The sequence below is a fragment of the Callithrix jacchus genome, chromosome X (assembly GCF_049354715.1).
Source record: "Callithrix jacchus isolate 240 chromosome X, calJac240_pri, whole genome shotgun sequence".
NCBI lineage: Eukaryota > Metazoa > Chordata > Mammalia > Primates > Cebidae > Callithrix > Callithrix jacchus.
Window position 1 is genome coordinate 4,425,643 of NC_133524.1, and position 144,179 is coordinate 4,569,821.

A 144,179-nucleotide genomic window follows, 5' to 3' on the forward strand; every position below is an offset into this window, starting at 1 on the left:
GAGAGGACTAGGGAGGAGCCAGGCCTGCCCACACGTTGATCTCGGGCCTCCAGCCTGCAGAACCATGAGAAAAGAAATTCCTATTATTTACGCCTCCTAGTCTCTGGCATTTTGTATTTGGCAGCCTTGGGACACTAATACAAGACATTTCGTAATATACTGAGGAGAACATAAACTGTATTTTAACTATTCATTCTAATTTTAAAAGAGCTTATCTATTGATGCAACCATTAACTATATTCACCAATGTATAAAATTTCTGTCATAAATGATCTTGTTAAGTATTAAATTAATTCAAAATATATTCCACTACTAGCCTTATTCATTTAATAAAAATGAATTTTAAGAGAAAAACAAGACATTTTTTATAAATCATATTACAAATGAATTTTTTGTGTGTGTTTTTAACAGCTCAGTGTCCAGGAAAGACTCCAGCTCCATTTCTGAGTCCAATTGCAACTGTGGTGAGCCATGAAGTTTCTATTTGACTGCAGCTGAACTTTCTGAACCCGACTAGTCTACTTAAAATGTCCCATTTTCCATAGATTTGCTGTGATCAGGGTTAAAGTCTGCCCTTGAATATATGGAATCCTCATTCTAGCAAGTTACTAATGAAAACAAAGAACTAGTATCACTACTGAAATATTATTCTGTCAGTTCAGGATTTCAACTGTCCTCCTAAAAGGGTAGGATAGCTTAAAAAAAACCCAGATGACATTCTTTCTATACAGCGGCCATTGGATCATCACTATCAAAATCATCTAAGATGATAAGACCTGCTTTTGAGGACATATATATGGCAAAGTAAAACATGTGAAATGTTTTAGATCCAAGATTGGCACCGAATATAAATATATGTTATATACTGGATATTACATATCCAATATTATCTATATGTACATTGGTATATATTATGTATACTAGTACACCTTATATATACATCGTATACACAGTTTATATGTGCATTATGTTTATATGTATAGTAGATATTATCATGTATGGTATAGTCTACATACTATATATAAAATATAATATATATTATATATAATGTGTGTGTGCATACACACCCTTCCCCCACACGCATGCACACACACGTACACATTACAGTAAGTTCCCATTTAACATTGTTGATACATTACTGGAAACTGTGACTTTAAGTGAACCATTTAAACTGTGATGTACTCTAATGTATTGAGAAAACAAATTTGGCAGGGTGCCGTGGCTCACGCCTGTAACCCCAGCACTTTGGGAAGCTGAGGCAGGTGGATCACTTGATGTCAGGAGCTCGAGACCAGCCTGGCCAACAGGGTGAAAGTCCGTATCTACTAAAAATCTAAAAATTAGCTAGTCATGGTGTCAGGCGCCTGTAACCTCTGCTCTTTGGGAGGCTGAGACACAAGAATTGCTTGAACCCAGGAGGTGGAGGTTGCAGTGAGCTGAGATTGCACCACCACACTTCATTCTGAATAACAGAGCAACACTCTCTCTCTCTCTCAAAAAATAAAATAAAATAAAATAAAAACAGAAAAACAAATGTACTATGGGCTAATTGATATAAACAATAGTTAAGTTTCTATGTCATACAGGATGTCATTTTGCTTCAATGCAGTTCCCAAGGACCTATCAATGATGTTAAGTGAGGATTTACTGCATGTATAGTATACACATGAAGATAGATATTATAGCATATATGTGATAAATATTATTTCATATATCCAGAATGTGTTGCCTTGAAGTAACAAAATATATACTATATTTATAATAATATATAATATTTATAGTATATGTAGCAGTAGATATAACATATATGTATAGTAGATAGATATTACAGTATAGTATGTAAATGATATATGTGTGTGTATGTCCATATATGTCTATAGATATATAGATATATACCATCATGCACCACTTAATGATAGGGATAGGTTCTGATAAATGTATTATTATGCAATTTCCCTGTGGAGCAAAAATCGTAGTGTACTCTTACACAAACCTAGATGGCAGAGCTTACTACACACCTAGACTGTGTGGTCGAGCTGCTACTCCTAGGCTACAAGGCTGCACAGCATGTTACTGTACTGAATACTGTAGGCAACTGTAACACAATGGTAAGTTTTTGTATGTCTAAACACATCTAAACAAAGAAAAGATACAGTAAAAATATAGCGTAGAAGATAAAAACTGGCACACTTGCATAGGGCACTTACATAAACGGAGCTTCCAGGACTGGAAGCTGCTCTGGGGATTCGGTGAGTGCAGGGCGAGTGAACATTCACTCAATATCTCAAGTGTGGCATGCACCCCTGGGGATTTTAGACAGGCAGTGCCTCATGGTAGTTGAGGGCTGAACCTTGGGCACTGGGCTGGGAGGGCTGAGAGGTTATCTGAGATGCACCTCTTACCAGTGGTAGGAGATAACTCACTGGGTCTCAATAGCTTCATGTATAAAGTGCGGATAAAGTTTATTTCTTATCTCCACAGGATATTGCTTTGAAGTCATTAAATAATACTTCTCTACAATTAGAGTGTGCCAGCATGTAGTCAAAGTTTATTGCACCTTTTCTTTATTTTTCATCAATAAGAACAAAACCGTACAGTTCTACTCAGCCATCCCTGAAAAATCACTTCAGTGCCATTCAACATTTTAAATGTTCAATTGTTAGCTGTATGCCAGAAAGTGTAACAATGTCAGGTACATAACTGTAAACTGTGGTAGTTTTTTTTCTTTCCCTATCAGGAAATTTTAAGGGAAGGTTTCTAAATTGCAGAACTGCTGATATTTGGGGCTGGATTTTTGGGGGGAGGGCCATGATGCATATGGCAGGCGTGATATGGTTTGGATCTGTGTCCCTACCCAATTCTCATGTCAAATTTTAATACCCAATGTTGGAGTTGGGGCAGGGTGAGAGGTGCTTGGATCATGGAGGTGTTTCTCATAAATGCTTTCACACCATCACCTTGGAGTTGTTTTTGTGGTCATGAATGAGTTGCTGTGAGAGCTGGTTATTTTAAAGTGTGGGGCATCTCCACCTTCTCTCTTTTGCTACTGCTCTGGCCATGTAAGATGTGCCTGCTTCCCCTTTGCTTTCTGCCATGATTGGAAGCTTCCTGAGTCCTCCCCAGAAACACAGGCTACCATGTTTCCTGTACAGTCTGCAGAACCGAGCGCCAATTAAACCTTTTCTTTGTAAAGAAAAGAGTGCTTCTATTTAACAGTGAGAGAATGGCTAATACAGGAGATTCAACTGCATTCCTGAACTTCACAGGGTAGAAGCCAGTAGCATCTTCTCAGTCCTCATTTCACTGCTGTGACAACCAAAAAAATCTCCAAACATTGCCAGATGTTCTGCCCCTAGAGGCAAACTTGCCCCCATTTGAAAACTGCTGCCTTAAAGAATTAGTAGCTTAGCAACAGCACAGCAAGATGTGATAAGCACTTAAAAAGAGTTACAAGTGAAACAGTCTTGGCATACACTGGGAGACCTTACCTGGGCAAGGCTGATCAGAAAAGGTTTCTGTTGGGAGTATGTCTTTACAGTGGAGCTGAAGGCTGAATAAAGTTAAGCAAAAAAGAGTGAACAGAGTGGAAGGGAATCTGTGAGTAAGCCTGATGTGAAAGGATAAGTTGAATGTCAGGGAGTGAAAGAAGTTGGGTGTGGCCAGAATACATAGAATGAGGAAAAAGGGGTGTGTTCAGGGATACTTCCAGAAAGAGAAGCAAGAGACGGACTGTAATGTTTTGTGTATACCTTTTATCCTGAAAGCAATAAAGAGCCATTCAAGAACACACAGTGAAGTAATGTATTAATTAGAAATAGGCTTGAATGCAAGTGAAGAGACAACCTCAATAACAGAAGAAACCAGAGTTCTTTCATCTTATTGCTCCACTATTCTCAATACATAACTTCCACCCATGTAGTCCAAAGTGGCTGCTGAAGCTTCAGCCATTATGTCTGCATTCCCCTGGCAGTAAGAAGAGTCTCTCTAAGGAATTAGAAATTCCTCCTTTTAAGGATTATTTCTTGAAGTTCAAATACTACTTCTTATATCCTATGGGTTGAGAACTTAATGACTAATGCAAGCAAGATAAGGGAGTAAGGATTTTGATCTGAGTGACCACAATCTCAGCTAAAAGTAATTGGATCTGAATATTACTGAAATTGATTGACATATGCAGGCATACAACTAGAAGTTTTATAAATGAAAGAACTCTTTTATTTCATCCACTCTTGGAAATTATAACCATCATTCCTGCCTCTAATATATATTAAATATCTTAACATAACTACCTGATGCACAAAAATATGATTGAGTAGGAATTAGCATTTCAGTGGTAGATTAAGAAATATAGTTTTACTTCCCAATCTGTCCAATACTTTAGAGAGTTGAAAATATTTGGAAAGAAACTAGCAAAATATTAGTAATTTCCATCCTATGTCCATGTTTCTCTGTAATAACTAAACACATTACTGACCAATTTTCTTCCTTCCTCCATCCTTCCTTTTTCTTTCCTTTCTTTGTTTCTTTCTTCCTTCCTCTTTTCTTTCTCTTTTCTTTTTTATTTTCTTTCCCTTTCTTCCCTTCCTTCCTTCCTTCTCTTTCCTTCCCTCCCTTTCTTCTTTTTTTCTTCCTCCCTTCTTCCTTCCTTCTGTCCCTTCCGTTCCTTTCCCTTCTATCAAACATCTTCCTCAAGTGTAACTTCCATGAAATATTTATTAATTAGCAAACTGGATCAAAAGGCAGACTTCATGTACAGGCAGACTTCAATTGAATTGTCAGTTCAAAAGCTTGGAGAATTCATGAATATTTTGTATCAATTATTGCATAAGAAGTTAGGTCAAAGTTAGGTAAGAAGGAAGGTTTATTATTGTCTTGTGATTCTTGTAGTTAAGACCAATAATAGAAAATACTAGATATTCTACTTTATCTTTACAGACCTGACAAAATAATAGTGGGATGGAAGACAAGTATTCAGCAAGTTATCATCACTTTTTTCTTTTTTGCCTGCACACTTCCCATGCATTACTCCTAATCACAATGCAATAAAATTATATATTTTCAACATAGGATAATTAAAAACATAAACCCTCTGTATTGAGAATTAAGTAACATTACTCCAGATAAATGTTTAGGCTAATAACTAAGTCAAAACTTTAATTAGAATTTTAATCAATTAGAAACAGGCATTAAAGACAAATTCACATAGAAACCTCTAAGGAGTGGCTAAAGTAGTATTCTGAGTTAAAGCTACATACTAAGAAACATTTATTAGGCATCAAGAAAGAATACAAATCCAATGAATTATGCATTGAACTTGGGAAACTAGAAATAAGTAAAGCAAAAAGGAAGCCAAGGAAAGTAAAAGGAGGGACTAATAAAAACACAAAAAGAAAATGAGAACATGCTTGTTAAAAGATTTGGCCAAAGGATTTAATTTCTCCCTCAAAGTAACACTACTGAATCCTGCTAGAATTGCATTTTTCATTCTGCCATAATAGCTGGATCTGCATGCGTTACAGTGAGAATGCTCTTGTTGTTGATGTAGGATGGAAATCGAGATCAAATCCAGGGCTGGAAGTGGTGTGTGGCTCATGCCTGTTACTCTAGTATTTTGGGAGGCTGGGAGGGAGGATTGCTTGAGCCCAGTGGGTGAGGCTGCTGTGATTATGCCACTGCACTCCAGCCTGCAACAGAGAGAGACTGTGTCTCAAAAACAAACAAAAACTCAACACCTGGAGGGGCCTGTGCTCAGTTAGGGTTAGGGAAGTTTTTTTGTGCTTAAATTCTGGCTTTACCAATCATGAGATATGGATGTTATTTACCGTTCCTGGGTCTTTGTTCACAAACAGAAAGTTCAGGTATATTGTGTCTATAGGTCACCTGATACATAAAAGAGGCTGATGAAGGTGAAATACTAGTATATTAAGATTAAGAAAATAATAATCTTAAATACCATATATATATTTTTTTACATTTTCAAGAGGTCTTCAGGGTATTAACTACCCAAATAAATGTGATTTCCATCAGGGGTTAGAAATCTGTCTGGCTGCATTGTATATAGTAAATCAAATATCATGAGTAGGAAAAATGGAATTTATACAGCCTAGGGAAGGGAACTTAGCAGTAATTTAAAGGGGAACATAAAGTGTATGGTGAATGCTGCTCTGTGTTTTTACTGTGGGAATTCATAAAAGGAAGCAGGCTTAAAATATTATCTCCCAGAAACTATAACCTCCAGCTCAGACAGAAAGGAAAAGAGCATTTTCTCTCCTCCTGTGTGTCCAGTAGTGGTGCCGATACACATCTCAAGGTGGCCACAGATGTGAATTAAATGTTCTCTTCCTGAAGTTTGCCTTTGGTGTCATGGGAAACAAGTTTCATAAATAAGCCACGTTTAGGTTCGAGTTAGGGTAGGATTTTTGTGCCTAAAGTCTGGCTTCACCATTTGGTTCATATACTTCAAATATTTCACTGTTTTGTTTGCATAATTCTGAGAAGGATTTGAAATAACTAACTACAAATTGCAATTAGAAATCGACTGATATTGTTAAATGTGAGTGGAAGAATGAAATACTATCTAAATAGCTAACTAACTCTAACTAATGTGTACTATAATGGTTAATTGCATATGTGCACTTGACCAGATTAAGGGATGCCCACATAGCTGGGGAAACATTATTTTGGGGTGTGTCTGTGAGGATGTTTCTGGAAGGGATTAAGATTTGAATCAGTAGAATAAGTGAAGATCTGCCCTCTCCAACATGGGACGTGGGTATTGCCCAATCAGCCAAAGGCCCAAATAGAAAAAAATGGTGGAGAAAGGGAAAATTTACTTCTAGCTTGAGCTGAAACATCCATCTTCTCCTGCCCTTGGGCATCAAGCCCCTCTATTTTCAGGTCTTCAAACTTGAGCTGTAACTATGCTACCTGCTTTCCTGGGTCTCTGGCTTACAGACAGCAGACTGTGTGACTTCTCAGCCTCTCAAATCACATGAAAGACTGCTTTCATGACGAATGTCTTTCTTTTAAAAATTATTTATTTATATGAATCTGAGGGGTACAAGTGCAATTTGGTACAGGCATAGACTGCACAGTGACAAGTCAGGGCTTTTAGGACATTCATCACCCAAATAATGTACATTCTACCCATTCAGTAATTTTCCATCCTCTACTGCCCTCCTACCATCCCACCCTTCTAACATCCACAGTGCTATTATTCTACTCTCTATATCCATGCGTACAAACTTTTTAGCACCCACTTGTGAGTGAGAACATGTGATATTTATCTTTTCGTGTCTGGCTCATTTTACTTAAGATAATGGTCTCCAGTTCCATTCACATTGCTGCAAAAGACATGGGTTCATTCTTCTTTATGGCTGAATAGTATTCCATTGTGTATATGCACCACATTTTCTTTATCCAGTCCTCTATTGATGGATACTGAGGTGGGTTCAATTTCTTTACTATTGTGAATGGTACTACAATAAATTGTTAAGTGCAAGTATCTTTTTTACATATTTATCTGTATATATTCTGTTGGTTCCATTGCCCTAGAGAACCCTGACTAATACATGTATCTAAGTCATTTGAGCATAGTTCTCTTTTTAAAAGAAAAAAATTGCATTTTTATGAAAAGCAAATTTTACAAACCTAGCCTATGCTTAAAAAAATAAAATCATGAACAATTATCACAATTGGAACCCTTTCACTAGACTTTTCCTGGGATAATATAGCAGGCATACTGTTTACCTCAAGGCAGTTGACCGCAATGGGCACTGCGACCATTGGAAAACGGTCTTTGTAAAATGATGCGATGTTTGCAGACTGAAGTGCACTCTGGCTTCTGCTCTCTGGTTCTCAGGCACCCTCAACTGCACCTTGGTCTGCAGCTCACTGCTGTCTCTGAGTCCTACAAGGCTGCTGGGCCAGTCTGATGCCCACAGGGGGTCTAGGTGACTGCTGGGTACCAAAAGACCAAATGGGAGGGAGTCTTGGTTTCAGAGCTCATTGGTCCTTTATTGCAGGAACTGCACTGAAGAGTTCAGAATTGTTAGGGGCTGATGCTCCTCGAGGATAATTTTGAAAATCTGGAAGCTTCCGACAATAGTAACTTATTCTGTGCTTTTCTCCTTGAGAACGTCTTTGGTAGCCACGGCTTCATGAAGCCTCTATGAAGAGACTGTGCTCTCAGCTTGTCCTGAAGGTGTGCCCAGCTGAGTGATCCGCACACTTAGATTCACCTCTCTCTCCCTGTTGTACTTCATTTGCCCCTCGCTTTTCTTCCCTGGAATTGCATTTGCTGAAAGCATGTTCATGCACAAGTTTTATTGTCTCAAATTCGGTTTTCTATAAGCCTGGGCAAAAATGATGTTCTTTTGTAGTTTTTTAATAAAAATGTAAAATTTTATTTTAAAATTTTAGAATAAAAACATATAAAACATAAGTAAATTGAAAAATGCATAAGTATATGTACCTATATATGCATACATGCATAATTTTATATTTATACTTATATATATAGTATGTACACAATCCTCAGGTTCAATAACAAACCGAAATAGAAGGATTTAGACTGGGCACAGTGGCTCATGCCTGTAATCCTAGCACTTTGAGAGGCTGAAGCAGGAAAATCACTTGAGCCCAGTTCAAGACTATTCTGGGCAACAGAGGGAGACTCTATTTCTACAGCTAATTTTTAAAAATAGCCAAGCGTGTTGTGCACACCCATGGTCCCAATTACTACTCAGGAGGCTGAGTTAGTAGGATGGCCTGAACTCACGAGATTGAGGCTGCAGTGAGCTGTGATTGCATCACTGTACTCCAGCCTGGGCAAAAGAGAGAGACCTTGTCCCAAAACAAACAAACAAACAAACACAAGAATCTTGATGTCCAGATTGGTCAGAAGAAGATACAGTCAATTAAAATGACCTTTCATATTACAATTTGGTTTCTTCCAAAAGGCACAGATCAAACTTTAATTTTTTTTTCTTTGTATATAGATCAATCTGTGTCCCGAGTGGGAAAAATTGAGAGTTTCAAAACGAAGTGTTTTTATTTTTCCTCTGAAACTTTCTTTTTACTTAGGAAGAAGACAAAACATTATAATCATATGATGAGAAAAAAAAAAGACAACTGCTAAGGATTCTTTATCTACTTTCTGTTAAGTCAGCTATTTTCCTCACCTTGTGAAGGATAATTTTATTTCTGAATAACATTGCCATGACTTTGTATCAAAAACCCCTAGATTGTGCAAGCACTTGCGTTTCTTGGCCTCATTTTTTGTAAACTATAAAAGAGAATATCAGGGAATATCATTTAAGGCTATTTGTTTACTGTGGTTTTAAAAAATAAAACTCAAGAAAAATGTAAAGAATAAATTTGGAATATTAAGACACAACTAGTTTTATATTAAAGTTGTTATCAATAATGAAATTGAAATGGACTTCAATTAAAAAGTAACCACACCTATTAGAATGACTGTAATTGATGACAGAAAATGAGTGTTGACTGGGATGTGTAGAAATTGGAATACTCATATATTGATGAAATGGTTCAACTGCTATTGAAGACAGCATAGAAGTTCCTCAAAAAGGTAAACATGACATGGCCATATGATCAGCTCAGATCATCCTGAACCATTTACAAATAGCAGAAAAAGAAAAGGCAAAGATAGTAAAAGCCAAGAAAGTTTCAATGGATAATAAAGTGGATGCTTTTAAGTTAGCAAGGTCCTCCTGATAGAAGTTAGTAGAGTATTATTTGGGGATAAAATCACTTATAGAAAGAAGTGTTTCCTAGTTCCTAGTTCCTACTTCCAGGAAGGTGTGGGCTTGGCTGTCAACCATGATGAAAGAGAATAGCAGATTTCACTTTCGGAGCTGGAACATAAATGAGTAGCCAGTGATGACAGAATAAGTGATTAAGCAATCGTACTCATAAATATATACCCAGAAGAATTCAAAACAGGGACTCAAACAGCTCCCTGCACACATATGCTCCTGGCATTGTTGTTTTTAATAGTCAAGAGATGGAATTAACCCAATGTCCATCAGTCGATGAGTGGTGAAGCAAAATGTTGCATATGCATAAGATAGAATAGTATTCAGCCCTAAATAGTCATGAAGTATTGACGCATGTCAAATGTGGATGAACCTTAAATACATCATGCGTAGTGAAAGAAGTCAGACACAAGAGACCTCATAATGTATAATTCTGTTTGTAGAAAGTATACAAAATAAGTCAATCCACAGAGACAGAAAGTAAATTATAATTGCCAGGGGCTAGGAGGAGAAAGGACCAGGAATTGAATGCTAACAACTATGAAATTCATTCTGGAGTGCCAAAAATATTGTGGAACTAGAGAGAGGTGATTGTTGCACACCATTGGGATTGTATTAAAAGTAGTTCTAAAATATGCAATACAAAAGTCCTTTCATTATTTTTTACTCTGTCTCCCTTTTCCCAATAGGGCTGTATAACTAAAGAATATGCAACGCAGAGAACTAAACTCAGAAAATATTGAAACATCTATAAGTAGCATGAGAATAAAAGAAAAAGTAAATGCAAGAAAGTCTTGGTGAATAATAAAGTTGCTGCTTTTAAGTGAGCAGGATTTCCCTGACAGAGGCCAGTAAAATATTATTTGGGGATAAAATCACATGCGGCTCAGAAAGCAGCATTTCCTACTTCTCCCAGGAAGGCAGAGCCATGGCTGTCAGCTGTGATGAAAGGGAATCTCAGATTTCACCTTCACAGCTGAAAAGTAGATAAATAGCCAGTGATGGTCGTATAAATAAGAAGCCAATACCTCCAGAGAAACATGCACCCAGACAGGCCATTACGATTCACCCATGGTTCTCATTTTGCTGTTTGCCCAGAGCCTCTACATGGAAGGCTTGTGTAAAAAGCTATTGATGTTGCCACCACGGCAGGGCAGCCCAGCAGCCCATCTCGTCTTATGCATTACCACTGTGAGGAGTCTGATGTGAATTCCAATCAAATTCCTGATGGAAAATCACTACGGGCTGGGAATTTTCCCATGCTTGACATTAACCCAATAACACCATAACCTGTCACTGCAATAAATCACTGACAAATTACCCAACATGTGCTATTGCTTTCTTCCAAACTTCTTTTATAAATAGCAGATGGAAATGCTTAGTGAGTTCACACTGGATATGTGGTCTCTGTGCGGTCGACTATGTCTGAAATCTTTACGCAGAGGGATGTGCCCTGGGAAACTGGTGACCCGGTGCGATCCCAGAGGGGAAAATGAAGGTACAGCAGACCTAAAATTATAGATACAGTTCAAAGAAAGAGATTCCTTTTCCTTTAGAAAACTGTTGATTTCAGAGCCTGCATCCATTTCCTGTCTAACCCAATTCATCAGAAGAATGTCCTCTGAATATATTTCTGACTATTTCAATGTGGATTTCTTCTATAGTTAAGGAAATATCATGGCAATGGTGTTCAATATTCATCTATTAAGTTTTTCAAGAAGGACAAAAATGATGAATAGATTGAAACATGTAAAATATCTATTTTGCTTTTCCAAAAATATTACCTAGGAATAAAAAAACACGCCTTTCCTTTTATTCACTGTATTTTCTATTCTTGCACATTCAGCAAATGTAGAAAGTTGTGGTGGTGGTTGTGGTTTGGTTATAATCTCTAGGGAGAGACTTCACAATGTCCCATTAAACTCCCAGAGGCTAAGGTCACTTGGTTATGAATGAAAATGAAAGATGAGAATGAAATCTCCCCGTAATCCAGTTTTGTAAACAACTTAACGGAGGAAACCATGATAACATGTGAGGTTTGTTTTCTAGTTCTGAGTTTCTGTCCACCTGAAGGTTTGAAGTTAGATGTTGTTAACATAGTAAATTAAGCAGAAGCAGAGAAATTGGTTGCCATAGTATGGCATGGGTGGGCGCTTCCATGAGCTGATAACTTGATTCAAATATATGAGCCTGCTAAAAGTCTCTTGTCCACATAATAACTGAATTTTTCCTATAACCTGGACGAAGTGAGACATACTAAATATTTATTTATACAGCAGCTTATTTACAAGACAGTATCTGGAGTCAATTGCAGTGCTTCACTGCAGCAGCGATTCCTTTCCTTAGGAATTTTCTTCTGCTCTGTTTCCAGTCTCCTTTCTTGGTGACTTATCTCTTCCACAGAGTTGCTGAAAAGATTTTTATTGATGTGAGTATATTGCATAATGCTGAGGTTTCAGGTATGGGCCCATATAGTGAAACAGTACCCAATAGGCAGTTTCTAAGTCCTTGCCCCCATCTCGCATCCCTCCCACCACCCTCTCGTATTCCCAGTCTCTATTGTTCCCATCTTTATGTCCATGAGTACCCAGTTTTTAGCTCTTACTTATAAATGAGAGAATATTCAGGTTATCTTTTTTTTTTAAACAAGAACATTTGGTTTTATGTTCCTGCATTAATTCACTTAAGATAATGGCCTTCAGTTCTGTCCATGTTGCTGCAAAAGATGTACTTTTACTCCTTTTCTTGACTGTAGAGTATCCCATGGTGTATATGTACATTTTCTTTATCCAGTCCACCATTCATGGGCACCTACATTGATTCCATGTCTTTGCCATTGTGAATAATGCTGGGATGACCATGCACTTGCATGTAGCTTTTTGGAAGAATGATTTGTTTTCTTGAAAAGCTTTTTAATGATGAAATGGACCCAGTACACCTCCGGAAATTCAGAGCCTCTGAAACCACGCCATTCATCCCACCTGCCTTATAAAACCTTCAAAGTTACTAATAGTTAGAAATCAAAAGAGAAACCTTTGCTGCTGCTTTTTTAGAATCAGGAATGGAAAAGAAAGTCAGTATCCCAGGGCACTGGATCTCAGAGTGGCAGCATGTTAATAGCCTAAAAGTCTTGTAGAGAATAATAAATATTATTGGTCTATTGCACATGTTCTTGCCATTGGAAAAGCAAAAACCTGCAGCCAGATTCCTACAATGTATTATCTGATCGTTGGAAGCCAACATTCACTGTTACCTGCCTCATACAGCTGGCTGGGTAGAGAACTTTTTAATTTTTCCAGCCACATTCAGCTGTCAAGGGCATTTTGAGAACCGGCAGGGAGTTCCCTGTGAGCCCTGCAAGGTTTTTCCAGGTTAGTGCCATAGAGAGGGAACAAAGCAAAAGAGAGATTGAAATAAATGACTACGGAGCCTACGCCAGGGATGTACAAAGTGAAAAAATGAGGCATGTGGGGGAATTATGAAAAGGAGAAGGCAGTGCAGTGGCCAGCTTGGGAATATATCATTGAAAGGTTGGACTCTTGTTGCTAGAAGTGGGATGAGCAGAAAGAGAAACAGGTGATGGCCAGAGAACTGGTGGTGAAGTGGAAATGATGGACAGGTGAAAATGACCGTAAGGACAATTTTTAAAAATAAGTTGCAGAATCTTCTCTCTGATCCTTTGACAACATGAAGCCATTTTCTGAGGAAAAGCTGCTGTGGACATCGCTGACTTGTTTCCATCTGGTGTCTTTCTATACTAGAAAAAATTCCCAACTATCTGCCACCTTTGGGCAGCTGTCTAGATCCAAGCAGTGATGCATGCTTTTTCCTCTTTCAAGTCTCTTCGGTGGTTTTGGGGTAGACTGAAGAACACGTGTTCTAACGACTCTTTCGCAGAAGTCACGACCATCATTTCTGCAATAACTCAAGATGGACATGATGCTTTAAACACGCCGGGTATGTTTGAGAACTCTCAAATAAATCATAGCTATTTTCTATAAAAGCATACAGAATTGGCTTTTAAGATGATCTTTTTATTCAGCTGGGAAATCGCTGCTTGGTCATTGAAAGAAATGGAGAGACAACAGGATGCTTCTTTCCTCTTTGCTACATGTACTGGATCTCTTGGAGTGGTAATGGGTGATCAAGTCTGAAATCCAAAAGGCAGAAAGCAGAAATATAGATAGATAGATAAAAATTAATAATTAATGAAACTGTAATTCTATTAAACTATTACATTTATATATTTTACATAACTATGTTTTCATATTACAAAAATAATTGCATAATTACTTTTATGAATTTAAAATATCTATTTTTTTCTTATAGGGTACCGTGTATTGTTTAAACATATGTATAGACGGTAGAAGGATTAAATCAAGCTAATTACTTACACACTTACACACTAATCCCCTTACACACTTATCATTTTTGCAGCGAGAATGTTTAAAATGTGCTCTCAGCAATTTTGAAGCATAAAACACATTATTATTAATTATCATCACCATATCGTGCAGTAAATCTTAAAAACTCATGATAGTAAAATACACATAACCTAAAATTGAACATTTTAAACATTGTAGAGTATGCAATGCAATGGCATTAAGTGCATTTCCAATACTGTGCAGCCCTCATCACTGTCTAATCCAGAGAAATATTTTTGTTTTATTTAAAAAAAAATTATTACATTATTTTTTAAAAGATGCAGTCAGCATTTAATCTTTAAAAATCACTTTATGTTCTCCAGAACCCTGTGCATTCGTTAAATAATCCCAGGCTTCCTTGAAAATCCTGTTTAGTAAAATTTTATATAAAGTCTTTCAATATGTTTCTTAGTCATCTTGTTGACATGCAAAGGCTCTTTCCTTTGGTGTGCATTTTCAGAATTGACACAAACTGCATCTCAGGGAATTCATCTGAGGAGTAAAGGACAAGTTACTCCTATACAGGGAGATAGAGTGCAATTAGAAAATCAAAAATTATCTTGTTTCTTTTGCCTTGTGTCAAAAAGTCAGTATTTTTAAATATGTACTTCCTTTCTGGAAAATTTTAAGGTTCACTTTTTAAATAATACTTTTTTTGTTTTTCTTTTTTTTTTTTTAAATTTTTTATTGGATTTTAGGTTTTGGGGTACATGAGCAGAGCATGCAAGACAGTTCTTTTTTTGTTTTTCATACCATGGTCTTGTATTAACAAAAAAATGTGTACAAAATATGATAACATTTCTAATTTCTGGGCATTTGCATTTTAAGTAAAGTTTTCCTTTTTTTTTTTTTCTTCCCAAAGTTACCTTCTTTTTTATTGCATTTTAGGTTTTGGGGTACATGTGAAGAACATGCAAGATAGTTGCATAGGTACACACGTGGCAGTGTGATTTGCTGCCTTCCTCCCCTTCTCCTACATCTGGCTTTTCTCCCCATGCTATTTCTCCCCAACTCCCCACCCCCGGCTGTCCCTCCCCTATTTTCCCCCAACAGGCCCCAATGTGTAGTGCTCCCCTCCCTGTGTCCATGTGTTCTCATTGTTCAACAGAGAAATATTTTTAATTAACAGAAAAACTTATAACAAAATTTTGTAAAACTTTTAATAATAAAATTATTAGAGAAATAAAATAATTAAAAAGAAATAATAAAAAAAGGTTAAATAAAGTGTGTATTCAGTAGTGATCAGATGTCACCTTCACTAGCTTTTTACTGGAGATGTTTTTCAACATTTCAGTGGCAACAGTGACCAGTTTTGAAGCTGGCTTCTCCCAGTCCTTAATTTAGGAGTAGGGACAAAGACTCACTACTATGGATCCTCTGTGACCAAGGGTCATCATGGGTGGTCAATGGCCTCACACTGTGAACAGAGTGTGATACAGAATGAGGTGGTCTGACTCCCAGCTTTATTCCTGAGCTGACTGATCATGAGAGTGTTTCCCACTTTTCTTATCTGGGGCACCAAAAGCTATAGTTGGATTTATCCACCAATAGAACTATTAAGAAATGTTGGATTGCATAACTTTTTAGGACCAAGATGTCCTCATGCTGAAGAACACATCATGCTCCCTTTGCATCCCAAGTTGCAATTTGTCGAAAGTAATCTTTCAAGAATAGAAAATGGTTGCTGTAAAACCCGTGGAGGGATTTCTATGCAGTGTTTGAAATCATACCTGCACAGATGCAGAAGAATCACCCATGACAAATGGCCAGGAACCTTAGTGGCATGTGAGAATTCCCAAATGTCTCCTGACCCACCTGGAAAGTTTTATGCAAGCAAGATGGAGAATGAGCAATGAAAAAGTTTATTTAGAAAATAACGTTCCACTCAGAAAGCTAGGATACTTTCAGAAAAAGAGCTTCCATTCTTCAGTTTTTATTAAAAGAGATCTGTAAATGTGTTTCTCTTTCTTATATTAGACACTGTTCTGTGTGTCTCATTTTGCTTTTCTGTATATTAAGAACGCATACATAACCTGGAATTAGCAAAAAGAAAATTAAAAGGAAGTCATACAAATGTTTAAAATTTGAATAGAGTGAAATATCCTCTAAATTGTAAGGTTATTGATTTTGAGAGTTAAATGCTGATTCCATGAAATTTAACATTCATTATTTGAAATTTATCAAAGCTCTTCAACATAAATAATATATTTTATTGTGAACTGAAGGCTACTTTGAAAATAGCAAAATCTGTCATCAAGAATATTGAGAAAGTAATGTTTTTTCCCATAAAACCCTGAAAACAGATTTGCATATATGTATGTCGTCATTTTTTTTTTTTCAAATTTCAATCTTCCTCTTTTCAGAAGGGCTGTTCGTTAGAAATTTGAATTTGAATAGCTTCCGGATATCCATTTATGTTTTCAAAAAGTAACATATCTTCCAAATATGTAGATTTGGAATGAGGGACATTTTTCATACGGCAAGTTTTAGGAATATTATCCAAAAAATACATGAAAATGTTTAGATTTTGATTGTGATGTTCAAAAGGTCACATGAAAGACACGTTTACAGATAGAGCTATGAAAAGTACTGTGCTAAAAGTGGACAAGAAATCAGAGTTTCAAGATACACGCTCCTTTAGAAAACTAGCAAAGAGACTCAACTCTTAGAAAAATTCTTGTCTTCTCCTCCTCATTAGTCAGAAGCCCTATGGGCACTGCATCCACATGTAAGAGCTGAATAATATTTACTGCATATCTAAACCCTTAGCAAAAATTCTCCCTTGTAGCCCTCATAAGGCATCAACTCTTCTAACATTTATCTTGAACTTTCAGCCTTGAAAACTATGAGGGAATACATTCCTGTTGTTTGACTTACTCTGTCTGTGGTGTTTTGTTATTGCAGCCATAGGGAACTCATGGACAGGTGATACTAATCTGAATAAAATATCTTTTATTTAACCCAATGCATCCAAAATATTATTATTTTAATACGTTATCAATATAAAATATGCATGAGGTATTTAATGCACTTTTATCGTACTAAGAGTTAGAAGTTTGTTGTGTATTTGAGCATCATGGTTGAGACTGCCCACATTTCAAGTGTGTGAGTAGCTAAGGGCTCCTATATTGCGGGGCCCAGCTCTAATTGATATGGACAGGAGGCAGGGAAATACTTGGTAGAAAAGGATGGGGTCCCTGGCAGGGGTTCCACCCTCAAGCCTGGAGCCACTGCGGGACTTTGGAGAAGAGTTTGGCTGGCAATGGCCAAACTTCAGGGGAAGATTACCTTCCTGCTCAAGCCCCTTCCAGCTCCTTTTTTCACTGAGAGCTACTTTCATCACTCAATAAAATCCTCCATGTTCACCACCTTCCAATTTGTTCATATAATCTCATTCCTCCTGGACGCTGGACAAGAACCCAGATATGATTGCAAGAGGCTGTCATGCTGACTCACCACTGAGCTATTTAACGCTTAAACGATTCACAGACTGCAAAGCTAAAGGGAGGCACTGCAATACATGCCTTCTGGGGTTCCAGGGGTTATGGGCAACCCCTAGATGCTGCCACGGGGCCAGTACGGCATGTGTTCGTCCCGGATCCTGCATCCGCTTACCTGTGTACTCCACTCCTGCAAGGGGTTTGAAAACTGTAGGCTAAGAAAGCGAGCTACCCCCTTATGAGTCCCACGAAGGGATCAAGGGAACTATCTCGTCTTATAATGAAAGTTTGTCCTCAATACAGTTTCTCCTATACAATAGGCAATCCATAGAGCGTGCTTGTTAGAACACACAAAGCAAAATAAACCTACCAGGGAGGCACAGGAATCTCACACACAGGGATCATGTGAGAAAACAAAATAAAAAAACATGTGTTTTGGCCGGGCGCGGTGGCTCACGCCTGTAATCCCAGCACTTTGGGAGGCCAAGGCGGGTGGATCACGAGGTCAGGAGATCGAGACCATCCTGGTTAACATGGTGAAACCCCGTCTGTATTAAAAATACAAAAAATTAGCTTGGCACGGTGGCGCGTGCCTGTAATCCCAGCTACTCAGGAGGCTGAGGCAGGAGAATTGCCTGAACCCAGGAGACGGTGGTTGCGGTGAGCCGAGATCGCGCCATTGCACTCCAGCCTGGGTAACAAGAGCGAAAGTCTGTCTCAAAACAACTACAACAACAACAACAACAACAAACAACATGTGTTTTCCCTTTTTTCCCTTTTCTTGTTTTTTTAAAAAAGTTCAGTCGGCTGCCAGCACTCAATTTTACATAAACATCCTCTTAGAGGCTGAAGCAAATCTGACTGATTTTCAGTGTGAAAATAAATTATAAAAAGTGTTCTTGGAGTGATTTATTAAAAGAACTAACACCAGAATAGTCTGAATCATCAGAATCGTCTATTTAGGAAAAATTGGATTTATCAAATGAGTCTTTGTCTAACAACTGTCTGAGAATGATGTCAATATCACACATAGGAATGCCACATTTTCTAGGATTTGACACTTTCAGTGACTGAGGATTACTATATTTTGTAAAATAGAAATACCACTACCACAACAGAATGCTATAAATAGAATGATGTCTTTTGCTTCCAAAGTCAATATACTAGGGTGATGCAAAAATAACAGTAAAATCAAGATACTTCATGGCAAAGTTATCTCAGGGTAAACGCTGCAACCGCAAGCAACGCTGGCAAGTGTTTTCAGGGGAACTGGGAAAAGGATTAAGGACGGAATATTCTCTGAACAGTCACAACTCAATCACACAAAAGCTTCCCACAAGCCAACCTGGCTTCTCTCGGAATTCTTTTATAGCTCTTTTTGCTGCGGGTGACTCTCCTTCAATTGGTGGACTTTTGTCCTCTTTTGTGGGGAATACCATACGAATACCTACCCCGGCTGATGTCATCCGAGGTCAACCTTCATGTCTACAATTTTATGCCACTGTTCAAAACGTGCCAATTGGAATTCAAGAAAGAATATGGTAACTGGCTGACTGCAGAACCCAGATTTCTCTTCTACCAGCTTTATTTGCAAGAGTTATTGTGACACAGAGGAGATTAGAAAGGAAGAAATTAGAGAATGGTGACTCTTTGCTTTTAAAACTTGATATTTGTTTTGTTGCAGTTTCTATAGTTTTAGCATCCCTTTGAATAAAAATTTTTGGTAAGTCACTAACAAATTATATAAATAATTACAAATTAACTGATCTGATATCAGTTTCTGTCCATTGCAAACATCCAGTTGGATGTCTCCAATAAATCTTGCCAGTATTTCATTATTGAAAGCACTGAGCAATTGCTATTACCTCGTGAGAGAAGCTACAGGCAGTCTGCAAAAAAAGGGCATGTCTGTGTTCCAATAACACTTTACTAAAAAAAGTAAAAACAGCAATGGGTTTGATTTGGTGCTATTTTGAATAATTAAAAATTAAATGTAATTGTAAAAAATTAAAAACACTTATGTAAATTAAAACACATAAAAGTGTCACATTAGAAATAAATGTTTCATGTTTCTAAAAGTTGAGTTTTGCTTAAATATATAAAAATGTAATAAAAAGCCAAACATCATTAAATAGTGAATAAATATTAAATTTTATAAACTGAATGATTTAAATAAGATTGGAGCTTCTAATTTATGTTTTAAACATGAACTTTAGTCTAAAATTTAATATTTTAACATTCACTTGGTAGCTAAAATAAGGGATGATGAGCACAATTTCCATGTGATATCCAGGTACAATATAGAAGTCCATATATATATAGAACACAGGTATACATGTATGCATAGATGTATATATATGTGTGTATATATGTGAAATATATAGAACACATATATGTATATCCATACATATACATGAATATCATAGGTTTATGCATGCAATATGATTTTTTTATATTGCAACATGTTTGTCAGTGACCTTGTGCAGCTTTTGGAGACACTATGCTAATTTGTGATTACATCTAGAACCACGATGTAGGAAATGAAGAGCAGCAAGTAAAAATTTACTGGGCAGTGCTGGGAAATTAACCCTTTTTTTTTTTTTTTTTTTTGAGACATAGTCTTTCTGGGTTGCCCAGCCTGGAGTGCAGTGGTGCGATCTTGGCTCATTGCAACCTCCGCCTCCCAAGTTCAAATGATTCTCCTGCCTCAGCTTCTAGAGTAGCTGGGATTACAGGCGTGCACCACCACACCTGGCTAATTTTTGGTAGAGATGAAGTTTCATCATGTTGGCCATGCTAGTCTCGAACTCCTGACTTCAAGTGATCCAACTGCCTTGGCCTTCCAAAGTGCTGAGTTTATAGGCGTGAGCCACCACACCTAGCTGAAAATGATACCTTTTATTCAACCATCCTCTGCATCTGAGGATCCTAGATTTTTCTGGAAAGAGGGTGATGGTTTCACAGTCTAGGTGGTCAAACCTAGGATATTATGTAGCTGCTTATAGAACTATTTGCAATGCAATTACTTGTAAAGAGAAAAGCCATTCTTAGCCAGAGCTTACACTTTAGGATTCTATTCTGCATTTTCAGTCTGAGAACAAGTGTTCAACAAATTAACACTTTTTTTTTTTTTTTTTTTTTTTTGCCATTTACCTAAACATTTCTGCAACTCAGATCCTTTCACAAACCAAAACAGTAAAGCAATGTCCATCTCAGAAATGTCTTAGCTGTAACCCACAGACCTTAGGGGCATTGAAACGAGTCACCCCTGGTTTCAGAAACATTTGTTGGTCAAGACTTGGGAAGGGTTTAGGAGACATAAAAGGTGTTAGTCATGAAAACAGATGCTCAGGGAGGCAATTAAACCATGTTTGGGTTGAGCCCTGGATCCCAAGTGACAGGTTCCTGTTGTCCATCATTGATCCCATATGCATTTAATGGTTTGACTTGTGTTTGGAATGCACAGTGCCTTCTAAGGCATAGGTCCCAGGTTAGGGACTTTTCTGTCCAGGCGTGTGGACTGTATTGCATTACAGGATGTGGTATTTAGAAGCATAACTCACAGTTTAAAATATTCTTTTAAAAATGTATTGATACATAATATGTATACACATCTATGGGGTAAACGTGATATTTTGTTACATGCATAGAATTGTGTAATGATCAAGGCAGGGTATTTAGAATATTACTATTCTTTAAGCTCTGTAATTGGGTCTAATTTTCATAATCACTCATTTTAAAAAATAATATCTAAAATAAGGTAGACGTTCCATCCTAGAATTGCTCTGAGGAATAATATAAGCACATTTCCCAGTCTCTGAGAAATAAAAGATGACTTCACAGGGAAGATGTGACTTAAACTAAATCCCGGAGATTAAGATTATCGAGGGTTTCAAGCAAAGGAAATAGCACACATGAAATAGTGAGAAAAGGAGAACTTGCAGTTCCTCAATGACATTCAAGGAAATATTCTAAGATGGGGAGAGGTATTTCTTGGCTAACCTGAGGGCAAGGTCTCATATGCAGTTCCTGACATCTAGTAAGCATTCAGTGAATGCTTTCTACAATAAATTATTCAATCAATCAGTCAGGTAATCAATGCTTCAATAGATGACAGACTTCAATTTAATCTCCCCTTAAACCTGTGGTCATGAGCAACTCAAGGAGGGAAATATCTGCACATGCATATTTTAGGTGCCTAATTTTGCTGGCATGAATTGGAGCCTGGGAGGAGATTGCGTGTTGATGAAAGCTCTGAATTTTAGTTGTGCTTGGGAGCTGGAGAGAAAAGAGCAAATTGTAAGAAGATTTAGGGACATCTAATATCCTAAGACTTCCATGACAAAGAACCACAAATTGGGCAGTTTAAAACAACAGAAATTTATTGTCTCACAATTCTGGAGACAGGTTCATATCCAGCAGTGCAAAGTAATAAAGACAGTAAAGATAAAAGTATGTTGGGAAGTAACGTTGCTTGCGCAGACAGACGACAGTGGTACAAGCTGCCAGCAGATCTTTATTTAATGGTCAAAATTACCCTGGACGTGCAAGAATAAAAGGAAATTACCATGCCCCACTGGGAAGCAGGGATCCCTTGCCTTCTAGTTTTACCAGAAGGTATTGCCAGGGTTGGTTCCTTTGGGGGCTCTGAAGAAGGAATCTGCCTTAGCTTCTGTCCTAGTTTTGTTGATAGCCAGCAATCCTTGGCATCTCTCCCTTGAGGATGTGTCACTACCATCTCCAACTCTTCATCACCTGGTGCTCTATCTGTGCGTCTATGTCTTTCAATAACAGTCTATTAGTCATGTTAGATTTAGAATCTACCCCACTCCAATATGTCCTCATCTTAAACTAATTGCATCTGCAATGACCCTATTTTCAAATAAGGTCACATATTGAAGCACTAGGTGTTAGTATTTCAACATATTTTGGGAAAAAGAGAGCATACAATTTGATCCTTGAAAAGGATGGTCCAATCTACATATCTTGGTAAATAACATGGCATGAAAAATGTCAATTTAGGGAAATCATAAATAGTGCCGAGGTCTCTAAGTGCACATGTAGATGAATTTGATATTAATGGAAATAGAGATCATCAGAGAAACCATATTTGCGGCATCCACTGGGTTTATAATGCCTAGACTTCTTCAGGAACCATTGACAACAGCGAGTTGAACTCAGAAGAATGCCAAAACTCTTTGTGATCCACTCAACATAATTGTTTTATTTATTCTATCAAGTGATTATTGCATTGTGCACAAAAAGAAGGTGGTGTTGCTTTATGTACCAATATGAAAACATCTCCAAGATTTATTGATGTACGACAAACGCATTGTACATAATATGTTGTACACAATGCATTGTACATAAAAGTGCATTCTACTTACAAATGCATTGTACATGATGTACAAATGCACTGTGCATACATATGATGTGTGTACGGTATATTAACATATGTGGAAAATAATAATGTAAGTGGAATGTGAACATATACTTTTGCTTTTATATTTATACACTTCTGGGGTGAGAAAAATAGGTGTTGGAAATTTTGGAAGAAGTGGGAGGTGTACTGAATACCATCGTGAGCCTCAGAACCTGGTACAGCTTTATGGCTTTCGTTACGTTTAATTAACAGCTGGCTTGAATATGACTATCAACCCTGTATGCACTTTTGTTGATATACTACTGAATCATCACCCTGAGTCTATGTGCATATCCTTCCATGGTGATTTGTAGAAAGAAACTGAGACTGAATAATTCAGTGGCTGCGTGGGTGGAAAGCACCTTCTCTATCCTAATATATACTGTTTAAGCCCATGAAGCTCACTTAGAGTCTAACTTTACAGCGCCATAATGTCTCAAATCAAAGGAGAAGTGAAAGGTGCATTTTTTGGATTTAGCCGCCAGCAGTGCAAAGTAATGAAGACGGTAAAGATGAAAATATCATGGGAAGTAATGTTCCTTGTGCAGGCAACAACATGCGAGCTGCCAGTAGTTCTTTCCTAACTTCTTTATTTAATGATCCAGGTTGCCCTGGACATGCAAGAGGGAAAGGAGATTACCACGCCCCGTTGGGAAGCAGAGATCCCTTGCCTTCCAATTTTACAGTACATTGGTTTACAGCCAAGACTTCCTGTGTAATACTGAACTTTAAACAAATCATTTATCTCTGAAGTTCCTCTCTTGGCACTGTTCCATTGCTAGACAGTAAGTTTTACCATGCAGCCAAAGCTCTGCCATCTCACCTCCTTCTGGAAGGCCACTTTATGTAAAACACAAGGGAAGATGTTTACTAAATTCCCAAGCAAATGCACAGTGGATACACAGAGGTGAAACTAGAAAAATAGGACCTTAAATATGAACTCTGTGCCTTCACTCTCATGAGTGGGGGAGGAGGGGATAAATAATTTGAATTCAGTTTAGTGAATTGGTGCTACATCAAATTATAATTCTGTAAAGTGCCTCCTACATTTTGAAACACTGTTAACTTCAACAATATTCTTCCACCATCAGAGACTTATGTTCCTAAAGTTAGGGTTTCTTATTGTAGTTTTAATATAAATGTGTACTTAAAATATGCAGTTGTACATAGTAGAAAAATAAGGCAAATTAAAGATTTATAGCACGTCAATATGAACATAGCCAATTTCCCCCACTCGTTCATTGATATGAAATACAGCTTCATCTGGATTTTCAGAGGTACACACAGTATAAATTAAAATTCTAAAAACTATTACTCCAACTGGAAGAGAAGGGGGTAAGAGGAGATTGCAAAGATGTGAAAAGAGCAGGGTGCATTTCAAATACAGGTTAAAATTAAGGCTATACGCATTCACAAGGTTCCACTGGCTCTCCAAAACACAGATTAGATAAACTTTCAGTTCTCTTGGCATTCATATCATGATCTAGTTTGTAAGTCATTATTTTAAATCCATTTTGACCACGTTTTATTGCTTTCATTGGGTAAATCTCAAAATTAATCCAAAGTGGAAACTAATAAAACAAACTCACATGAACCCACCATTCAGAATAAACAAGCATGAGTAGCTTTATCCTCTTTTCCTCACATTCGTGTGTGTTTTGTGGTTGTTGTGGCCTTTGTTAATTCATAAGACTTTGTGAACATTATTGAAGTCCCCTTAGTTTTCAGTCCTGGTCTTCCATTCCCTTCATATTCAAAGACAAACACTTTGATGAGATAGGTATTCATCATTCCCACCGTTGTCTATTCATAATTTTAATTTTACAATGTACATCAATTTGTACACTGTTACAATGAGCTCTATACGCATTGATTTATATTTTTCTAGCTCTAATCACATTGATGAGTATTGTAAGGGGTCATGAATGGGTAAGATTATTATGTCTGGCTGGGTAGCATTGCTCACATCTGTAGTCCCAGCACTTTGGGAGGCCAAGGCAGGAGGATCGCTTGAGCCTGGGAGTTTGAGACCAGCCAGGGCAGCATAACAAGACCCTGTCTCTACAAAAAAAATCAAAAAAATTATCCAGGCATGGGCACAAGCCTGTGGTTCCAGTTACTTGAGAGGCTGAGGTTGGAGGACAGCTTGGGTCCTGGAGGTTGTGGCTGCAATGAGCCAAGATTGCACTATTGTACTATGGGCTGGGTGACACAGTGAGATCCTGTTTCAAAAAAAAAGTTAGTGATCCCGCCCAAAAATGATTTTAAAAATAACAATACATTAAAAATTTAAAAAGATTATTATATCTAAGTCTATTCATTCTTAAATAACTGGATATTATTTAAATAGGAAGAACATTAAAAAAGATGCTGATATAGGGTGGTGGCAAGAGTTGAATTGTGTCACTCCCAGGAAGACATGTTGATGTCCTAACCTCCAGCACTGTTGAATGTGAGTTTATTTGGAAATAGAGTCTTTGTAGATGGGCTCAAACTAAGACTAACTAGGTCACTAGGATGCACCCTAATCCACATGACTTGTAAAAGAGGGTTTTCGACACAGAGACCCATATGCACCCGGCGGGGGGGGTTATATAAAGAGACATAAGGAGAACTCTATATAAAGGCTGTGGGATAGGGCCACAAGCCAAGGAACATCTATGGCTACCAGAATCTAGAAAGGCAAAGAAAAATCCTTCCCTAGAGGCTCAGTGGAAAGCATGGTTCTGGCGACACCTTGATTTTATGCTTCTGGTCTCCAGAACCATGAAAAGATTACTGTATCTTTTCTAAACCACACAGTTTGGACCAGGCACAGTGGCTTATGCCTGCAGTTTCAGTACTTCGGGAGGCTAAGGTGGGAGGATTCCTTGAGCCCAGGAGTTCAAGACCAGCCCGGGCAACACAGAAAACCCAATCTCTACAAAACGTTTAAAAATTGACCAGGCATAATGGCATGCATAGTAGTTTCAGCTACTTTGGAGGCTGAAGCAGAATAGCTCAAGCTTGGAAGGTTGAGGCTGCAGTGAGCCATGATTAAACCACTGCACTTCAACCTGAGTAACAAAGCAAGATCCAGCCTCTAAAATAACCAACAAATAAACCAAATAACCCCACCTGGTTTGTGGTAGTTTGCTGTAGCAGCCCTAGAAAACTAATACAGTTGGTCTACATGTCTTCTTGGGCATAGGGTAGGGACACCGCTAAGCAGAGAAGCTAGCAATCTAACTTCTGAGCCAGAGGGTATAAGTCATTGTTTTTCAATTTTATTAAATAATTGTATATATTGCTCCCTACGGGTTGTAGCAATGCCTATTTCCAAAAAAAGAATGCGAATCACTATTCTCTTATAACCTTACACTTCATAGAGTTAGACTTCACATTTTTGAATTCCTTTATATATATAGATATATATTTATTGATAATAACAATAGTATATATTTATAATGGCTGAATCAAACTTTTAACCTATCAATCATCTCATCTACTTAGAATTTTTGTTGTAGTGAGAACTTCGTGGTTTTTTTTTTTTTTTTGAGACAGGGTCTTGCTCTGTTCCCCAGGCTGGAGTGCAGTGGCATGTTGATAGCTTGCTATAGACTTGACCTCCAGGGCTCGAGATCCTCCCACCTCAGCCTCCTGAGTAGCTGGGACTACAGGCACACACCACCACACCTGGTTAATTTTGCTTATTTTTTGTAGAGATGGGGGTCTTGCTGTGTTGCTCAGGCTGGTCTCAAACTTCTGAGCTCAAGCAAGCCTCCCACCTCAGCCTCCCAACAGGCATGAGCTATCATGCCTAGCCTGATAACATTTAAAATCTATTATCTTAGCAATTTTCCAGTAGACAATACATTGTTATCAACATAGTCACTATGAGTACAATAGTCCTGAAAGTATTTCTCCCATTTAACTAAACTTTTGCACCTTTTGATCAACCACTATTCTACTCTGTTTCTGAGTCCAACTGTTTCAGATTTCACATATAACTGAGATCATATAGTATTTATCTCTCTGTGCCTGTCTTATTTCACTTAGCGTAACATCCTCCAAGTTTATCCATATTGTAGTGAATAACAGAATTTCATTTTTTAAGGCTGAATAGTATTTCATTGTGTATAGATACCACCTTTCCTTTTCCATTCCTCTATTGATAGACACTTAGGTTGATTCCCTATCTTATCTATGGTATCCAGGACTATGATGACTATAGAAATGCTGGTTTAATTTCCTTTGGATACATACTGAATAGTGAGATTGCTGGATTGTATGGTAATTCCAATTCTATTTTGTTAATTATATATGTACAAGTAAATATGCCTTTCTGTCATTAGAGAGATCCATACATCTTTCCATATGTTTACTGGATGTTTCAGTGTCGTTGCAAGTAATTTGCTCATTCTCATTTATATCATATTATCAATTTGTGTAATGTTTTAAATTGACTTTTAAAAACTATTTACATATAATTGGTTTAATTTTTTGCCTTTTATATCCATTACAAATTTATTTGCACATTTTTTGTTTTTCAGATGTGTTTAGGTAGCCTTTGACCACAAGATTCTTTTTTTTTTTTTTTGAGATGGAGTCTCACTCTGTCACCCAGGCTGGAGTGCAGTGGTGTAATCTCGACTCTCTGCAACTTCCGCCTCTCCAGTTCAAGTGATTCTCATGCCTCTGCCTCCAGAGTAGCTGGGATTCACACCCAGCTAATTTTTATATTTTTAGTGGAGACAGGCTTTCACCATATTGGCCAGCCTGATCTCAAACTCCTGACCTCAGGTGATCCACCTGCCTCAGCCTCCCGAAGTGCTGGAATTACAGGCATGAGCCACTGTGCCTGGTTTGACCACAAGATTTTATTTCAAAATCCATTTTATCATTCTTTCCTTTAACATTTGCACTTTTTTCATCTTCTACTATAAAAATTATTCAAGTCATAATTTTTTTTCACATTTTAGTTACTTAATATATATTTAATGTATTGTGGTATCACATTTGAGTAGCTATTTTGTTTTCTTTTCCATATGGAAAACAATTGCCCCATACTTATGGAAATTGCATAATTTCATCTTTTATTTATAACACTATGTCTCTAAATTTATAACACATATGTCTCTCAGTGACAATCTGTGCATGCATCTCATTCTATGATCTCAAATTTTTAATTGTCTTTGTATTCTTAAAACAAGTTGCACTGTATTAATTTGCTAGAGCTTCATAATAAATCTATTTATAATTACCTAGTCGAGTCCCATGAAAAATTTGCATGGTGAATTCTGTTTCCAAAGATGCCCCATTCTCTCAAGCCATAAATTCTTTAGCAGTGTTGTCTTGATATTAAATGCTGCAGTCCTTTCTTGAAACTCTGTTTTGATCAGTAAAATGTGGTGAAAGTGAAACTATTTCCTAAGATGGGACTCCAGACATCTGCAGACCTCACCTTTGCTGCTGTAAACACTCTTTCTTGGAACTCAGCTGCCACGCTGTAAGGAAGCTCAAGCCATCATGAGGAGAGATTAACATGAAGAAGAACCATAGCCTCTGGCCAACAGCCTCAGCTTTGCTCTCCATCAACAGTCTCCCACGTGGACACATGAATGAAGCCTTATTAAGCCCTGTACCCCAGACAAGCCATCATTTGATGCAGCTAAATAAATGCCCCAATGTAACCACCCAACAGGTTCACCTTGCCCTCTTGCTAGATGGAACCATTTTATGAAGACAAGTAAATTGGAATGGAGAAAGAGTAATTCACGCAGAGCTGGTTGTGTGGGAGACTGAAGTTTTATTATTACCAAAATCAGTTTCTGTGAGCATTCAGGGATTGGAGTTTTCAGGGATAATTTGGTGGGTAGGGGCTCAGGAAGTGGGGAGTTCTCATTGGTTGGATTGGAGATATAATCAAAAGGGGTTGAAGTGAGGTTTTCTTGCTGTCTTCTGTTCCTGGGTAGGATAGCAGAACTGGTTGAGCCAGATTACTGGTCTGGATGGTGTCAGCTGGTACATCCAGTGCAAGATCTGCAAAATACCTGAAGTGCTAATCTTAAATTTTACAATAGTGATGTTATGCCCAGGAGCAATTTGGAGAGGTTCAGACTCTTGCAGCCAGAGACTATATGGTCCCTAAACCGTAATTTCTAATTTGGTAGCTAATTTGTAAGTCCTGCAAAAGCAGATTGGTTCCCAGGCAAGAAGGGTTTTTTGGGGGAGGGGCAGGGGAATAGCAGTTATCAATTTTGTGTCAGAGTTAACCTATAAACTAAATTCCTTCTTACAGTTAGTTCAGACTATGTCCGGAAATGAACAAAATGAACAAAGACAGGTTAAACTTTAGAAGCAAGATAGAGGCAGTTAGGTCTGATCATTTCACTGTCGTAATTTTCGCAGTTACAATTTTTGCAAAGGTCATTTCAGCAACGATCACCAAGAAGAGTAGAAGAAACTCTTTCCCAATTCTCGCTGATCTCAAAGCTCTGATCTATACAGACTTATGAACAAATAGTGCAGTTGTCTTCAGTCACTAACTTTTGGGCTCAGGTATTATACAGCAATTGATAACTGAAACTATTCTATTTAATTATTATGATCCTTTTTTTTTTTGATAGAGACTCTCTATTTTGCCCAGGCTGGAGTGCAGTGTCATGATCTTGGTTCATTGCAACCTCTGCCTCCCAGGTTCAAGTAATTCTCCTGCTTCATCCTCCAGTGCAGCTGGGATTACAGGTGCCCACCATCAAGCCTGACTAATTTTTTGTATTTTTAGGAAAGACAAAGTTTCACCATGTCTCGAACTCCTGACCCCAGGTGACCCTTGCACCTTGGCCTCCCAAAGTGCTGGGATTACAGATGTGAGCCACTACACTTGGCCTCTATTTGAAATTTAATTGAATTTGCACCTCACAAATAGATGTAAGATCAAGAGAGATTTGCCTTTAAAATATTGACTATCTCTAATTGTGCTTAGGATACCATTTTCCAGAAGGAAAAATCAGTTTTCTGTGCCTTGTCTTGGCTTATAGACTTATTTACTCATAGCAAACTTCATGGATCCTTTTATTATTCTAATGATAAAATTCTTCATTCTAATTCTTTGTACGTTCTTTCTATTATTATGCAGCTATCTCTGTTGTATATAATGACAACATTTTCTTTACCTTTATGAGCAAATAATCCTTCATATTTCTTTTTACATTTAGAATGTCAGGACTCCTAATAGAGCACTGAACAATAAAAAGATGATTATTAGAATCAATTTTTTTCTGTTGAAGCATAGAAATGTATGCACATTTATTTGAGTGTTTGAAAGTTTGAATATCGGATTTTTAATCGTTTGGTAAAATATGCTTATGGTTTTTAGATTTAGGCGAGTTTGATGAGAGATTCTATTTTCCTAATGGAAACTGGTTTTTTGAGAATTTTATGTTTACGTTTATACATTCAAAACATTTGGGATGGCTCTATTATATTCTAAGATGTTGGAATAGATTGGTGAAGAAAACCAAGTAAAGTTTCTGCTTTCGTGGACTTTGTGTTGTACCTGGAGTTAACAAAGGAAAAGTATTCAATGTGTTAAGTAGGTAAACTGTGTGCTCTCTTGGGACTTGATGCTTGCTATGGAAAAATGGAAAACTAGATTGGCTTTAGTGGGTGGAAAGTGCTGCGGAGGGGAGCCAGCCATTTCATCGAAGAGTGGCCAGGGTCCCTTTCTTTGGGGAGGTGGTGTTGGAGCGATGATTTGAAAGTGGTGGTGAGAGAGTTAGCAAAGCAGGTCTCTGGGGGAAGAGGTCTCTAGGCAGTGAAAATTCCAAAGTCAATATGCCCAGGTTGTTCCAGGAAGATCTAAGCATGCAGCACAGATGAAACTTATTAAATAAAAAGATGCATAGGATACCGGGTTCAATAGAGAACCGAGAGTAAGACTTGGAGTGATGCTGAAAATCATGCACGGTCAAACTTCTCTCATTAGCAATTCATGGGTCTATTATTCCCACACATGCTGCTTAAAATAATGCATTGCATTTTAAACGAGCAAAATTAGAATATTTTTCTCTGCCTAGCATAGAATTTTCTCAATTTTCCTATTAAATTTAATCAAACAAGTAATAACTAAGTGCATCCGGAAGGAGAAGGGCTGGAAGTAAACAGTCTAACTGTCCCTTTCCCCACGATAATAATCCCATGCCTCATATCTATATTAGGAACTTGAAGAATCTCTCTGAGTCCTGCTGCATCAGTACTTTTGGGATTAAGCCATTGGTGTTTGAAAGGAATGCATTTACGTTTGAGGAAATGTTTCAGATTCTCTTTGTTAATTGTGTCTTTGAACCCTGCGTATTTCAAATATGTTCAAATTAACTTGAATTCCTGGTTTCTGAGAAAAGATGATTAAAGTCTCCAAGTATAAATAGGACTTTGACGATTTGCTCTTTAAATTCGACAGCGATTGCTACATGGCTGTTGAGGTTTCTTAAAGAATCATACTATATATAGTTATAAAATAACTTTTTCTCAGTTACGTTTTCAACCTGGGTTTTGTATCAACTTAATAGTCACACTTGTTTCTTTATTTGCCGCTATTTACGTGGCATAAGGTTTCTATTGCTTTACTTTCAACTTTTTCTTTGTTATTTATGCTTTAAGTATTTTAAAATTAAACCGCATAGCTGGATTGTGCTTTTCTCATCCAATATAAGAATGTTTTAATTTTAATAGGGTATCTTCTTTAATTTGCACTTGTTAATGTATCCCTTTGATCTCATGCTTTCTCTTATATACTAAGTGGCATATGAGAGTTTCTTTTGTCATTCCTGTTATTATTTTTTCATCCTTTATTTTTGCTGGACTGAGTGTGAGTGAAGTGGTCTCTTTATGCCAGATTGCCATATGCAAAGTCACTTACATTTACATTTTTTGTAAACCTAACATCAATAAAGACATAGATATTTTCTTTTAAAATATGATTAGGGCTTGACCAATATTAGGAGTAAATTGTCATGCATTCTTTAACTAATGGAATTATTGGAATATGCCAAAATCCACTAACCCCCAAAAAAGGATAGCACAGAATGTACTGATAAGTAAGACTCAGAGTCAAATTTCTAAGTAATTTTTCATTTCTGTCAGCATTCATTAGAATTAAATTTTAATATGTGCACAAGCCTTAATATAATTAGAACACCCAGGAAAAAATGCTTCTCCGATCAGTCATGGGAAGAAAAAATTTGGCGTCATTACCCAAAAGACGGCAAACGGTATGAAATCTAGGAGACTGTTTACACTAAGCTTATTTTCACATTCCCTGGCACTGCGTAATTCAAACCCACTTTGCTTAATGGGATATTTTCATCTTTAACGTGAAGAGGAAAAATATAACCTTCTAAAAGCAAATCTTCAGGTGGGAATGTTAGTGTGTTTGCATGAAAAGCCATTCATTTTTGCTTCAGCAAAGCAATTTGCAGTAGAGAATGATTTTCATCTCAGCTAGAAGATTGGAAAATGAAACTGTAAGTGGAAGTGTTTTACTGGGCATCCTAGCTTTGGATCCTGGTCGTGGGGAGGAGTGCAATGACATTTAGCAGCTTTTGTAATCCTGCCCTGATTTTCTGCCATTTAGCCCTCTGGTTGGAATCGGAATCAGGATGAATCTTTAGGCAAATTTAAATTTTGGCTTCCGAATGGAGGGCAGACATTTTTGTAATGGTTCCCAAATGACACAAAACTCTTCAAAATATAAATGGTAATTGACTCATTTCAATCTGAAAGGAGTTCGTGTTCACAGGCAACCACTCCCGACTCTCTTGGGGAGTCAGTAGAATACAAACGTCAGCCAAGCAGCGGCCTCAAAGGCCTGTGTATTCCTACAGTCACAGCGAATTCAATGAAATTGAATTCTTCAAGTTATTTATTAAAAGTATCCATTAGCATAAGTATAAATAGAATGACTACTTTCCCTTGGAGGTGAAAATAATTTGCTGTAGGAAAAAATATTTTCTCCAGCTTCATATTAGAAATCTCTTCCCTCTCTTTTATTAAAACTATCTGCCTCATTAATTAATAATTTGAAAGATGTTGAGAAACGTGGAGTTTTTAGTAAGAATAAAAGAGCATTCTAGTATTGAAAGAAGATAGCTTTCACAGTTTAAAGGAGCAACATTCTTTAACATACATAATCTTAGGAAAATTAAAAACGACCATCTGTGCAAATGGTCATAAACTCAGCTAGCAATGGAGTCCTGGCACAGGGGTGTGAAGAATCTACTCTGAATTTCTGGGCTCTTTTCCCTTTGCTAAATCAATTACATCTCTAAGATTCAATTTTTTTTTTTTGAGACATGATGTCACTCTGTTGCCCAGGCTGGAGTCCAGTGGCAAGATTTTGGCTCACTGCAATCTCCACCTCCCGGGTTCAAGCGATTCTCCTGCCTCGGCCTCCTGAATAACTAGGATTACAGGCACCCATGACCATACCTGGCTAATTTTTGTAGTTTTAGTAGAGACAGGGTTTCACCATGTTGGCCAGGCTGGTCTCAAACTCCTGACCTAAAGTGATCCACCCACCTCAGCCTCCCAAAGTGCTGGGATTATAGGCTTGAGCCACTATGCCTGGCCTCAACTTTCTTTCTTTAAATTCTACTTTATGTTCTGGGGTACATGTGCAGGATGTGTAGGATTATCACACAGGCACATATTTACCTAGGTTCAACTTCCTCAGTTGTAAGAAGCAAATAAATTATAGAAGAGCATTTATACCCTCTAGATAGTTACCAGATTACTCACTATTTTGAATATTTTTCTGAATTTGTGGAGAAATTAGATTTGGATTAGTAATATATATTTTTAAAAAGTTCCTGGTGAGAACTTCTACTCAAGAGTAACATTTTGGAAACTCATTGCCCACCAAGACTGAAGTTAAGCTTCAAGTGCAGCACCTGCAGAGAGGTAATGAAACCATTTTTGCAAAATTGGTAACAGTAAGAAAATTAAGACTGTGAAAGACATCTTACCTAACTCCATCTTGCTTTGAATCTTCAAAATGCCCTGGTCATTCCTGGGCATGGGCCAAGCTGACTTTGGAAGAACTTTATAGTTTAAGTTATAATAGCCCTTCCCAAAATGAAACTGCCTTTGTAAAACTAACGAAAGGCCGCCAGGTTAGGAGAATGAGAGGTGCCTGAAGTCTGCTAATACATAGATAATATAGTTTGGCTGTGTCCCCACCCAAATCTCATCTTGAATCGTAGCTCCTGTAATTTCCACGTGTCATGGAGGGACCTGGTGGGGGTAACTAAATCATGGTGGTGGGTTTTTTCCCATGCTATTCTCGTGATAGTAAATAAGTTTCACAGCTCTGATGGTTTTATAAAGGGGAGTTCCCCTGCACATGCTCTCTCTCTCCTACAGCCATGTAAAAAGCATCTTTGCTTCTCCTTTGCCTTCTGCCATGATTGTGAGGGCTCCCCAGTAGGTGGAACTGTGAGTCCGTTAAACCTCTTTCCTTGATAAATTACCCAGTCATAGGTATGTCTTTATTAGCAACGTGAAAACAGACTAATACAATAGGTGAAGCTAAACCATTAACAGCCATTATTCTGAAGGTCACGAGATTTGCAAATTCCCCAAACACTTCTATAAGTAACATTGCCAGGCCAGGTGTCAGAACCCCAGCATCAGGCATCAGGAATTGGTCAACTTGCAAGTTGGTAAGAAGAATTTACTGACAACGGTATAGGTTTGAAAAGAAAAGTTCCATTAGGTAGAAAGAACACTGTAAGCTGTGGCTCACTATAATCCCAGCACTTTGAGAGGCTGAGGCAGGTGGATCACCTGAGGTCAGGAGTTCGAGACCAGCCTGGCCAAGATGGCAAAACCCCATCTCTACTAAAAATACAAAAATTAGCTGGGCATGGTGGCACACACCTGTAATCCTAGCTACTCAGGAGGCTGAGGCAGGAGAATTGCTTGAACCCAGGAGGTGGAGGTTGCAGTAAGCTGGGATTGAGCCATTACACTCCAGTGTGGGCAACAAGAGCAAAACTCCATCTCAGGAAGAAACAAAAAGACAGAAAGAACACTGTAGCAGAGTGCGGGGTCAGGGTGCCTTCGTAAGAGATGACTGAGAGTGCTGCAGTGGGTTTTCCTTAGAGGTATTTATGAACCTTAAAGGGGGAGGTGAAGGGTAATTTTCATGATAAATGATTACATTTGTGGATATTTTGGTACCTTAATGTGGGCAAAGGTTGCACAATGAGTTTTGATATTCATGCATTTGGAGCTATATAGAAATTCTATTTACTTATGAAAGTTGAAAGAGGCCAGGAACCAGATGCCCACTTTAAATACCAGGGAAGTTTAATTACTTCTAAATTCTCCATATGAGTTTTGCCTCTAGATGGCCTGTTTGATGGTCACCAGGTGGTGTTTGCTCCCTTCTAAATTCCTGAGACAGGGAGTTTGTGTCTCCAGGACCTGTTCATAGTCCCCAGGTGATTTTCGCTCTCCTCAAATATCACTACTCTAGAACCTAAGATTGGCCTTTTGTGATGTCTTTTCTTTTGCATTTCTGATGACCAGATGGCTCCATCTAGACTCAAGATTCATGACTCAGTGGCCCTGTGGCCCCACCCAGAAGGTGACTCAGCACACAAGGACTGTTTTCCACATCCCTCTGACTGCATCCACAACCAATCAGCAGCATCCATTCTCTAGCTCCCTGGCTGCCAAACTATGTCCAAATTTTTGGTGAGGCTGATTTGAATAATAATAAAATTCTGGTCTCCCATTTAGCCGGTTCTATGTGAATTATACTCTCTCTATTGCAATTTTCTTGTCTTGATAAATCAGCTGTGTCTGGGCAGCAGGTAAGATGAACCCATTGGGCAGTTATAGCAAGGTAGCAGGAACCTCCAGATTAGGAACTGACGCTAGGGCTACATTATCATGGTATCAGGCATGAAAGAAATGGAGTTAGTCTCTTTTAACCCTGAATAATTTGCCAGGCCTTTTTTGGTTCTGCCAAATGGACTGGAGTCAACTGGTAATGCATAGGACTATGGATTCTGCAAAATGGATATGACTTAGAGAAAAATGGGATGGCTATGCACTCATCAGCAGTTTCTAGATAAGTTTGTAATCACAATAGATTCATTGCGCAATGCACACAGCTAGTCAATATGGAGAGACACTGGATTGCAGCACAGAAAGACAGCCTCCAAACAAAGAGACAAGAGAAAACTTCAAAGTCGTCTCTCCAAGGAATTTGGTGCAAGGAATTTTAAGGGTTTTTAGAGTGGGCTGAAGTGTGGAGATGGTTGATTGGTGGGAGATTGCAGGGTATAGTCATGGAACAGAGAGAGGAAGAAACTGTGTTCTTATATTTATCCCATTTCTCTGTGGGCATCTTCAAATGGTTGCTGGAATTCAGGGCCTGAAAAATATTTTAAGCAATTCTTAAAACAAAAGCCTTACGATTCTAATGTCAGAGATTTTGTCTATAGGAGCAATGAGGATGTAAATCAATTCTTAAACAGTTTTACTTAGCTAATGTCAGAAATCCTATCTGTAGGAGTACTGTGGATGCAGATGGTTAGTGTCTAGTGCTACAGGGCTCTTAGTAGCAAGGAAGTGGGCCAAAGTGCAGCCTGATTCACGCTTAATCGTAAGTGTATTTATGTCCAGAACCTGGCATGCAATTCTTGTTTTGGCAGTGCATAGGACCGTGTGTTCTGCATCATGGATACAGATTAGAGAAAAATGGGATGAATACCAGTGATCAGAGATCACCTGATACATTAGACACTGTTGCACTATAGGCTGGGAGCAAGCTGGCTGTGGTGATTTAGCAGCCCCCAAACAGCTTCAGTGTCTGCTTCATCGCTCCTGCGAAGTTTCACATTTAGATTGCAGTTATGGCCTTGACATAGGAGGAACAACAGGTAAATAATGCACCTGCATAGCCCCAGAGTGACATCCCCTGCATTGGTGTCAGCTCATTCTAAGGGCGGTTTCTGACCTCGAATCTATCTGTGTCATATTGGATGGCTTGCTCTGTAAGCCTGATTTTGAAACTGCCTTTTGCAAAAATTATGACAGTGAGAGAAATCTAACATAGCTGACTCCATCTTGTTTTTAACCTTACAAGTGAACTGCCTTTGTTAACTTTAAAACAAAGATTACAATAATCTCTTCCCAAAACTAACCCTTCCTTGCCTAGGGATGGAAATCACCTTTGTAAGACTAATGGAAGGCCACAAGGTTAGGATTATGGGGACAGGGGACCTGAAATCTGCTAAGATGTAGGTGTAGTTAGATGATAAACAGTCATTGTTCCCTAGTTTGCCTTTCTGTAATCTCTTACTGCCCCAGAGTCATTTAGCTGAAGGTCAAAAGATTTTTAACTTTCCCAATTGCTTCTGTAGATAGCATCATTATTGTGAAAACCTAAGATTGGTCTTTGAGGTATTTTTCAGACTTTTGCTTTCTGGCTAAACGAATGACCTGACATCAGCCAAACCTACCCAGACCCATGACTCATGACTCATCTAGCCTTGTAGCCCTCACCGAGGTGGAGGTGGCACACAAGAAAGGAAGCACTGAACCCTGGCGAGGTCAACCCACCGAGATGACTTTCACATCTTATTTATTGGCTCCAATAGTGGCCGTCTCACTGCCTTACAGACTCAAAGTGGAAGAGATCTGCTCCTTTGATGCCAAAAGGGTCTGTTCCTGGACTGAGTTCAGATGGTGAGTTTAAGCTCCCTCTATCAAGGACATATAACTTGTGTTAGAATAACTAACTTGTGTCTATCCCATAAACTGATTAAAATTTTTAATATGTTTAATGAGGGAGAGCTACCACTGTACCTGTGAAAACTGCATTTTGTCATGTGCTATCATTCAGACATAGAGTGCGTGTGACTGTGCGATGCTTTCTTTGATCTCATTGGATGCCCTTATTTCCTGTCATAACTCAACTAATTCTATGCCAGGGAGGTCCAATTTGAATACTGAGAACATATTTCAGAAGGGAAAGGACAATATTGCTACCAGATCATTGGCCAGTGTATACTGAGATGCAAAGAGAAGTTTTTTTAAAAAACATTTATTTATTCATTTATTTTTTGAAAGAGAGTCTTGCTCTGTTGCCAAGGCTGGAATACACTGGTGCAATCCCAGTTCACTGCAGCTTTCACCTCCGAGGTTCAAGTGATCCCACTGCCTCAGCCTCCTCATTAGCTGGGACCGCAGGCCACCACACCCAGCTAATTTTTTCTTTTATTTATAGTAGAGATGGGGTTCTCACTATGTTGCCCAGGCTGGTCTTGAACTCCTGGGCTTGAGCAATCCTCCTGTCTCGAACTCTCAAAATGTTGGGATTACAGAGGTGAGCCATTGCATCCAGTCAGAGATGGATTTTTATAAATATAAAGGAAGAAGCATTCCTGAGAGAATGCTTAATGAAAACTTGCTTTTTAACTATCTTTCTGTGGATGGTCAAATCTACATAAGCCATGTGGGTGTACCTCTGAAGGTGTCTTATTATTGACATTATTGAATCTAGAAAAAGTATACATTTTCTTTACTTCAATAGATTTTTGGGGAACAGGTGGTGATTGGTTACATGCATACTTTAGTAGTAATTTCTGAGATTTTGGTACACCCATCACCCAAGCAGTGCACACTATAACCAGTGTGTAATCTTCTATCCCTTACCCCCTCCTACGTTTCCTTCCCAATCCCCAAAGTCCACTGTACCATTCTTACGCCTTTTCATCCTCATAGCTTAGCTCCCACTGTATGAGTGAGAACATAAGATGTTTGGGTTTCCTTTCCTGAGTTATTTCATTCAGAAAAATGGTCTCCAATGCCAACCAGATTGTTGCAAATGCTATTATTTCATTCTTTTTTTATTCCTTTTTATCATTGAGTAGTATTCCATGGGGTGTGTGTGTGTGTGTATGAGTGTCTATATATCTATATCTATATCTATATATCTATATATCTATATCTATATCTATATATCTATATATCTATATCTATATCTATATCTATATCTATATCTATATCTATATCTATATCTGTATCTATATATCCATATCTATATATCTATATCTATATCATCTATATATCTATATCTATATATCTATATCTATATCTATATCTATATATCTATATATCTATATCTATATCTATATCTATATCTATATCTATATCTATATATCTATATCTATATTTCTATATCTATATCTATATATCTATATATCTATATCTATATCTATATATCTATATCTATATTTCTATATCTATATCTATATATCTATATATCTATATCTATATCTATATCTATATATCTATATCTATATTTCTATATCTATATCTATATATCTATATATCTATATCTATATCTATATCTATATATCTATATCTATATCTATATATCTATATATCTATATCTATATATCTATATATCTATATCTATATCTATATCTATATCTATATCTATATATCTATATATCTATATCTATATCTATATATCTATATATCTATATCTATATATCTATATCTGTATCTATATATCCATATCTATATATCTATATATCTATATCTATATATTTATATATCTATATCTATATATCTATATATCTATATATCTATATCTATATATCTATATCTGTATCTATATATCCATATCTATATATCTATATATCTATATCTATATATTTATATATCTATATCTATATATCTATATCTATATATCTATATCTATATCTATATCTATATATCTATATCTATATATCTATATCTATATCTATATATCTATATCTATATTTCTATATCTATATCTGTATCTCTATATCTCTATATCTATATATATAGTTTTTTGTCCACTTGTTGCTTGATGAGCATCTTCCATATTTTTGCAATTGTGAATTATGCTGCTATAAACACGGGTGTATAAGGATCTGAACAATTTTCTATTGTGAGAAAAGATGTAAATATTCGTAGGCAATAATAAATTGATTTAAAATGTCAGGGGAAAAATTTCTTATTCTCTTTTATAAACAAAGGGATAAGAAAAATAACAAATAAAGACTCTATCCATGTTATTAATACGGCCTCACCAATCTCAAATTAGCTTTTAAATTAGATTTTAAACATTTTCCAGGATTCCAAAAATGTTATTTTAATTGATATAAATTGTGCACATACTATTCGATGACCTGCTTTTTAAATTCATTGTGGTAGGAAAAAAACACAGCACAGAATTTACCGTCTTAACCATGTTTTTAAGTATGTAGCTCTGTAGTGTTCAGTAAATTTACACTGCTGTTGGACAGATCTCTAGAACTTTTCCGCTTGTAGAACTGAAACTTTGTATCCATTAAACACAACTCCCCTGGGTCCTCTTCCCACATCCCCTGGTAAACACCATTCTGTTTTCTGTTCTATGACTACTATTTGTTTCTTTCTATGCACACAGGACTTTGAGATACTTTGATATTGCAATGGGGATTTTTCATGCTTTGCAACTTCTCTCAGGTTTTTCACACGAGGTAAAGCCAATATTAGCTACTTAATGTACTGTTGCTACACAATTATGGTCTGGGCCACATTAAATAATATACATGAAGGTACTTTGGATACTGGGGAGTTACTGAGAAATATAACTACACATTAATCCTACAGAGAAAATGAAATATGTTTTGCCTGTCCCAAATGTGTCAAATTGATTAGAAATTGCAACAAATTAATTAGTAGAGTTTTGCCACAAATTAGTTAGTAGTTCTGTTTGCCCCAAATCAGTATGGGGCAAAACAGAAGTATATATACATTAAGTAAGAATTTATAAATTGGGAGTTTATAAACTGATTCTTACCTAAGGTATTTATATTTCTGTTTTGCCCCATACTGATGTCATTAAATGACAACACACAGATTTTCTTTTGCATAAATCTACTCTTAATTCTTCAGAGATTATGACACGGTAAAAAAAGTACATATACTTTGTTTTACAAAAAAATATATATATATATACACACATATACATACATGTGTACATATGTGTATGTATGTATATGTGTGGATGTATTTCCCCAACAACAAACAGAAATGCCTTTTTAATGTGGTTGCAAATGCTGCTATGTTTAAAAATATTTAAATATTTTCAAGTTGAAAAACAGAGTTGAAATCTTGGGGAGAATAATTACCAGATTCTATCATGCTGTAAAATGGGTTATTGATACAGTTCCAAATGCTGCCTATATCATGAATCCATTCCTCTGTGTCTCTCTTTTGCTATTTTAATAATCCTAGCAAGAAACAACTTATAAAAAGATGGCAGTCCCATTCATTCCTGTCACCTCGTTTTGTATGCTTCTGTAATGTTCTCCTAAATTATTTTTCTAACCAGTTTTGTGCTAAGATCTGGTACAGAAATAAGGCCTTGGAGAAAGGATGCTGGCCACCCATGGAGACAAATAAGAACTGTGTTCCAGGCTGTCAGCAGAGTCCTGGAGGATTTGCCCATGGCTGTAGTTCAAACTGTGCTCCACAAACACTTGTAATTGTCTGCGGGGCCTCAGAGACACCGGCCGGAATACCCACGCATGACACAACTTCAGCTTTCATCTATTTACATACTGGACATCCACACCATTTCACCTGCAAAGGGTTCTGCTGTTAAAATAAGTAAACAAAATAAACCCTCTCCTTTATAATATGTGAACTTTAAATTAAAATAAAAAGCAGATTAGCAATGCAAAGTATCTCTTGCACTTTTTGAGGCCATTGATATATTGCGTACACATCAATTAAAGGTACCTCATATTATCACCCTTGGAGAGGGTGAAAATTCCCAACTATGGTAGTCTCAGTTTATTCTGCCAACAAATATGGACAGATTAACTTCTTCTGTTATGGGTATTAGAAATGCAGCAGCACGTACATAACTGCACAGGGGCCCTTGCTCTTATGTTCCCGCATTACTTCATTTCTCTGTTACAGACTAAGATTCAAATCCCTTTCCTTTAAAATGAAAACCTCTTCCTAGTATTTGTGATACATCACAAGCAACTTATTTATGAAGAGGTGCTGTTATTTCTTTTTGTTTTTTAGATGGAGTCTTACTCTGTCACCCAGGCTGGAGTACAGTGGCGCCATTTCAGCTCACTGCAAACTTTGCCTCCTGGGTGCAAGCGATTCTCCTGCCTCAGCCTCTCAAAGTGCTGGGATTAGAGGTGTGAGCCACTTCACCTACCTGAGTTGCTGTTATTTCTTATTCTGTCTTTTACTAAATTTATATAAGGAACTTGTTTTTTTCATACTCTTAATTTAAAAAGAGAGACGCCCAGGCTTGTAAGCCCAATACTTTGGGAACCCAAGGTGGGAGGGTCACTTGAGTTTGAGACCAGCCTGGGCAACATGGTGAAACACTATTTGTACAAAAAATAAAAATAAAAAAATTAGCTGGACATGGTGGTGCACACCTATAGTCCAAGCTGCTCAGTAGGCTAAGGTGGGAACTTTGCTTGAGCCCAGGAGGCACAGGTTGCAATAAGCTGTGATCATGTCACTGCACTCCAGCCTGTGTGACAGAACAAGACCTTTTCTCAAAAAAAAAAAAAATATATATATATATATATAGAGAGAGAGAGAGAGATTAACTAACTAGATAGGACCAGTAAATGCCTGAGGCCAGTCATTTTTTTAAGTATGTTTTTATATCTGCAGTGCCTAGTGCAATGTCTGGCATGTTTAAGATATGTAACACAGATGCTTCTTCAATTACAGTGGAGTTACATCTCCACAAACTCATCATAAATTGAAAATATTGTAAGTCAAAAATGTCATAAGTTAAAAATGCATTGAATACAGCTAAACTACTAAGCATCACAGCTCATCTGGCCTACTTTAAATGTGCTGAGAAGACTCAGATTACCCTATTGTTGGGTAAACCTACCACAAAGCCTATTTTACAATAAAGATTTGCATATCTCATTTAATTTATTGCATATTACACTGTAAGTGAATAAAGATTGTGTTGGTACTCAAATTATAGTTTCTACTGAATGCATATTGCATTTCCATCATCACAAAGTCTAAAAATGTAAGTCAGACTATCATAAGCTGAGGACCGTCTGTGTCTGCATATGAATGATAAATATTTATACAGCTAAATTGTATGTGAATTGGAAGATATTCCAAAATTTTATACCTTTGCAAAAAGTATATCTTATATACTTTTAGATATATTGCATATACATCAATATTGTCAATATTATATTCAATATTATGATATTCAACATATCAGTATTATCAATATTATAGCAGATTTATCCAACTTGTTTCAACAGAACATCTGTTCTTTTTGAGATGAAAAATAAAATGTTAAAATGCTTTAGAAGATACCCTTTTGCCATGGGCTGTCCAATGAGTTTCTCATTTGTTGTATCACTTATCTCCTGAGCATCATGGATACTGTACTTTTGATCAGCATTTTTGTAGAGATGTATCCATTAATGCATAAGCTAGTTTAAGTCCCAAAGAATAACCTAAGGTGGATGACTTAATGCTTCATCATTCGCTCCTGGGATGAGCACTTGGTCATGGATTTTCACAGGCACCTCTGCCTCTTTTAAAACCACATTATCTTTTAGAGCCATCTCTTCCTGGACTCTTCCAGTGACTCAGGATTTCAATCTAAGTTACTACAAAGTCAGCAGGGACTTCTAACTGACCAGTAAATGTTTATACATTTTCATCATCCTTCCAAGTTATGGTTTTAGACTTTCCTCTAAACTCCAAAAATAAAAATAACAATGATGTTTAATTAGACATTTTATTAGTCTGTTATCATGCTGCCAGTAATGACATATCCAAGATTGGGTAATTTTTAAATGAAAGTGATTTAATTAACCCAGTTTCACATGGCTGGGGAGGCCTCACAGTCATGGCAGAAGAGCAAGGGACGTCTTACATGGTGGCAGGAAAGAGAGCTTGTGCAGGGGGACTCCTCTTTATAAAACCATCAGATCTTGTGAGACTCACTCACTATCACGACAGCACAGGAATGACCCAGCTCCATGATTCAGTTACCTCCCACCGGGTCTCACCCATGACACGTAGGAATTGACATTTAAACATTCAATGTTATAGACAATAGCCATTCAATTCTTTTAACCAGTAACCAATTACCAATTGACATCTAAACATTCAATGTTACAGGGAAAAGCCATTCAATTCTTTTAAACAGTAACCAATAACCTTTGTCCAGTTCTTTTAACCAATAACCTTGAATGTTTATTTTCTTATTTTATACTAAAAAATACATGTACTACAATAATCCGAGCACATTTACCAACACGGGACGATACCATAGCTGAATTGACAAACACCAGAGACCTCTTGTAATTATCCTAAAATTGCTATTGGAACTTGGCTCCCAGCTACATTTATTTTGTCTTTAGAGAGAAGCTCGATAAAACGGAGGCTGCAAACTGAACGCTAAAACAGCATTGCCCTCTCAGACCAGGGCTTTCCCCAATCAACAACGTTATGCAAAGGATGTCCCAGATTCCAGCAGCACATCCAAGATTAAATGTCAACTTGTCAGAGAAAATGGCTCGGGCATCTCAACCAAATGCAATGCATATAAAAGTGGCCTCTGTGCACTCAGAGCCCCTCAAGCAAAGGGCTGTGTCCATCAAAGTCACTTTCCAAATTGCATTTGAGAAAGAAGCAACAGCAGAGCATGCAGAGATTGTCATGTGCCATACACTGCCTGTCTGTATCTCTTTTTCAGAAATGGCCAGAGTCCAGTGGAAGTTGGGGCCTGGAACACTGAGCTCTGTGAACATTCTCTGTGAGGGAGAGGCCCCAATCCCAAAAACCAACAAGAAGCAGAAAAAGCACAACTTCCACTGAAGTGGCCAAATGTACAAAGTCCAAGGGTATAGACACTATGAAAATAAAAATGGCCCATGTACCTGGGTTAGTCTTGCAGTATTGAGCATCTCTTCATTGAAACATTGTCCCATCTGTATTTTGTTTTCTTGCACATGAAATTCACTGCTTTTTATTTGTTTACCTGACTCCAAACTTCCACCTTTGTAGTTAGCTCTCCCTTCATTTTTATTCTCTGATAACTCATACTCATTCTGCAAGATTTACTTAAACGTATGACCTTCTCAGGTAAGGCTTCTGTAAAATTCTCTCCCCTAGAGGCAGATTTGACCTTCCCAAATCATGATTTTGTAGCTTGCTATTTTACTTGCATTCTAGACCTTACAACTGTACTGTCATTAAGTTGTATCTTGTATCCTGACAGTTACACAAGAGGTTACTATGTGTGTTCATATTTTCACTCACATTTTATCTCTTAGTACTTTTGTTTCATGGGACGGTTTTGTAAAATGGGACCTGAGAACACTTCTACTTAGAGACTATCCTGGGTTAAATGGTGTTCCCCTGAAAGTTTGTATGATGAAGTCCTAAGCCTAGTCCTTGAAAATGTGACCACATTTGGAAACAGGGTGACTGTAGATGGAATTAGTTAAGATGAGGTCATATAGGAGCAGAGTGGGCCGCTATATTCCAATATGACTGGCATTCTTATAGAAGAGAGAAACTTAGTCACAGACCTGCACACAAGAATATCATGTGAAGATGAAGGCAGAGATCAGAATGATGCATTTATAAGTCAAAAGACATAAGATTTTTAGCCAACTATCAAAATCTAAGGGAGAGGCATGGAATAGATGTGTCTCTAACAGCCTTGAGAAAGAAGAATCAACACTTCAGACACCTTGACCTCAGATTTCTCCAGAACACTGAGGGAAGAAATTTCCACTGACCAGGCCACCTAGTTTGCCGTTTGTAGTACTTTGTTGCAGCAGCCCCAGGGAGCTAATACAGAGACTTACAGCTATATTGGAAAATTGAAGGCAACAGGAATATCCGTGTCATACTCCTTATCTTTGAAAAAAAATTATTACATTCTTTCTTCTTGTGATTTTGCCGGTTTAAATCAGAAAAGCAAACAGTCCGTAGGGTCTGAAATTGGGAAGCCAAACACAGGTCTCCAGTCTATCTCTTGTTCTGAAGTGTGAGGAAGTTCTATCCAGGGAGATGACAGGAGGTTAAATGGCCATGCCAAGTCGTGATTTAGGATGAAATCACTGAAAAGGAACATCTGATGTGGTTCCCCAGGCTGGTGATTCAAGAAACATGTGAGATTCTACCCACACCTCCCTTTGAAAGAGGTCATGCAATTTTCTTCAGAATATTCAATTTTTACTTCTTTAGCTAAGAATAAATCCATTGACAACACACTCTGTACTATATGGTGTTAGACTTGAAGAAACCTTTTTCTCGTCTAATTTTCGAGATTCAAGAAATAACAATAAAAGAATGAAGAAAGTTAAATCAACTAGGATTATCATTGAAGAGCAAAATCCCAGCTTCTGAGATGTAATCTCCAAAGATTCAATGAAGATCCGAGTGGCTGTGGTTGAATCTTTCAATATGGTAGGAAGGAAATACCGAAAAACTGTTTTGTAAAATGTTTAACTTAACTTTTAACATTTTTGGGTTTTTTTAAACAATGTATTGCTCTGTTGCCCAGGCTAGAGTACAGCAATGCTACCACGGATCATCCAGCCTCAAACTCAAACCCTCTCAAGCAGTCCTCCCACCTCACCCTTCTGAGTAGCTGGAAACACAAGTGTGTGCCACTATGCCAACTAATTTTTTATTTTTTTGCCCAGGTTGGTCTTAAACTCCTGGGTTCAAGAAATCCTCCCACTTCGGCCTCCTAATGTGCTGCGATTACAAGAGCATGCCACTGGACCCCGCCTAAAACTTTATTAATCATGGTCTCAACAAATGTGCATACATTGACTTTAGAGATCAGAACAAATATCATTTTAGGAATTTGAATGTTGGAGATCCTCAGATCCATTGGCTGATTGACTGTCTGAGTTAGCTCAGGGACATCCATTCTGGGCATGTCCACTATGGACTTGCTCATCTCACAAGGGCTAAGGCAACCTCCTTGTGTCCTGTAGCATTGCTCTGTGTTCTCCTTAAGGTGCAGAGAAAGGCACTTCCTGGTTTCACTAGGAGTATCTCTTTCTTCCAAAGTCCCTTAACCACAGAAGTATCCCTTTCTCTTGAAGCAACTATGGGTCTTTCCAAACTTCAGATCTGTTCTGGAACTTTCTCAGTAAACCAAGAGCTTCCATAGGTGCAGGTCTTTGGCATCTTCATCCTGAGTCATGAGCATCTAATCTTATCCTTACACAACTGGTTGTCGCAGAACATGTGACATGGCAGCATAGTTTTTTGTTATTGTAGGAAAATCCATGTAACATAAAATTCACTCTTTAAAGTCTGCAACTCAGTGGGATTTAGTACATTCACAATGGTATGCAACCATCACCTGTACCTAATGCAAGAATATTTTTATGGCTCCAAAAGGAGACCTGGCACTCATGAATCAGTCAGTCCTCATTTCCCCTCTCCAGCTTTTGGCAATTGCAAACTTAGTTTCTGTCTCTATGGATTTGCCTATTCTAAATATTTTATACAGATAAAATAGTGTGTGTGTGTGTGTGTGTGTGTGTGTGTGTGTGTGTGTGTGTTTTGATATGATAATTTGGAAGCACCAAGAATATAAAGCCATCATGCCTAGGACTGCATTCCACAGTGAAATAGATGGATGGTACAGTTTCTACTATTGTAGATAGAAATAAAAGAACACCATGAGATAAATGAAAATTGCCTGTGTTTTGAGATTTGTATTCATTAATTGATCATACATCACCACTCAGCTGCCCATTTATATCTTTGTCAGTCTAAAGAATCCAAATACCATCATTGTCTGTACTGTCTGACAGTTATTAACGTCCCAGTGTCAGGGGAGGAAAACTGACGTATCCGACTCTTCCTTTACTTTTCAATTCTCACTTTGCTAGATGCTTGTGTCATTTCTTTTTCCTGTAGACCTGTAATTCTCTCACAGATTGACATCTGCTTCCTTTGGTTTGCTTTAAATCATAAACACTGAAAAAAGGACATCGTCTCTAAAGAAAGTAATTTGTTTGAAGGGAAGTTGTATTATGTCTTGTCACACCAGTAATGTTCTGTTGCTCACTGACCTGATCCTGGGCGACTCAACTTCTGCTTGGACTTGACAGGTTTGAAAAGAGGGAATAAACTGCCTTGGTGATGCTGAAAATACAGACCACACAAAGTAAAGATTATTTAAATTGACAACAACCATGCTGGCACTATTTTGCAAATGTAAACCTTTCTTTAGAAACTGATCGTCTAGAATGTAATACTTTATGTACAGGGGAAAAAAACAAAAACATCAAGTCTTATCTGCCTTCATTTTTATTTCACTAACCACATCAGTAGAGACAAGAGAAAAGGCTGAAAGAAGAAAAAAAAATCAAATTGAACATTGGCTAAGCACTAATCTATGAAAACGAAATAAGCAAGCTCAGTTGAGTTAAAATTCATTAACTGAGATTGTTCTCTCATATGATATGGTTACCTTAAAATTCCTTTAACGTTTGTGTGGTTTTCTTGCTTTCCAAGTTTGCAAAGTATCAACTGCAAGGGGAAAAGGTGTTTAAAATTTTAAAATAAAGCAATGAGTGGATAGAATTTAATGTTGACACAGATTTTCCAAGTGCCAGGTCGGATTTACAGTGGGAACCAAAGTTACATTTACAAATGAACTAAGTATTTCTTAGCCACGTAAAGGTTTCTCAAGTAATGAGTCTCATATCATTTTCATAGATTGCCTCCAATACTTTTCACTATAAAGGTGAGAAGCTAGATAGCTTTAACTCCTTTTTAAACAATAAATAAACGGAGTGTCCCTGTGACAGTGACTTGCCAAGAGTCCCGAGCTATAAATATCTGGATCTAAATGTGTTTATCAGGAGAGGCTTCTTGCTGTAAGAACAACCGCCAAATCCCAGTGGCTTCACGCAACAAAAGTTCATTTCTTGCTAAGATTGAAGTCCACTATAGGTTGTCTCCCGTGGTAGGGAGAGATAGGTGTCCTGTCTACTTTCTTCTTCAAAGACAGGATTGAAAAGAGCTTTGCCTGTTCAAACACATTGAGGTCACCCTGGTTATCAACATTTAGCTGCCAAACAGGATGATAAGAAAGCAAGGCTTGGAGAAGTCTAGGTACACATAATAGGCATGTGCCATACATCACTCTTGCCTCAATTCCACTGATGAGAACTAGGTATAGTCCCTCAAAACAAGCCATAGGACTCATTGGTCATGTCTTCAACCACATCCTTGGTTTTCACCATCCTATTAGTTACCTCTACTCAATTTCTCTCTCCCAATATTGTAGCCCCACACTTGTGGTAGTATTACTATTTCCTAGAGATACAGCCTAAATATTTGTATTTTGTTGAGATATAGATGCATATCTATGAGGCCTTATTTGTATTCAGAAACTAATGTTCATATAACCTCAAGTGAAAGAGAAGAAGCAAGAGACAAACAAAAGGGGAAATGTTTTTAAAGGTGGTTTTCCAAAGTGAGCAGTAAAGTGCCTTTCAGTGCCTTGAAATAGCTGTGTGTGCATGTGGTAACAGAACAAGGCTCTGAAATTATAGCGTTGACCCTGAAAAAAAGAATTCTCCTGCCTCAGGCACCCAAGCAGCTGAAATTACAGGTGTGCATCACAATGCCCAGCTAATTTTTTGTATTTTTAGTAGAGATGGGGTCACCATGTTGGCCAGGCTGGTCTTGGACTCCTGATTCACCCACCTCAGCCTCCGAAAGGGCTAAATTAGAGGTATGAGCCACTGTGCCTGACCCCAAGTAGCATATTAAACAATTGCTATTTTCAGCTTTTGTTAGTATTGTAACTGGATCTTTCTGTTATTAAGTTCTATTTGGTTACTGTTCGTATTTAAGATGGTATATGTGAAGGCAGAATTTTTTTCTTTTTTAAGAGACAGGGTCTCAATCTGTCACCCAAGCTGGAATGCAGTGGTATGATCATAGCTGAGTGCAGCCTCCATTCCTGGGCTTCAGCAATCCTCCCACTTCGGCCTCCCAAGTTGCAGAGATTACAGAAATAAGCTGCTATGCCCAGATAACTTTTTATTTTCATTTTTTAGAGACAAGGGTCTCACTGTGTTGCCCAGGCTGGTCTTAAACTTCTGGGCTCAAACAATCCTCCCACTTCAGCCTCCCAAGTAACTGGGGTTACAGGCCTGCACCACCACATCCAACTAATGAAAAAAAATTTTTTTTAGAGACAGTTTTGCTAGATTGCCCTGGCTGGTCTGAAACTCCCAACCTGAAGTGATCCTCCTGCCTCAGGAGAGGTAAAATATATTTGTGCATAAGAAGATATTAATTTGTAGTTAGAACCTTTATTGAGTAGTTTTACTTATGTTTGAAAGATTTTTTTTCCAATACTACTTATAACATTTTCATTTAGGCAACATATATATACTTATCTATTTGTCATCTGCTTTCTAATTTTCTTTTTTTTTTTTTTTTGAGACGGAGTTTCGCTCTTGTTACCCAGGCTGGAGTGCAATGGCGTGATCTCGGCTCACCGCAACCTCCACCCCCTGGGTTCAGGCAATTCTCCTGCCTCAGCCTCCTGAGTAGCTGGGATTACAGGCACGTGCCACGGTGCCCAGCTAATTTTTTGTAATTTTTAGTAGAGACGGGGTTTCACCATGTTGACCAGGATGGTCTCGATCTGTTGACCTCGTGATCCACCCACCTCGGCCTCCCAAAGTGCTGGGATTACAGGTTTGAGCCACCGCGCCTGGCCTCTAATTTTCTATTTCTTATGTTTCTTGTGTCATATTGGTTTGAGTACAACTTCAATAATACTCTTCGTGGTGTGGTGGGGAACATCTTTCAAAAGGTTGTGATGTTGCAAGAATGTCTATGTTTTTGCCACTAAACACAATTCTCATTTCTATCTCTACAAACATGCATATATAACATTAACATGTTTTTCCAATTTGTTTTCAATTTGAAAATAAACTTATGGCTTTTCAGATTCTATCATGATGTTTATAATTTTTCTCTATGAATTTTTTTTCTGCAAAATGAAATTAATATATTTCTGTTTTATAATGAATTATTCTTTATTTCTAATGTGAACCCCCACATAATAGGTATACAGGTAAAAACGCGTTGCTATATTACACTTTCAAATGTTTTACTTAAACTTAGTCACATTTGTAAGGGGAGTTGCCCTATAGCCTTCTTTCGAAAATGTTCTTAAATCATTGTCCCTGGAACTACATGAAAATCAATGCATTTCTCTCCTTTCCCTGCATTTTAGAATAATTTTTTTTTAATGTTGAAATGATCTGTCTTTCAAGGTTTTAATAGAATTTCACCCTCAAGCCACTGGCGTTTGGGGTATTAGGGTCACTTCCTGATAATTTCTTATGTTTCCTGGAAGTAATTACACTAGGTTTTCAAAATCCCCTTGGAGTCATGTTGGTAATTCATATTTTTGCAGATAATTATTTCTGGAACACAATTCATAATGCACCCCCACCATCCATGTAAATTTTGTTGAATTTGTGCATCCATTGTGGGTGAGTAGGGGAGTTGCTCACAAGTTCTTTCAACAATAAGGTTTCCAGTTCCATTGCTGATCTTCTTGTTTGTTTGTTTGTGTTCAGGGAAGAGATGCATAAGAGATGACTGTGCTCATTCATAAACCACCTACTCAGTCTTTCCTAAAATCTCACTGTCTTTGCCTCTTCAACAATCACAGTTCTTGACTCTTCTACCATAGTGACTGTGAGACATGTGTATATGACCTTAAAGGAAGATTCCATGATGGTCCCGGACATTTGTCTCCCAGCACTTTCTAAATGTCAGTATTCTCTAAACTTCCAGATTGGACCTACCTCCTTATTTATACCAAATCCTTCTCTGCAACAATCTTAACCAAAGCCCTTGAGATTTACCTCCTACCACATTCATACATTTCTATCCTGAGTTATTCTTGTTTTTGTTGCTTAAATTTGCTTATATCTCTCATTGAAACATGACGAAACATACTTTGACATCTCTTTCATACTATGTTTGTCTTTCTATAGTCCCTAAAATGGTATCAACATTCATCTAGGTCTTCTTTAACCCCTCACTTTCTCATTACATTGAATTTAAATAATTGCCAAGTAAATGACTGATAATCTGATAATTATGCAGCTGTTTGGGGGCTCATACTAAAAATAATAAATGCTGGTTTTGTTTTTCTTCTTTATATTATCACTGGGGAGGAAAATCAAAGAAATTTATAAGGATGGTGTTAAATTGTTTTCACCATGGTCTGGGTGAACGAAGCTTTAAGGATTCTGCAACATCTCTGTGGAATGCATGAAAGCTGAGATCCGTGTGATAGTGTACTTAGAATGCATCAGGGCTTATCATAGAAACACTCCACAGAAGTGTGGTTTGATGAATAAATCTGATTTTCCAGACAGATTTTAAATTTATTAGGATGCAGTGCAAGACTCTGTATTTCATGTCGTCTTTCTCAAAGATTAAGTTTCAAGGAAATTACTATTTAAGAGTTTGAATGAAAACACGCACACACACACGCACACACACACAGAGTTAATCTTGAACAACTCCAGGGTTAGGAGCGCCACCTTCCTCTGTAGTTGAAAATGCATATATCATCTTTACTCTTTAAAAAGTTAAGTCCTAATAGCCTACTATTGAATGGACTCCTCACTTATAACATGAACAGTCAATTAACCCATATTTTATATGTAATATGTATCATATACTGTATTCTTACAATAAAATAAGCTATAGGAAAGAAAATGTTATTAAGAAAATCATCAGGAAGATAATATATCTACTATTCATTAAGTGGAAGTGAGTCATTGTTAAGGTCTTCATCCTTGTCATCTTTGCGTTGAGCAGGCTGAGGATTAGGAGGAAGAGGAGGGGTTTGTCTTACTTTCAGGGATAGCAAAGTAGGAAGGATATCCACGTAGAAGTGGACCCATGCAGTTAAAACTTGTGTTGTTCAAGAGCCAATTGTATAAGTATGGAGAGAGAGAAAGAGAGAGGGAGAAAGAGGAACACAGACAGAGATAGGTAGATTATAGACAGAGAGATGATAGATAGAATGGTGAATAGATGGATAGATGAATTGATGGATGGATGAACAGATAGTTATGATTGCTGGATGTATAGATATGTATGATTGATGGATAGATAGGCAACCTCAAGGCTTGAAATCATTTCAAACAGTGATCAGGAAGATCATATATTTTCTAGGATCAAAGAAGGAATATTATGAATAAGTAATGTCTTGCCACTAAAAAGTTTAGATCACAATTTAGAACCTGGCCTCTGAGTTAAAACTAATAGAATGGAATTTAAATGTGATAAACATGACATGCTCGTGTAACATGAACATGCAACAGATTGAAGGTTACCAGTGACATGAATATGAATAGCCCAGATGCTGTAGTAGGATGTAGAAAAGGTAGGCTTGAACATTTCAAATGGTCTTTGCACTATTTCTTGCCCTTTTCTTTCTTTTTTGCATTCATATCAATTTTCTAAGTGTTTCTTGATTTCTTTATGAATATTACCACATCTCTATTGCCTGTGGCCTGGAGTGGTGATAATCTACAGATATTTTTTTGTCCCTCACCTTAGGGTGTGCACATGGTATACAACAGCTTGGGGAGATAACCCTTCCACAGATTTAAATCTTGATGAGAGGAGTGGAAGGCTTGAAGAGTGTTGATCCTCTGAGTCATTTTCTTTTTATTATTATTTTTTTTTCTTTTTAGAGATGAGGTCTCGCTGTTACCCAAGCTGGTCTCAAACTTCTGGGCTTGAGCAGTCCTCCTGCCTCAGCCTCCCAAAGTGCTGGGACTACAGGCATGAGCCACCACATCTAGCCTCTCCAAGGCATTCTATCAACTGTGTCTTGCCTGACTAAACTCTTCCACATGGAGGCTTTCATTGTAGTTTCTGCTTTCTGACTCCTGAGTACTTATTCTCAAGCCCAATTCTGTAGCCTTCTTCTAATCCTGAGATGGTCAGAGGTCCTTCTGAAAATGCACGCTTGCTTTACTTACTAAACCAAAGCTCTTTCCTCCAGCCAAAGAAGCTCCACTCTTGCTCATGAAAATCACAGTTCATGTGGTCCACAATGTCCACAGGCAGAAGTTTTATCCTAACACTGCAGGGATCTTCATTTATTTGTCATTCACTAAGAACTTTGAGTGTTTATTCTGTCTCAGGCATTGTTCTGGAAGCTCTGGATGCTATAAGACAGCAGTCCCCAACCTTTTTGGCACCAGGAATTGGTTTCATGGCAGACAATTTTACATGGACTAGGGGTTGGGAGGATGGTTTCAGGAAGATTCAGGTACATTGCATTTATTGTGTGCTTTATTTATATTATCATTACATTGCAATATATGATGAAATAATTATACAACTCAGCATAATGTAGAACCAGTGGGAGCCCTGAGCTTCTTTTCCTGCAACTAGACAGTCCCACCTAGGGGTGATGAGACACAGTGACAGATCATCAGGCACTAGATTCTCATGAGGAGCATCAACCTAGATCTCTTGCATGAACAGTTCACAACAGGATTCGAGCTCCTATGACAATCTAATGCTGCTGTTGATCTGACAGGAGGCGGAGCTCAGGTGATAACGTCAGCGATGTCGAGTGGCTGTAAATACAGATGAAGCTTCAATCGCTTGCCTGGTGCTCACTTCCTGCTATATGGCCCAGTTCCTAACAGGTCACAGGCCCACTGGGGACTTCTGGAATAAGAGACACAGCAGATAAACACAGCTGCCCTCAAGGAAAAAGTGGTCTTAGGTGGGGAAACAAATCATCTTATTCATTCTTTAAATTTTGATAACATCAAGGAATAAAAACTAATTTTAAAGAAGCATCTAAATCCCTTCTAATCTTAGTGTTATGCTACAATGGGCACATGAAGCGACGATCATCCTCAGTATTTGAAGGGGGGCGGTGGGGACTTGTTCCAGGAACCCTGTGAATACCAAAAGTCATGTGTGGAGGCCAATGCCTTTGAATCCCTAAAAGTTTGCTGAAAATCACAGATGTGAGGCAGATTGATTAATAGGATAAAAGGCATACAAATGTATTTAATGTGTATACATGGGAGCCTTCAGAGTGATGAACCAAAGATATAGTGGAATTGTCCATTTTTATGCCTCGGTTCAAGAAAGTATGAACAGCCATGTAGAAGTAGGATTGGACAAAAAGGGCCTGATCTAATGTTAAAAACATTAAAGAATTTTTAAAAATGCCAAATTTGTGGTGTTCCCTATCTTCCAGAATCTTCATGGGAAAAATTGCTTAAACAAGAAAAAAAGATTATTTCCCAGTAGGACAATTTTGTCACCAATCACAGAGATTCTCTGACAATTATCCCTCAAATTAAAAAGTGTCAGGACTTGACCTCAACACCATAATTAATCACGGCTTATTTTAATGTAACAAATTAGAAATAGGAGCAAAGCAGTATCTATTAATGAAAAAAAGTCACAATAAAAAGAACATGTCAGAAATAGTTTTTAAAAGTCCTTCTATCCTCTCCATAGCTGTTGGGTCATTTTGTAGCTTTCTTTTGTGCATTTTAGAAACATTTTCATTTACTTCAAATGAGTTCCATGTATTTCAAAGTCATTTTATTCTCAGGATCTCATACCTTTAATAGTCATGATATAGTCATTTCTTTTTACCATATTAATTTCAAACAAAATAGTCTTGTTCCTCATGACAAGCGACCAAAATTGATTTTTACCTGAGTGTTTTAGTAAATCCACTTAAGATCCTTAAATAGTTTCAAGTAGGTTGTGTGGGATGTTCCAACAAGGCAATGACATCACCCACATGGTGGTTTATTTTTACTATCTCTTGCCAATAATTTTAATTATTAGTCAGATATCACGTTAGGTAGATCATGTAGAATAAAACTGATAAAAATGAGGTATTCTTGATTAAATTATAGCTATTCATAAATATAAAGTAGGTCAACTGTATTACTTGTATGTTATGTTGGATAGTGCTTTCACACATATATATAATATAAAGAATTACTATATTCCTGGTTTACTAAGAAACAGCAAGTATATAAAAAACAGCATTTTAATTTATTTTTATGATTTACTAATATACAGAGTAATTGGGGATATAGATCTGCTGCGGGTTGAACATGAGCAATAGCTCTTTGAACTCACCTTCAACATCTGTAAAAACCTAGATGAAGTTATCTACTGTGTTGGGCTGCAATGAGAATGGAATAAAATAATTTAAGAAAAGAGCTTTTCCAGTGTCTCGTAAGTATTAAGGGGTAAAGAAATGACATTTATAATGCTAAGTGCTGGTGTATTTAGTTAATTCTGAACACTATTACCTCATGCCTTGACTTCTACTGAGTCAGGCTTATACAGTAAACACTATACTTCTATTGAGGCAGGCTTATATGCATTATTACCTCATGCCTTGAATTCTGTTGAGTCAGGTTTATATACTAAAAGGAGATCGTTTGCTCATGTGCTTCACTATATTAATGTACAATCAAATGTTCAACAAACTTTTAAACTTAGAGGAGGCCAGACACAGTGGCCCATGCCTGTAATCCCAGTACTTTGCGAAGAAGAGGCAGAAGGAACACTTGAGCTCAGGAATTCAAGACTAGCCTAGGAAACAAAGTGAGGCCCCATTTCTACAAAAACTACAAAAGAAAAAAAAAAAAGAAGAAAAATTAGCCAGGCATAGAGGCGCAGGCCTGTAATCCCAGCTACTCGGGAGGCTGAGGTGGGATGATCATTTGAGCTCAGGAGTTCAGGACCAGCCTGGGAAACAAAGTGAGGCCCCATCTGTCCAAAAAATATAAGAAAGAAAGAAGAAAAGAAGGAAAGAGAGAGAGAGAGAGAGAGAGAGAGAGAGAGAGAGAGAGAGAGAGAGAGAGAGACAGAAGAGAGAAAAAGAAAGAAAAGAGAGAAAGAAAGGAAAGAGAGAAAGACAGAAAGAAAGAAAAGAAAGACAGAACAAAGGGTTAGCTGGGTGTGGTGTCTCAGACCTGTAGTCCTAGCTTGAGCCCTGGGAAAGTCAAGGCTGCAGAGAGCCTTGACCTAGGAAGGTCAAGGTCATGCCACTGAACTCCAGCCTGAGCAACAGAGCAAGACCCTCTTTTTTAAAAAAATAAGCAAGAAGAAACAAAAACCAAAACGTAGAGCAAGTACCTAAAGCCATGAAGCCACTCATTTTGTATTATCCTTAAAGCAATGCTAAAATCATTGCCTTTTCACATTTTAGTTCTCATTTTTTATGTACAGTAATAACGTAGATTAACCTGTTTTACTGTGTGCTGGTACACTTGTATATGTAAATTGTGTATAATATAAATTACATATGTAAAAATTGTATACATATAAATTGTATTCGTTTTAACATATTTCTCATTTCTTACAGTCATAATTTAGATTGATCTGTTTTATTGTGTACTACATTTACGTATATTATATAGTATAAATTTTGTGTGTTTCATATATATGAATTTTATACATTTTAACATTTCATTTTTAATCTTATATACATTCATGATTTAGATTGGTCTAAATTTTATTTTGTGCTACATTTCTTTATATGTTAATTATACATAAAGTATTCACACAATTTTGTAAAAGTTTGATTATTTTGGAGTTTCATTATATCTTTTATTTCCAGAAGTATTTGATATGTATCCATTTTGACTCACTGAATGTCTTTTTCATTGTCCATCCTAAGTTCTGCTTCATTTTTCTCTATTTCTGTATATGTTCTACTCATTTTTTTAAACAATGAATATGCCATAAATTTATTCATCTGTGAGAACTTTTATATCCTAAAATAGGTGTTTGCCGCATTTGCACCTGGAACTCTTGTCAGATATAACACATGAGGTAACAGATACTCTTCCTCAGTAGTCATCTCAATATTGCACCCATGTTTTCCCGGTTTTGTGTCGCAAAAGGAAGTTTCAGCTATATCAGGCAATCTGTCCACACCCACACCATTCCTCATACACTTGTATAATATTTTTCATTACAAATGCAGTTTAAGAGCTCTGCCTGGGTGTGCTTAGGCAAAAGCGACATCTCCCCTGTGTAAAAGGCAATGATAGCTGTGATTTTTTTTTTTTTTTTTTTTTTCTGGTGATAGCTGAACCTTGGCTGGGGAAATAAAGTTGAAGATATGTATGAAGTATTCTCCTCTGCAGAATGTTATAAATGAGTGTAGCTCTGTGTTCCTTCACACACAGGCATATACAGAGATGGATGCAAAGAAGACTGGCTGTTCTGGTATTGAAAATTCCAGAGATATCATCTCGCGCCAGTTAGAATGGCAATCATTAAAAAATCTGGAGACAGAGCCGGGGGCGGTGGCTCAAGCCTGTAATCCCAGCACTCCGCAAGGCCGAGGTGAGTGGATCACTAAGTCGAGAGATGGAGACCTAACATGGTGAAACCCCGTCTCTACTAAAAATACAAAAAACTAGCTGGGCATGGTGGCGCGTGCCTGTAATCCCAGCTACTCGGGAGGCTGAGGCAGGAGAATTGCCTGAACCCAGGAGGCGGAGGTTGCGGTGAGCCGAGATCACGCCGTTGCACTCCAGCCTGGGTAACAAGAGTGAAACTCTGTCTCAAAAAAAAAAAAAAAAAAATCTGGAGACAACAGATGCTGGAGAGCATGTGGAGAAACAGGAACACTTTTACACTTTTACACTGTTGGGAGTGTAAATTAGTTCAACCCTTGTGGAAGACAGTGTGGCGATTCCTCAAGGACCTAGAAATAGAAATTCTATTTGACCCAGCAATCCCATTACTGGGTATATATCCAAAGGACTATAAATCGTTCTACTATAAGGACACATGCACACGAATGTTCATTGCAGCACTGTTTACAATAGCAAAGACCTGGAACCAACCCAAATGCCCATCGACGATAGACTGGACAAGAAAAATGTGGCACATATACACCATGGAATATTATGCAGCAATCAAAAACGATGAGTTTGTGTCCTTTGTAGGGACATGGATGAACCTGGAAACCATCATCCTCAGCAAACCGACACAAGAACAGAAAATCAAACACTGCATGTTCTCACTCATAGGTGGGTGTTGAACAATGAGAACACATGGACACAGGGAGGGGAGCATCACACACTGGGGTCTGTTGGGGGGAAATAGGGGCGGGACAGTGAGGGGTGGGGATTTGGGCAGAGATAGCATGGGGAGAAATGCCAGATACAGGTGAAGGGGAGGAAGGCAGCAAATCACACTGCCACGTGGTACCTATGTAACAATCTTGCATGTTCTTCACATGTACCCCAAAACCTAAAATACAATGAAACAAACAAACAAAAAGAAAATTTCAGTGGAAAGATTTTTTGTTTCAGATTTAAAATTCACGTGAGTGACTTCGGGGCTTATAAAAACCCTCTGGTCGTTGACATGTTTTCATTGGCAAATAGCATCACCATGTTGAGCTTCTACCACCTCCATTTCAGAGGTAATGACATTAAAAAGAGACACCATTAATACTTTCTCTTGGTCTGATAAATAAGAACTGTGGGTGGAAAAACATCAGTAAACTTTTATAAAATGGACTGAAGGTCAGCAGATATGCAGTAATGATAAATAGGTCCTTTGTTGAGATGTTGCCTTAGGGTCAAAATCAATCTTGTAAATGATAAGATCAGGATAAGCTATTCACAGCACATTCGAATCCAGCCTCCTTTCAGAGAAAACAGCTGATTATAATACTTTTGAATTCTAGTTTAGAAGATTGGGAAAGAGAAAATGGATTATTTCTGTATTTCCCCCTTGTGAATATAAATTACTCTATTATAAAGACACGTACACGTGTATATCCATTGCAGCACTATTCACAACAGCAAAGACATGGAATCAACCTGCTTCTCAATGGGAGAGTAGATAAAGAAAATGTGGTACATATACACCATGGAATACTATGCAGCCATGAAAAAGAACAAGATCGTGTTCTTAGCAAGAACATGGATGGAGCTGGAGGCCATTGTCTTTAGCAAATTAATGTAGTAACAGAAAACCAAAACGTATGATTCTCACTTATAAGTGGATGCTAAATAATGAGAACACATGGACAACACCTATGTAGAGGAGAACAACACACACTGGGGCCTAATGGAGGATGCAGGATGGGAGGAGGGAGAGGACCAGGAAAAATAATTAATGGGTACTAGGCTTAATAACTGAGTGACAAAATAATCTGTACAACAACCCCCATAACACATGTTTACCTATATAACAAACCTGCAGATGTATCTCTAAACTTAAAAGTCAAAAAATATTTCCCCCTAGTTTAAACAACCCAGTAAATAACACATTTATTTCAATAACTGAAGTTAATAAAACAGGTTCATTCCCTTGAAAGATTCAGACAGACTAAAGGGTGGGAGATGGGCCAGTTGCCCAGAAATTGTTTCACGCTACTGCATGTTGAGTCTATTTCAATTATAGAAAAATCCAAACATGGCTAATGTTGCATTATTTCAAACTATTTTCTAATAGCAAAATAAGGTGGTAGGAGAGTATGATGAGTGTTATAATTTAAACAGGAACATTTTATCATCATGCAGTCATTAATTATGATCACCCAAACCTTTTTGAACATCTAACTCCAATTCAGTGCCCAATTTAACCAGAGCCCCCTCTGGTTACACAATTCTCTGCTTAAGCTGTAAATTGGGGATCGAACTGGCTTGGTTTGTACACATAAGCTGTAAACTGGGCACTGAATTGGTTTGGTTTGTTCACATAAGCCTTCTGGAAAATATTTTAAAAACTCTTGAAAGCTTGGGCAAATATAGTGGGGAAGAGGTAGGGACTTTTAAAAATTAAATTCTACCTTTTAACCAAAACAAATTTCTTCCACAATCTCCCCTGTAGCTGTGGGCCAAGAGCTTTTATATGGCTTGGCTTTTTGGGGAAAGGGTGAGTTAGACTTTTTTGTGTGTAAAAATGAACGTACTGTTTTTGTTTCATATCCTTATTTTTTGTTGAAAGACAAAGAACTTTTGACTTGTATTTTATGCAAATCTGATCTCTAACATTTGGTCATAAAGGAGGACCCCTCAATCGTCTAATAATGCATGTCACAGTGAACACATACATGGATTTATTGGAAAACACTATTTATTTGTAGATACTGTATTGTGGAGCCATTTTGTGTTTTTGGATGGAAGTATTACAAATTGGAGGGGCATTCTGTCTACCAGTGTGGTGAAAACACTGATCTTCTAAAACCAGGCAGACTGAAGACACACTTTCTCACGGCATTTAAAAAGTACGCAATTTATAATGTATACTTTTGAACCTCGGCTAGGGAAAATAAAGTTGAAGATATGTATGAAAGCTCTCCTTTGCAGAATATTATAAATGAGTATAAAAGGTATACATTTTATAATAAATTATTTTTTAATGCTTTCAAATTCTCTCACATACAGCATCTTGCGCCATTATCTCCTGCACATGTTGACACATGTTAAAGAATTATGACATCCTAGTAGGAAAGAAAGCAGTGAGCAGAGACAGACACTCACGTAGCTATCCAGACTTTTACTATTGGTTCTCATGATCAGACCATGTTAAAAGACGCCTTCAATGTCTATACATTAACCATCATTAAAGTGATATATTTCCATATTTGCAGTGGAAAGCGATTGCAAAGAAATAGAGACAATCTGCCCTCACACTGTAGCATGGTTCCTACCTCTACTTCTTTTCCACTCTCCCCTTTTGAATATATCAGCTTTTGGAAATATTAATTCTTCATAATCAAAAAAAGTTTAAGCACATAAAATAATATATATGCTTATTAACATTAGAGATTTTCTAAGCAAGATTTCTACCTATTGAGCAACATATTATTTTATCATTTTTTATAAGAACAGAAAATGAAACACCGCATATTCTCACTCATAGGTGGGTGATGAAAAATGAGAACACATGGACACAGAAAGAGGAGTACTAAACACTGGGGTCTATTGGGGGGAAAAGGGGAGGGCCAGTGGGAGGGGGAGGTGGGGAGGGATAGCCTGGGGAGAAATGCCAAATGTGGGTGAAGGGGAGAAGCAAAGCCAAGCACACTGCCATGTGCGTACCTACGCAACTGTCTTGCATGCTCTGCTCATGTACCCCAAAACCTAAAATCCAATAAAAAATTAAAAAAAAAAAAGATAGAGATTGAAATGGTCAACCAAAGTGGAACAAAATATATCACAAAGCGATTCTCTTACATCTATGTAGTTTCCTTTGTGTCTCTCAGGGCTTTGCAGCTCATTTCTTTTTGGTGTTGTATTCCACTGCTGGAAGAACTGCAGTTTGTACATTTACCTGTTGAAGGGCGTTGGGGATGTGAATTCTACTTTAAGGTTTAAGGTCCAGCTACAGATATTCTTCCAAACATCAAGGCTTATGCATTTAGAACGTTTATCATTCCATATAAAGTCTCAAGCCTGTTCCAGAAATGTTGACAGAGATCATTTTCAGCTTTAAGACGAAAACACGTGATAGAATCTCAATTAATTTCCATAATTCATCATACTGCAGTGCTATTGTGTTTGCATAATTGATTATACTATAAAGCCACAATAGAATGGTTTCCAGCATTTAATGTTAACTATCGAAAAAACAGAATGGTGTCATTAAGAATGGGTTAAGAATGATCTCCAGGCAGCAATAATCTTTAGGTACTTCACTAATAATTTCACTGTGTGGACTGATATTTTGATGGTAAGAAAACTAGGAAGCTTGCATTATTTTCATACTTTGCAGATCAATAATGCCTTATTGACATGTCAAAACCTTAATCATTGGTGGCAAAGTGACGATTGATGATTGATCAGAAACTTCCCGGGCACATCTACTCAAGGGTGATGGGGGAAAGGTATCACAAGAGATCATTTGTCCTGCAATGATGTTTCTTTGAATAAGTGGCTTTTGTTTAAAACCTCAAGATGGCCAGGCACAGTGACTCACACCTGTAATCCCAGCACTTTTGGAGGCTGAGGTGAGCAGATCACGAGGTCAGGAGTTCCAGATCAGTCTGGCCAACATGGTGAAACCCCATCTTAACTAAAAATACAAAAAGAATTAGCCAGGCATGATGTGTGCGCCTGTAATCCCAACTACTTGGGAGGCAGAGGCAGGAGTATCACTTGAACCCAGGAGGCAGAGGTTTCAGTGAGCCAAGATTGTGCCACAGTGCTCCGGCCTCGGTGACAGAGCAAGACTCCATCTCGGGGCAAAAAAAAAAAAAAAAAAAAAAAGATAAGCCTTTTGTCAGTTTGAATCTCTGCCTTCTCTTACTACCAAACCAAATAGAAAACTATACATAATACTAAATATATATTTTAGTGCATTATAATGAGAAAGCACTGGTTTCAGATTTGTCTCCACAGAACCACCCAGGACACAGGGCTTTGGAACCTTTTTCCTATCCCAGATAGTAATCAAAGATCAGAGAGAAGGGTTAAGAACTGGTAATTCTGTAATTTCATGGCAATTCCAAAAAATTGTTCATAACTCAAACTGCATGAAAGCTCCTAGTCAATTTCAATCATTAAGAAATCCAAATAGGTCTAGAGTTATTCTGACTTCTTTTAGCGGCTATAGATGTATGCTCATTTTAAGAGTATGTACTATTGACAATATCTTTCTACATTTATCCATAAAACTTTAATATATCAACATAGATTAATTCCTTATTTTCTTTATTTCAAAGCCCATGCATTTTTCTCTCCATCTTTAAAAAGATTTACTTTTAAATTACTTCCTAGAATTCTTTAAATTGTGGCTTAGATTCACCAAGAAGAAAAAAAGTTCACATATGACCATATAATTTTCAAACAGTAAATGGACAAAATCATTTTATCTAACCTCTCTCCCAAGGCAACAACCTATTCCAATATCCTAGCAAACTCATAATTCTCAGGAAAACCACTTTCATTCAGAATTGATAGACTTTTTGTTTTTCATATTATTATTATTTTGAAATGTTAAGAGAATTTTTAGCTTTACAGTAAAAATGAGTGGAAAATACAGAGTTTCCCCATATCTCTTTTTTTGTTTTTGTTTTGAGACAGGATCTCACTATCACCCAGGCCAGAGTGCAATGGCACAATCATAGATCATAGCAGCCTCTACCTTCTGGGCTCAGGTGATCCTCCTGCCTCAGACACCCAAGTAGTTGGGACTACAGGTGCATGACACCATGCTTGGCTAATTTGTTGGCTTTGTATTTTTTTTTTTTTTTTTTTTTTTGCTTTGTATCTTTTTGTAGAGATGGGGTTTTGTCTTGTTGCCCATGGCTGGTCTGGAATTCCTGGGCTGAAGCCATCCAACCCTTTCAACCTCCCACAGTTTTGGGATTACAGGCATGAGCCACCATGTCCTGCCACCTATACATGTCTTAACCCTACATATCCACAACCTCCCTCACTGTCAACATCCCCCATCAGAGTGGTACATTTTTTGTGATTGATGGACCTACATGGGAACATCGTTATCACCCAAAGTCCATAGTAGTTTATAGTAGGATTCATTATTGGTGTTGCACATTCTGGGGGTTTGGATAAATGTAGAATTGCATGTACCCTTCATAATAGCATCCCAAAGAATAGTTTCACCTCCCTAAAAATCCTGTTCTCCACCTATTCATCCCTTCCTCCCCCACTTCCTGGGAACCACTATCTTCATAGTTCTCCAGGGTGTTCCTGTACAATATGCAGCCTTTTCAGACTGGCTTCTTTCACTTGGTAACATGCATTTAGTTTCCTTTGTGTCTCTCAGGGCTTTGCAGCTCACTTCTCTTCAGTGTTGTATTCCACTGCTGGATGAACTGCAGTTTGTGCATTTACCTGTTGAAGGACATTGGGGATGTGAATTCTACTTTAAGGTAACTATATAAAATTTGCACTAGATATATTCCCTGGAGCTTATGTATACTTGTCTTTTCCTTCTTTCATTGCTCAGCTGCTAAGAAAAATACCAAGCTCATAATAAACTTGTGGTTTCCTTTCCTGTGTATAAACATATAAATCTGAAGCTTAAAAAAGAGGCTGTTTTCAGCCATCCTAATAATGAGCGTTTAATGATGTCTCAGTCAACTGTGATTCAAGATCTGAGTAATTTCTCAGTTCTTGTGAGAAGCTGCTGTTCAGCACTTTGGAATCTCTTCGCAAGAGTGAGAATTACAGTTATATGGCTTAGAAAAGGAAATCGGTTAGGTATTATTATTGTCATTGAATGTTTTACAGATTATCATCGATGTCCTGATTTTTGTCCATGCCTCCAAGAGTAAAGTATTGAAGAGGGACAAAATATAATCTGAATCAATGGAAACCTATAATTATCAATTCTGAATTTTTATGCCAATTTTGGAAATGTCTGCTAAGGAAGAAAATGGAGGTAAGCTAGTGCCAGCAGAGCAGAAGTGGCTTTCTCAGCTGCCAGTCTTTGGGAATAGAGAAATATGTAACATAGAGATGGAAATATTTCTGAATTTTCAAAAAATAATGAATGGACTGTCATCATTCATAGCCACAGGAAAAGCTTGGCAGCCCAAGCAGAATAAGTAAGAAAAGAGCATTATAGCCAGTCCCTGCTTAATGAGGCTGAGAGATGAAAGATACTCAATCATAGTATTTGACCACTACACCTGGATTCTCTATATTAAAAAGGCATTTATCTAATAATCCATTGCAGGCTATTACCAGAAACTGAGAATGGTGTTATTGATGGAAAGAAGATGGAAATGTATCTAAGAAGCAATATTTCCTCACGGTAATAAACCTCACTGAAGGATCGATCTTTCAAGGAAAATTGTTGGTTTTGCATTTTGCACTGGGCTGTCAAGCTCAGTTATAGGTAGAATAATTTAGCCAAATAATCCAGCACTCAAAGTTAACGAAGTTGGAACAGTTTTCTTTTATCAAGTGATTTTTACACAAAATAATAGTTTGACGATTGAAAGAAAAATTTGTTATTAAAAACATGAGGGAATTACTCTGAGAAAATCCGTTCCCCAATTGATACCTCCTTACTCTAGAATGTATCAATATGTCTGATTAAGTCAGTTGCAATTGTTAAAATCATTTTGTTCTTTTTCTACCACCATGAAGAGGAAAGAAAAAACTCTATTAACCAGACTAATTCACAATATCTATAGTTATTACTGGACTAGTAAGTGATTCTGAGGAAAATAAGCCCAGAATGTTTTAAAGTAACATTCTTAAAGTAATAGAAAAGTAGAGAGGGAGGTTGTAAAATACAAGGAAGGGCGAAAACTAGACATCTGGAATTAGGCTACCAATGTTGAAAAGTATTTTTGTTTAAATATCTATTGGTTTATGCCTATATACACGTTAAACATAGCATTCTTGGAGGCTGTGTTTAAAACATATGGAAATCTGCAACAATGCACAGAAACAGCTATCCACTGTCAGGTCTAAGTGAAAACACTTCTAGTGGCATCAACTCAAAATAGGAAATATCTGTTTCCATTATGCTCATGTTCTCTGAGTAAGACTGTGAACCTTACTGGACATTACATATGTTCACACCACACACACATATGAATATATAATTACTTAGTATAACAACATATAACATTACATAATATGCATAATATGTTAAAATTATCTTACACAATATTTATATATGTAAACTTATACATTATATTATATAAAAATAAATGCTATATAAACATATAAATATATAATATAGAAATATAATACTTATACACATAAATGTAAACACACATGTTATATGAATTATATATGTATACTTATACATAAATATTATATGTATAAATAAATATAACATACAAAAAATAAATATAAATGTAACATATAAATATGATATTTATATTAATATATTATATTATATATAATATTTATATATAAGTAGACACATAATACATATACACATTATGTCATATATAATATTTATATTATTTCTTATGAGTATTCTTAATATTTATATATAAGTATAAATATAATACATATACACATTATATTATATATGTATTAATATATGTTATATAATATTTTATGTTATATAATATCATATTGTCTAACACATTATAAGCATACAACATATATTATGTATTTATATATAACATCAATATATGATATTTAAATACATGTTTTATAATATAAAAATATAATCATAGATTATGTCAGTTTTATATAGATAGTATATATTATTTGTTACATATTATATTATAATGTTTTCTAATACACATATTTAATGTATGTATTATACATTATAACCCTACCTACATTATTATAACATGTAATATGAGATTATATATGACTATAATCTCTTATATATAATTATATATTACTCTCAAAGTAATACCATCACGTTTTTAATAAAATGGAATTTTCCTTCAGGGTTACACCAATCACCAAACTACTATTTTTGTATAAAAATTGTATAATCCAAACAATTGCCCATCAATCAATTACATAATCAGTTATATGGAGGTTATTTATGAATATTTTATAACCTGTTTTGGCAGTGGTATTTTTCTAGCATCTATATGGGAATTATTCATAATATTAAACATTTGAAACATGTAAAGAAAGCTTGATGTTAAGCACAATTAGCCAATTGCAAAAGACAGTCTGCAAGATTTCATCGATATGAAATTGATGTGGAATGCCTAGAATATGAAATTTCATTGATAAGAAATGCCAATCAGTAATGACAGAAAGGAGATTACTTTTTGCAAAGCTGGGTACAGGGGCATGAAGAGCAGCTACTAATAAGTGCAGAGTTTCTTTTGGGGGTAATGAAAATGCTGTGGAGCAGATATTATTGATGGTTGCACTCCCCTGTGAATATACTAAGAAAACACTGAATAGTATACGTTAAAGGATCAATTTTATAACACCTAACTATCTCAATTAAGGCTGATAAACAACATAATAGGATTTTTATTTTTCCTAGACACGGTACCAATGTGTTCAAATGGCTCCATTTAGTGGGCAGTCATTGAACAGCAGAGCCTGACTGACCAAAAAACCTTCCACAGCCAACCTAGGTCCTTGCTACTGAAAGTGTGGTTCTGGAATCAGCAACAGCAGCCATTACTGGGAGTGAGTTTCTTTGTCAAACCTCAGGCCCTGAGTTAGAATCTGCATTTCTGCATGATCTCAAGGGGTTGGTAGGCACACTCATGCTGACATTTGGGAGGCACTGAGAGATACTCCATGTCATCCAAGAATCATTTTCAACTGACTGCACTGTTGCTTATAATGAGAACTCACTTGCTTTAGGCAGAAGTTTGACCTCAATTAATTGTCAAATAGAGACAGGACTGCAGAGCCTGTCTTTTGCCTTTAGTTCCCAGGCCACACCTTTGTGTCACATTTGCACAGCTCAGCTCACCAAGAGGTGGTAGGTTGGCAACGGAGTGTGTAGTAGAATAAGTATTACTATGCCATAGGCACTACTTTCCTATAAAAATGTAATGTTACCCATATAGCAGTATGTGTAGCCACATTTACTGTTAGAAAAATGTGTCTTAAACAATTGCCCATCAATCAGCAAATGGATGAAGAAACTGGTTTATATATCCAATGGAATACTACTCAGCTGCAAAAAGAAATGAGTTAATGGCATTTGCAGCACCCTGGATGGAACTGGAGACTATTACTCTAAGTGAAGTAACTCAGAAATGGAAAACCAAACACGATATGTTCTCATTCATAAGTGGGAGCTAAGCTATGAGGATGTGAAGGCATAAGCATGATACAATGGACTTTAAGGACTGGGGAGAAAGGCCAGGAGGGCGGCAAGGGATAAATGACTACGAATTGGTTCCAGTGTATACAATTCCAGTGTATTGGGTGATGGGTACACCGAAATCTCACAAATCACCACTAAAGAACACTCATGTAACCAAACACCACTTGTTCCCCAAAAACCTATAGAAATAAAAATTTAAAGAAATATGGGTCTTAAAAAACACAATTATGGGAAAATTATTAAGAAGGCTACCCAATGAAATTAAAATACGTGCTTTAATACATGTTATAATTTTAGCGGCTGCAGAATACGCACAAGCATGTACTTAAATGGGAATAAAATAATAATGGGACATGTTAGTGGTCTCTATCTTGTGTACGTATGGGAATTTGGCAATGTTCAATACAAATCAGCCTCCATTACTCAGGGTTCTGCAGAGCTGAGATAATGTCTGTGGCATTCTTTCATTCATAAAGATATTTGACCAACAAAACAAAACAAAAACCTAAGATGTGTAAAGACATTCCATAAATTACATCACGATCTGAAAATGGCGCCTATTGGGTTAACAAGACCACTTCATACTAAAGTTACTCTTTCTTTGTGGAAAACCCTTTAAAAGATGGTGTTAAATTAAACTTATAAATTTTCCTGCTAGTCTCACTAAGACTAGACTCTGACACAAGTCTTATCTCATGAATCGCTGTATTAAAATGTATTTTCTCAAAAATATGTGCCCTTGTTTCTCATTTCATTGTCCTGCTATTTGTTATTTATTTTTCTCAGATAATGTGTTGACTGGCCTTGACAAATAAGAAAAAAAAATAAACAAAATGAGAGAAAGTGGTAAGGCATATAAAATCACTACTTCTTCACCACTCTTTCTTCAATCTGGAACTACTCATTCAGTTTACCTTACCACCATGCAACCACATTGTTTCATTCTCAGTGTTTCCTCTGCCACCATCTAATCCATGTTATTCTTAAGACCTGCTCACAGTTTTCCAAATGGCTTTTTAAAGTGAGTCTTACATATATTATTCTTATAGACTCTAATTTTTAGGAAGTACCAGTTTATTTCTAAATATAGTAAATGTATGCTCATTGTGCATTCAAATATTGAGAGTCCCCAAATGCTCAGGCTGATAAAGCACTACATGTCACGTTGTCATCTCATTTATTCATGCTTTTAGAAATACAAATTGAGAACATATCAGCTAGGATGTCTGTTCCATGCTGAGACTAGAGACATGAATATAAAAGGCATATTCTTGTTTTTTGAGATGAAGTCTCACTCTGTCACCCAGGCTGGAGTGCAGTGGCACAATTTTGGCTCACTGTAACGTCTACCTCCCAAGTTCAAGTGATTCTTGTACCTCAGTCTCCCAAGTAGCTGAGATTACAGGCATGAGCCAACATGCTCAGCTATTTATTTTTTATTTTTAGTAGAGATGAGGTTTCACTATATTGGCGAGGCTGGTCTCAAATTCCTCACCTCAGGTGATCTGCTCACCTTGGCCTCACAAAGTGCTGGGATTACAGATGTGAGCCACTGCACACAGCTTATAAAAGGCATAATCTCTTTCGCTTTTAAATGAGTCCAGATCAAAATATCTAAAGGTCTTTTTTGCAACATACATTAGCACAATGCTGTGATTTGAATGCTTGCATCTTTACAAAACGTATCTGTTAGAACTTAATGCCCAAGGTGATGGTATGAAGAAGTGAGACCTCTGGGAGGTGATTATTCTGTCCTCATGAATGGGGTTAGTGCCTTCATAGGCTAACAGGACCTAGCTAGACTCTTTCTGCCCTTCCACCTTCTACAATGTGAGAACACAGAATTTCTACAGCAGGAGGACACAGCAACAAGGCCCCATCTTGGAAGCAGAGACCAACCCTCCACAGACACTGAATCTGCCAGCACCTTGATTTTGGACTTCCCAGTCTCCAGAACTGTAAGAAATAAATTTCCATTCTTAAAATTTGCTTAGCCTCAGGTACTTTGTTACAGCAGGCCAAAGGACTAAGACACAAAAATTTAACCTATTTGTCAAATAATCCAAATACACAGAATGCATAAAGAAAACTGTGAAAGTCTTCCAGATATCTTTCTATGCATCCAAAAGGTTTTGCAATATGACTTTGATTAATAATCTGTCCTGTTGTCAATGATGTTGTCTGTCAGCACATGCAGAGAGATCTTGTTTTCTTTTATGGGGTCATAATCTTAAAGGTATATTTTATGCTGTAATTTGAAATACTGCACAATTTGGTATGGGAATTGGAATTTCTATATTGATTGACACTCAATTTTTATTTTAGCTTCTGCATCTGTAAAGATGACACTGGCTTTCCTCATGGTGGTAGAGATGATAGATGGAAGATGGAAGGTTCCCAGAACTTAGGGTAGTGAGAGAAACCAGATGTCTGGATAAAGCCATGTTTCTTGTGTACATATCTCCATGATTTCTTTGTCATTTATCTTGAAAGAATCCTAAAAGGAAGAGAACATAGAAAAGAGGGTGTGTGGCTGAGTCTATTGGGTCACACCTGTAATCCCAGCACTTTGGGAGGCCGAGGCAGGCGGATCATGAGGTCAGAAGTTCGAGACCAGCCTGGCCAACATAATGAACCTCATCTCTACTAAAAATACAAAAAATATTAACCAGGTGTTGTGCAACTTGTCTGTAATCCCAGCTACTTGGGAGGGTGAGGCAGGAGAATCGCTTGAACCCAGGAGGGAGAGGTTGCAGTGAGCCCGCTGGGTGACAGACCAAGACTCCATCTTGGAAAAAAAAAAAAAAGAAAAGAGGGTGGTGTGTGTTCTTCCCCTCCCTGTGTTGTGTGAGGGAGAGCATTTGGAAAAAGAGCTAATGGATGCTGGTCATAATACCTAGATGATGGGTTGCAGGTGCAACAAACCACCATGGCAGACGTTTACCTATGGAACAAACCTGCACACACAACACATGCACCCCAGAACTTGAGATAAAAATTAAAATTAAAAACAAATAAAAAGAAAAGAGGATGTGGATCAGGAGTCTAATTTCAGACATTCTCTGCAAGAGAAGTCATTAAATTGTATGTTCTCAGAAACCAATGAATTATGACCCCTGATTCTATTTACACCAGGCAAAAACTTCATCTTTGGAATTTCTGAGTGATATTTGTTAACAAAACATCAACGACAAAATCTTCCTTAACTCAGCCTCAGGTTAAAGGGCATGTATTAGTCAATTTTCACTCTTCTATAGAGACATACCCAAGACTGGGTAATTTATAAATAAAAGAGGTCTAATTGACTTGCAGTTCCACATGGTTAAGGAGGCCTTAGGAAAATTAAAGTCATCTTAGAAGAGAAAGAAGGCACATCTTACATGGCAGCAGGTGAGAGAAAGAGCACATGTGTCAGCACAGGAAAAACTTATCATTTATAAAACCATCAGATCTCATGAGAATTCACTCACTATCATGAGAACAATATGAGGGAAACTGCCTCCATAATCCAATCACTTCCCACCAGGTCTTTCCCCAAACACCTGAGGATTACAATTCAAGATGAGATTTGGGTGGGGACACAAAGTCTAACCATATCAGGTATGCTTCCTGAAAAACACATCCAAGTAATCCTTGGGTAGAGGGAGGGTGAGAATTTGAGGAACAACTCAAAGATTAGGATATTAGTATAATAAAGTACTCTGCACTATAAGCTTTCTATAAGCATACTAAGGGATTGTTATTTGTGTACCTTAAAAATGCTTTTTCATTTTAGGGATATACATACCCATTAAAATCTATTTATTCAAATCCCAGAATAAAAGTTGGGCATTATCTGCAAGATTTAAAATAAAAGTGTCACTGTAGAAATTCCCAAGGATTTCAAAACCAACATCAGTTCTTTGGTATATGACTGCTCCTAGTATAACCATAATTTGACCTAAATTTTGCTTCTTTCCAAGCATTCTGGTGTCACTCATGAGTTTTGCTTGCTGTCTTGTCTTACCAGTTACATTACCCCTTGGTGTAAATGGTAACTGGCGGACTACATCATTGCTTTCTCTCATGGTACTTTGCTTACCAAGCTGAAGATATTCAGGGGGTATTGCCCAGTGGACAATGAAGAAGACAGTGACTGGGCTGTTTTTGGAAGTAGGATCCCTAAAATTTGACATCTCATTCTCAATGCCATCCATGTCCAACCAGACTTGAATTTCAGGACTTTTCTGCAGATGTCTTACAAATTAAGTCACTGGATCATTTTTTGTTTCTTAATGCATCCTCCTTTGATCTCACATTTAGAAATTCTATTTGAGATCTTGCTTTTGCTGGTTATTCTACCTTGGCCATATTTCTAATGAGCAAATTCAACAGGGCTATGCAAGGAACATTTTCAATGCCAAATTAAATTCTGAAATGTATTTAATATTCATACTGTGATTCTAGGTCACATCATGTTAAACATGACAAGCTATCTTGTGGTAGTAGCTTTTACTTAAAAGTGTGGGTACATTGTTGAATACTCAAGTATTCTATGCAAAAACGGATCAAGCTTCTTCTTTTTCTGTGTTCCCACTCTACTGGAGAATAGAAATCATGGAGCCAGGTTGTAGTAAACCATGTAGTAAATCATGTCAGCCTTCTGCAGTAAACCATGAACTCCTCAAGGGCAAAGACCCTTTATTGCTCATTTCTGGAATTCCGTTTTCAGCAGACAGCCTTGTAAGAGGAATATAGTTAATATACGTTGAATACATGAGGGAAAGAAAATGGGAGGGAGACAGGGACAGAGAAGGAGGAAGGAAGAGGTGGGAGAAGAGATGAAGGACCTGTTTATAGACCGATGCCAAGCAAGTTAAGACACATAGCTCAAGTGTGTCATTTTTCCAAAGACCTATAATTGACCTTATTGAAAGAAGTTTTCCATTTCTTAGCCACTGAAGCCTGAGAATATCTTCATATTGTTTATGACCACTCATCTGATGAATCTCTTCTTTCTGCAAGCCCTTTAAAAAGAGTCATTTATTTTTAGAAAGGGTGGGTGAAGCTTGTGGAGCTGGAGGGAGATTCCTAAACAGGAGTGGCTCTAGCTCCCAGGCTTGTAGAGTTCATAATTCCCCTCAAGGCTGTGAAATTTGTCATCTATATGCCTGGTGTGAGCTCAATGAGACCCAGATAACACACATTGTCACCCTGGGTCACACTTTACCCGGCATTTTGTTTGGCTTTTTATGGCTCTGGTATGTTGGGAGACTGAAGTACACCTTAGAATTCTGTCTTTCTACTCCCCTATCCATTGTAAGGTGAGGACATGTGGCAAGAAGCTTCTCACCGCTCATCCAGGATGTCTTCAGCTGGAGAATTATAGGCGGATGCCTAACATTTGCATGGCTGGTTAGCTCTGTTTATTCTTGCTCATCCAAGAAAATTCAGCCTTTCTCATCCTTATTTTTCTTTTCTCCATTGATCCCTAGAGCTGAAATTTATTTAGTTAAACTGAATTCATAGATCTATCTAACAATAACATCTCATCATTAGGAGACAAGAATTATTATTAGTCAGTATTTGCCAGAGAAACAGAACCAGTAGGAAATGGATGGATGGATAGATAGACAGATAGATAGACTAAATGATAGGTAAATAGATTGCTAGATCAGTAAATGAGATAGATGGATAGAGGGATGGTTGGATTGATGGATGGATAAGATAGAAAGACAGATGATAGATTAAAGATTATAGATAGATGATATAATGACTAGATAGGTAGCTAGATAGTGAGAGAGATTTGATAGATCAGTAGATAGTATGGATAGATGGATAAGATAGAAAGAAAGATAATAGATGAGATAGATAATAGATGATAGATAGATGTAGATATATAGATAGATAGATAAAAGATAGATTTGATATATCAACAGATGGGATGGGTAGATGTATGGATAAGCCAGCAAGGCAGACGATATATATATGGGACACATGAGAGATATGATAGATGATAGATAGATCAATGGTCAGTAGATAGAGACACACATACATACATTTATTAAAAGGCCTTGGTTCATGTGATTAGGGAAGCTGTTAAGTTCAAAATCTACAAGGTGGTTCAGAAACTGGGAGACTAAGTTGAGCCAATGTTGCAGATAGAGTCCCAGGGTCTTGCTGGCAGAATTCATTCATGCTCTGGGGAGGTCAGTCTTTTGTTCTATTCAGGCCTTCAGCTGAGTTGATGAGGATCACCCACATTATGGAGAGCGTGATGGTTAATATGGAGTGTCAACTTGATTGGATCAAAGGATGCAAAGTATTTTTCCTGGGCGTGACTGTGGGGGTGTTGCCAAAAGAGATTAACATTTGAGTCGGTAGACTAGGAGAGGCAGATCCATGCTCAATCTGGATGGGTACCATCTAATCAGCTGCCAGCATGGCTAAGATAAAAGCAGGCAGAGGAATGTGGAAGGACTAGACTCGCTGAGCCTTCTAACCTCCATCTTTCTCCTGTGCTGATTGCTTCCTGTCCTGGAACATTAGACTCCAAGTTTTTCAGCTTTTGGACTTTTGAACCTACACCATTGGTTTACCAGGGGCTTTTGAGCCTTCAGCCGCAGACTGAAGGTTGCACTGTCAGCTTCCCTAATTTTGAGGTTTTGGGACTTGGACTGGCTTCTTTGCTCCTCAGCTTGCAGATGGCCTATTGTGGGATTTCACCTTAGTCAATACTTCTTAATAAATTCCCTTTCATATATACATCTATCTTATTAGTCTTGTCCCTGTACAGAACCCTGACTAATACAGAGGGCAATTTGCTTTATTCAAAATCCAAAAGTAAATTAATAATAAAAGGATATTATCAATAACTTTATGGCAAAAATTTTGACTACAAAGATGGAATGGAAAATCTCCTTGAAACGCACCAACTACCAAAGCTCCATCAAGAAAAAATAGATATCTGAAATAGTCCTATGTCTATTAAACAAATAGAATATGTAGCTAAAAACCTTCCCACCAAAAATGAACAAAAGCAATAAGACAAGCCAAAAACCAAACCAAACCTAAAAACAGTGTAAGATTTATTCATTGATAAATTCTACTAAGCATTTAAGGAAAACAATGCCTATTGTATGCTAATTCTACCAGAAAACCGAAGAGGAGAAAATGTTTGAGGATTCATTTTATGTATAAAGCACAATGAAGTGCTTTTTAAGTTTTTGCTAGTGTCCTTGTCTACAATTTTGTTCAATTTGTTGTTTAAGTTTGAATTTTGTCTTGTACATTCTGAAATGTTAGAGACCTTTTTGAGAAAAGACAAAGGTAGTATAGTAAAAATACAGAGTCAATTCCCTCATGAACACAGATACAAAAATTATAAACAAAATTTAGCATACATATGTAAATATTTAGTAAATTGTATATTATAAACACATGTAATTTGTCATGTTAATTTTATCTCAATAAACCTGTACAAAATTGAAATCAAATAGAATAGAATAAAAATGCTGTTTTTATTGGCTCTGACATACAAAATGCAAGTCAGTTTATTTCATTTCTCATTATTATTTTTTTTTCTAATTTTCATTATGGTAAAATATACACAATATACATTTTACCATCTTAGGTATTTTTAAGTGTATGGTTCGGTGGTATTGAATACATTCATAATATTGTGCAATCATCACCACCACTCATCTACGTTACTCTTTTCATCTTCTAAAACTGAAACTTTATATTAATTAACACCAACTTCCCATTTCCTTCCACGCAGCACCTGGAAATCACTCCTCTACTTTCTGTCTCTATAATTTTGACTAGTTTAGCTATCTCTTGTAAGTAGAATAACACGGTATTGTCTTTTTGTAACTAGCTTATATCACTTAACCTAATGTTCTCAAGGTTCATTCATATTGCAGCATGTGTCAGAATTTCTTTCCTTTTTAAGGCTGAATAGTATTCCTTTGTGTGTTGTATTAATCCATTCTCACACTGCTATGAAGAAATACCTGACACTGGGTAATTTACACGGAAAAAGAGGTTTAATGGACTCACAGTTCTGCATGGCTGGGAGGCCTCAGGAAACTTATAATTGTGATGGACGGCATCTTCTTCACAGGGTGGCAGGAGAGAGAATGAGTGCTGAGCAAAGGGGGAAGCCCCTTATAAAACCATCAGGTCTCATGATAAACCACTTACTATCATGAGAATAGCATGGGGGAAACCACTCCTATGATTCAATTATCTTCACCTGGTCCCAACTTTGACACATGGGGATTATTACAATTCAAGGTGAGATTTGGGTGGGGACACAGAGCCAAACCATATCATATGTATATACTGCATTTTGCTTATCCACTCATCAGATGATAAACACTTAGATGGTTTTCACAATTGAACTATTGTGAATAATGCTGTTATGAACATAAGTGCATAAATACCTCCTCAAGTCCTTGCTTTCAACTCTATTGGGCATATATCCAGAAGTGGAATTACTGGATCACATGGTGATTCTATTTCTAAATTTTTGAGGATCCACCATACTGTTTTCTACAGTCACTGTATTATTTTACATTCCTACCAGCAGTTTACAAGAGTTCCAATTTCTCTACATTCTTGCCAACATTTGTTATTTTTTACTTTTTTTTACAGTAGTTATTCTAATGGCCGTGAAGTGGTATCTCATTGTGGTTTTGATTTGCATTTTCCTGATGAATAGAGATATTGAGCATCTTTTCATGTGCTTTTTGGCCATTTGTATATCTTCTTTACAGAATATATGTTCAAATCCTTTGCTCATTTTTGAATAGGTTTTGTTGCTGAGTTTTAAGAGTTCTCTGTATATTCTGAATATTAATCTCATGACATATATAATTTGCAAATATTTTATCTCATCCCATGAGCTCAGTTTTTTTGCCCTGCTGATTCTGTTTTTTGATGCAGTTTCTGTTTTGTTTTTGAGATGGAGTCACCCTCTGCTGCTGAGGCAGTGGCATGATCTCATCTCACTGCAACCTCCCCCTCCTGGGGTCAAGCAATTTTCCTGCCAAAGCCTTCTGATAAGGTGGGATTAGAGGCACTTGCCATCATGCCCAGGTAAGTTTTGTATTTTTTGTAGAGATGGGGTTTCACCATGTTGACCAGGCTGGCCTCAAACTTCTGATCTCAAGTGATTCACCTGCCTTGGCCTCCAAAAGTGCTGGGATTTCAGGCATCAGCCACCGCACCCAGCCAAAAGAAATGTATGCACAATTAAAAAAAGCTTGTGAAGTCCAATTTGTCTATTTTTTTCCCATTGTTACCTATGTCTTTGGTGTCATATGTAAGAAATCATGACCAAATCCAGTGTTGCGGAGATTTTTCCCCTGTGTTTTCTATTAAGAGTTTTAAAGTTTTAGTTCTTACATTGAAATCTTTGTCTCATTATTCTTCAAATGGTAAATGTACTTACTATTGTTCTTTTTATGTTGACGATGTTGACACTTTTAACTGAAGAAGCTATTCCACAATCTATGAATGCTTGACTAGTCTTGTTAGTTTGGACATACCACATAGGTTTCCAACCTTAGTCAGTTTTCTTAACTGAGTGCATATTGAGTGCATATTGATGATACATTTTGTAAAAGCATTTCCACAGCTCCTTCACATAAATTAGCTCACTCAATCCTAGTATCCACCCAAGCAATTCTTAAATAAATTAAAATGAATTAAACAACATTAGAGGTGAGAAATAAAGTCTGAATGGGTCATGGAAGGCTTGTCCCAGACCACAAGTCTAGTAAATATGAAACTGGAGGATAATAAGATGGGATTTGAGAATCTCTACATGCCTGCCCAGTGTTTTCCATGTAATCATGCTACCCTTTTATGCGTAATTAGTACTTATGCTTTTATATATTTTATAGATAATTAGGTGATAGGCACGGGATTTTTAGGTATACTAAAAGTCGAATCTCTGCATGGTTCATGTGTTTGAACTTGAAACAATTTATTAAATAAACGAGTTAAGCAATTTCAAAAGAAGCTCTAGAATTTGAAAAGTAGACTCACAAAATATTGTAGGCTCAAGAAAAGAACTCTAAGGAGAACATAAGAATTTTTGCTCAATCTCTTACAGTGCAATTAGAAAAAAAAGCCTAACATGCTGTGAAAAAGAGAATGTGTTTTTAGCACTATTTTACTGATTCCTCATACTGGATAATTTTTGTTTTGTTTTGCTTTTCTTACATTCCATCTACTAAAGTCTTAAATATTAAGGAAATAAATTGTATTTATTTTAATGTCTTAAAATTTTTGTGGGTGCAAAATCAAATCAAAATGGATTAAAGGGTATGGAATTTAGATATTGGAATAAACTGGTATACTCAAATACACTGTAGCATATTTAATGTAAATTTTTTAGGATGTGGTTCCACATCCCGAAAAAAATCCATTGATAGGCTTCTGTTTTCCTATTGCAATAAAGCCATGAAGTAGTTCTGAAAAATTTTAAATAAATAAAGGTGAACACTGAAAGATTTTATCTAAAACTGTCCTTGTCCATTAACAGTCACTGTTGTATTTTCTTAGTGGCCATTTCAAAATTTAAAATCAGATGATTATTATTTGTTGATGTTGTATTAACACGATTAAAATAGAATCATTAGATTTTCCTTCATGTTGTAATTTTCATGATAAAATTCTGAAATACCAACCCGGGGGTCATTCTAAAATATTTTTAATATGATCTTAAGTCCCAGGTATAAATTACAAACTTCCTAAAAAGTAGAATAATCTCACTCAACTAAACAACATTGTCTTTAAAAAGTTTAAGACAATTTAGATTGAAATTCCCAATGGAAGATTTTCCAGCAGAAGTCAGTTAAATTTTATTGTCTATATTATCATTTTTATAGAAGTTGGAAAACCTCTAGAGAAGTGAATTAAAGTTGATCTTTTTTCTTGTAATAAAATAAAGAACATCCTATTTTACCGAAGGGGATGTCTTCAAAATGACTTTTAAAGTAAAACTCGTAAAAGTTTAAAAAAAAGTAAAGAAATCTAGGGAGACTGTCTACATAATTCAATCTCTCTTTCCCTCCCTGCTTCCCTCTCTGCTTCCTTCTCTCCCTCTCTATTTTTCTTTGCTTCACTCTTTTTCCCCAGAAATTATATACCAACACAGCTTAATAAATTTTGGACCTTTTTGTTCACCTGGACTCTTCGCTTCTGGAAAGAACAGTGTCATGTATCCCTTTCCATTAGCCCTGGTGAGGTAATCTGCAGTTAGCAAGATGTAAGTTCACTTCCTAACATGGCGATACAAACAATTCTTCAGTATCATTCTTTGCACATGATGGTCTAAATCTCACAACCTTATTCCTGAGTGAGCTCAAATTCACTATTCACATAGTATTTTTCTAAACAGCTAAAAAAAACCCAGTAATTCATGGGCTCTGTTCTGGCAGAGCTAAAATGGAAATGTGGATTATAGCCATCATTTTCAGGTTCAGAGCTGGCTGTGTAGTAGAAATTGATTTGTAAGTGTCCATTCCGTAGTCATGGCCAATAGGTAGCGTTTCATTTTGTCTTTCCGCAAATAGCTGCTCTCACAGCTACAGAAACATATGAGCCCATTAGTGTCTCAAATGCTTTATAATAATGGGCTTATTTGAGTCTCCCTTGAAAATGTTCCCCAATATGATTTTTCTCTCCAAGTCATGATTGAATATATATATATATTTTTTTTACCAGCTGGGCTATGTTTGGTGGTTGTCTAGATCAACTGATAACCATAGGTAAGGGAATAAATAGTAACGTACTCTGGGTTATTCATAAAAAGATGCTGAGTAGGTTATATGATTCATTGTGTTACCTTTTTAGTGGTTTGTGAAGTTTGTGTTCTTGGCTTAAATAATTACAGTGTAAAACAGATACACATTAACACTGCATTTACCTAATTTGCCTGGGACCTGCACTGCATCTCTTGTTAGTGAGGAGAGGATGGATGCACGTGATATAGATCAATCATACAGCTGACCACCATACATAATATCTTTTCTTCCCAATTTTTCCATCTTCTCACCCTGATGATTATCTTCACAAGGTTTTGTGAGCCCAGTGGTTGTGTTTCTGTGTTTGTTGTCTTGTATTTCCTTTTATCAGATTTCTCCCCAAATATAAACTTTGGGTATCTGCCTTTCCATTCATGTAACCATTGAGTTAGTACTTGGTATGCAGTGGGTACACAGTATATGTTGGTTGGATTAAAAAAAAAAACAATCCAAAGTACCAGAGCTAGTTCTCTCTATGTCAGACTAGATAAAATCATTTGAACTAATACCCCATAATGGAAAAAACTTCTATAATAAAAATGGGCCACAGAGAAGAAAATGTGTTTGTGTGTACATGTGTGTAAAAGAGATTTAATATAAATATGATATATACATATATGTACTTATACATACAAATACAGCATACATATGCATGTATATATACCTCTATATAGCCATATATATGTGGATTGTATTACATATTGGAGAAAGATATATAGGAAATATACAAATCTATAATATAGATAGACAGATAGATAGTTTTCCAAAAACTATCTATTTATCCTCTATCTATCTATCTATCTATCTATCTATCTATCCTCTATCTATCTATCTATCTATCTATCTGTCTATCTATCTATGTATCTATGTATCTATGTATGTATCTATCTATCTATCCTCTATCTATCTATCTATCTATCTATCTATCTATCTATCATCTATCTATCTGTCTGTCTATCTGTCTATCCTCTATCTATCTATCTATCTATCTCTATCTGTCTAGCTATCCTCTATCTATCTATCTGTCTATCTATGTATCTATGTATCTATCTATCCTCTATCTATCTATCTGTCTATCTATGTATCTATGTATCTATCTATCCTCTATCTATCTATCTGTCTATCTATCTATCATCTATCTATATCTATCTATCTAGCTATCCTCTATCTATCTATCTATCTATCTATCTATCTATCTATCTATCTATGTGTCTATCTATCTATCTGTCTTTCTATCTATCTATCTATCTATCTATCTATCTATCATCTATCATCTATTTATCTATCTATCTTTGTTTGTTCAATAACAATTGCAGGGAGTTGTTAGTTTTTACCAAAACATTGACAAATTTCATGAACTTTCTGTAAAGTGGCTAGAAGGAATAAAGTAGAATAACCTCAAAGGACCAAATGCTACCAAATGCACAGACATTATAATAACATTAAATGACAGCTCACTGAAAATGGAAATAGTAGAAAATCTTTTTTGTCTTTCAGGTTTTGCAATCAAAGGGGAAGAACATTTTAAACAGTCTGACACAAACTCATTTTTCTATTTCTATGAATTACCTCTTAGGTAATTCAGCACAGTTTAAATTTCCATTTTATTTACATTATTCTTTGAAATGTTGAGAGGCAGGCTTTATCTTAGATGGTTCCTAGAATAAACAATTAAATTCCCATATGCCTCAGTCCTTAATCAAATCCAAATTTATTGGGAATAATAGAGAATGAAAAGAAAACAGGACATTTAGTACCAGTTTTCAAAATATTTACCTAATCATCTATATTTTTATATTTAAATGATTCTAGAATATCCAAATGACCAAGACAGAACCTTGCTGGACATAGGAACTCTATCTGTCTTCTTGTTGCAGCACCTACGGAACGTGACACCATGCAGACCAAGAATAAATGTTTCACTCTACACACACACATGTTCCAGTGCATGGGATGTAGGTGGAAATCATGGATGTGAATTCAAAGTCATTCATCTTTTAACTGAAATCAGTATTTTGAAGACACGTGTGCACCACTGATATGGCTTGACTGTGTCCTCACTTAAATCTCATCTTGAATTGTAGTTCCCATAATCCTCATGTGTTGTGGGAGGGACCCAGTGGGAGGTAATTGAATCATGAAGGCAGTTACCCCCACACTGCTGTTCTCATGATATTGAGTGAGTTCTCCGAGATCTCTGATAGTTTTATAAGGGGCTATTTCCCCTTTTGCTCAACACTTCTCCTTCCTGCCACCTTGTAAGACACGCCTTTGTTCCTCCTTTGCCTTCCACCATGATTGTGAGGCCTCTCCAGCCATGTGGAACTGTGAGTCCATTAAACCTTTTTTTTTTAAATAAATTATTCAGCCTTGGGTATTTCTTCATAGCAGTATGAAAATGGACTAAGACAACCACCATGTTCATGGCAGCATTATTCATAACAGCAAAAATTTGGAAACAACCTAGACGTCCATTGACATACAGATGAATCAAGAAAGTGTGTATACATATTTATATATGTCCTGGATTATTATTCAGCCTTGAAAAAGAAGGAAATCTTGTCATTTTTAACAACATAGATGGACCTGAGGGACGTTATGCTGAGTGAGATGGGCCAGGCATAGAAAGACAAATTCTGTATGATCTTATTGATTCATTTATATGTGGAATCAGAAATAGACTCATAGAAGCAGAGCGCTAATGCAGGTTACCTAGTGGATGGGGAGGGAGAAATGGGGAGGTAATGGTCAAAGGGTACAAACTTTCAGTTATGCAAAGTAAATTAATTCTAGAGATCTGCTCTCCAGTATAGTGCCTAGGACAAACAATACCATATTTTATATGTGAAATTTACCAAAAGAGTAGATCTCATGTTAAATGTTCATATCATGTGTGCACGCAAGCACACACACACACGCACACACACACACGCACACACAGACATAAAGTAATAATAATAAAGGGAGTGGGAGAAAACTCTGGGAGATAATTGATTAATATATTTATAACCTTGATAGTGGTGATGGTTTCAGGAATGTACACGTATCCCCAAACTCATCAAGTTGTATTTGTTAAGTATGTATAGCTTTCAACATTTCAATCATAGTTCATAGAATAAAATGGTTTAAAAACCCACAAAATTATTCATCTTTTAAAAAATGACTTTTTTTCCCCCCAGCTAATTTTCCCCTTTCCATGCAGTAGAATATGCATGTGATAGTGACAAACCATTTTTCAGCAACTAAACAAGGACACCTGTCCTGGGGATGAGGAAACAGGATAGAAGATTGGTTTATTCTAGAAAATTCTGAGTGAATCCAGAGAACAGAACTTTCACTCTCTCGAAACACCCATCTGTTCAGACATTTATATCCAAGAAGTAAAAGTTTCATCTTGGGCAAAGTACGGTTGTTCAGTCCATGGAGACACATAAAAGCTAATCACATTTTTTATTAGTGTTAAAGAAAAAAAGCAATGTTTGTTAAGAGAACAAAAGGCTCAACGCATAAGCAACACAAACAAGGATAGCTCAGAAAGGATTAGGTGAAGAATTAAGACCAAACAGGACCAGAGAGCTATTTGAGCCGCAATAGTTAACTCTGTTTTTGTGTATCTAGTCAACAGATACGTCATTACTCAGAAGTGGAAATTGATTCCAGAAGAATCTCTTTTATGCTTTTGTTTTTTAAGTGTATATTTAAAGATTTTTAGTAACGTCTGTAAAAGGCTATAGTGTGGCAGGCCAGGTCTCACTAACAGCTTAACAGGCAGGCCTCCATAACAACTGTTTCAACACTGACAGAATGGTGACTTAAATATGAAAAGCTGAAATACCCAGCACCCTTATACAAAGGCTTGACTGTAACGAAAGCCCACCAAGAGTTTTGGCTAGGCCTCTCCTGGACCTTGAAGCATGACAAGAAAATGAAGGAACTTTTAACAGGACCCATTTAGGATTAAATAAGTTTTGTTGGGGGTCTGAAGTAACTCCCCAGACCTCCACAAACAAGTTTTATTGGGGGGTCTAAAAGAACTCCCCAAACCTCTATGATTTAGCAGGAGGCAAGGGAAATCACCCCTGGCACCCAAACTCATCTAGATCAGTACATTTACTAAGGCTCCAGAGGAAGTTCTTCAGGACTCAGACCTTAGTTATAGATTAGAAGTTAATCACTTAGGTCTTTAGCTGAATGCACACTTACATGTAGACATATAGTTTAGAAGGTATATAAGCTTGGAAAATTTTGTAATTTGAGTTTGCCTGGAGATATTTTCCAGGTCTGCTCCCTGTACCCAGTTACAGAAGCAAACTCTCTTCTTTCCCAGTTCATCTGCATCTCACTATTGGGCAACGAGAATAAGCAGCCTGACCCGCAGTTCAATCCAGGAACAACAGCTTCTGTGACTTTTAACACACCATTTTTTGTCATCCTATTTGAGAATCCCTTCAGGTATTGTGACATTCTTGGCAAACTTTGCATTTGGCAAATAATTAGCCCAAGAATGTGTATACTAAGAATACCTTTGTTATCCATGGGGGTTGTCAGCAACACAGTAATACTCATCAACTTTTTATTTTCTAATGAGAAAAAGGTATTTTTATTTTCCCGAACTTTGAATATGTCCCTTCTATACTGAAATGATCATTTTTATTTAAGGATTTTCCTTATCAAAATTTCATCACGAGTTTTCTAACAAATTTTGAATTGAAAAAAGAGGCATTATGACTCCACAAGCTTTGACTTAACATTTCCTGAGGGTTGATTGACTTGTCTCTTGTTGCCTTTTTCCTAAAGTACATGGCCCTCTCTCTTTACTCCACAATAATTTGAGAAAGAATATCAATTTCTGTTCTTGTCCCACCAGTTTTAAATTATTTAACTCCTTGGGACAAGTCTCCAAAGTAGTTGAATCATTCCTGAGAACCTTCATTGTTCACTAGAAATGAGAGTGCCAGTGACCTGCAAGAATCTTACTGTAAATGAATACAGGTAAAATTTGAGATTATGGGCTTCTAAAATTGCACCAATAATGTAAATATCTAACTGAAGGAATTAATACTCTTTCGAAGGTTCCCGATTCCATCCACAAATGATATAATTATTGGGTGTAGGGAAACCTTCATGGTTTCCCTCACAGTGACTAAGGTAGATTTGAAAACCTAAATTTATGTGTGCATTTGCTAACTAAATATTTTGATATAAATAGTATCCAATGCTATTTACTTTGCTACATATCTGATTTTAATAATGAAAAAGAGAAAAGAAATTCATTCTAAAATACCATGTGTTAATAACATTTCCATCTGCGTTAAGTTCACTGAATAGTTTCCTTATTTATGCATGCCTTCCTTTTAGAAATGGATAAGAGATGACGATTTTGTTCAAAATAAAGGGAAGAAAGGCATCTGTTTAGCTTTACCTTTGTTTGTTAAATTCAGTGAATATAGAACTGAATGTATGAGATCAGAACATACACCACACCACGGTTGGGAGTTAATCCTCCATTGCTTTTGGGAGAATTTTACGAGAAGGAAAGATATCCAGTTGTTGTGACGATTTGAAGGTCTAGGGAAATAGCATTCGAAGGACATCTTCAATGTGTAGCCTTCATGAAAGCTTGTTTCTATACAGTTCTGAGTGATTCTGTGAATATTCAAAATCTCTGCACTCAAAATGAAATTAAGAAAATAAAAACCACTGTGTTGATCTTGTGGCCTAGGTAATACCTCAAACTGCAAATATATTAGAATATAACGTTTTGACTTAATTCCGTGAATCAAGCCAGCTACCTTATCTAATCCATAGAAAAACTGCTTATGCATTGCTCGGCAAAGGAGAGTCAAATAAAAAGTGTTCACGGTTTATTTTTTTAAGGCCTAGTGGCTGACAGCATATTAATTTTTGCCAAAGTTAAATATGTCCATTTTTACTTTGGAATACATTTTCGAATACATACTGAGTTTGTTAAGACAGAATAAGTTTTGTTCTACATAAACTAAGTTATATTTAAGAAAAGAACTATAAATTGAAATGCAAAATTAACCATTTATTCCTTTGAGCATTTTTTGTTTCTTTCTATCATTGGCATTTTTCTGTGTTCCTAGTTGGAGCTGGCAGTTATCTCCCGGCATTTAGTCAACCATAGCACTCCATCATATGCCCTTGAAGTCTGAGAATTGCAAGTAGATACAATACCTGGTCGGAAGACCCAATATTTTACAATAAAAATTATTCTGGTAAACTTTAATACAAAATGAAAAAATCACAAAGCTACCTTAAGAACATATAAAACATTACAAATATATGTATAATCTGTGGAAGTTGTATGTAACCATCATCATTATCTTCATCAGCTTTGAAGATAAGTTACATAAAAGTTTTAAAAATTAATCATCTCGCTTCTCCTTAACCAGTGGGCCAAAGATAACTTGATTATTAAAATTAGAAAATACTAGAATTGAATAACATAAAAATGGTATATCTCAAAACTAAAATCAGGGCTACTAACCTTAAGATACCTTAAAGAAATAGAAAACAAATCACACACTCAATAAAGTTGCTTGCAAGAATTTTTATTGACAAAGCACTAGAATTCCCAATATAGAAATTATTTCTATGAATTGATTGGGGAAACCCAAAACAAATGGAAAATTTTGTGTAGCCTGTTCTCAGGCTGCTAATGAAGACATACCCAAGACTGAGTAATTTTTAAAGGAAAGATACTTAATTGAGTCACAGTTCCACATGGCTGTGGAGGCCTCACAAACATGGTGGGAGGAAAAGGAAGGCAAAGTCATGTCTTACATGACTGCAGGCAAGACAGAATGTGAGCTAAGCAAAAAGGGAAACCCCTTATAAAACCATCACATCTTGTGAGACTTAGTCACTACTACAAGAACAGCATGGGAGAAACCTCCCCAATGATTCAATTATCTCCCACTAGGTCCCTCCCACAACATATGGGGATTATGGGAGCTACAATTCAAGATTTGATTTGGGTGGAGATGCAGACAAACCCATATGTATCGTGTCATGGATGCTTAAATATGCCATGGAAGATAAGACCGGGGTAGCCCATGAACATTTTAATTATGCTAATTTGCTATAAACAAATGCAAAATCTTGAGAAAGATGAAATTTTTCATCATCTTGTGTTTACAAACAGTTCTCTTACTTTTCAAAGGTCTATGGCAAGAAGAATACCTTTACTAAGAGTGGCACACTCATTTAAAGTGAGAAACAATTGTATTTAACATGTTTCCCGTAAGTTCTATTTTGCCCTATATTCGTGCAATTCTTTCTGATTTCTCTCTGTATTGATGCAACCCAAAACGGATCATTCCTTTACTTTGAACTTTCTGAATAACTTTATTTATCTATGCTTGTTTAAAGGGTTCATTTAGTCAGTAGTGTTTCTATGTAATCTTTCTGTTTTTATAGGTGAATTCACCATAAATTCATTTACATTGTGATGAATGATAGATATAGGTACACTTTCAAAAATTAAAAATATTAATTTGTTCATTAAACATGTTTTATTAATGATAAAATATGTAGCTTTTTATTACAAAGCATTACATTTAACATATGATTAAGGATATGAAATAACATTTATATTAAGGATAAGAAATAACATATTCATATCCTTAATCATATGTGTTTATATATATATGCACACATTCATATAAATATACACATATACATATAGATTCATGAAAATACACACTATATATATATACACACACACACACACCTAAATATACAATTTAACTCTGATGTGATATACATTTACTTTTGCAAAATCTGAACATAAAATCAATTTTTTTCACCCCACTTACCTTTTACTTATTTTTTTATTGGTAAAAGGTGGTGTTTTAGACATTGTAATATTAAATAATTATTTTGTATTATACGTTGTATTAGTCCATTCTCACTCTCCTAATAAAGATATACCCAAGACTGGCTAATTTATAAAGGAAAGAAGTTTAATTGACTCACAGTCCCACAGGGCTTTAGAGACTTCAGGAAACTGACAATCAGGGTGGAAGGGGAAGGAAGCATGTCTTCCTTCCTAAGGTGGCAGCAAGAAGAAGTGCAGAGCAAATGCCAGGAAAGCACCTTACAAAACCATCAGATCTTGTGAGAACTCACTAGCACAAGAACAGCATGGTGGTAACTGCCCCTATGATTCAATTATCTCCACCTGGTCCCTCCCACAACACGTGGGGATTATGGGAGCTACAGTTCAAGATGATATTTGGGTGGGGACACAGCCAAACCATATCACACTTCTTATCTTTCAAAAGACATGTCCATAATATCCTGCAACCACATAATTATTACATCACATTTCCATGAGATTTAAAACTTTAGCCCCACACTTTGTATCAATGACATCAGAAATGTTCATCTTGCCTTGTCTGTACATCTCTGCCTCCCTCAGACTGTTGTCTTCTTATCTTATTGTTCATTTCTTCTTTCGTAGAATCTTTCCTACTTTCAACTTTCTTGAACAGAACAAGTAGCCTCTATCCAGTGTTTATTATTCTTTTGTGTGATATATTTTTCCAATTTTGCTGTCTCTTGGCAGATGGCTGTCTCTTGGCTGTCTCTTGCTAACCATTCCAGTTATTTAACAGCATTATTTCTATGTTTTTATTTCCATAGACTCAGCTGACTCCAAAATATTTCATTGTTGTTTTTGTTTCTGGGTGTTAACATTTTGTAGCTTCTAACTGTCTAAGAGAGTTTTGTGTTGTCTTCAAAGACCAGGTTACTGGTTTAGGCTGGGCATGCCAGTGTGTCTAGGTTGAGACCACAGAATTGGAAGCCAACTATTGAGTTTAAATTCCAGCTCCAGGAATTATTAGATTATATCCTTGGACAAGCTGTTGAACCACTCTGTGCCTCAGTAGAATTGAAGTCATTATAGTACCAACTGCAGAGAAAAGTTTCCAGTGCCAAGGAGATTGAAGCAAGCCAGCCACATAAGATATGACACTTTATATAAACATAGCTGTAATAGTACATCCAGTGCTCTATTAAATTGCACATTTGCCTTCCAGTATGTATTCCTGCATGTCTAATTTCCATATTATTTTTTCTTTTTCTTTTCTTTTTTAATTGAAACAGTGTCTTACTTTGTTGCCCAGGTTGAAGTGAGGTGGCACCATCACAGCTTGTCGCAGTCTTGAAGTCCTGGGCTGAAGTCATCCTTCCACCTCAGCCTTCCAAGTAGCTCAGACTACAGGCATGTGCCACCATGCCCAGCTCATCTTTATAACTTTCTGTAGAGATGGGGTCTCACTATGTTGCCCAGGTTGGTCTCAAACTCGTAGCTTTAAGTGGTTCTCCTACCTTAGCTTCCCAAAGTGCTGAGATTACAGGCATGAACCATCACATATTCTCACCTTGTATCCCCACTTGGGAATACATATTTTTCTTTAAGATGAAAACGTGTATATATGCCTGTGTGTATATATATATATATACATATAGTTTTCCCATTGATTCACTTGATTCCTGGTGAACTCTTTATCAGCAAATCTAATTCTTATGGATTCAGGAAACTCCCCTGGAAAATTTACATTTAATCAGTGTTTGTATTCCATTTCCTTTGTTCCTGTCTTCAGAATAAGCTGTGACACATGCTTGGTACCAATGACGCCAGAGGTGGTATCGGTGTTGCCTTACTGTGTGTATATCCGCCTTTCTTAGTCTGTTATTATTCATCTCTCATTCCATAAAGTTGTTGATATGGTTTGGCTGTGTCCCCACCCAAATCTCATCTTGAATTATAGCTCTCATAACTCCCACAAGTTGTGTGAGGGACCCGATGGGAGGTAGTTGAATCACGGGGGCAGGTATTTCCTATGCTGTTCTTGTGATAAGGATTAAGTCTCACGAGATCTAATGGTTTTATAAAGGGGAGTTCCCCATACATGCTCTTTTGCCTACCCCTATGTAAGAAGTGACTTTGCTCCTCGTTTGCCTTCTGACATGATTGTGAGGCTTCACAACCATGGGGAACTGTGAGTTCATTAAAGCTCTTTTGCTTATAAATTACCCAGTCTTGGGTATATCTTTATTAGTAATGTGAGAACAGACTAATACATCTGTCACCTTCTGTTTTGCTGGATGCAGGAAGTGGATTTGATTCAATATTGACTACCTTTTCCTGTATGAAATATGTTTCCAATGACACATCCTGTCTCAGCAACTTGATTTTAAAGGTAATCTATTCAACATATATTGCACCATATTTTCTTATTTCTTGTGTATTTTAAAAATGTACAGTCGCCTCATGAACAAAATATGGTGTATTAAACCAAGACTCGATGCCCTGCTCCTGCACTTAACAAATGACTTATAATGAACTAGTGAGTTAACTTCTTTTTCTCAGTTTCCTTGGTTTGTATAATATGGATACTATGAAAAAATAAATGAATCAGTATAGGTAAGGTATTTAGAACAGGGATGGCATGTGGTAAGTCCTCAGTGAATATTTCTGATGGCTAATGTTGATAGGTCAATGGGGTTATTTTCACTAACCACCTAGCTGCTGTTGGAATCTTCCAGTGGAAGGAGAACTCACTAAGTGCATCATTTGCTTTTACTATAATTTTGACATTGTCATTTTTAACTAGGAAGCCAATACGTTAAACATTCTTTGTCAGAGGGAACTATGCAAGGTAGCTAGATGCTGTTAGCAGTAAAAGGTCTTCACTTTGGTAAATTTTAAGTTGTTTGATGAGATGATGGTCAATGCCACAGCATCTGATGAGGTACTGGGATGGATAGCTAGCTAGTTAGAGAAATCTAGATTGAGATGGAGATTGAGAGATACAGATAGTGATAGAGATAGAGATGGAGAGAGATAGAGATAGAGATAGAGAGATAGAGATAGAGATAGAGAAAGATAGAGATAGAGATAGAGACAGAGACAGAGATAGATTCTATTTCTCTGGAGAACCTAGACAAATATGGGAATGCACACAACTCCTTCCAGCCCAGAGTCCATTGTTGTGCTGCAATTCTAGATACAGGAAAAATGATTTTTGAATTCATATACATAATCTACGGTGTTAAGACGGTAATTTTTAAGACTAGATCAAGCTAGGTGATGTAAACATTTTATATCCAGTATACTAATGTGCGCTACCTTCCTCTCTTTGAACTGTGCAAATTTGTTCTTTGAAAGGTATGGTTGTTCAGTAAAGGGCCCTCTGAGAAAGGGAATGATGAAACAATGCTTTTGAAAAAAGGGAAGGAAAATAACACATTTTCATTTTCTAAGGTTTTATTTTTTGTTCATGCAAAAAGACAGACATTGTGGCAATATTCTTTAGATAAGCATCTGTCTATGAACTGTTTACTAACTAAATCAGGGATGTAAAATAGAAATCTTAAAGCATTGAAGTGCAGAAAATAAAACCAGATAACGACTTATTTTTAAAGTTGATACACAATATCCTAAGTAAATCTCTAAACTGGTTAGGAATCCAAACTTGCAGAAACAAATCCTCTGAATTCTTGAATGCTTTCAACTTGAAAAAAAATTAAGAGTTATTCTGAAACAAATGTAAAGATATTGGGTTTCTTCCATTGGGTAACATGTGAGCAAGGCTTTTCACAAAGTGGTTATATGATACAGTATCAGCTTTTTTGAGTACTTAATGATACTAAAAATTAATTTTAAATTATATTAAAATGTCATTTGTAATCAAAAGTTTAAAAAGCAAGAATTATAAATCAATTGAGATATAAATATACCTTTATTACAAACGACTTTAAAGTTAAATGCCTCTATTATGCCTCAAATCCAGCTATTGTACCTATAAACCGAGGACCATATTGAATATAATGATTAGAAATGTATACACACAATACACACACATACATACATTCGAACTACTCTAGACAATATTTTTCTGTAGGAATAATTCGATATACCTTTATAGCAACTGAGAATTTTGTTGGCGTTGAAACTGTTATTTCATAACATGCAACCAACCCATTTGGCTCACCTTTGCTGGACGTTACTATCTCTCAAAAAGTTGTCTAGCAGAAGAACTATAAAGGAAGGTAGGCATGTCGTTACATTTCTTGAGGGCTCTTTCCAACTGCATTTCAAGATGTGCATTATAATAAAGCAGATGGGATGAGACTATGCATGAAGAAGTTGATAGAGTCTTGCCAAATACCAAATGCTTTTACTAGGTGAGGTATCGTTCAAATCTCTATCCTCAGGTCAGTAATCCTTCGACTCTTGCTCAGCTAGATGCTGATAGAATTATCTTTTTGTCAGTATACATATGTTTTTGGTTTCCCATAATTTTCCTAATAATGATCTGTAAGTGCATTTTTAGCTATGATTTTGACGAATGATGTCAATGCAAATGAATATTTACAGGTTAGTAGGAGGAAGAGAGAAAGAAACTGGAATTTTACTTTTTTCTTAACTCATTAACATCACCTCAGAACACGTCCTTCTTTTTCCCTGTCGTAAACCAGCCTATTTTGTTCAACTACAGACTTGTCATTTTGTAGATCAAAACAAGTTGAAGATTGGCAGTTTCATCTGGACAAATGCACATTTGAGTCAGGCCCATTTTTGTATTTTGTTTATCTTATTTAAATTTTATTGAAATATCATATATGTCAGTTTTATTTTTAAAAAAGAGGCCATACAGGTCAAATCTATGCCTACATCTACCTAATTCTGAGAAAAATGAGTGATTAATGTATTTATTTCATTAAAAAGTGTTTATACATGCTAGGCATTAGGAAACAAAATAAATTGTTTCCTAACAAGTCTCTAAACTCAATTCCTGGAGGGGAATATTTGGATGTAATGTTTTACATAGATGATGTATGTTGCTGGATCATGCTAATGTTTTGGGGTTTTGTTTGTTTTTTGTCTTGGTTTTCTTTTTTTTTTGACACAGAGTCTCGCTCTGTATTCCAGGCTGGAATGCAGTGGTGCAATCATAGCTCACTGCAGCCTTGACCTCCCAGGTTCAAACAGTCCTCCCACTTCTGCCTTCAGAGTAGCTGGGACCACAGGTGCACAATGCTGTGCTCAGATAATTGTTTTTCTTTCTGTCTGTCTGTCTTTTTCTAGTAGAGCTGAGGTCTCACTATATTGTTTTCCATACCTTTTCCCACCCTTCCCATCTGTTTTGGGGCTTTTCTTCCTGTCCTTAGCAGCTTTACGAGGGATCCTCCTGCTTTTCTGCCTTGAGTTCATTCAGGGATCCACTTGTAGAGAGGGTCCTGCAGCTGGCCTGGTGCCTGGCACCTCATTCTCCCCCACCTCCATCAAGCCCTGACCCTTGGGAATTTGATCATTCATAGCACTCTGGTTTCTAGTCAAGACCTGGACATCTTAGATCAATTAGGCAAAATTCAGCCAGGTTTACTTTTATCTACAAACCATAATGCCTTAGAATAAGAACTTTAATGCCATGGCTCATGAAATCCTGGAAACTCAAAACCCTGCCAATATCATCGGCAAAATATCTGGTTCATGGGAGCAAATAATTTTGCCTAGAGAGATAGTCCTTTGCTATCATCTGACTTGAAAAGTAGCTCATACCCAACACAAAAACAATATAGAATCACCACCTTCAGATACAACAGATGAAGAAGAACTATTAGAAAAAGACCAGGAGTTGCGTATGCTTTCACTTTGGGTGGGAACATCATACGGTCTTCATGATAGTGCAGATTTAGGGATGTAAATTAAGTTACACATAGTCTTAGTTGTATTTCAGCATTTTAAAAAATAAGGGTGAAGCTTGTCTTTCTCTGTGTTGCTTATGCTCATATTAATTAATATTAAAGAATATGAATAGATGGAAAACGACTATATATGTGTATATATGTTCATATACAAATGTTATATATGTTGATATATTAATAACTTATACTTATAAATATTAGTTGGGCATGATAGATGCACCTGTAGTCCTAGATATGTGGGAGGCTGAGGCAGTGAGGTGAGAGGATCGCTTGTGCCCAGGCATTCGAGGCTGCAGTAAGCTGTGATCATGCCAGTGCATTTCAACCTGGGTGACAGAGTAAGACCCTCTGTCTAAAAAAAAAAAAAGATTATAAATAATTTATATGTAAGATGTATTTTTAGTTACAATGTGACCATAGCCTCAGTAACTTGCAATTGTAACACGATTGTAATTCATATCAGAAAAGGATGTTAACAGCATGGGCAATATAGTGAGCTCCCATCTCTTAAAAAAAGGAAAAATGTAGCCAGGCATGGTTCCCAAAGAGTTCAAGGCTACAGTGAGCTATGACTGCACCACTGAACTCCAGCCGGGGAAACCGAGTGAGACTCTGCCTCAAAAAAAAGAAAACATTGTATATATGAGCACACGCACACGCAAGCACATACGCACACACACACACACACACACACACACTTGTTATATCAATACATCTGCTATAATTACATGCGAAAATAATTATATAGGTATATACACAGTATAAACTTTTGCACTTTCTATATATGTATACTATATAGTTATTTTTCCATGTCAGGACCAAATGTATGAGTCATTTTTCATTAATGTACCAGGCACTGGTCAAAGCTCCTGAAAAATAATTGTTAAATAGCAAATTTACTCACCCATATTTACCTAAATCATTGCAATGCAATTTTGATTTGTTATTCATAATACAGGGTTATTTTAAAGAAAACTTAAAGATAAAACTATTTTTTAGAACTATTTGGTTTCCATATTATGTAAGTTTATAATTTTAATTTTGAATCACAACTATTTGAATATAGTAATGACACTAGCTATTGTCAGGTGTATACATTTTGAGCATTCAGAGGACCGGATCTGGCATTAAGTTGGTTTCATTCCTAAATAGCTGGGAAACTTTGGGGAAGTCACTTCAGCCTTTGATTCCCCTTCAGTGGTTGCTCCATAAGTGGAAATAAAAACTCAGACATCATGGGATTACAGAGGAATTTAATAATCTCATGTGTTAATAAGTGACTATGCATTTAAATTATGTTGAGCAAGTATCTGTCAGTGGCCATTGAACATTTTGAGACCCTTGTATTATAAAATACCATGGTGAAATCAAAGAAAGGAATAAATAACAGTTTTGGGATTGGTGTAGTGGCTGATGCCTGTAACCCCAGTACTTTGGGGAGGTCAAGTCAGGAGAGTCTGGAAGTTTGAGACCAGCCTGGGAAACAGCAAGACCTCATCTCTACAATAACAAAAACAAAAACAAAACTAAGAAACCAAAAAAAAAAAAAAATTAGTCAGGCATGGTTGTGCATGCCTGTAGTCCTAGGTACTCAGGAGGCTGAGGCAGGAGGATCTTAAGCCAAAGAGTTCCAGGCTGCAATTAGCTATGATCACACCACTGCACTCCAGCCTGGTTGAAGGAGCAAGACTCCATCTCTTAAAAACAAAACAAAACAGAAACAGTTGTTGACGGCAAAATATGCTATATGCTCCAGGAGTTACAAAGTGATGGAGTTCTGACCACGTGCCGGGCTCTTGACTGAGCCTCTCATATGTTTTATGTACATCCTCACAGCAACCCAGTGGGGTAAGAGCAAATACTTTTAAAGCCAATGGGAATGTGTGTTAACGAGGTTAAAAGCAAAACTATAAATAATTAGATGAGTCACTCAGAAAACAAACAAGAGTAGCTAAGAAACACATCCATGCCCTTATAAACATAACTTCCTTGCTGTGTAAAATCTTCTAAGGTTTTTAGGCAGCAAGAATAGGTGTCCTTAGAAGTGCAGAAAGAGCAATCCATGGGAGAAAGGAATTCTTGTCAGTGGGAACATTGCTTTACCAGAAAGAGTGGGTATTTCAGTTCACTGTGAGGAACAAGCTGAATTTCAGTACATAGATATGTTGGGGCCATTTCTGGTAAATAAAAGCCTATAAACCAAAAATGAAATTGTAAGGCCCCCAATTGAATGAATGGACCCCTCCTCTTAGCCAAGGAAATTTCAAGGAAACTTGAAAAACTAGTTCGGGCCGTAACTGGAAAAAGGGTCAGACATGCCTCATTGTATTCTTCTTTCTTGGGAAGTGAGGCACAGCTAATCAGCATCCACTTTAAAACAAAGATCTTAAGAAGGTAGAACAGACTCTTTGTAGCAATAAGTTACCAAATTCCAACCTGACTATGGTGTACCATCGTGTGACAGATAGCAGGCCCTGAAAGAAATCAAACTATTTTACCCCAAAATGTATTTCTTTGACATATTTTTAAATGGCCATACAAAGCTGTCTCTTGTAGGGGAAATTGACATTCTGTAGAGAATCCCATTTTCATTCCAAATTTTTTCTGGGTCTGAAGAGATTAGCAAATTGACATTCTGTAGGGAATCCCACTTTCGTTCTAAATTTTTTCTGATTCTGAAGAGATTAGCTGAGAGTCTGGCATGTTTTAGGTGTCTGAATAGGAAACATTTGCCATCTATTGCCTCTAAGGGTAGCCACCTATGAGACTTCATCTACAGAATAAGAACTTTGCTCTCCAAAACCCCTTATCTTAACCCAGACATGCCTCTCTATTGATTCCAGGTCTTCGATAGTAACCTAGCTCTTTCAATCTAATGCCAATCAGAAAATCTTTGAATCCACCTTTGACCTGGAAGCCCCCACTTTGCATTGTCTCACCTTTCTGGACTGAATTAATGTACACTGCACATGGATTGATTGATTTCTTATGTCTCCATAAAATTCATAAAACCAAGCTGTAACACAACCACCTTGAGCACGTGTTCTCAGGGCCTCTTGAGACTGTTCCTTGGACCATGGTAACTCATATTTGGCTTAGAATAAGCCTCTTTAAATATTTTACAGAGTTTGGCTCTTTTCATTGACAGTCCATACATAGGTCCTACAGATTTTAGGCTTCTTGGCAGCATGGTGGGAGTGAAAATTATATAACCAGAAAAATGAACCTTAAGTAAAAGGTGTGAATCATGTTTAGATGTAGTTAAATCTAATAGAAATGAGAATTTTGAGCAGACAAGAAAGGCCTGAAGTAGCAGAATAAAACGTTTTGAATTTGATCCAGCAGAAAATCGGCAAGTTTCAGAGAAAGTGGGAGGCACAATTATAGTATAATACATCTCACTTAGGGAGTTTGGATTCCCCACATAGAGAGGGAGGAAGTATAGCACAAGTACTAACTACTAGAGCCAGGATAGCAAAAGACTACATTTATAGAGTGAACTGGGGACATCTGGTGAGATACTCTAAACTGAAAAGCAATGATTAAATTTTTCATTTGCAACCTCAAATGGAATTTTCAAACTCATTAGAGAAACTTAAATAACATGAGAAACGATAAAAAAGGATGGCTGTTCTGCAGAATCTAAATTATACAGCTACTGTTATGATAATGGAGATAAAAACTAACCGTGAACATGACGACCCATCGCACTGTGAATTGTATTAAGCTAAACAGAGAAGTTGGCCTTATACAGTAAGAAATGATAAAATTCACTCTCCCTTGTACTCATTGAACAAATATTTATTAAGAGCCTTTAATATGCTAGAGATCATGAAAAATACTAAAATGTATAGCTTTGGTACGACCCCTAAAGGAACAAAAAAATCAGAGGAAAAGATAAAATATATAAAAGACAATAAACATAAGTTTGAGTACACATCATATACAAACTTCTAGATGCATTCATTACAAAGAGAAAGCATATTTGTTCTGATGGAGGAAAGCACTGTAAAGAGGGAAAAATAAATGCAAGTAAGAAAAGATCAGGTGAACAAGGTGAGCAGGGGCTGCTAGTGAGATTGGAAGAGGAAGCATATCAGAGCACAAGTAAAATGCGTGTTTTATTAGCATTGATAGAGTTCAGCTGCGTCAACTGCTGCTGATAAGGAGACAGTAGCCTGGGGAACACAGCCAGAACCCACCTGCACAAGACGTAGAAAAATTAGCCAGATGTGGTGGCACATGCCTGTAGTCTCAGCTACCCAGGAGGCTGGGGCAGGAGGATTGCTTGAGCCCAAGAGTAAGCCAATATGGCACCATGGCACTCTAGCCTGGGTAACACAGTGAGACCCTGTCTCATAAAAATGAAAAGAAAAGGAGATTGTGAGGAAGATTGAAAGATGATGATGGGTATGGCCAAATTTGGCTGAAATTCTCAAGAATTGCTCAGTGGTATCGTGGGAAACAGTCTGATAAAATTGGACTCAAGAGAGAATAATGTATGAGAGGGAGTAGATAAGAAGGAAGAGGAGGAAGAAGAAGAAAACAAAAAAATGGGTTAGATTTGCTATGTAATGTGTTGTCTATTTAGATTTTTATTTATTTATTTATTTGAAACAGGATCTCACTGTGTCATCTAGGCTAAAGTGTAGTAGTGCCACCATAGCTCACTGCAGCCTCAAATTCCTGGGCTCAAGCAATCCTCCTGCCTCAACCTCCTGTGTATCTGGAAGCACAGGCATGTGCTACCACCCTGAGGTAATTTTTTTTTCTTTTGAGACAGAGTCTCACTTTGTCACCCAGGATGTAATGCACAAGGCTGTACAGTTTGCTACAGCCTTGACCTCCTGGGCTCAAGCAATGCTCTCACCTCAGTGTCCTATGTAGCAGGGACTACAGGTGCATGCCACCTTGCCCAGCTAATTTTTTGTAGAGACAGGGTTTCACCATGCTTCCCAGGCTGGTCTTGAGCTGTTGGGCTCAAGCAATTCCCCACCTTAGCCTACCAAAGCAAAGGGATTACAGGCCTGAGCCAAATAATAATGAAAATTACTGTATAAAAATTACTGAATAGAATAATTATTGTGTAAATAATTGTATCAAAAATGATTGAATTAAGAAACAGAAATTAACTTGTACAATTTTTTTGGCATGGTCAAAACATTTCAACTTAGGTTAAATTGAAGAAGAGAGAAAACATTCATTAGAGATCTGTTGTAGGAATGAAAATACAATGATGAGGGACACTGTGTCAGGAAAAAGAAGGGATTTCACTTCCTTTGTAAGAACATTATTAAGAACATACTCAATGCTAGAAAAATGCACACAAGAAAATAAGATTCTTTTTTTTTTTTTTTGAGATGGGGTCTTGCTCTTGTCACCCAGGCTGGAGTGTGGTGGCGCGATCTCGGCTCACAGCAACCTCCACCCCCTGGGTTCAAGTGATTCTCCTGCCTTAGCCTCCTGAGTAGCTGGGATGACAGACACCCACCATGCTCAGGTAATTTTTTAGTAGAGACTGGGTTGCGCCATGTTGATCAGGCTGGTCGTAAACTCCTGACCTCAGGTGATCTGTCCACCTTGGTCTTCTAAAGTGATGGGATTACAGGCATGAGCCACTGTGCTCAGCGAATACTCTATTTTTTTAAAGGAAATATCATGTGGCAAGAGATGCAATGAGAACAGCGTGGAAGATAAGTCAGTCAAAAACAGCTTAAAGGATTCAATCCTGCCTGTGAAGACGATGCCACCGTTAATGGAAGAGGAAAGTTGGTAAGAGGAGTTGGTATCAGGAACATGAGGATTACTTTGTTTTGAGACTTGAAATTTAGGTGATTTCAGGGCAGCCAGTTGAAGATATCTGAGAAAGCTTTGGATATATGAATCTAGAGCAAAGGAAAGAGGCCAAATTGCAAATATCTGATTAGGGAATAACTTGCATGGAGGTGGTAATTAACACTTGAGAGGTTGCATTAGTCCATGGTGAGAGAAACCAAATGTGAATAGATTTCATCAGAAGAGGACATTTATCATCTGGGCCAGCTAAGTAGTTCACTGGGAGACTGTGGCTTCAAGCAGTGTTAAATCTGTAGACTCAAGGACAAAACCTGATAGGTACTGTGGGTGCAAAGTGCCTGCTCTTCCCCTGCAAAGCTTTGATGAAAAATCAACTCACAAAAAACACAGTTTAATAGGGAAAAAGCATACAAACTTACTTAACCATGCACATGGGGAGAATCACAGAGTGATTGCTCAATATCCCAGTGGAGTTCAGAAACCTATATGTCCTTTTGAGGTTACAGAAGGAATGGGGACTTGGATTCTAGCAAGACAGGCTATGTGAGGGGGAGAAGAGGAATTCTATTGAAGGTCAATATATGATTACCAGGAAGAATGATTGATCAGGAAATAGAAATTAACAGGAATTTCTATCATCTCTACAACAAATTACCACAAATCTAGTGCCTTAAACTAACAGCTATTTGTTACTGCACAGTTGCCATGAGTCTGCACAGCATGACTCAACTAAGTCCTCTGCTTGGGTCTCACAAACAAATATCAATGTGTCTACAGGGCTGTTTTTCACTGGAGGCTCAGGGGATGTCCTGCTTCCAAGTTCACTGAGGTTATTGGCTGAATTCAGTACCATGCAGTTGTTTGACTGAGGCCAACATTTCCTGACCAGCTGTCAGCTAGGAGCCTGTTTTTGCTGGTAAAGACCACCTCTGTTCTTCCTCATGATCTCTGTATGACTTTGTCCAGCAACAAAAGGTTGAGTTCTTCTGATGTTTTCTGTACTGATTTTTCTTCTGTCACACAATAGTTCCCACTTACCTATGGGAGATATATTTCAAGAACTCTAGTGGATGCCTGAAACCATGGACAATACTGAACCTATATATATACATATATGATGTCTTCTGAACATGCACAACTGTGATAAACTTTAATTTATAAATTGGGCACAGTAAGAAATTGATAATAATAACTGATATGGTTTGGCTGTGTCCCCACTCAAATCTCATCTAGAATTGTAGCTCCCATAATTCCCATATGTCATGGGAGGGGCCTGATGGGAGGTAGTCAAATCATGGGGCAGGTTTTTTCCATGCTGTTCTCATGATAGTGAATGAGTCTCATGAGATCTGATGGTTTTATAAAGGTCAGTTCCCCTGCACAAGCTCTCTTGCCTGCTGCCATGTAAGATGTGCCTTTGCTTCTCCTTCACCTTCTGCCAGGATTGTGAGGCCTCTCCAGCTCTGTGGAACTGTGAGTCAATTAAACCTCTTACCTTTATAAATGACCCAGTCTCAGGTATGTCTTTATTAGTAGTGTGAAAATAGACTAATAAAATAACTAATCTTATTATAAATCAAATAATAATGAATTCTTCTAATAAAAGAGAAGAGCTATAACAATATACTGTAATAAAGTTAAATGAATATGGTCTCTCCTTTTCTCTCTCTCTCTCAGAATATCTTACTGTGCTATACTGACTCTTGCGATGATGTCAGGTGTTACAATGCCCACGTGATTAGATGAAGTGAAGTGCATAACATAGGCATTGTGAAGCAGTGTTTAGCTACTATTGACCTTCTGATGATATGTTAAAAAGAGGATCATCTGGGGGCCAGGTCCAAGATGGCAGACTAGAAACAGCTGTGGTCAGAGGCTCTCATCAAAAAGAACCATAATTAGCATGTGAATCCTTCACCAGCAACCAAGGTATCAAGGTTCTCTCATCAGAATTGACTAGGCGGCTGATGTGAACCTCGGAGAGGAAGGAAGAGCAGTATGCTGCGGGGGTCCACTTGAGAGCCACACGGGGCAGGGAGCCCCCAACCTTCAACCAAGGGAAGCAGTGAGTGAGCATGCCAACCAGTTGGAGAAACTGTGCAACCCATGGATTGGAAGGTTCCACGTGTGAAACCATGCTACCAGGGCCTAGGGTCCCAACTCCAGAGTCATGCAGATTCGCAGCAGCCTCTCAGCTGGAATCTGCCTAAGCCTGTCAAGCTCCAGAGGGGAGGGGTGACCAGCACCACAGCTGCAGCTGCCTGCTGCCTAAGCCCTTTGAGCTCTTTGGGGGAGGGGCAGCAGCAAGCACTGGGACTCATAAATGCCTAACACAAAAGTTCCCTGGGTGGGGGAAGGGTGGCATTCATCTCTAGCTCCAGGCATGCTTTTTCCCTGCTGGAGTCAGGGAAGCTGAACAATTTAGTCCCCAAGAGGTGTCCTCCACAGCTCAACACATCAGTTGTGGCAGACTACAGCCAGAGCACCTCTTCAGGCCTGACCCTGACACATCCTTCCTCACTGGATGGGGCTCTGGAACTCCAACAACTTCGGCCAGAGACTCAGAGACAGCATCTAGATTTCCCTGGGCCTGAGCCCCTAGTAGGGAGGGTGCCTGCAGTCTCTGTGGACCAGCAGACTTACCGTTTCCTCCTGGTAGTTCTGAGGATTCCAGGCAGCCCAGACAAATGGGTTTACCCCAGCAAAGCATACCCCCTCCACAAAGGGATAGTCAAAGTGCTGTGTTAAATGGGTCCTGTTCTCCATGCCACCCAACCGGGTGAGACCTTCCAACAGGGGTTGTCAGACATCCTATAAGGGAGCCATGCTACTGGCATCAGGTTGGTGACCCTCGAAGTCTGAGATCCCAGAAAAAGCAGGCACCCATCCTTGTTGTTCTCCAGCCTCCTTGAGAGACATCTCCAGGCACAGGAGTGAACCAGGTGAATAGGGCCTGGAGCGAAACCCCAGCAAACTGCAGCAATCCTACAGAAGAGGAATCTGACCATTGAAAGAAAAACAAACAAACAGCAGCAACAACAGCATCAACAGCAAAAGAAGAGACCCCGTAAAAAACCCCATCCAAGGGTCAGCACCCTCAAAGATCAAAACTAGACAAACTCACAAAGATGAGAAAGAATCAAGCAAAAAACACTGAAAACTCAAAAGGCCAGAGTGCCTCTTTGCCTCCAAATGATGGCAATGCCTCTCCAGTAAGTGTGCAGAACTGGAGAGAGGACGAGATAAAGCGACAGAAGTAGGCTTCAGAAGATGGGTCATAAAAAACTCCACTGAGCTAAAGAAGCATTTTCTAACCCAATGCAAAGAAGCTAAGAACCTTGCTAAAGCATTAGAGGAGCTGCAAACTAGAGTAATCAGTTTAGAGAAGAACATAAATGACCAGATGGAGCTAAAAAACACAGCTTCACTTTGTGAAGCATACACAAGTATCAATAGCCAAATCAACCATGGGGAAGAAAGTATATCAGAGTTTTAAGACTACCCTGCTGAAAAAAGGCATGCAGCCAAGATTAGAGAGAAAAAGAATGAAAAGGAACAAACAAAGCCTTCAAGAAATATGGGGCTTCATAAAAAGTCCGAACTCACAATTGCTTAGAGATGGGGAGAATAGAAACAAGCTGGAAAACATACTTCAGGATATTATCCAGGAGAACTTCCCCCACCTAGCAAGACAGGCCAACATGCAAATTCAGGAAATAGAGAAAATATCACTAAGATAGTCTACAAGAAGATCAACCCATGACATACAATCGTCAGATTCTCCAAGGTCAAAATGAAGGAAAAAAATGTTAAGGGCAGCCAGACAGAAAGGCCAGGTCACCTACAAAGGAAAGCCCATCAGAGAAACTGTGGGCCTCTTGGCAGAAACTCTACAAGCCAGAAGAGATTGGGGGCCAATATTCAAAATTCTTAAAGAAAAGAATATCAACCCAGAATTTCATATCCAGCCAAGCTAAGCTTTATAAGCAAAGGAGAAATAAAATCATTTCAAAACAAGCAAATGCTCAACAATATTGTTACCACCAGGCCTGCCTTGCAAGAGCTCCTGAAACAGGTACTAAATATGGAAAGGAAAAACTGATACAGCCACTGCAAAAACATATTAAAAGGTAATGCCAGTAAAGACCATGCTTCTTTAGTTCCTAGCCTGTCTTGCTAGGTTGGGAGATGTTCTCTTGGATAATATCCTGAATGACGCTGTGAAGAAAGTGCGTCAACTAGTGTGCAAAATAGCCAGATGGTATCATGATAAAAGGATCGAATTCACACCCAACAATACCATCCTTAAATGTAAATGGGCTAAATGCCCCAATTAAAAGACACAGACTGACTGAATCACAAAATTAGGCCAAAGTCTAAAAAAATCTTAACTGTATCCATAAAGAAATCTAGAAAAATAAGCAAGATATTTTGGGTTTATATTTCTTTTTCTTATTTATCTTTATGTGTATGAATTTAGAGGGTACATGTGCAATGTTTTGAAAAATTTTTTGAGATGGCATCTCACTCTGTCACCCAGACTGGAGTGCAGTGGCACCAGCAAAGCTCACTGGAGACTCAACCTCCTGGGCTCAAGAGATAGTCCTGTCTTGGCTTTTCGAAATGCTGGGATTACAGGAGAGAGCCACTACACCTGCCCGTGTGCATTTTGTGACATGCATAGATTGCCTAGTGATCAAGTCAGGGCTTTTAGTGTAGCCATCATTCAAGTACTGTACATTGTACCCATTAAATAATCTCTCATTATCCACCCTCTCTCACTCCTCACCCTTCTAAGTCTCCATTTTCTATAATTCCACTCTCTGCATCCATGCATACACATTTTTTAGCACCCACTTATGATGGAGAACATGCTGTATTTGACTTTCTGTGCCTGGTTTGTTTTGTTCAAGATAATGACCACCAGTTCCATCCGTGATGATGCAAAAGACATGATTTCATTATTTTTTCTGCCTGAATAGTATTTCATTGTATGTGTATACCACCATTTCCTTCATTCATTCATCTGTTGGTGAACAAATAGTTTAATTCCATGACTCCACTATTGTGAATAGTGGTGTGATAAACATACTTTTCATATTCTTGGTATTCTACACAGGATTCCAAAGAGTTGGCATGGATGAGTGATATGGTTAGGCTTGTGTTCGCACCCAAATCTCATATTTAATTGTAATCCCCTAATCCCCATAATCCCCATGTGTCAAGGGAGACACCAGGTAGGAGTAATGAAATCATGGGGACAGTTTCCCCCATGATTTTCTCTTGATAGTGAGTTATCACAAGATATGATGGTTTTATAAGGGACTTCCCTGTTTGCTCGGCACTCATTCTCTGTCCTACTGCCCTTGAAGAAGATGCCTTTGACGTGATTGTAAGTTCCTGAGGCCTCCCAGGCCATGTTGAACTACGAGTCAATAAAACCTGTTTCCTTTATAAATTATCCAGTCTCAGGCAGCTCTTTATAGCAGTATGAAAACAGACTAGCATAGTGGGGAAGTCAGGCAGACTGCCTGGAAAACCAGCTGAGCCAATGTGAAGCTGTGTAACCCCAGTCAAGGCATTTTGCATCTCTGAGCTGGAGTTCCTTCATGCAAAATGTGGCAAAATTAACACTCACAGATAAGGGCAAGGTTTCCATGGCAAGTTAGGTATTTAACAATAGTGGCCATTAATACAACAGCCTAAAGTAAAACACTTCATTAAACACAATCTTAAGTAGTCTATAAATTGGAAAGCAAGATTTTCTTCTGTGTTGTCTTTGACAGAAGTTGAGACACTTAAGAGAACATTGGACAGGCACACCTAAAGTTAAATTACTAAAACCAATGCCACTAATTTTTCTAGTGGACTGGGTGACATCTTAACTGCTTCTTTCACTCCAGATGGCTCCATTCTCTGCTGGATCCACTGTCAACCTTTTATATATAATAAAACTTTACTGCCTTAAAGTCTTACAGTTTTATTTTAAGGCAACTGCTTTCCTTGACATGTCTTTTTTAACAAATGATTATGATCAGAACCCATGTAATTCTGTCACTGTTTTCAAAAGTTTAATCTAATAACTTCCTATTAAATTTTTAGTTCTTGCAGGAGCACGTCTGAAGGATATTCAAGGTAAACCGTTTCACATCAGAATTCCACTGCTGGGTACCATCATCCTTCCTAATGAAAATTTATTTCAGGCTAATAACAAATTCTGTCCTTTGTCATGGTGTTGAGGATTTTCGCCCATGAGTTTTTTGATATGCTAAGTTTATAACGAATAGTTTATGTGTGCCTAGCTTATTTTCCATTTAGAAATGAATGATAAATAGATAAAACCCTAAATAAGAAAAATTGGATTTTAAATTACTCAGTTGTTTTATTATCTACATATAAAAAATAAAAGTCAACCATAGAATAATTTAGAATTGGAGCTCAACTGGACATGCATTAGGTCTATCACAGATGAAAATTAGAATGCCACTCTAACTGGACATCTCTTTGCTGTCTTGCTTTGTCCTCACTGGGTAAATTTAGGCTTACCAAGTCAGCAAATGTGAGAGAGCTCAATTCTTGAGAGGAGTTTGAAATTCACCTTCCTTTGGGATCAGAAATAAAAATATGGGGAGTGGCAGGGGGTGTAAGATACTGATGGGTTTGTGTTCAGCTTGGAGTACTTACAGGTTGAACATTTTAAAAAGTCCACCACACGTGACAAACTATATGCATTTATGAACTGATACAGGTCTATATTTCGTTTTCTTTTGTCCCAGACTCAACTTCTACTTGCATTAGTCTTCCTATGTCTCAGTTGAAAATTACCTGAAGATGTCAATGATAGAACACTGAATACCTTGTGCATGGACTTTGCTTGAGAGAGGGGCCAGTCCCATCTTTAGTGACCATGACAAAGTTGGAAGATAGTAGTTATTTGGTACAATCAAGTCAGCAGAGGTGAGGCAGTGCATCCAGTGACAAATAAATGACATTTTGGTCCATTCTCCTTCTTGCCACTCTTTGCTCTCCCTTGAGAGTGTCTGGAGCAATATTATCCCTCTCTGTCCTTAAAAATTCACTCTCTTCCTCCCTCGAAATCCCTGTTTGGGTCCTCACTCAATGAAAATGCTCTCTGGCTCATTCCATCTTATCTTGTCAACATTTCCATTTTCTTTACATAAAAACAAACATACAAAACAGCAAACACACATTGCTGATTGCAATGATTTAAGAGAGGGGGCATTTTAAACACACTGTGTTAACTACACATGTAAAGACGTTGAGCATGATGAATGAAGACTAGATTTCCCTATGGAGGGGCTAAGGATGCTCTCTCTGGTGTCTCTCTTGGCATTGGGTTTTGCCTACTATTGTCTGCCCACATGCCCTGGTCTCATCTTCATTCCCTGCAGCTTCAGGTCTGATGGCACTGATGTGAAGTCAGAGTACAATATGCCTAGCAGAGCAGGAACAGACACAGAAACAACTGAATGCAATCATTTTTGCAAACACAAGCTTAGCTAGGAAGGTCACGGTTGTTCCTACAGGAATTTGCAATTCCTTCTATACTATGGAGATTAGAACGAGAGGAGGGGACATTGTCCTTTCTTTTCCTGGCATTTCACTATTTTAGGGCCATGCCCTGGCAAAAATCTCAGTTTTTGAACCAAGGAACCTGCAAGATCCATTCAGCAATGGATGCGCACTCAAGCCAGCAACTCTACGTGGCAAGTCTAAGTATCTATTGACGTTCTTTTTGATAGCAGGTGGTCATAGTGCCAACCCATATCTCCATGGTATATACAGACTTGGTTCCCTTGCTACCAGAAGCTTATAGGGGTATGTTTTTTGCTTTTTGATTTTGTTGCAGCTGTGCTTCTGCTAATAACTTTCTTTAAAATTTCCATTGCCATGAATCTTGGCCCAATCAGTACTTATTTCAATGGATTCCTCTCTGCACAACATTGTGTAGACATTTCTAATGTGATACAGCTCGTGATGTTATTATATTTTCCCCCAAATGATAACAAAGATAGCTTCCTATTTTCATATTTATGTGACTATATTTGAAAGCATTTGGAAGGCAGTGGGATTGAATAAAAATTAAATGATTTTAAAGTCTGTGAACACTCATTATAAAAGAAAAACCACTATATAAATGATGCACATTATAAGTAGTTTTGCCAACAGTAATTGTTCTGCTAATGCATATATTGAAAATTGTTCATCAATGGAACAAAATGATCATTTAATCATGTGACATAATTTGGCACCATTTTTATTTTGAAAAGCCATTTTCCAACTACTCCAGCAGCAATTTCTATGAGTTCTAAACTATATTTCTCTGTGATCCAATAAGGCACGGTTTCTGACACATTCTTCAAAGAGAATCTTGAATTTGTGGGCACTGACAAATGGTATTCTGCTTCAATGCTGACCTAGTTTGGGTCAAAGTGATTTATTTCCCTGAAGAGTTGTTTAAAGGCTATGAAAAGATAAGGCACTGAGAAAAGGAAGTTTGCTTTTAAGAAGTCATTACAAAATTCATAGATGCATATAATTATAGAACTCGAACTGACCTTAAAGTCGGTGTAGTTTCATCCCATCATTTTTAAAATAAAAAAAAAAAATGACTCAAAAGGACTTTTAGTGGTTCTTACTCTTTTGAGGCTCACAGAGCCTTGGAACTTCTAATTGCAAGTATGAGGCCTTAGACTCACTTGAGCCCAGGAGTTCGAGGCTGCAGTGAACCAAGATTGTGCCACAGCACTTCAGCCCAGGAGAGAGAGTGAGACTTTTTCTCAAAATAAGAATAATGATAAGCCCCTCTCTGGAGCAATGCATATATGCACAACTCTCTATGGGATTTAGGAGTCTTGCTATAAGATTTTATCACACTGAAATTTTAGTTTAGAACCTTGAGTATCGTCAGATGTTCCAGACAAATTTCTTTAACAGGGCTTAAACGCATTTTGGGATGGAGAGCAATGGTTTCAGCCTCTATCCCTAGAATTCCCTTTAAAACAAAACTTTCAGCTGGGCTCAGCGGCCGAAGTAATCTCAGTACTTTGGGAGGCTGAGGCTGGCAGATGACTTGAGCCCAGGAGTTGAAGACCAGTTTAGGCAACATGGAGATAACCCATCTCTACTAAAAATACAAAAGTTAGCCAGGCATAGTGGTGCATGCCTGTGGTTCCAGGTACTGGGGAAGCTGAGGCAGGAGGATCACTTGAGCCTGGGAGGTCGAGGTTGCAGTGAATCATGATTGCACCCACTGCAGTCCAGCCTGGGTGACAAAGGGATACCATGTCACAAAAAAATAGAAATAAAATCATAAAATAAAACTGCCAGTCTCTGTCTCAAAATATTAACACTTGTAACCCAACAGATTGTCTACTAATGACTGTTTACAATTTATAATTTGTGTTACACTGGAATTACCCATAAGTCCTAAATGCTTTCTTCATTTCTCATTTCTTTGTCTCCTCCTCCTCTCCCTGCTCCTCCTCCTCATCTCCCTCCTCGTCTCCCTCCTCCTCCTCTCCCTCCTCCTCTCTCTCCTCCTCTCCCTGCCCCTCCTCTTCTCCCTCCTCCTCTCCCTCCTCCTCCTCTCCCTCCTCTTCCTCCTCTCCCTCCTCCTCTCCCTCCTCCTCTCCCTCCTCCTCTCCCTCCTCCTCTCCCTCCTCCTCTCCCTCCTCCTCTCCCTCCTCCTCCTCTCCCTCCTCCTCCTCTCCCTCCTCCTCCTCTCCCTCCTCCTCTCCCTGCTCCTCCTCTTCTCCCTCCTCCTCCTCTCCCTCCTCCTCTCTCTCCTCCTCTCCCTGCCCCTCCTCCTCTCCCTCCTCCTCTCCCTGCTCCTCCTCTTCTCCCTCCTCCTCCTTATCTCCCTCCTCCTCTCCCTCCTCCTTATCTCCCTCCTCCTCTCCCTCCTCCTCTCCCTCCTCCTCCTCCTCTCCCTCCTCCTCTCCCTCCTCCTCTCCCTCCTCCTCTCCCTCCTCCTCCTCCCCCCTTCCTCTCTTTCTCCTCTTCTCTTTCTTTTCCTCTTTCTCTTTCTTATTCTCCTTCTTCCTGTTCTTCTTCCTCTTCTCCTTCTCCTTCTTCTTCATTTTCTTTATACTCTTATGTTTCTATTACGGGTACTTGTCAACAAGAATGGGAAAATAAATGAACCCTATTTTATCCACAAGACGGTCACTATCTCCTGCAGAACAGGCAGTATTAATACCTCAGTGTATGAAATCTTTCCTGTTCCAAGTGCTCTGTGTTCAGTTTTCAATTCTCAGATCTGAATGCCATTAGCAGGAGTCTTAATATGTTTAAAGATATCCTCATGGTCTTCAAGAAGGTGAAAATAAAAATATTGTTAATTGATGCTTAACTTTCATCATTTTGAAACACAGGCCTAATTGTGGACAAAACTCGCTGTCTTTCCCCACTGCCACTTCCCACCCAAAGCAAAGGAACTTTACAATCCAAGTGCTGAAATCCCCATAATGATATCTGCGTGTTGTCTAACACTGTGCAAAAGAGAATCTGAAGCGGTAACAGAAAGATATGTTGACAGGTTTGTAGGACTTTTGTTGCATTTAGATATTGTTTATTTATAATGTTTATATCTTAGAAAAATCAAATCTAAGTGTAAACTAGCAAAACAAAGTGAGTTACCCCTAAGTTTGAAAAAAAATCCTCAGAATATATGGCTATACATAATGAAATATCACATAATATGCGAAACTTCTAACAGAGTAAACATTATATTAATATCAATAGTTTCCTTGCAAAGTTAAAAAAATCAAACATGGTCTTCATTTCTATGAAATCTGTTTTCAAATTTTTGCTGAACAAGTAATATGTGTTGTTTGATGGTTTTAAACTTTAATTTTGGATGTTGCACAAAGCAATTTTATGGAATTTGTACAAATCACCTCGTGGAAAATAATTAGGTACACTTAAGATGAAACCAGTCATGCTTTTCTTTTTTATCATTTGCACCAAAAAAAGAGTCCTGCCAAGAACTGAAGGTATTTATCCTATAGATGGGCAAACACAAATACCAAATACTCAGATTCTAAGGTTATGTTGACAAAATGTTATGGTTATACTAGGAGTTATGAAAAGACTGAAGTCATTGTACCAGGAAAATATACTGTACACAGTAAGATTTCCCACAAGACAAAGCATTTATTCTCTGTATCTGTATTAATAAGGAATACTTGGTGGTGAAATTGGAGACAAGTGCTTAAAAATAGGCATTTCTACTATTTTTTGGAAGGAGACAATTATAAAATATGCATGACCATTTCAAATCCCAGCCCACATATTACCTCTGAAGGGGGCCCCATATGACCTAAGCCTGATTTCCTTGAGTAGAATCACTTTCAAATACGTTGAGTCAGAAACTACTAAGGGAAATGCAAATGATTCCATAAACAGTCCAACAAAATCTGCGAGATCGCCAAAGGGTGGCTGGTAGGAGAAAAAAGACCAGAATGTGAGAGGATTTTGACTCTCTGTGTTGTTAGTTTCAATGCATGAGAAATAAATAGAATCAAAACCAATGGGTTCTTCTTAAGTCCAACACTTTATATGTTAAATTTAATAAGATCTTGACTCCTTGAACGGAGTTCTCTCTAAGTTATCTTGGCATATCAGAAAATAGTTTGGATATCTACAAAAACACTCTGGTCATCACAAAACTTTTTAAAGTGAGTATTTTTTAAAGAAATATTTAACTCAGGCCTGGGTGTGGTGGCTCACACCCGTAATCCCAGCACTTTGGGAGGCTGAGGCAGGAGGATCACCTGAGGTCAGGAGTTCAAGACCAGACTGGCCAGCATGATGAAACCCCATCTCTACTAAAAGAAATACAAAAATTAGACGGCCATGGTGGTGTGTGCTGTAGCCCCAACTACTTGGGAGGCAGGCATGAGAACCACTTGAACCTGGGAGGCAGAGGTTACAGTGAGCTGAGACCACGTCACTACACTCCAGCCTGAGCAACAGAGCAAGACTCTGTCTCAAAAAAACAAAAATTATATCGGACAGTTCATCACCATCAAAATAAAATTAATTTCCTTTTATGTATTAACATTTAAGATGATTTTCAACTTTTTTCTTACTCAATTCTAACCCATTTTATTTAGTTATAATTATAACCATATTAGGTTGTAAAGTTGTCAATCAAAAATGTTTTGTATCTTATACTTTTTGGTAAGCTTTTTGTGAACTTGCTTGGAAAACATACCATTCTTAATAATACTGTGCTGCAGAAACAAATATTTCCTTCTATGCAAATGACTCAGAGTTGAACCTCAGGGGCATTGCGCATGAACATTCATCATCTAGGACCCCACAAGGCTCCTGAGTGATGGATCAAGCATGCAGTCAGACTGTGAGCTGCCTCCGGCTGTGCATGACACCAGGGCTCCACATTGACCTATCTATAACCACTTGAGATTTTCCCGTGCATATTCACCATATCACACATTCTTCAGTAAATCATCAGAATGCATGAATCTTGCATGTGAAGCTTTGAAATCTATCTCAGAGTTCACATGCTTTAGATAATGTCTCCCTTAAACTGTAAGTTACTTCAAGCTTCAATTCAAATGATTAGGAAAATGTTTTAAAACCTTTTTTTTACAGCCACCAACACTCATTTTCTTTTCGATATTGATTCATGTTCTGAAGTAGGTTGCTTTCAACAGACTTCCAATATTACTTATGACAGATTTTTACGACAACCCAAGGCACCGTATTTTAAAAAGATTTTGTCATGTTTTCTGATTTAGGTCTTCAGCTGTTCAGAACTCAAATGAATCAATCTGAGTATGTGTGAAATTATGAAATTATGGTTCTTTTTCAGATAATTATGGCTAAAATATAATAACACAAGTTTGTTAATTTTATATAAATGAATAAATTTTTAAATGACATGTCCTGTCGTTTTTAAAAGTTGTGATGATCTAACTCTAATTTACACATGATCACAAAAAGCTGAAGGTATTTTTATCCATAAATTTTTAATTTTTTGGGTGTGTCCCTTTCTACAATATTGTGCATTCTTTGGTAAATTATCATAATACATGAGTCTTGCAATGTTTTGATATAGCCATGTTTCCTTGCCATTCTAGGTTATCTGTTTTTCATGTTCACAACTTTAAATTAAAGATGATGCTCACTGTTTGCCAGTGCTTGGAACTACAGGGAGGAACTGCTGTCCACACCCGTTTATCTGGACAAGTCTCTACGTTGCTTGCAGTAGATACTCATGGCTGTCTACTGAACAGACATTTCTTTCTTCTCTTTTCATTTTGTAAAGGCTGATAGTGTTTACTCAAATGCCCTGGCAAACACTGCTTTTTCTTATCCAAGGGTATAAGGATAATGAGTCTTGGCCAAAGAAGAGAATCTCATTTGCCTAAGTGACCAGTTTAGGAAAAGCCATGAAAGCAATTTTGATTAAAGATGTATAATGAAGTCTGAAGGAAGCATCTCTGCAACGAATTTTACTGTCTTTTGAATTGAAAAAAATATATATTTGCTGTGATTATCCTACAAAACTAAGATTGACCATGACACTAAATTTGGTTTGGTTGTTGAGGCTGATAATTTTACATACATGCACACACACACACTAAGAAGCTATGAAAAATTGATTGCTTCTCAATGAGGCTTTCTGGAAAGGGCAGAGTGGGCTTCCCAAGTATCTGAGAATGGTAACGCTTCCAGGAAAGACTGACTTGGGGCTTTTAATGTGATCAGGGGCTGGTGTTGGTACACTTCTGGCTGTCACCCAAGGAGGGAGGACCCAAGCTTGTGTACCCAATTGCTCTGATGTGAGGCAGAAGAGAAAAGGGAGGGCTGAAGCTTAGATACTATCTGCAGTCAAACATCAGAAAAATGCAGTGCAGACCAGGTGTGGTGGCTCACACTTGTAATCCCAGCACTTTGGGAAGCCAAGACAGGAGGATTGCTTGAGACCACGAGTTTGAGACCAGCCTTAGCAAGATCTTGTCTCTACAAATAAAATAAAAATAAAAAATATTATCTGGTCATGGTGATGCAAGCCTGTAGTCCCAGCTACTCCAGAGGCTGAGGCAGGAGGATTGTTTGAGTCCAGGAGGTCAAGGCTGCAGGGAACTATGATCGGAGCACTGTTCTCCAGCCTGGGCAACAGAGTGAGATCCTGTCAGAACTGTCAGAAAGAAAAGAAAGAAAGAGATAGAGAGAGAGAAGGAAGGAAGGGAGGGAGGGAGGGAGGGAGGGAGGGAGGGAGGGGGGACAGAGAAAGAAAGAAAGATGAAAGGAAGAAAGGAAGAAAGAGAAAAAAGAGGGAGGGAGGGAAGAAAAGAAGGAAGAAAGGGAAGGAAGGGAGGGGGAGGAAGGGAGAGAGAGAGAACGAAAGAAAAAGAAAGAAAGAAAGAAAGAAAAAGAAAGAAAGAAAGAAAGAAAGAAAGAAAGAAAGAAAGAAAGAAAGAAAGAAAGAAAGAGAAATACAGTCCAACCCTTTATTGCAGCCATGTACACGGCTGGATGTTCAGAAGTCATCATGTGAACTGAACACCATAGACACGGAACATAGACATAGCCACCACAGACACAGGACACAACGTGCTGAAAGGAGGTGAGAAGTGGGATAAAGAGCCCAAGATACTGTCTCTGAGGGATTCACCAAATCATAAACAGTCTACTTCTCTGGGATCTATTATATGAGGTAAATAAGTGCCTCTATTACTGAAGTTGTTAGTCATTGGGTAATCTACTTGCATCAACTCACATTCCAGGTTCTTCACTATCATTTTTTTTCACCTTGTCTTTTCCAGGCTTTCTTGATTTCAACATGAAGTGTGGCCACTTAATTGTGATGGACCCACAGTGATGCCAGCTTAGTTCATCTCTCTCTGGGTTCCCCTGCTTGAAGGAGGGTCCTTTGTAAGAAGAAATGCAATTAAAATGTCTTGCTTGTGCAAACCATCTTCTCCAATTTTTTTCATTTTTATTTCTTTTGCTCTTTAAAGCTCACAAGGGTGTGGTTGACATCCTCCAACTAATATTTTCCTTCCCAACGCCTGTTTAACAACACAGTGAGTTATGACAAGCAGACAAATTCAGAAAAAAATGAAGGGAATCATGCAAGTAAGAAAAAGACATCAACCTATATGGAGGTAAGATAGGTTTGTGTGTTAAAGATGCTGCCGGGACCCACACACGCTGGATATTTACACCAAGTGCATGGCAAGCTTCACCTCAATATTTCAAGTATATAATCTGGGATTTTAATTAACATACCAGTAATGAGTAATTATATCGTATGTTTTCATGATATAAATGTCATGATTATTTTGCAAGACATATTGTGCAAACTCATTACTAAGGAAATGACAGTTAAAATAGCAATGGTAATTAATGATAAGAGTAGAAGTCACAGCTTAGTCCCATTGATATTACAGATGCGTATGGCTGGTGGTAAGTTTAGTGGATAGAACTTACACTTAATCCTTAGATGGTAAGTATATTGAGCCTTCAAGTGTTTGTCCTCTTACGTCCAACTCTGCACTATGGAATAAGGGAAAGTCTCGTGTTTACTTTGAAAACAAGTCAAACCTCTGATTGTTCTGCAACGTGCAGACCTGTCGCCTGATGCATAACATTTATATTTAACACCTATATAGATGAAATCTGTGGCTACACAGAAAAATGGAGTGTTTATGAATTTGTGGGCAGAAGACCCTTCCATCAACACACAGCTGGATGCATTGGATTTTTAAGGAAGCTTCTTTAAAACAGTTGTTCCCTGGCTCTTAGCAGTTTAGAAATTGGCCTGTCAATTTCACTTTTAGCTGGCCACAAATGTTGCACATTTTTTCAAAGCATTGGAGAGGTTTGGGGGGTGGTCAACATAGCAGAAACATAAGTGGCAGCTTGAATTAAAGCATTGTTAGTAGATAGTGATGATAGGTAGATGAAGGACGGTTGTGATGATTTGTCTCTGAGAAGCACAATTGGGTGCATCGTAATTCCCTGCTGCGCTGGGCGGTGTAATCCCAATCTGATGTTCTGCAAGGACTGTACCCTGGCAGTGGGTGGTTAGATTACTGAGTGCAGAATCCACAATTCCATTTGCCTTTTTACTGTGGGAGGAAGAAAAACAACTAAAGGCAAACTTTGGGAAGTGAGTTTTATTTTCTGATTCCTTAATTCTATTCAGTCATTATTATCATTTTTACCTTTTTTCAATAAAATAAATCCATGGAGCTGAGAGACTGTATAATGTTATAAGGAAACAGAATATTTCTTTGGTAGCCTGTGGTGATTAAATGTGAATTTATTTGCGATAAGCTTCCTGAAGCTTTAATATGTCTCCAGGCATCTTACAGCAAAGTGCCAGAGAGAATCAGAGCTCTCATCTGAAGAGAAAAATGGAAAAGCTTACAGACACTACCTCTGTGGCAACCTGTCAGAAGAGAAGCGTTTCTTGACTTTCAAATACTGTTCTTGTTCCCTTCTTGCTTATTTCTCCTGCACACCCATGAGATAGAGCTTAAGATAGGAAGAAAACTCTGTCTGGAGTTTTCTATCTGACTGGTTTCTCCATTTTTTCATCTTTCAATTATACAGCTATAATATTTGCACTGATATGGTTTGTGCAAACAATAAATGAGGCATGCTTTATTCATGCATGTATAAATAAGTGAATGAAGTTAGCCAACCTAGACTACTAGAATATTCCAGTCCTCCTCTGGCCACCAGTCCCTAAATTAATGTTGGTTAATGTTGTTTTAATTAGAATTTTATCCCTCATCTTGATTTTCTTCTATTTCTAGTGAAATAAATGACAAAGCAAACTTTCTAAAAATATCATTTATAGTTGTAAAACGTGAAACAGCCCTAACTGCAAGAGGAAAAAGGGCGTATCTTGATTGGTCCATGTATTTGTGACATTCAGCCTGTTCCTTCACTGTTTGTTGCTTTTGCCCATGCATGCTCACAGTGCTATGAAAGTTTGGTAAATAGTTCTTGTAAAGTGACAACCCCAGTTTGCAGAGCGTTTTTTTTTATGATATAACAATAAATACAAGAACCAGGAGAGCAGGCGTTGATGCTTACTTTTCAGGGTCAGATCTCCCTTTGAGCACACCCGTCATGGAGACAAAGTCATAGTCAAGTAACGGTGAAAATACAAGAGCAAGTTAGATAAATGGGTTGATCCTTATATCTTGGTAACCAGCGCTGGCCTAGTTATCTTTCTTGATACTGAACCAGCAGATTAGGCTGCCTTCTCACTGATAATCCACTTTTCAAAATTAAATGACACAGTCTTCAAACGTGGAGCCCACATTTAGTGGGAGGTTCTGTATGATGGGTTTATCATATTATCCCTGGTGTTGAATATGAGAGTTGCAATATGCCTGGTGTCATATGAGTGTTTGATGAACAAAGGAAGTATTTGGAGAACAGAGAAATTTGCTGGAGCTGCAGGGTGACTTGGCAGAGGGAAGAATCATGGAGACTCTTACAGGCCAAGCTAAGGGGATTGTTTCTGAGGCAACAGCGGGAGACTGAAGGGCTTCATACAGAGCATGCTACGGATATACAGAATCATGTTTTAGCAGCATTGCTTTACGATCTCACAAAAGAGAAACAGAGAAGTATTTGTAGTGATTAAGGTGAGGGAATCTAACGTCTGTATGAGTGAAGACGAACAGAAGAGAAGGGTGAGAAATTTGAAAGAGAGAAAATTCATGGGGCCTGAGTGCGAGTCAAGGAAGGGCCATTCCATGGACGATGTAATTGGATGGTGGTGTCATTGTTATTGGAAAACCTGAAGACAACAGAAGAAAATTGAAGTATAATACAGTTTGGAGTGACCACAAACCAGTCTATTTCTGATTAGACATGGCTGGAAGATATTTCCAACATCTTTTTGCCTTCAAGAGAGACAGAGAGACAGCAGGGAAGACAACTGCGTATGGGTAAAGGCATGTGGGTAAGTGTGCAAAGACAGACGAAGTGTAGTCTTTTAAACTAGAGAATCACTAAGCTAATTATATCAAATACAGTGAGTAGATGAATAAACTGAGAAGAGAATTTTTTATAGTTTAAAAACATTGCTTATTATTTTTAATTGACATAATTATTGTACATATTCATGTGTACAGTAATACATGTGTTTAAAAATTGTATATTTACATAGATAGTGAGGTTTCGATACCTCTAAAGTGATCAGATCAGGAGAATTAGCGTATCCATCAACTCAAACATCGATCATTTATTTGTTGGGAACATTCAATATCCTCTTTGTAGTTATTTGAAACTATATATTATTTTTAACTAGAGGCATCCTGTAGGGCTGTAGGCGCTAGAACTTAGTCCTCTTCTCTAGCTGTAATTTTGTATCCTTTAACAAATCTCTTCCCCTCTCCTACCCTTCCCAGCATCTGGTATCCTCTGTTCTACTTTTTAATTCTGTTAGATCCACTTTTTGTTTTGACTTCCACATACAAGTGAAAATATGTAGTGTTTATCTTTCTGAGCCTGGTTTATTTCACTGAACACAATGTCCTCCAGTTCCATCCATGTTTTGTGAACAAGAGCTGTTAATATATGAAATGACAAAACAATGATTCCAAGGTCTACCAAAAGCAGGCAAAAAGAAGTGTTATAAGTAAATAATAGAGCTTTTCAAGAAAAGAAGTGATTCCACATTTCTTTCTCAAACAATGAAAGAATAATAGATAAAGAATAAAAATAACCCATAGACTGTGTCAAAAGAAGACCTATTTTGTTTTCGTTTTTTGTTTTTTCTTTTGGCTATAACAGATTCAATAGTTTCATAAGATTAGAAGACAAATGTCAGGAGATTGGAGAACACCTGTTCATCTGGTATAGACTGATTTGCTCATATATATATATATATATATATATACATATATATGTATTACTATACCTTAGGGGGTACAAGTTGTTTTCGGTTACATGGATAACTTGTATAGTGGTGAAGTCTGAGATTTTAGTTCTTCTATGTGGTTTACCTGCTAAGAGGAGGAGAGATCTGGCACCTGTAGAACAGAATGGAAGATCAAGTCAGGAGGAGGCCCAATTTTGTTTTTGTCTCTTTTGACTCGATGGTAAAATTTTTTTCACTTTTAATTAAACGTTTAGAAAGAAAATGGATGGTGTGTTTCTGTTTCATTGGATTTAGCTGGCCACATTAAAAGATGTGAATGGTACTTTACATGAGTAACAGAATAACCAGGGAAAAGTAGGTTACAGATGACATTTCATGTAATTGTTGTAATATTGTTTTCACAGTTATGAGATGAGAGAAGACAGCACTTACAGTAACACAGACTTGCCTGGTGAAGTTTTACAATATTTTCAAGAAATCCATGACATTGATTCCCTTTCTTAGTGGCACTCATTTAAAAGCTGAGCCTGTTTTAAAAAATATAGATATAACAACTGCTGAAGTTTCAGAATAATCACTTCTTAGGGGTTCTCTCCTTGCCATATTCTGTTATAGCAATGGAGCCCCAACAGACATTTAGTGCCCACACCTGCCTCGTAGAGAAACTAACTCAGATCAAGTAATCCTAGTCAATTTTGCTGCACAAATTCAGCTCCAGACAGGCAAGTCTCTGCAGAAGCACAGCATGGTCCCTCTTCCTCATCTTTACTCAGGCACCAGCGCTCAGAATATTCTCTACCGATTAGCATGCAGAATCATCTTTTTTTCTTTTGCTTTGCCCTACAGGCTGCTTCTTGTATTTATAAATGTTGCATCTGAATACTCTCTTATGCAGAAAATAAAGGCTGTTTACTCCCCTGTAGACCAGGTCTGCAAAGACAGAGCTATCAAAGGGCTAATTTGGAGACGCATTCCACTAGCAATTAAGAGTTGAGGACACAGTTCAAAGCAGAGGCGTTTCAGAGCCCCATAAAAACACCGTTGTACTTTCCACCACTTTCTTTGAAAAGTTCCCCAGGATAATGGCTCCGTGTCATTTGTAATTTTGATAGGCAATCCTTCTACTTCACATTCTATCTGACACATCTCATGTATTAAATATCAAAACAGCAGGCCCTAGAGATAAAGACATTGGAGAATATCATTTGAAAAACTGTAAATTTTATAATATCAAGAGGCTTCAAAAAAAAAAAACCTCTTAAATCACACAGGCACACAACCCTTAATAATGCTTTTCCAATGCAAAACCACTGACAAATTTTTGTAAAAGACGTCTCTATGTGGACTCTTTAACCCTGGTGGGTGCTTTTTGAAATGGAATCTATTCAGTGAGGAGCTACAGATAACATATGCTTGCTGACTCTGCAAAGTGGAAAGTGGGACTGATTTCTGGAGGTTTGATCCTAATTCTGTTTTCCGTTTCTTTTTCTTTTTTTATTCCCCAGGGCAGTATTAGAAGGTTTGTATCAGGGGGCAAGAAAGAAGTCATTTCACAATTCTCAAAACCCTCATTTAGGGATGAGTCAATAATCTTTCCTGCAGAGTGAGAATTTGGGAGGTTGTTACAGGAGATTGCTCAACCAAGACAACACCTCACAGCCCATTTTCATTCTGTCATGCATTTATTGAGGAGGACATAACATGCAATTGAAGTGAAGAGATACATTTTATACCATTTTACTGTGAGCTTATAATTTGCTAGACAATTTGTATCATTATCTAATTTCATCTTTTGTGCAAATCGATTAACATTTTATTTCTTTTTAATTTGTCAATAAATGGAGGTATAGAGAGGTATTCAGCAAATTACTCAAAGGTGCAAAGCTACAGCATGTGAAGACATCAACATAGGCAGCCTGATCTGTTACCCACAAAGTCACTGACATTTTGCATCAGATGATATTTTGTGATGGGAGCCACTCTTTGCATTGTAGGATGATTTGCAGTATTTCTGGCCTGCATACACTAGATGCCAGCAGTAATTTCGCTCCCTCCTTAAAGATGTGAAAATTGGCAGGTCTCCAGACTGTGCCAGGTGTCATTGTCGCAGGGAGCATGAGAGCAGGGATGTGTAAAATACCCCAGGTTGGTAATCATTGCATTGTTTCATTCAAGTAGACTAAAAACTAATATAGTAGTTTCCAAAGTATGCTACCAAGAGGGGTAGCGTTGTCATCCCTGAGGAATCTCTTGGTGCCATGAATTTTCTGGCTGCACCTCAGACATACAATATCAAAATCTCTGGGACAGTGCCCACCGATCTGTGTTTTTTCAAGCTCCATAGATGCTTCTGATATTCTCTCAAGCTTAAGAACAATTCTGTTGGAATCCTGTTCTTTATAGAACAGCACACTAGCATTTTCAAGGGAGGAGAGCAGGTGTAAAGAAAAAGCAAAAAGAAAATGAACCAGGCATCAGGGCTTAATCCCAGCAGTTTGGGAGGCCAAAACAGGAGAACTGCTTGAGGCTAGGAGTTTGAAACCAGCCTGGGCAACATAGCAAGACCCCATCTCTTAAAATAAAAAAAGGCCAGATTTGGTGATGCATGCCTGTAGTTCTAGCTACTTGGAAGGTTGAGGTAGAAGGATTTCCTGAGCCAAGGAGTTGGAGGCTGCAGTGAGCTGTGATCATGCCACTGCTTACCACTCCGGGTGACAGAGCAACATCCTCTCTCAAGAAAGAAAGAAAAAGAAAGAAAGAAAGAAAGAAAGAGAAAGAAAGAAAGAAAGAAAGAAAGAAAGAAAGAAAGAAAGAAAGAAAGAAAGAAAGAGACAATCAAATCAGTTATTGCATATCTCCAGAGATTGTTTCAGTTACCTGTAGGCAATACTTATTAGGTGAAATGAAGACTGAAATAAAGTCTCCAATTTATAACTCCGTGGTTTGTGCTCTTTATCCATAAGGTGCAGTTCTGAGTTGCATGCTTGGGAGATGCAAAGAAGCCTGGCTTACATTTTAGTTGCCTTTGATGGAAACAATTAGGAACTCTCCGAGTCATCTGGTTTTTCAAGGGAGGTACAGTACTCACTGGCTAGAAGAGTCTGTGCAATAGCTTTCCTTAAGATAAATGACTAGACTACTGATAAATGCAAAATAGAAATCATTTCCAAATTCATCCACAATGAAGAGGTCACTAAGTTTGCCTGATGGGAGAATGTATGAGTTTCAAGTTGCTGCTATAACAAATTACTGCAAACTCAGTGGCTTAAGAAACAACACACATTGATTCTTTCATAGTTCTGGAGGTCAGAAGTCTGAAATGAGTCTTAAGGGGCTGAATTCAAGGAGTCGGCATGGCTGGTTCTTTATGAAGATTCGAGGGAGAATCCACTCATTGATTTTTCCAAATTCTGGAGTCCTCCTTGACACATGGTCTCTTCCTTTATGTTCAAAGCACATAGTTCCATCTCTGCTTCTATCATCGCATCTCCTCTCCTCTTTGACATTCTTGTCTGTGTCTTATAAGGATGCATGTTATTATAGTGAGACCACTTGGATAATTGAAGATGATCTCTCACCTTGGCCCCTTAACTTTATCAGATCTGTGAAGGTTTTTGTCATGTAGGTGAACATATTCAGATACCAGAAGTCAAGAAGTGGATGTCTTTGAGGGACAAATGATCCAATCTATCACAGAAGATCAGTTTTCAGCCCTTTTCTGGAGGTCACCATGAGTTGAAGCCCAGCACCTGCAGTTTCCTCTGGAGTTCACTGTTGATCCAAGCTAGAGATGATGCATTTTGCTCCTAAGTCATGGTGCATTCTACCTCATCTTTCAGGAACACTAGACATGCCATCCTTTGGAATAAGTACATTGTGCTCTCTTTCTGGCTACCAGTCATAAATAAAGGAGAGACAGGGGCTAGGACAAAGAAAGGAAGAAGTTGCTTGCCTTATGGTCATAAGGGCATGTTAGTGATGCAGTCCAAGGATGTGTCAATGATTATAATCAAAGGCATAGGTGTGAGAGCCTCCACCCTAATCACAGTTAGGCTATTTACTATCCCAGGCAAAGTGCTGTAATCTCCCTGGACTTACATTCCCTCACAAGTAAGATGAGGATAAGAGTCACTTCAAGATGTCATTGTAGTGATTTAACAAACCAATCAATGGAAAATCTTTAACAAGTTGTCTGCAACTTTTTGGAATTATATTTGCCATAGGGGATTTGGAACTCACACTGTGCACAAGTATGCAGCCAGCTCCATTTAATCCTAAAGACCATGCCTACTTCAGGGGCAACATTTTATACACCCTACGTGCAGAGGGAATCACTTTTAAGATACAATTTACATGTTTCCATTAATAAAACAATGCAACTTCACATAAAAAGAACTGTAAAATTGCCATTATGGGGAAGAAAATAGATTTTTTTTTTCAGTATTCCTTTACTATTTTATTTTATTTTGAGACGGAGTCACACTTTGTTGCCCAGGATGGAGTGCAGTGGCACGATCTTGGCTCACTGCAACTCTGCCTCCCAGGTTCAAGCAGTTGTCTCTCAGCCTCCAGGGTAGCTGGGATTACAGGCATGTGCCGCCACACCCGGCTAATTTTTTTTTATTTTTAGTAGAAATGGGGTTTCACCATATTGGTCAGGCTGGTCTTGAACTCCTGACCTCAGGTGATCCATCCGCCTCAGCCTCTCAAAGTACTGGGATTACAGGCGTGAAATACCACACTCGGCCTCAGTGTTCCTTTACTAAACGAACACTGATGTATTCATTTACTCTTTTCATTATATTTATGGTTAGTGTTGTTTATCTCCTACTTTGCATAATGCAGATGATATAAGCCCTCTATTCAAAAAAAAAAAAGGCATAGAGAGGAACTTAGTGATGCTAAAAGTCTCCCAGTAGTGATTTCATTATTTATCTTCCTCGTCAACTTCTCCAATTACGGAGGACACCATTATAATATAAATTAGCCAATGGAAAAAGATTATGACTTCACTATCTTTCTTTCTCTCTCTCTCTCCTATTTTTTCTTTGAGAGAGAGAGTCTCACTCTGTCACTAGGCTGGAGTGCAGGTGCCATCTCAGCTCACTGCAACCTCTGCCTCCCGGGTTCAAGCAATTCTCCTGCCTCAGCCTCCCAAGTACCTGGGACTACAGGCACCCACCACGATGCCTGGCTAATATTTGTATTTTTAGTAGAGAAGGGATTTCACCATGTTGGCCAGGCTGGTCTCGAACTCCTCACCTCGTGATCTGCCTGCATCAGCCTCCCAAAGTGCTGGGATTACAGGTGTGAGCCATCATACCTGGAAATTTCACTTTCTTATGAATAATGAGGCATTCCTCCTATTTTTTTTTTTTTTTTTTTTTTTTTTTTTGAGACGGAGTTTTGCTCTCGTTACCCAGGCTGGAGTGCAATGGCGCAATCTCGGCTCATCGCTACCTCCGCCTCCTGGGTTCAGGCAATTCTCCTGCCTCAGCCTCCCGAGTAGCTGGGATTACAGGCACGCACCACCACGCCCAGCTAATTTTTTTGTATTTTTAGTAGAGACAGGGTTTCACCATGTTGACCAGGATGGTCTCGATCTCTTGACCTTGTGATCCACCCGCCTCGGCCTCCCAAAGTGCTGTGATTACAGGCGTGAGCCACTGCACCCGGCTGGCATTCCTCTTTTTAAGAAATATGGATTAAGCACATACAAGTGCCCAGTCTGTTTTACATGTCAGGAACAGGAATAAGCAACTTGCTAGTTTTAAAAGGTAATTGGAATACTGCAGCATTCAATCCATTTTTTGGCTTTCTTAGGAAATATTGATGTATTTTTTTCTAATACGAGCTCCTTTAGAGATTTGTTACTGTTTCTGCAGAAACGAAGCAAAGCAAAGAAAACAAACAAAAATCAATGGACAACGAGATCTCTTTTTTAATTCTTTTTTCATTTTTATAATTTCTCTTTATATTCAGGGAGAAAGAGAACTTCAATTCGCTTATTTGTTTGGTCATCACTGCCTTATATATCTGAAAGGTAAACCCTGTGATATTATAAAACAATCTTTAATTCCTCACACGAATTGCTAACGGGACTCCTTTTATTTCTATCTACACAAAGACATTTTTGCTTTCTTTTAAACTTGTGGGAAATTTACATTCCTGAGGCGGTACCTCACTGCTAATCCTGGGCTGTTGGAATATTAGCATATTACTACAATGAAACATACTCTGGTCAAAAAGGAATCAACCAGGGCTTAGCCCAAATTACAGGTGAAACTTTGTAGTAGATTAATGCAACAAAATATGACATTGTAATGTAAATAAATCAGCCAGAAGATAGCATAAAGATATACATGAAACTTTGCAACATATTAAATAAGTTCAAAAACATTACAAACGACATAATATGCTTTAAGTTTAAAACTTAGATTCAAAAATACATATTTTTAAAGAATATATACATATCCCAGCACTTTGGGTTCTGAGGCAGGTGGATCTGTTGAGTCCAGGAGTTTGAGATCAGCCTGGGTAACATGGCAAACCCCATCTCTACAAAAACATGAAATTTGGCTGGGCACAGTGGCTCAAGCCTGCAATCGCAGCACTTTGGAAGGCCAAGGCGGGCAGATCACTAGGTCAGGAGATCAAGACCACCCTGGCTAATATGGTGAAATCCCGTCTGTACTAAAAATACAAAAATAAGCCAGGCATGATGGTATCAGCGACTAGAGAAGCTGAGGCAGGAGAATTGCTTGAATCCAGGAGGCAGAGGTTGCAATGAGCCGAGATCACGCCACTGCACTCCAGCCTGGGCGACAAAGTGAGACCCCATCTCAGAAAAAAAAAAAAAAAGTAAAGAAAAAATATGAAATTTAGCTAGGGATGGTGTTGTGCCCTTGTAGTCCCAGTAATGACAGGTGGCTGAGGTGGGAAGATCACCTGAGCCTGGGGAGGCTGAGGCTGCAGTGAGCCTTGATCATGCCACTGCAGTGCAGCTTGGGTGACAGAGCAAGACCCTGTCTAAAAAAGGAATATAAACACAAACCTTATCAAATTTAAAGCCATAAAATTAAAACAATCACAAATGTAAGGGCCGGGGCGGGGGCTTGCTTTAAGCCAAGAAGGCAGAGAAATGCAATGAAGGGGAATCAGATATTGTCAAAGTGATATTTTTGTGAATGTGGGGTATAGGTAGAAGAAAGTAAAGGAGAATAAAAGAGAGATGAATAAAGAAAGGAGGAAAGAGAGAAGGTTTGGGGAAGGAAGGAAGAAGAAGGGGAGGCAGGGAAGAAAAAGAAGAGGGAATGATTTATGTACCACAAATGAGAATATGTCATAAAGCAAGAATTATTATTAAATTATATCCATACAATGAGTTGAAAGTAAAAGGGTGAGGAATATCACTTGGATTAAAACCACTAAGTGATGGAGATTTTGCTCTGAGAGACAAGATCACGCCAGGCTGTATCATTCTCCAGGTGGCTAGAAATTTGAGAAGCATGTCTCTGTCCAGAAATTCATTACAGTTCATGGATTGGAAATGTCATAGCAAAAGAAAAATTGTCTAAAGAAGGAGTGGGTTTGGATTAAAATGTCTTAACCACTTAGCTTGTGTGTGTGTATGTGTGTGTATGTATGCACATTTCTCTCATATGCCCATTTTATTTCTGCTGCTGCATACTATTACATTGACATTATATTTATACACTGGTAAAAATACAAGGATAGTATATTTATTATTTTTGTCTGACTTCCAAATTCAATTAGATGCAACTATGCATGTGTTTCATACTTTTGAACTTTTTATGTTATAATCGATCTGGTTAAACATATACAAATGTTTAAATTTGTGTCTTAATTTCTACTTGTATAACTTTTCCAATTAAATCTGAACATTTTCTGAATTTGTGTTATTTGATGCATCCACTACACATATCGATGAAATACAATTTAATATAAAGTAGCTTTAAAATTTTTATTTTATGGTCCTTTCCCTGCTAAAATAAATTTATGTTAATGCCATCATGAAATTTTGGGGGGACAAATATTGAAAGTAATTTCTCTTTGGATGAATGTTTTCAATGTTGAGATCCCAAATAATGCAAATATAAATATTTCAAACAGCCCCATGTGAGTTCTCAAGTTCTATTTTGAGAAATCTGATAGACAAGCTGGTAATTACATTGGACACGGGCTTTCAATCAACTCAGGCTTCAAGCTGTGCTTCAGTGATTCTCCAAGCACCATGATAATTAATCATCGACTTTAATATAAGATAATACCCTCCAAGCCCCCAGAGACAGCTAAGTATACATCAACCTCTTCCAGGACAGGCTCCTCACTCTGAGAGCATAAACCTGTAATTGTTATCTTCTCGAAGTTTACAAGTGCGCCCTGTCAAAGGCCTTCCCCAAAGCAACGTTTCATTTCTCCTTGGAGGAGACTCTCATTAATTACTGTTCATCGCCACCCCAATGAGTCATATCCTTAACCTGTAGGGAGAATCTATCAGTGGAATTGTAGTTACACATCCCATTGAAGACACATTGAATTTGACTAGATTGGGTTTGCCTTCATCTTATCACAAGCTATCTGGAATAAAGATGGTATTTAAAGTTATTCTTAATGTGGTGATGACGACAGAGAAAAAAATATACAAATGATAATAGCCCCAAGGTCTATGCTGTGGGGAACAAGGGGATTCTGAGAATGAGGTATCTGGAGTAACTGACAAGCATCTTCATTAAACAATCATTATAGTCACAGGCTTGAAGGTGTCCATGCCTGGGCTCCAGTTAACTAACTGCTGTCATTTGCTAAGTGCTTTTGTTGCCTGAGTTCAGAGGACAGATGCTCCCCTACCAGGAACAAAACCAGGCTAATTTGCAAAATTCCTTTTTAATAGCACATTTCTCTGTATGTCTGTAGTTATCTGTTTCTTTATTGGAACCCCAACATGCGAGTGTAGGTCCCAGACAGCAAGAGGAGAGAGAACATCCTGATTAAAAGTATTTTTGAATAAAACAGTCTATCAAATTAGAGGCAAGTTGGAAAGCAAATTTCATTATGAAATCCCACATTCTGAAAAGAATCACAAACATGGAGACACAGGTTTGCAAACCAATATCAAAGTCAGGACTGTGTTCGAACAGCTCATCTCTGACATGTATGAATTTGCAGGTTTGCACCTCATGCGTTTCCTAAAATGTAATTCTGTCCATTTGTTCGTGTAGCCTTGGGTGTCACCTACATCTACAACATCCATCGAATAATAATATTCTTCCCCAAAGTACTTACTATTTGTCAGGCTTTGTGGTGAACAGTTTAATTTGCCACAGACCTGGAAAGAAAGATTGAAAAAAGTAGTGATGTCATTTTCTCCATCTTGACCTCCACACCACCCAGTGAGAGGGAGATAACAGGTATCATGCTTGCTCCATAAATGAGCAAGATGTGTGTAGCTTCTGGATAGGTATGGAAGGAAGGAAGGGAGGGAAGGAGGAAGGAAAAAAGGAAGGAGGGGCAAGAAAAAGGAGGGAGGAAAACAAAGAGAGAGATGGAGGGAGGCAGAAGGAGGGAAAGAAGAAGAGAAGAAGAGACAGATGAATGAAGGAAGAAAAGAGGAAAAAAGAAAGGAAGGTCAAAGGAAAACAGAAGGAAGGGAAGGAGAAAAGCTTGGAGAAAAGGAGGGATGAAAGAAAGGAAGGAGGGTGGGGGAAAATGAGGAAGGAAGGAAGAAAGGGAGGAAGTGAGGGGAAAAGGAAGGAAGGGAGGGAGGGAGGAAGTAAATCAAAAAGGAAGGAATGTCAAAAGAAAACGGAAGGAAGGAAAAAAGGAAGTTAAGGGGAGGGAAGAGAGAGGATAGGAGAATGAAGGGAGGCAGTAGGGAAGAAGAGAGATATTTTTATGTTACCAAAGGGCTCACCTTGATTGTAAAACTGAGCCAAGATAGGAATTTTGGTTTCTTGTCTGCCATCAGTATGGTGTCCCCAAAGAAACAAAGAAATAGATAACAGCAGATATACAGAGAAATGTGCCATTTACAAGGGTTTTTGCAAGTTGTCCTGGTTTTGTTTGGGGTGGGGGAGTATCTGTTCTCTGAACTCAGGTAACAAAAGCACTTAGTAAATGACAGCAATTAGATAACTGGAGCTCAGGCACTGAAACCTTCAAACATGTGATTAAAACGATTGTTTAATGAAGAGCTGGGAGAGAGCCACTCTGGCATTCTAAAAAGAAAATGAGATACTCAGAATGACAAGCCAGAATGATAATCTATTAACACGCTGACTTTCTTAGGAAGAGGAATCAAGTGATGCGGTGAATGCCATAGACAATTCTCACAGTGGAATGAGCTACAGTGGGCTACACATTTGAAGGACGGATGGAAAAAAAAGTACAACAGAAGGCAGAGAGGTGGACACTCTAGTTCTAACCCTCCTCTGTGACTAACTTGCTTAGTATCTTGCAGATACCGCACTTCCTTTAACATCCAGGTCAATGCATGCATTTAGGAGATCTTCCACAGTTGTGACATGCAGTTAAATAATTATGTCTCATGGTCCATGTAACGAAGTCTTACTCCTAGACTTCCTTATTCCCTAACTTGTCCTTGCTATACTTTGCTACAGATAACACATACACACATATATACATGGTGACACTGTTACATTATAGAACAGGTACATTGATTCACTTAGTCCCTTGATTTCATATTATTCCAAGCAGGGTATGGTTGCTGACACCTGTAATCCCAGCACTTTGGGAGGCTTACGTGGGAGGATCTTTTAAGCCCAGGAGTTTGAGATCAGCCTGGGCAGCATAGTGAGACACCATCTGTGCAAAGAATGAAAACGATTAGCCAGGTGTGGTGTCAACTGCCTGTAGTTCCAGCTACTCGGGAGGTTGAGGCAGGAAAATCACTTGAGCCCTGGAGGTGGAGGCTGCAGTGAATTGAGATCATGCCACTGCACTCCGGTCTGAGTGACAGAGTGAGACGCCATCTCAAACAAAAAAGAAAATTAAGCACAGAATTAGCACTAGACTCAGCAGTTTCATGCGTAGGTATATACTTTCAAAAATGAATAACAGGAATGCGAAGAGATGATTATATGCCAGTGTTCATGAAAACATTGTTCACAATAGTCAAAAGATAGAAACAACCCAAATGTCCATCAACCAACACATGAACAAACAAAATGGGGTCTAGCCACACAATGGAATATCTTATTCAGCCATAAAATTGATGAAGCTCTGACTCATCCCATGTTCTTCTACAGCATGGAAGACCTTTGAAGATACTGTGCTCAGTGAAGGGAACCAGATATGAAGGAATGCATGTTGTATGATTCGGCTGACATGAAATATCTAGAGAAGGCAAATTTATAGAGACAAAGTAGATTGGTGGTTACTAGGGACAGAAGGAGAGAGGGAGGAAAGGGAAGTTACTGCATAATGGGTATAGATTTTCTCTTTGGAGAAAAAAAAATTTTGGAAATCGATAGAGGTGATATTTGCAAAACATTGTGAATATATTTAATACCACAGAATTGCACGCTTTGGTTAAAATGGCAAGTGTCACATTATATATGTTTTACCACCATAAAAATAGTGGAAGAAAATTAGCCCAGCCCTATTAAATTTTAGCAAAGAAGAAAACCCTAAACTACTACACAACCTGTGCATGTAAGGAAATTGTACTTCTACCCCATAGGTTTGTATAAATACATGAATATTTTCAAAACAAGGTTTATTAGAAAATGTCTGTATCTCCAGCCACCGCCAATATACACATGCTGAAACTGTTTCATGAGAATTCCTGGGAAAATAATAAACAGTTTTACTAAAATATATATCTCTCACAAAATCTTTAATCTTTGTTGAAATTTTTCTTTCTTAATTTTTAGCTGAACACAAATACGTACATGGAACCATCTGTTGCTTGAATGACCAACTCTTGTCTCCTGTACAGCCCTTTGTAAAATTCTCAACTGCATATTTAGTGTGGAAGCAAGACAGCACTAGTTAGGCTTACAGTCATTGTGCTAGTTTTCAACTTAATTTCATGCCTCACTAAAGGACTTGAGAAAAAAGTCCATGTGATAGTCTAACTATGTTTTAGGGTATCTTTTTGCAAATGCCCTACAAAAAGTAAAAAATAAAATAAAAAGAGGCCAGGCATGGTAGCTCGAATCGCAACACTTTGGGAGGCTAAGGCTGGCAAATCACCTGATACCAGGAGTTCAAGCGTAGCCTGGGCAACATGGTGAAACCCTGTCTCTACTAAAAATACAAAAATTAGCCAGGCATGGTGGTGCATGCCTGTAATCCCAGCTATTTGGAAGGCTGAGGCAGGAGAATTACTTGAACCCAGGAGGCAGAGTTTGCAGTGAGCCAAGATCGTGCCACTGAACTCCAGACTGGGGGACAGAGCAAGACTCTGTCTCCAAGTAAGAAATAAAGAAAGAAATAAGGCTTTGGTGTCCTAAGAAAAAGAATAAATAATTAAATAAAGGTGTTAATATAATGAGAAAGGGTTACTAATGCAAAACGAAAGAGACATCTACAGAAACTATATAAACATTCATTTTTCTCTATGTTTCAGTGACAGATTTTCTTTTCTATAACAATAATTTCAAGTCATAGAGTGGATTCAAAATAACCCAATTTTTGTGCCTTGTCCAACTCTAAACCTTGGGAGACTTTTACGAAGCTGTTTAATGCATCTCTAGATTTCAGTGACATCACTGAAAAGAGAGTGAATGATAATTGTTCAACCTATTTCACAGAGAGTTGTTGGGAAGGTCAAAAATGAGCATTTCATTATAGGTATTTTATAAACTATAAACTAGCATGAAATGGAAAACGTTCACGGTTAACAGCATAAAATTCAACCCAGAGGACAAAGAGTTTAAAAATTGAAGAACGAAATTTCTGGGAGAAAATGTGTTCCTGACATAAAGATGACATATTCTCTGGACTCCAACCTGTCCAGAGGTGGGAAGGACAGTTGCTGCCAAAGCACACCTTACCCTCATGCTAAGCCTGGGACCACCTCGAGACTATCCACGGTATTGGTCTTACCTGCCTGTGTAAGCTCTGCTGAAAGCAGGAGAGATTGTTTGTTGGCTCTAGTAAGAACAGAGATATGGCATAACCTCTTGCCCAGAAGCCACAACACCAGGCATGTCCAATCTTTTGGCTTCCCTGGGCCACACTGGAAGAAAAACTGTTTTGAGCCACACATAAAATACACTAACACTCACGGTAGCTGTTCAGTTTGTTAAAAGTTGCAAAAAATCTCATAATGTTTTAAGAAAGTTTGCAAATTTGTGTTGGGCCATATTCAAAGCCGTCCTGGGCAGCATACAGCTCACAGGCCATGGGTTGGACAAACTAGACCTATACCGTTCCATATTCTTAAGGGAGAAGGAAACTCGACTGCCAGTGATCACCAAATATAATAAAGAAGAATGTAGACTTTTATTTGTTGAATTTTTGTACCCTCCAAGAAGATGTGTTGATATCTTAACCCCTTGGATCCCAGAATATACCCTTTTTTGGAGACAGGGTTCTGACAGACACAAATTAGGTAAGATCAAGTCATACTGGAGTAGGGTGAGACCTTAATCCAATATGAGTGGTGTCCTAAGAAAATGTGGTATATGAGGCAGGGTCTCATCCCCGTCAACCAGGCTCTACCACAGCTCACTGCAACCTCGACTTCCCAGGCTTAGATGATTCTCCTACCTCAGCAACTCCATCTTGAACAGGGGCTGGGTAAAATGATGCTGAGACCTGCTGAGCTGCATTCCCTGGAGGTCTGGCATTCTTAATCACAGGAGGAGATAGGAGGTCAGCTCAAGATACAAGTCACAAAGACCTTGCTGATAAACAGGATGCAGTAAAAAAGCCGGCCAAACCCACCAAAACCAAGATGGTCACAAAGGTGACCTCTGGCTGTCCTTACTGCTCATTATAGGCTAATTATCATGCATTAGAATGCTAAAAGACACTCCCACCAGCACTGTGACAGTTTACAAATGCCAAGGCAATGTCAGGAAGTGACCCTATGCTATATGGTGTAACAAGGGGAAGAACCCTCAGTTCCTGGAATTGCCTACCCCTTTCCTGGAAAACTCATGAATAATCCACCCCTCATTTAGCATATAATCAAGAAATAACCATAAGTATACTCAGCTGAGCAGCCCACACCGCTGCTCTGCCTGTGGAGGAGCGATTCCTTATTCCTTTACTTTCTTCGTAAACTTACTTTCACTACTCTATGGACTCACTGGAATTCTTTTTTGTGCGAAGTCCAAAAACCGTCTCTTGGGGTCTGGATCGGGACCCCATTTTTTTGTAACGAAATCATCTTATCCAAAGCTTGTACAGGTTAGGGTTTTTTCAAAGACAGTTTAAGGGAAGAGGGTGAGGTGACAGGTAACAGGTGCTTGCTGTGGACTGATTAAAGCAGAGATGAAATCTTAGGGGGTCTAAGCTGCCCTTCTGAAGGCTCAATTGCTTCTGGGTGGGGCCATAGGAGGGCCGTTGGTGGGTGCAGGTGGAGCCACGGGTATCAGACATGCAAAAAAACTGGAAAGTTACCTCAAAAGGCCAATCTTAGGTTCCACAATAGTGATGCCATTTATAAGAGTAATTGGGGAAGTTGCACATCTTATAACCTCTGGAATAACGGCTGGCAATCCTTCATGTCTGTGCCTTAGCAGGAACTCAGGCTCCTCTCTTCCCCGCAGTCCAGTGGCCTCCCATCAGCTTTACAGATGGGGTTGAGTTTCTGGGCAAGGCCTACTACCATTTAAACTGTAGCACAGGAGCAATTAAGGGAAAGGCAAGATGGGCGGGGGTAGGCTAGCACAGCTTACTGTTATAATTTTTTATCACAGATGATTGAATTTTTGCAAAGTCCATTTTTCTCACTGATAGAATTTTTGCAAACACACACTTGCCAACGCACGTATACTCACATGAACACACTGACACACAAACACACTCACACATACCTGCACACAAACACGCCATGCACAGAGTTCTACAACTTATTTTGCTCTTAGACTGATTCTTTTTTTCCTGCTTTAGGGAAAGACTGCATTTAAAGCTGACCGTGAAATACAAGGGAATGTGCTCCTCCCTGAATTTCTTTTTTCTTTCTTTCTCTTTTTTAAAATTAACTATAGGTAAGCTTAATTTTATAATTATAAAGAGAGAGACATATGTTTGAGAACCTAGTATAAACAAAACATGGTACATAGGAACAAATAAACAAACAAAAATCCCAGTATGTATTTCAGCATGTGCTTTGAAATCCTTTGAAAAAACTGCAGAATCCTTTTAGATGCTGAAACATTGATGTAATTCACAAACCACTGCAGTAGCTGTCTCTAATTCTCTTGACACAATTACTGTTAACACACTGGGTGAATACAAATTAGCAGATGAAAAAGATACCATGAAAACATTTAAATTAAACTTGGCCCTGGTGCTTCCTGTAGGGGATGCTCCTGTACTCCCTAGAATTACCAAGAAGCTTCAAACAAAAATATGTGAGGAGTCGGGGAAATAGGACAGCATTTCTGCCCTTGGTGATTCAGGTGAAAACAATTAGAAGCGTAATTAAGGATGCTATCTAGGTTTTTATGGCATATATCTATTCAAGGCTTTGAAGTTAATAGTGTTTTAAAGGATATTCTTGGCTTTTCTGTTTTTGTTCCTGAAGCCATTTTTTTTTTTTTTTTGGAAACTATAAGTTAAATGGTATCACATTGATAATTATAATGTCAGCTTAATTTTAAATCGCCTCCACAGGCGCCTTCTGGCATGCATAGTTTTGTGTGCTAACAAACATTCTAGGCCACTAATAATGAATTAACTAGGTAAAAATGGGATTCTTTCTTTAGAATTAAAAATAAAAGAAAGAAATGTAAAAATGCAGTATAAATAGGAAGGCTGTAAATGGAAATATAAATTTAAAATATGGAAGGGAACAGGACCACTTGGTGCATTAATATGCATCTATGAATTTGAAAATCATTATTCCCTAATGAGGTAAGTATTCTGTGAACATATTTACCATATATTTACATATTTACACATGTAAACTCATGAGTACATGCAAAAGTAAATGATGCTTATATAATGTTATGTAATTCTTAGCTATAATAAAGGTAACTAGATGACAACTTTCTTTTTTTATACCCCAAATTACTTAGACACTTTTACTACTGACAGAACAGAACCAAAGATTATTTGCATTTGTACAATTCTTTATATGGAACACCTGTCCACTCTAGGAAAAAATGGTGGAATTTTAACCAATAAAGAAACCATGAATATGACAGTGCACTTGTTGAGCTGAGGTTGCATGAAGACATGGGTATTTGACATTGGATGGAGTTTGGGTTGAATCAGAATCTCAGTGAGATATTGGAATATGCTATAGTTTGGAAGGAACCCTACCCAGGAGGTAATTGCCTGGCAAGGTGTCAGAACCCCAGCACTGGAAAGTGGTCAGCTCTCAGGTAGTTGGGTAGTAAAAAGAATTTACAGACAACAGTATGGGTTTATAAAAGGAAGTTTAATTGGATAGAAAGAATGCTGCAGAAGAGTGTAGTGGGTGCCTCAGCAAGAGAGGACTGAGCTTGCCATGGTAGATTTTCATTGTCGGTATTTAAGGACCTTAAAGCAGGAGCTGAAGGATGATTTGTACCATTGTAGCCATGTAGGTCAGAGAGATGATTATATTTGTAGGCATTTTGGTGCCTTAATGTCAGCAAGGGTTGCAAAATGAGTTTTGACATGCATGCATTCTGGAATAACTAGAAATTCCAGTTACTTATAATTTTTGGGGAAAAGCAGCCTGATATCCTATACCAGCTTTGGGGAATAGGGGCATCTAATTACTTTTGAATTTCTCTGATGAGGAGTCTGGCCTCTGCATAGTCTGCTTGATGTCCACCAGGTAATCTTTGATCCCCTCAGTAACAATTAAGCTAGTTGTTTTAGGTAAGGTTCCCTGAGAGACAGTGTGGAGAAGAAACAGGAGAAAGTGAGGGATGTAGCTGGAGGAACACTAGCATAAAGGGAAGATGAAGAATTCAGCAAAGAAGAAATGATAGGTCAGAAAGAGCACAACACAGCAGCCATAAAGGGGAAAAAGGAGTTGAGTTTGGCAGTCTTACTTATATGTTTGCAAATTCAGTGGTGTTAACAGTTCTTGTGTTATTTTCATTTGAACTAGCATTTCTTTAATTAATACTAAATGTGAATATCATTTTGGTGTATTATTATTTACTTTAAGCTTTCTAGTAATGCTTTGGCTACCTATTTCATTTTGATTCCCTTATATTATTTTCTTTTTTCTGCTTATTGTTGGTTTAACTTGCTTTTTCTCTTCTGGTTTCTTAAAGTGAAAGCTAGAGCTCCTTGATTTAAAATCTTCATTCTATTTTAATATAGTCATTCAGAGCCATACATTTCTTAGTACAGATTTAGTGTTATTCTGCAAATGTGATACACTGTGCTTTCATTTTCATTTTGTTCAAATTACTTTCTGATTTCTGATTTTTTTCTTTGACTCTTCCATTGATAATTTACAACTGTGCTATTCGGTTTCGAATATTTGGACATGTTTTAATTATTGATTGTAATTTAACACTACTGTGGTCAAAGAACATACATTGTGTCATTTGGATTTTCTTAGAATTTTTTGAGGTGTATGATGTGGTTTGGCTCTGTGTCCCCACCCAAATCTCATCTGAAATTGTAATCTCCACATGTCGAGGAATGGACCTGGTGGGAGCTGATTGAATCATGGGGGCAGTTTCCCACATGCTGCTCCCATGATAGCGAGGGAGTTCTCACAAGATCTGATGGCTTAAAAATGGCATTTTCCCCTGCACATACTCTCTCTCCTGCCACCTTGTGAAGAAGGTGCCTGTTTCCCCTTCCCCTTCTGCTATGATTGTAATTTTCCTGAGGCCTCCCCAGCCATGTGGAACTGTGGGTCAATTAAACCTCTTGCCTTTATAGATTACCCAATATCAGGTGTTCTTTATTGCAGTACGAAAACGGACTAATACAATGTATTTTCATGTCTAGAATGTAGTTTATCCTTGTAGACATGCCTGGGTCTTTTTAATCACATATGCATCTTAGAAGATAACTCAAGAATACTTACAGCATACAAAAACACTCCAGTCCAAATGGGTAAATTTTACAAGGTATGGCATTCAAAGAAAGGAAATAGCACAAAAATGTAATCAATAAGAGGAATAAAAATCAATCAATCAAAACGGTCCCAGAAATGACACAGATGTTAGATTATGCAATGACATTAAGCAGTTATTATAACTGTATTTCATGTATTCAAAAAGTTAGATAAAGACATCAAAGATACACGAAAGGCTCAAATCAAACATCTGGATATAAAATCTACAATGTGAGACATCAAAATTGCATTGAAAAGAATTAACAGGAGATTAGAGTTTGCAGGAAAAATATGACTTGTGAATTTAAAGACATAGCAATAAAAACCTACCAAAAAAAAAAAAAAGAGAAAAGAGATTTTAAAAAGTGAATAGAAGATCTATGAGCTGTGGGAAAATTATAAGTACCTTAATATACATGCAATTGGAATTCCCAAAAAAGAGAAACCACAGAAACCATATTTGAAGACATAATGACAAAACAAATTTTCATATTTGATGTAAACTATAATCCCATAGATTCAAGAAGCTCAGCCAACTCAAAGCACCAAAATCACAAATACAACTCTAACTTAGAAAATTTGTAGATAATGCCAAAGCAGTATTTAGAGAAATGCAGAGTACTCCATAATCAGAGTGCTGAAAAGTGATGATTCAAACAAAATCTTACAAGCACCCAGAGAGAAAAGACAGGTTACATTCCATATGCCAAAGTAATGATTGCAGCAAATTTCATGTGAAAAATAATGTCCATGAGAAGACAGTGGAAGGATGTCTCTAAAGAACTGGGGGCTGGGCAGAAGGTAATCTAGAATCAAATAACTAGCAAAAGTATTCTTTAAAATCAGAGAAGATGCAGATATGTTCAAAAATACAAAAGCAAAAAGAATTGATTAGTACAGACCACACTGCAAGAAGTGGTAAGGGCATCCTTCAAGCAGACAGAAAATGATATCAAGTGAGGTTATGGAAATGTGGATTTATACAAAGAAATGAAGAACACTAGAATTTGTGACTGCGTTAATAATGTACAGGATCTTTTTCCTATTTAACTCTCTTTAAAAGATACTGATTGTTTAAACAAATATGACAACAGTACAGACATCATAAGTAAGTGCATACATGTTTTTCTTATTACTAATCTCTATAAAGGTTATTGATCCTTTAAGCAAATATGATCTGGTCTGGAGTTTATAACATATGTAAATGTTAAATCAATGACAACATAAGCGCAAAGCTCAGGAAGAGAGAAATGCAAGTGTATTCTGGTAACGTTCTTATTATTAGATAACTATATTCCAGTAATGTGAAGTGTGTGATATCACTTGAAAGTAAATAGGCTATGATGAGTTAATGATATATACTATGAACCCTAAAGCTACCACCACGATAACAATACAAAGAGTTACAACTAACAAACTTAAAAAGAGATAAAATCGAATCAAAAATTAATTCATTTGGTAGAAATGAACACAAACAGAAAAAAACATTTAAAAGAAATGGGACAAAGAAATGGAAACCAAATAGGAGATGATATTTCAAACTTTGCCATATCAATAACAACCTAAAATGTAAATGCTCTGAAAATACCAGTTAAAAGAAGAATTTTTCAAGTTGAATAAAAGACAAGGCCTAATGTATGCTGCCTACAAGAAACACAGTTTAAATATAAAGACCCAGGGAGATTAAAGGCAAAATGATAGAATATCATTTATAGTTATATCATGCAAGACCTAATTAAATAAAATTTGATGTGGCTATATTAATATAACATAAAGGATGTTTCACAATGAAGAATATTCCCAGTAATAAGGGTTATTTCTTAACAATAAAAGGGTCAGTTTAACAAAATAATATAAAAATCCTAAACTTTTATGTACCTAATAACAGACCCTGAAAATGCATAAATCAAAAATTTGTAGATGTACTAGGACAACCAGAGAAATTCACAACTTAAGTGAAAATTTTAAATACCCTTCCCTTAATAATCGATAGAAAAAGTAGATAAAGAAATTAGTAAGGAAAAAGGAGATTATATTAATACTATCAGTCAACTTGACTTTAATTAATATTGAGAGAAAAGTCAACCCAATAATAGTTCTTTACAAGACAACACAAAATATGTAGCCTGTTAAACCAGAATCTGGGCTATAAAACTTTTAATAATAAACTTAAAAGAATTCAGGTCATATCCATAACAATTTATTTTTAATAATGAAGAGGTTTCTGGAAACTAATAGAATAATAACATGCATTATTTAAATTTTTATAAAGGATACTTGGCTAGCTGTTATTATTTTTATACTTAATTTTACATTTCAAATTCTTATAATATTTTAAAAAAATAATTAAAAATTAAAGTTATTTATTAAATAATGTTAGGGTGTTTTATTTTTGTCTTTTATGTAATAAATATAAATTACTACTGCAGACCAAAAATTGGGTGAAGTGCATGGGAACAAATTATTTTACTGTAGAATTCCATTCCTAAAGAAATGTAAAGACTTTTTTATTTTTATATTTGTTCTTAAGATACAATATCTTGAGGGATTTCATTTGAAATTTCAGGCATGACAACAAGTTCTCTAGGCCTGTAAATGTCAGACTTCAAAGTATCCTGAATCAGAGCTGAGCCTGAGGAGTAAAGGAAACAAGTTTGACCTTGGGGGCTAGAGAATTGTATATTAACGAATCAGAGACATGTCATACTAATTCTGGTATGAGGAAGAAAGTGAATCAGAGCAGGGAAGCAAGGTCTGGAATAGTCTAGGTAGCAGAATAATCCCCTTTGTCCCCACCTTGGCAGGGTGCAAGATGTTAACCATTTTGGGGCTTTTATAATATACCATGGATGGGGAAACCTGTGGTCTTCAGAAATGATCTTATAGGAGAAGTCTATTGCTGTATGGCTGTCTTATTAATCTCTTACCACATGAGATTTAGTAGCTAAGACAACATCCACTTTTTTGAGCTTGACCCAGATCAAACTCAAAATGAAAGAACTGAAGACATCAGTAGGAATTAATTGTGTCAGAGGCTGGATGTTAAAGACAATTCATCTTAACTGATAGTGTTTGGGTTAAAGATGCAAATCAAATTGAACTCAGAAGATGTGTTCTTTAAAAAACTACCAATATTAAATAATAATACTAACCAGATCCCTCCCATTGTATGCTACATGGGAAAGCTACAACTTTTCTACCTAAGACCAATCTAACATATTCTCTAAAATATAATCCTACATTTTTTTTTTTTGCCACCTGGTCAAACTGTTATTGGCTCCTTAATATAAACATTAGAGAAGGAATGAGCATTCTGTTTACATGAATAGACTTGCTGCTGATTTGTGAGGGGTTTATAGACAACTCATCTCCAGATCTTCAGAGAGAGAGGATATAATATATAAATATAAATAGATATAATATATATAACATATTATATATAAAATAAATTTACATTTTACATATAAAATATAAATATATTTTTCTAAATTTTAAAATATATGAATATATTTTATATATTATTCATATATTTGTACAAAAATATTTATATATTATGTATTTTATAAAATTCATATATAAATATTTACATATTTGAATATTAAAATAAAATACATATGTAAATATACATATATATATATATTTTTTCCAACATTCTTTAGGTTTTCATTGAATAGGCTGATGGAAAAATATGAACTTTAAGATTATATATGTCAAAATAAACAAAGTAGCAATTAAACAGTATTTTGCTCTTAGATTGCAGCTAAACAATTTCTTTTAATTCTTGTTTTTTGAATTTCAGGTTGACATAGTTTCCATTAAGCTTCACAAGAACTGCGATTACTTTGCCTGTCTTTGCCTGTCAGGCTGTTAGCACTTTGTTGCAACTGATAAAAATGATGTGGCCAGACGATTTGCAGAAGTCTGGCAATTAATCAGAGAACTGAAAACATTTTTACTCAAAAAGTCAAGTAATTGAAGCATGTCTAAGAAGAGATAATTTATCTATTGATTCCTCAGAAAATATCTGGATATTCAATAACTATGTCACATATTTTCCCTCAAGTTTAAAACAACCAAGTAATTTCTATCTGGATATATTAATATTGAGTCATCATCTGGTGGTTACACCCCTCAAAATTTTCCTCCTGCATTTCCTTTTCCCAAAGGGAAGATTAAAAATAGGGATGAAGTCAAAATAGAAAGAACTACATTTTCTTTTGAAAATAAAATAAGCTAACATCTTTTATGGAGAGTCCACAGTTTTCCTTGTAATTTTCCTTGAGGGAGAAATAAAAATCTAAGTTTGCATTTAAAATGATAGAAAAATATATGAGTTCTCATATGAAGACTAAATACACATGGGTTTATTGATTTTTCTTTTACATTAAAAATAGCACATCTGAGAAAAAAATATTTCAGGAAGCTTTCTTAGAGTAAATAAATAAGTCAGATTGAAGATAGGCTTTTACAAACTCTTACATGCCATTGTTCTTCTTAAAAATTATCCAGGGTTTATGGAAAAGCAGAATGACCCCAAAGGGTAGGTGAGAACATTTTTGAGAGTGTGCTCAAAAGACACCTGTTGCTGGAAGTAGATGGGATTGAGTATCTTCCTAAGTACAGGAAGTGTGTCCAAGTGCCACAAAGCACATCGGACAGCACCTGCACCTTCTGGGTCCTTACTTGTTCTGCGATCAAGGAGCAACTAGGGGGTCATTTGATTTGGCTTGAAGCAGAGAGTGGTAGCAGGGCTTCCTTGGTTGTCCCAATCTTATCCTTTTTGTTTGATGTCTTTCTCCAGGGATTAAATCTGGTACCTTCTTAAAGGAGGCACTGCAGAGAGAAAGCAAAAGTCCTGCTATTCATGATAGTGATTAAATCACTGAAACCAAATCTGCAGCGTTAAGCGATCTTGAAAAATATTATATCCATAAAATATTTTAGGAAGGGTGCAGCTACATGATTAGGCTACTTTACCAGGTCATTTAGCACATGTCTATTTGATATTTGTATTGGTGCTTCTGTACTTAATGATGGTCAGGAAAGCAAAGATCAAGACCCAGAAAATGGAGAGTTTGAGGGCAGAATAGTAAGAAATGATTTTTGCCTTTAATTTCAGTTGCAGAAGATATATTTATAAAGTCACTGAAATGTAAATCAGCTTTCCATAAGCATGTTCTAAATGACCAGTTAGTGGAATTGTACTTGTCTATTTGCCCTTCTATATGTAAATGGTTTTAAATGTCTCCAAATATCACCACCATTCTTGTTATGTTCAAATCCTATGGCCAGGATGGCCCCTTTTTATGAACACAAGAAACTGTGTTATTAAGCAGATTTCCTCTTCCTAATCATATAGTTGTCAGTTTCTCGTCATTCATAGCACTCTCAAATGTAAAATTAATAGTGTGTCTTCACCTGCTAATAAAATAGGACTCATCAATAGTGAGTAATTCTGTTTTTTCCTTTTCTGTGTTTGGTTGCATGCCTCCATGAACAGCCATATAAAATGTTGTGTTTTGCTTTAATAAATAAGCAGCGTTGTGATGTAGGTAATGTGATGCTTTGGCTGTTGGCTGACTGGAATATTTGTATTTACAGACTGTGGACAAAGCCCACCATGTTTTGTGTTCATGACTCATAAATGACAGCAGGGTCAGGGAAGAACTTGTCTGCTGTGGCGGGGCAGGCCTTGCTCTGGGGTCTGAGCTCTGCTAGCATGCACAGGGACAGGCTATCCTGGGTGGGCAGTAGAGTAAAGCAGCCAGAATCAGGGACCCGCTGGACATCAAAGCCCCATGCAGACAGCAGGGTCACTGCAGAAATGTATCAACAGAGTGAGGGGAGGAAAGGGGGATGAGTCAGGCTTGCTGCTTCCTAGAGGAGTGAAAAGAGTTCCTATCTAGGAGCAATCTTGCACTCGTCTAGGATTCCATCTTAATTGTGAACCTCAGGGAGCCGTGCCCTGTGGTCCATCCATTGTCACTGTCACCATGCCTGAATATTTACTGTGCATGACTGGTCTACTCCCTCTATTGCAATACCCTGCAACATGGCCCTATACCTTAACTACTATGAGCAGTCCAAGGAGAAAAACCCTAGTCTTTACTCTTCCGTGTGTCCTCTTTGCCACTTGGCACAATCACAGTAAATGATAAATGCATGTGTTTTAAAGAAACGGGTTTTGGCAAGGCAGGTGCACATGTGTGGAAGTAATACAAGTTTGCAGAGAGCAGAGTTGGGATTGAGAGGGTCTTGCACATGAAAATGATGAGGAATGTATGTCTACAACAGGAAAGCGGTGGGAGGGCAGATAATGTCAAATTTAAACAGAGGAGCAACAAAACTAAGCTTTCTTTTAGCTCATGTTGGTGGTGTCTCTTTCTAGATTCCATCTCTGATGTTTCACATGATTGGAGAAGATCATGTATTAGACCTATGAGAACCTTATCTTTAATCTGCAAGTTTCCAGCAGGAAAATATTGTGTTGGACTCAAGATACAGCTTGGGTGAGGTTGATGGAGAAAATTGAAGATGGATCTTTGTCCTTTCATAATGTGACTGTGTGACTAAACTGAGATGTGCTAGAACTGTGGATAGAGCACATGTGTACAAACACATCATAGTATCTGGAGGAGGCTTTCACATCTCTTTGAAATTTGGCAAGATCAATGGAAGGGGATTTCAAATTCCATGGGGAACTGATGTGGCAGAGAACATTCATTTGCATGAGTAGATTTAGGTAAAATT